At 45.8% G+C, this 105,777-nt stretch overlaps 1 protein-coding gene across 3 annotated transcripts; it reads right to left on the bottom strand.

Moving 5' to 3' along the window:
- Window positions 1–41,120: 41,120 nt before the first annotated feature.
- Window positions 41,121–99,876, bottom strand: SPMAP2 (sperm microtubule associated protein 2). Of its 3 annotated transcripts, none has more exons than XM_068234075.1 (7): window positions 99,675–99,876; window positions 74,824–74,940; window positions 51,657–51,703; window positions 49,719–49,785; window positions 46,583–46,709; window positions 46,329–46,503; window positions 41,121–41,486 (listed from the first exon to the last, which is right to left on the bottom strand). In XM_068234075.1, the coding sequence occupies exons 2-7, from the start codon at window positions 74,910–74,912 to the stop codon at window positions 41,239–41,241; spliced, it is 753 nt and encodes a 250-aa protein (XP_068090176.1). In that variant the 5' UTR covers window positions 74,913–74,940; window positions 99,675–99,876; the 3' UTR covers window positions 41,121–41,238. The 3 variants fall into 3 exon arrangements, with proteins under 3 accessions (XP_068090176.1, XP_068090175.1, XP_068090174.1); XM_068234074.1 differs by lacking the exon at window positions 99,675–99,876 and adding an exon at window positions 88,929–89,017; XM_068234073.1 differs by lacking the exon at window positions 99,675–99,876 and adding an exon at window positions 75,355–75,443.
- Between the last annotated feature and the right edge of the window lie 5,901 nt (window positions 99,877–105,777).

The raw sequence follows: 105,777 nt of genomic DNA, 5'->3' as shown, positions 1-105,777 counted from the left end.
ACTACAGGCATTTCACAGCAGGGTTCTGGTGTGGCTGGGAGCTGTAGTCCACATAGGTTTAGGTGGACGCGCGCGCGCGCTGAGAGGAAGAGCTTTGTACCAGTCAGTGGGGGATCAGCTGACCAAGCTGGTCAGCTGACGCCAGAGACGGTTTCCATTGGTCCAGCACTTGGGGGAGGCGCTGGAGAGCGCTGAACTATATATACTGGTGGCTGGGCATTTGCTGGTTGTCTGCCGTTGCGATCACTACGTGGTAGCACTCAGACCTTGTCTGTATCTGTGTTATTAGACCAGTTTCCAAAGGTGTTGATGGCCAAGAATCTCACACCTTAGTCTAGGAATTCTGTACCATCTGTATATTTGTATTATCTAGTCTAGTTCCTGGAGTGTGAGAATCTTGGAGCTCACACTCAAGTCTAGGCATTGTTTGATTATTTGTTATGACCTTCTGCTCTCCTGACAATTCTCCTGATCTCTGATTGTGTACCTTTGTTATTCTGATACTCTGTTGTTGAACTCGGCTAGTCTCTGGAATCCACATCTGCCTCCTGTCTCTGTACCTTATCTGTCTGTCTGTTGCCGACCTGGCCTGTCCGACCTCGAGAACTATCTTCCCTGTCTGGAGATAGTTCACAGACCTGTCAGTGACACTTCACCATTGGTATCACTCACCTTCTGTCCTTCTCTCTCTCAGCCTTGCTTCTCCCCTTGGGGAGCTGCAGGCCTGTAGAAGGAATCTGTTCCATAGCAGTATCTGTTACTACCTAGCACCCATCTTACAGGTGTGTTCCTCAAAGTATTACTGTTGCACCAAAACACTCTCATCTCTTAGGTGTCCAGAGGTTAGTTGATATATTTGATTATCGGTGATACTGCAGATCATCAATAATCGGGTATATTCTGTATTCTCGGTGATACTGCAGATCACCGGTAATCAGATCCTCTCTGTGTTACACCGATCGTTACAAATACTAGTATAGCAGACAAGGAGCAGATAGTGTAGTGATTTGGTGCAACCGTAACTTTAATGGTTAATGAGACCTCACCAGAGGGGCTGGTGAGGTACAAATAGTACACTGACCATGCACTAACGTACAACCTCCAGCAAGCTGGAGGAACAATACTGAAGAGGCTGAATCTCCCGAGGAGTGGGTGATTCAGAATATACTGCCGGCAATGGAACACCCGAGGGGCGGGTGAGACAGACTGTACTGCAACCTGCGAGACACAGTAATACTTCAATGACAGGTACCTAACGAGCAGGTAATTAAGGCTGAACTATAGCCTAGCAGAACTGCTTCACCAGCGGAGCTGGCGTAGTTAACACCTCACCAGTGGCGAGGGCCCACTGGTGAGTAGAATGGTCAGGCAGGCAAGGTTCAGCAACAGAGAGGTAAGTATCGGTACAGAATCGTGAGACAAGAGAGTAATCGGTAATCAGGCAGAGGTTCAGCAACAGGTAGGCAGATAAGCGAAAGTACAGGATCGGAAAGCAGGATCAGAGTCAGGGTAATTGCAAAGAGTCATACACAGGAGATCAAACAGTAAGCAATATCCTAGTCTGGGTGTGAAGTCCTTGGCATCAACACCCAGGAACTAGTCTAAACAATAACAATAACAAGATAGCAATTGTGATGATCCGCTCAGCTGGCTGCACAGGCAGACAGCTGTTTGTCCATTCCTCTAGTCTGTGGGCTGCAGGTCTCTGGAGCAGAGACCTGTCTTTCCATTGCAAGTTTCTGGTCTGTTCTCTTTCTGGGGAATTTGCATACATTCGTTATGCAAATCCCCTACCTGCCTTCTTTGATGACTGGCACTATAAGAGCTTTATGTTTCCCAGAAGGCTTTGCTGGTCATTTCCTTTCCATAGTCTGTTCCTGATGGACACTGCTGGAGTGTCAGCCATTGCTATCTAGTATAGTTAATTCCTGGGGGTTGCTTTAGGCTTCCCTTCTAGCCCAGTCAGGTTGTATTATCTCTATTGCCTGTTCTGTCTTGTCTTGCCTGTTGCCATTGTCCTGCCCCAAAGGTGGTCGACAGGAAATGGTTCTGATCTCTGTTCTTGCAGTATAGCTGGTGCAGCGGTTGCTACCAGCTATCTCTTCTGTTCTGTCTCCTGGGATCGCGCTAGCTACTTTTCGCTAGCGCTGGGGATCCTTCTGTTCTGCTACTCTGTACCTGGATCGCGCTAGCCACTTTTCGCTAGTGCTGTGGATCCTATCTCTCGCTTGTCCCTGTTTTCGTGTGTCTGTCTTGTCCGCTACGCTTGCTGCAGGCTCGGTGAGGTAACCGTTAAGCAAGTGCTCGCGTCCTCTGTTTCATGTTTGTCTGTCGATGGTTAGTTAGGCGTGCTTGTCTCTATTGTGCTTATCACGTGGAGACCGCGCATAACCGCGTGCACTGTTGCGAATGAGTGCGGTGTTCGCGGTTAGCTAGCGTTTATTATTTTCCGTATCTCCTTATTGTATTATTTGCTGTGCCTTTGCTACCCTCGTATTCTATTCTGATCTGCCTTGTGTCACGTCTGGCGATCGCACCTCTCGCGATCGCGTTCCTATTTCATATCTGCTGTTGTGTGTGCGCGGTCGCGGAGTGGCGACTGGATTGGCGCACACACATACAACCTGTCCCTTTGCTCAATCTCATTCGCAATCGCCTCTCTTGCGATTGCGTTCTGCGCTTCGTACAATTCCTGTCTGGCACTTGTGGAGGTACAGAGGATTGGTTCCTCTGCACTCCCCAGCGCCATCTGCCGACAGGAATTTCCCTCTACAGGTGCGTAGCACCTTTTGCTGGGTGCCTGCAAATATACGCTTGTGGAGGATTTCCGCCGTGTCAGCGCACGCGTTGTGCGCTGATCACGGAGAAAGTTCCACAATCGTTACAGCAATATCCTAGTCTAGGTGTGAAATCCTTAGCATCAACGCCAGGGAACTAGCCTAAGGTCTGAGCGCTAACACGCAAGCATTCACGACAATAGACAACTGCAGACTGAAGCCCGGAGGCTTAAGAAGCAGAGGAGACCCCACTGGCATGCCCCTCCTGGATCAGCCAATCCTGGGCGCCGTGGGACTCCTCTGACGTCAGCCGACCAGGAGGTCAGCTGACAGGCTTCCTCCCCGCATAAAGGTCCCGTCTGCGTGCGCGCCCGCGCGCTAAGGCAACCCCCTGCACGGGAGAACGTTCCGTCCTCGGCGTCCTGGATGCCGAACGGACGGATGGCCGCATGGAGGCAGCTGCGGCGGCGATGCTGTTTGCCGCAGCTGACTCGTTTCTTACAGCTTACTGTTTTGCCTTTAAATTAGCCAATGAAGTAGAGCTTGTATGTTACAGACAGGAAGTTGTGAATCAGTATAGCAAGTAAGGATTAAAGCATATCAGCAAACTAGCCAAGTACATCTGTAGGTAACTTTCCTTCCATAATAGCACCATTATGTGGGCAATCTGCTCTGCCCAAAAGCCTCTTAAGGTGGCCATACACTGGTCGATGTGCCATTAGATCGACCAGCTGACAGATCCCTATCTGATCGAATCTGATCAGATAGGGATCGTATGGCTGCCTTTACTGCAAACAGATTGTGAATCGATTTCAGCCTGAAACCGATCACAATCTGTTCAGCTGCTCCTGCCACCTGTCCCCCCCCCCCCCCCGTATACATTACCTGAGGCTGGCTCCCGGGCATCTTCTCCGCACTGCACCGCACCGCTGTTCTTGCTCCATCCCGGCGCTTCCTGTGTTACTCCGTGACCAGGAAGTTCAAATAGAGCGCCCTCTATTTCAACTTCCTGGTCACCGGAGTGACACAGGAAGTATAAGCGTACACTGGGACATGCGGAAATGCGGTGCAGCGAGGAGAAGAGGACCCCGGAGCCAGCTTCAGGTAATGTATACATGCTCGGATCGGGCCCGAATCGTACGCCGCAAGCGACGCGCTCCTACCGCCGGGCGATCGAGGGTAATTTCCCGCACGGCGCGATCGACGGTCCGATCCGATTTCGGGAGGGAATCGGATCGGCGGGTGCGTTTAGCGCAAGCGATTGGCAGCAGATCCGATCCCAGGATCGGATCTGCTGTCGAAACGGCCGTGAATCGAGCCAGTGTATGGCCTGCTTTAGTTTTGTTTGTGATGTTTACATTTTGATTCTTATCATTGCTAGTTAGCCTTAATTTTATCACCTGAGTTTGGTAAACATATCTAAAGCTCACAATCACATCAATTTTGATCACCCAAATGGGCCCCACCACCAGCCAGCCATTGTGCCCTCCCAAAAAATTTGAAGTTGGAGCCTCTACTGATATTTTGTGTGCCCACTATTATTTTCCAGCACTGCCTTAACTCTATTGGGCATGAAGTTCACTAGAGCTTCACAGATTTCCATTGGAATCCTTTTTCACTCCTCCATGACGAATGTTGTTGAATGAACCTTGCGCTCCTCTGCCTTCCATATGTGGATGCACCACAGATGCTAAGGTTTAGGTTTGGAGAAATCCTTGTCCAGTCCAGCACGTTTCTTTAGCAAGGCAGTGGTCATCTTAGAAGTCTGTTTGGGGTCGTTTTCATGTTAGAATACCGCAATGTCACCCAGTTTCTGTAGAGAGGGGATCATGTTCTGCTTCAGTATGTCACAGTACATGTTGGCATTTGTGGTTCTCTAAATGAACAGTAGCTCCCCAGTGCACAATGCTTGACTATTGTCAAGATTCATTCTCTTTGTACTCCTCACCTGGTTGCTGCCACACACATTTGACACCGTTTTAACCAAATACGTTTATCTTTTCAGAACATATAACATGTTCCCAGTAATCCATGTCCTTAGTCTGCTTTTTTTCAGGAAACTGTTTGCAGTCTTTCTTGTGCATCATCTTTAGAAGAGGCTTCCTTCTGGGAGGAAAGCCATGCAGTCCAATTTGATGTAGAATGCAGCATATGGTCTGAGCACTGCCAGGATGACCCCCACCCCTTCAACCTCTGCAGCAGCCTGTCTTGCTATACTGCTATATGGTTTTGGCCACTGTGTTGCAGCTCAGTTTCAGGGTGTTGGCAATTTTCTTATAGCCTAGGCTATCTATGTCATACTGCTGGAGAGATACGCAAACAGCGCACTTCTCCTGCGTAGACTGGAGCCGACTGACGTAAGTGACGGGACCCGGTTCCCTAAGCTGCAGGCAGCGGAGGACGGCGGCGTAGAAGCGATCCGAGCTGATGGGGCTGGAGGAAGCCCCAGGCATGTATACATTGTTTTACCTATTTGAGCTCTGGTTCACTTATCTGCATGTTTTTTAGGATGAAAGTAAAATAGTATCAGAGACTCTTCCTGGTCAGGAAATGTATTGCTGTGAAATAGTTAGCTTCAGATTGTCTATAAGGCCCAGTTCACATCTGCGTTTTTGGCCAAAATGGATCCAGTGAGCGGATCCGGTGTCTGCTTCACCAGATCCGGGTGGCTCAGTCCGTGGCCCCTTCACATAGTGAAAATGGATCTGATCAATGATTGATCGGATCCGTTTTCACTCAGCAAATACATAGCTAATCTTGTGCAGCAGCCGGCGGTAGAGGCTTCCTCTTCTTCCGCTGTGATTACACAATGCGTCATGTGACTTGTCATGTAGTCACATGACGCGGAAGAAGCCGGAAGCCTCTACTGGCGGATGCTGCACAAGATTAGGTATGTATTAAGCCTCCCTAGCCCACCCGCCCGGCTGCTGCACCCTCCCCTCACCCTCCTGTCGCTCAGGATCACGTCGGCCCATGTCCCCATCCCCCGTGGAATGGTCCGTTTCTTCACTAGTGTGAAGAAACGTTCAGTTTCCCATTGCCCCAATGCTGCAGTATTTTTTTCTGGATCCGTTCCGCTAGGCAGAACGGTCCGGAAAATTAGGGCCTGCGGCATTTTTTGGATCCAGGGGCCGGAACGTACGGAACGTACCCCTACCAACGGATGCATGTGAATGGATCCATAGGTTAACATTGGATCCATTCACATCCATTCCGTTTGTACAGTATACAATCCACTTACGTTCCGAAAAAAAACGCAGATGTGAACCGGGCCTAACTGTCCCTTCAGCTTTTCTTTTGCACTACAAAACATTGCTATGCAGTCACAGGAGATGACCTCTAAATATATTAAAGTTTGGGATAAATGGGTACATTTCCCTCTAACAAATGACAGTATGATATGATGTTATGATGGGGTTTTCCCTCTTACTTCCTGGTATACCATCACTCTGCTTTCTTTCTTGTGCCCACAGTGAGTATACTTTGCTTTGCAGTGAGTATACTATGCTTCTTAAAGAGAACCTGAACTGAAAATAAAAAGTCAAAATAACCATACACAGGCCATACTTACCTCCTGTGTAGTCTACTACTCAATCTCTTTCTCCTCTCCTGCTTCCCATTTGTCCACTATGATAATTGGAATTATCCGTCTGCCATTTTTAAAATGGTCATTACCCCATAATACCTACCTGGTCTGCACACTGTTAAACTGTAATATCACCCACTTGAGCCATATGGAAATATGGACATTACCTTGCACATTCAGTTGTAACAGACAGCTGCTGATATATAACTGACAGCAACTGGTATATTTCAGTTCTGACAAAATATTGTCAGAACTGGAAGGGATCACTGTAAGAAGAAAATGGTGAGCTTCTGAGAGGAACTGACGGTGAGGCAAGTATGTAATATTCATTTGCAGCTACATCATGTGTTTATTTTAAATAATTTTACTCACTTCAGGTTCCCTTTAAAGAGTAACCGTGACCAAGGTTTGAACTTCATCCCAATCGGTAGCTGATACCCCCTTTCCCATGAGAAATCTTTTCCTTTACTCAAATGAATCATCAGGGGGCTCCATATGCCTGATATTGTGTTGAAAACCCTCCCACAGCGTGATGACAGGACCATGGTGCTGACAGCACACTGTGGGAGCCTTGTTGCATTGTAGGAAATAACAGCTGCTTCCAACTTTCAAAGAAATAAGCAACATCTCCTTCCAATGACATCACCTGCCAGCAGTAAAAATTTCACCATATGATAAATGTCAGAATGTAAATCAGGGAGAGGAAAGATTTTACAATATGCAAAAACTGACTAAATCATTTATACATAATTATAGTAAAAATTAAGCACTTTTGTTCCTTACGTCACTGGAGTTCCTCTTTAAAGTGAACCTTTGTAGATAGATTATAAAAGCTGGCATTACTGATCTGGTTCTAAAAAAATACTAATGATCTGGGTATCACACTGATCTCCTGCTTCAGCAGTGCCAGTGATAAGCACTCAACAAACATGCAGCTAATGAAGTATGGAAAAATTCAAATTACGCAACAGGAACCCTAGCCTGACGTGGTGCATGTGCGCTTAAGATACACCAGTTCTGTAAAATGAAAATCTAAATACTGTATATAGCCACACTCAAGTCCAGTATTCCTTCCCTTGGTGTTCAGGGTTCATAATCCCAATAAAAACTAAGGTTAGGTCAGTTACATAATGCACTCATTATGAGTGTGAACTGCAATGGAGACTGGACATAGACTTTGGTACAAATGCCTGGATGCAGCGAGTTAGAATAACATGATCAGTTATTACTATTTAGTATTAATATTGTGCTGACATTTTCCGCAGCGATGTACAGAATTGTAACGATCGGTGAAGCACAGAGAGGATCTGATTACCGGTGATCTGCAGTATCACTGGGAATACAGATGTATACCAGATTATAAGTGATCTGCAGTATCACCGATAATCCGATATACTAGCTAACCTCTGTTCACCTGAGTAGAGTGTAGTGTTTGGTGTGACAGTAACACTTTGAGGACTAAGCCTCAGTGCAGCAAGGAGTACTGCACAGATTCCTTCCACAGACCTGAGCTCTCCAAGACGGGAGGAGTCAGACTGACAGTAGGAAGGAAGTCTGAAAGTGACCCTCAGGAGGAAGGGTCGCTAACAGAGCGAGGAACCGCCTCTAACGGTAAGGTCGGTTCTCGAGGTCGGACAAGCCAGGTCGTACACACACGGACAGATACAGTACAGGATCAGGAGACAAAGGCGAAGTCTAAGTACAGGCAGGGTTCGGCAACGGGGTATCAGATATATCGAGGTACAGAATCAGGAGGCTGAGGCGGAGTCTAGGAACGAGCCGGGGATCGGCAACAGAGTATCAGAAATATCGAGGTACAAGATCAGAGTTCAGGAGGGTAGTCAAGGCAGGCAAAAATCATTATTTATTATTATTATTATTTAGTATTTATATAGCGCCGACATATTACGCAGCGCTGTACAGTGTATATATATATATATATCTTGTCACTAACTGTCCCTCAAAGGAGCTCACAATCTAATCCCTACCATTGCCATATGTCTATATTATGTAGTGTAAGTACTGTAGTCTAGGGCCAATTTTTGGGGGGAGCCAATTAACTTATCCGTATGTTTTTGGAATGTGGGAGGAAACCGGAGTGCCCGGAGGAAACCCACGCAGACACGGAGAGAACATACAAACTCTTTGCAGATTGTGCCCTGGCTGGGATTCGAACCAGGGACCCAGCGCTGCAAGGCGAGAGAGCTAACCACTACGCCACCGTGCTGCCCACAAATAAATACAATCAAACTAGTACTTTAGCTATCAACAGAATCTAGCTAAGTGTAGGATTACAGCTCCAGCTGGTCCCGGCACACTTGCGGATCTGACTACGGATCTGGGTGCTCCCACTAGAGATGGGCCGAACGGTTCGCCGGCGAACGGTTCCACGCGAACTTCGGTGGTTCGCGTTCGCGTCCCGCTGGCGAACCTTTGCGGAAGTTCGGTTCGCCCCATAATGCACCTTGAGGGTCAACTTTGACCCTCTACATCACAGTCAGCAGGCCCAGTGTAGCCAATTAGGCTACACTAGCCCCTGGAGCCCCACCCCCCCTTATATAAGGCAGGCAGCGGCGGCCATTACGGTCACTCGTGTGCTGCCTGCGTTAGTGAGAGTAGGGCGAGCTGCTGCAGACTGTCTCTCAGGGAAAGATTAGTTAGGCTTAACTTGTTCCTGGCTGGCTGCATACCTGTTCTGTGAACCCACCACTGCATACCTGTACTGTGAACCCACCACTGCATACCTGTTCAGTGAACCTGCCACTGCATACCTGTTCTGTGAACCCATCACTGCATACCTGTTCAGTGAACCTGCCACTGCATACCTGTGCTGTGAACCCACCACTGCATACCTGTTCTGTGAACCCACCACTGCATACCTGTGCTGTGAACCCATCACTGCATACCTGTTCAGTGAACCTGCCACTGCATACCTGTGCTGTGAACCCATCACTGCATACCTGTTCAGTGAACCTGCCACTGCATACCTGTGCTGTGAACCCACCACTGCATACCTGTTCTGTGAACCCACCACTGCATACCTGTGCTGTGAACCCACCACTGCATACCTGTTCTGTGAACCCACCACTGCATACCTGTTCTGTGAACCCACCACTGCATACCTGTTCAGTGAACCCACCACTGCATACCTGTTGTGTTCAGTGAACCTGCCACTGCATACCTGTTCTGTGAACCCGCCACTGTATACCTGTTCTGTTCAGTGAACCCACCACTGTATACCTGTTCAGTGAACCCGCCACTGCATACCTGTTGTGTTCAGTGAACCCGCCACTGTATACCTGTACTGTTCAGTGAACCCGCCACTGCATACCTGTTCAGTGAACCCGCCACTGCATACCTGTTGTGTTCAGTGAACCCGCCACTGCATACCTGTTGTGTTCAGTGAACCCGCCACTGCATACCTGTTGTGTTCAGTGAACTTGCCACTGTATACCTGTACTGTTCAGTGAACCTGCCACTGCATACCTGTTCTGTTCAGTGAACCTGCCACTGTATACCTGTACTATTCAGTGAACCCGCCACTGCATACCTGTTGTGTTCAGTGAACCCACCACTGCATACCTGTTCAGTGAACCTACCACTGCATACCTGTTGTGTTCAGTGAACCCGCCACTGCATACCTGTTCTGTTCAGTAGACCCGTCACTGTATACCTGTTCAGTGAACCCACCACTGCATACCTGTTGTGTTCAGTGAACCTGCCACTGCATACCTGTTCTGTGAACCCGCCACTGTATACCTGTTCTGTTCAGTGAACCCGCCACTGTATACCTGTTCAGTGAACCCGCCACTGCATACCTGTTGTGTTCAGTGAACCCGCCACTGTATAACTGTACTGTTCAGTGAACCCGCCACTGCATACCTGTTCAGTGAACCCGCCACTGCATACCTGTTGTGTTCAGTGAACCCGCCACTGCATACCTGTTGTGTTCAGTGAACCCGCCACTGTATACCTGTACTGTTCAGTAAACCCGCCACTGCATACCTGTTCAGTGAACCCGCCACTGCATACCTGTTGTGTTCAGTGAACCCGCCACTGCATACCTGTTGTGTTCAGTGAACCCGCCACTGCATACCTGTTGTGTTCAGTGAACCCGCCACTGCATACCTGTTGTGTTTAGTGAACCCGCCACTGCATACCTGTTGTGTTCAGTGAACCCGCCACTGCATACCTGTTGTGTTCAGTGAACCCGCCACTGTATACCTGTACTGTTCAGTGAACCCGCCACTGCATACCTGTTCAGTGAACCCGCCACTGCATACCTGTTGTGTTCAGTGAACCCGCCACTGCATACCTGTTCTGTGAACCCGCCACTGTATACCTGTTCTGTTCAGTGAACCCGCCACTGTATACCTGTTCAGTGAACCCACCACTGCATACCTGTTGTGTTCAGTGAACCTGCCACTGCATACCTGTTCTGTGAACCCGCCACTGTATACCTGTTCTGTTCTGTGAACCCGCCACTGTATACCTGTTCTGTTCAGTGAACCCGCCACTGTATACCTGTTCAGTGAACCCGCCACTGCATACCTGTTGTGTTCAGTGAACCCGCCACTGTATACCTGTACTGTTCAGTGAACCCGCCACTGCATACCTGTTCAGTGAACCCGCCACTGCATACCTGTTGTGTTCAGTGAACCCGCCACTACATACCTGTTGTGTTCAGTGAACTTGCCACTGTATACCTGTACTGTTCAGTGAACCCGCAACTGCATACCTGTTCTGTTCAGTGAACCTGCCACTGTATACCTGTACTGTTCAGTGAACCCGCCACTGCATACCTGTTGTGTTCAGTGAACCCACCACTGCATACCTGTTCAGTGAACCCGCCACTGCATACCTGTTCTGTTCAGTAGACCCGTCACTGTATACCTGTTCAGTGAACCCACCACTGCATACCTGTTGTGTTCAGTGAACCTGCCACTGCATACCTGTTCTGTGAACCCGCCACTGTATACCTGTTCTGTTCAGTGAACCCGCCACTGTATACCTGTTGTGTTCAGTGAACCCGCCACTGCATACCTGTTGTGTTCAGTGAACCCGCCACTGTATACCTGTACTGTTCAGTGAACCCGCCACTGCATACCTGTTCAGTGAACCCGCCACTGCATACCTGTTGTGTTCAGTGAACCCGCCACTGCATACCTGTTGTGTTCAGTGAACCCGCCACTGCATACCTGTTGTGTTCAGTGAACCCGCCACTGCATACCTGTTGTGTTCAGTGAACCCGCCACTGCATACCTGTTGTGTTCAGTGAACCCGCCACTGCATACCTGTTGTGTTCAGTGAACCCGCCACTGCATACCTGTTGTGTTCAGTGAACCCGCCACTGCATACCTGTTGTGTTCAGTGAACCCGCCACTGTATACCTGTACTGTTCAGTGAACCCGCCACTGCATACCTGTTCAGTGAACCCGCCACTGCATACCTGTTGTGTTCAGTGAACCCGCCACTGCATACCTGTTCTGTGAACCCGCCACTGTATACCTGTTCTGTTCAGTGAACCCACCACTGCATACCTGTTGTGTTCAGTGAACCCGCCACTGTATACCTGTACTGTTCAGTGAACCTGCCACTGCATACCTGTTCAGTGAACCCGCCACTGCATACCTGTTGTGTTCAGTGAACCCGCCACTGCATACCTGTTGTGTTCAGTGAACCCGCCACTGTATACCTGTACTGTTCAGTGAACCCGCCACTGCATACCTGTTCAGTGAACCCGCCACTGCATACCTGTTGTGTTCAGTGAACCCGCCACTGCATACCTGTTGTGTTCAGTGAACTTGCCACTGTATACCTGTACTGTTCAGTGAACCCGCCACTGCATACCTGTTCTGTTCAGTGAACCTGCCACTGTATACCTGTACTGTTCAGTGAACCCGCCACTGCATACCTGTTGTGTTCAGTGAACCCACCACTGCATACCTGTTCAGTGAACCTACCACTGCATACCTGTTGTGTTCAGTGAACCCGCCACTGCATACCTGTTCTGTTCAGTAGACCCGTCACTGTATACCTGTTCAGTGAACCCACCACTGCATACCTGTTGTGTTCAGTGAACCTGCCACTGCATACCTGTTCTGTGAACCCGCCACTGTATACCTGTTCTGTTCAGTGAACCCGCCACTGTATACCTGTTCAGTGAACCCGCCACTGCATACCTGTTGTGTTCAGTGAACCCGCCACTGTATACCTGTACTGTTCAGTGAACCCGCCACTGCATACCTGTTCAGTGAACCCGCCACTGCATACCTGTTGTGTTCAGTGAACCCGCCACTGCATACCTGTTGTGTTCAGTGAACCCGCCACTGTATACCTGTACTGTTCAGTGAACCCGCCACTGCATACCTGTTCAGTGAACCCGCCACTGCATACCTGTTGTGTTCAGTGAACCCGCCACTGCATACCTGTTGTGTTCAGTGAACCCGCCACTGCATACCTGTTGTGTTCAGTGAACCCGCCACTGCATACCTGTTGTGTTCAGTGAACCCGCCACTGCATACCTGTTGTGTTCAGTGAACCCGCCACTGTATACCTGTACTGTTCAGTGAACCCGCCACTGCATACCTGTTTAGTGAACCCGCCACTGCATACCTGTTGTGTTCAGTGAACCCGCCACTGCATACCTGTTCTGTGAACCCGCCACTGTATACCTGTTCTGTTCAGTGAACCCGCCACTGTATACCTGTTCAGTGAACCCACCACTGCATACCTGTTGTGTTCAGTGAACCTGCCACTGCATACCTGTTCTGTGAACCCGCCACTGTATGCCTGTTCTGTTCAGTGAACCCGCCACTGTATACCTGTTCAGTGAACCCGCCACTGCATACCTGTTGTGTTCAGTGAACCCGCCACTGTATACCTGTACTGTTCAGTGAACCCGCCACTGCATACCTGTTCAGTGAACCCGCCACTGCATACCTGTTGTGTTCAGTGAACCCGCCACTGCATACCTGTTGTGTTCAGTGAACCCGCCACTGCATACCTGTTGTGTTCAGTGAACTTGCCACTGTATACCTGTACTGTTCAGTGAACCCGCCACTGCATACCTGTTCTGTTCAGTGAACCTGCCACTGTATACCTGTACTGTTCAGTGAACCCGCCACTGCATACCTGTTGTGTTCAGTGAACCCACCACTGCATACCTGTTCAGTGAACCTACCACTGCATACCTGTTGTGTTCAGTGAACCCGCCACTGCATACCTGTTCTGTTCAGTAGACCCGTCACTGTATACCTGTTCAGTGAACCCACCACTGCATACCTGTTGTGTTCAGTGAACCCGCCACTGCATACCTGTTCTGTGAACCCGCCACTGTATACCTGTTCTGTTCAGTGAACCCGCCACTGTATACCTGTTGTGTTCAGTGAACCCGCCACTGCATGCCTGTTGTGTTCAGTGAACCCGCCACTGTATACCTGTACTGTTCAGTGAACCTGCCACTGCATACCTGTTCAATGAACCCGCCACTGCATACCTGTTGTGTTCAGTGAACCCGCCACTGCATACCTGTTGTGTTCAGTGAACCCGCCACTGTATACCTGTACTGTTCAGTGAACCCGCCACTGCATACCTGTTCAGTGAACCCGCCACTGCATACCTGTTGTGTTCAGTGAACCCGCCACTGCATACCTGTTGTGTTCAGTGAACCCGCCACTGCATACCTGTTGTGTTCAGTGAACCCGCCACTGCATACCTGTTGTGTTCAGTGAACCCGCCACTGCATACCTGTTGTGTTCAGTGAACCCGCCACTGTATACCTGTACTGTTCAGTGAACCCGCCACTGCATACCTGTTCAGTGAACCCACCACTGCATACCTGTTGTGTTCAGTGAACCCGCCACTGCATACCTGTTCTGTGAACCCGCCACTGTATACCTGTTCTGTTCAGTGAACCCGCCACTGTATACCTGTTCAGTGAACCCACCACTGCATACCTGTTGTGTTCAGTGAACCCGCCACTGTATACCTGTACTGTTCAGTGAACCTGCCACTGCATACCTGTTCAGTGAACCCGCCACTGCATACCTGTTGTGTTCAGTGAACCCGCCACTGCATACCTGTTGTGTTCAGTGAACCCGCCACTGTATACCTGTACTGTTCAGTGAACCCGCCACTGCATACCTGTTCAGTGAACCCGCCACTGCATACCTGTTGTGTTCAGTGAACCCGCCACTGCATACCTGTTGTGTTCAGTGAACCCGCCACTGCATACCTGTTGTGTTTAGTGAACCCGCCACTGCATACCTGTTGTGTTCAGTGAACCCGCCACTGCATACCTGTTGTGTTCAGTGAACCCGCCACTGCATACCTGTTGTGTTCAGTGAACCCGCCACTGCATACCTGTTGTGTTCAGTGAACCCACCGCATCAGTGCGCATACCTGTGCAGTTAAGTGAACCCACCTACCTACGTGAGTGCACGCAGTGTGATATACCACTCCGTGCATACCCGATATGGACAAAACAGGTAGAGGAAGAGGTAGTGCCAGAGCCAGAGGAAGGCAGGTCTGCGCAAGGTCGTGTAAATGTAATTTCGTGTGGACCTGGCCCACAGTACAGTGCTCGGAAGAAGGCACGTCCCATCACCTCCCAAGATTGTCAGGACGTGGTTGAGTATTTAGCGACACAGAACACCTCATCTTGCTCAGCCACCAGCGCTACTACTAGCACCACTTCCGCTGCATTTGACACTTCGCAAGAATTATTTAGTGGTGAAATCACTGATGCACAGCCATTGTTGTTACAGCCAGATGATTTTTCACCAGCTCATATGTCTGCGTTATGCAGCAACACTATGGATGTAACGTGTAAGGAGGATGAAGGACCTACTGATGGTGCATGTTTGGATTTTTCTGAGGCAAGCGAAGCTGGGCAGGATGATTATGATGCTGACGATGATAGGGATCCTCTGTATGTTCCCAATAGAGGAGATGAAGAGGGGGACAGTTCAGAGGGGGAGTCAGAGAGTAGTAGGAGGAGAGAAGTTGCTGAAAGAAGCTGGGGCAGCTCTTCATCAGAAACAGCTGGTGGCAGAGTCCGGCACCATGTATCGCCACCTATGTACAGCCAGCCAACTTGCCCTTCAGCATCAGCTGCTGAGGTCCCCATAGTGCCCACATCCCAGGGTGGCTCAGCGGTGTGGAAATTTTTTAATGTGTGTGCCTCAGATCGGACCAAAGCCATCTGTTCGCTCTGCCAACAAAAATTGAGCCGTGGAAAGGCCAACACTCACGTAGGGACAAGTGCCTTACGAAGGCACCTGGAGAAAAGGCACAAACAGCAATGGGATGGCCACCTGAGCAAAAGCAGCAGCAGCACACAAAAGAAAAGTCAGGTGCATCATCTGCTTCTGCCGCTTTCTCCCTTGCACCTTCACAGGCACCCTCCTCCACTCCGCCTCTGCCCTTGAGCGGTTCCTGCTCCTCTGCCCACAGCAGCAGTCAGGGTGAAGGAAATATTTGAGCGGAAGAACCCAATTTCGGCCAGTCACCCCCTTGCCCGGCGTCTGACAGCTGGCGTGGCGGAACTGTTAGCTCGGCAGCTGTTACCATACCAGCTGGTGGACTCTGAGGCCTTCCGTAAATTTGTGGCCATCGGAACACCGCAGTGGAAGATGCCAGGCCACACTTATTTTTCGAGAAAGGCCATACCCCAACTGCACCGTGAAGTTGAGAGGCAAGTGGTGTCATCTCTTGCGAAGAGCGTTGGGTCAAGGGTACACCTGACCACGGATGCCTGGTCTGCCAAGCACGGGCAGGGCCGCTACATTACGTACACAGCCCATTGGGTGAACCTGGTGGTGAACGATGGCAAGCAGGGCGCAGCGGACCAAATTGTGACACCTCCACGGCTTGCAGGCAGGCCTCCTGCCACCTCCTCTCCTCCTGCTACATGCTCTTCGCTGTCCTCCTCCTCCTTGGCTGAGTGGCAGTTCTCCTCTCCAGCTACACAGCCCCAGCTCCGCAGGGCCTATGCTGCATGCCAGGTACGACGCTGTCACGCCATCTTAGACATGTCTTGTCTCAAAGCGGAGAGTCACACTGGAGCAGCTCTCCTGGCTGCTCTTAAGAAACAGGTGGATGAGTGGCTGACCCCGCACCACCTGGAGATAGGCAATGTGGTGTGCGACAACGGCAGCAATCTGCTTACCGCTTTGCATATGGGGAAGCTGACACACATACCCTGCATGGCACATGTCATGAATCTAGTTGTTCAAAGATTTGTGGCAAAGTACCCTGGCTTAGCGGATGTCCTGAAGCAGGCCAGGAAGTTCTGTGGGCATTTGACTCGGTCTTACACAGCCATGGCACGATTTGCAGAAATTCAGCGGAAAAACAACATGCCGGTGAGACGCCTCATTTGCGATAGCCCGACTCGCTGGAATTCGACCCTGCTCATGTTCTCCCGCCTGCTAGAACAGAAGAAAGCCGTCACCCACTACCTCTACAACTACAGTAGAATGAAACAGTCTGGGAAGATGGGGATGTTCTGGCCCGACAACTGGACACTGATAAAAACTGCATGCAGGCTCATGCGGCCGTTTGAGGAGGTGACCAACCTGGTGAGCCGCAGTGAGGGCACCATCAGCGACTTAATTCCCTACGCTTACTTCTTGGAGCGTGCTGTGCGTAGAGTGGCGGATGAAGCTGTGAATGAGCGTGACCAGGAACCGTTACGGCAGGAACAGGCATGGGACCAATTTTCATCAGACCCAGCTGTTTCCTCAACACCTGCGGCAGCACAGAGGGGGGAGGAGGAGGAAGAAGAGAAGTCGTGTGCAGAAGACGAGTCAGACTCAGAGGATGATGAGCAAGGTGTTTCTTTGGGGGAGGAGGAGGAGGAGGGGACGGCGGCAGGAGAACACCCGCAGCAGGCGTCGCAGGGGCTTGTGCTGCTCAACCTTCCCGTGGTATTGTTCGCGGCTGGGGGGAGGAGGTTGACTTACGTGACATCACTGAGGAAGAGCAAGAGGAGATGGAGGGTACTGGATCCGACTTTGTGCAGATGTCGTCTTTTATGCTGTCCTGCCTGTTGAGGGACCCCCGTATAAAAAACCTCAAGGGGAATGAGCTGTACTGGGTGGCCACACTACTAGACCCTCGGTACAGGCACAAAGTGGCGGACCTGTTACCAACTCACCGGAAGGTGGAAAGGATGCAGCACATGCAGAACCAGCTGTCAACTATGCTTTACAATGCCTTTAAGGGTGATGTGACAGCACAACACCAGCAAGGTACCACTGCCACTAATCCTCCTCCCGTGTCCACGCAGTCAAAGACAGGATGCTCCAGCGATCTCATGGTGATGTCGGACATGCGGACGTTCTTTAGTCCAACGCCTCGCCGTAGCCCTTCCGGATCCACCCTCCACCAACGCCTGGAACGGCAGGTAGCCGACTACCTGGCCTTAAGTGTGGATGTAGACACTGCTGTGAACAGCGATGAGGAACCCTTGAACTACTGGGTGCGCAGGCTTGACCTGTGGCCAGAGCTGTCCCAATTTGCCATCCAACTTCTCTCCTGCCCTGCCGCAAGCGTCCTGTCAGAAAGGACCTTCAGCGCAGCTGGAGGCATTGTCACAGAGAAGAGAAGTCGCCTAAATCACAAAAGTGTTAAGTACCTCACCTTTATCAAAATGAATGAGGCATGGATCCCGGAGGGCTGCTGCCCGCCCCAAGACTAAGTCAGTCCCCGCACACACAGCATCTCTGCCTGCGCGCCGTGTGACTGGCTGCCTGGGCTGCCCCAAGAAGACTAAGTCGCTCCCAGTCCCTCCACACAGCATGTCTGCCTGCAGGCCGCTTGACTACCTTCTCCGCCACCACCAACAGGGTCCGGGACTCCAGGCGGATTGCTGAATTTTTTAGGCCGCTGCTAGCAGCGGCAGCTGTAATAATTTTTCTGGTGCGTGTACATGACTGCCTAATTTTTCTGGCTGCACTGCGGGCAGCTGCAACAACAAAAGAAAAGGCATGTACATGCGCCCATTCCCCTTCGTGATCATTACCTTGCCGTGGTGAAGGGGCTTGCGTATCACAATGAAGCAATGACCGGCGCCTAGATGAGTGTCTCGGGGGGCACACAAAAGATAATAAGGTCGTTGCTTCATTGTGGTCAGACCAAATTTGATCAGCTGGACAGTCACTGTTCTGTCATTCAGCTACATCAACCAGGCGACCATATGGGCTGTAAAGCCACCAAAACCTGCACTCTCGCCATGGTGCGCACCAGCCCAGCACGGCCATCACTACACAAACAGCTGTTTGCGGTGTGTTACACGGTGAGTTTGGTGTGTCAGTGTGAAGCAGTACCTTAATTACACTACCTGATTGATGTATACACATGCAAGATGTTTTAAAGCACTTTAGGCCTGTCATTTAGCATTCAATGTGATTTCTGCCCTTAAAACGCTGCTTTGCGTCAAATCCAGATTTTTCCCCGGGACTTTTGGCATGTATCCCACTCCGCCATGCCCCCCTCCAGGTGTTAGACCCCTTGAAACATCTTTTCCATCAGTTTTGTGGCCAGCATAATTTTTTTTTTTTTCAAAGTTCGCATCCCCATTGAAGTCTATTGCGGTTCGCGAACTTTAACGCGAACCGAACGTTACGCGAAAGTTCACGAACCCGGTTCGCGAACCTAAAATCGGAGGTTCGGCCCATCTCTAGCTCCCACATATGTGATCGCAACGCCAGACAAAGAGCAAGTGAACAGCCAGCAGTATATATACACAAGGACCTCTCCAGGACCTCCCTAATTGCTGGACCAATGAGAGTTGTGGAAAATGTCAGCTGACCCGCCTGGTCAGCTGACTCACTTCTGGCTGTTATTTAAACTCAGCCTCTGTGCTCGCGCGCGTGTAACTCTGAATCTTGGTAGACTATCAGACCCAGCCACACCAGTACTGTTTTGTAATGTATCTAGTGAACCAAGTGCAGGAGCCGCCTCCAATGCGGATTCCGCCATTACCAATGCGGATTCCGCCGCTCTGCCTATGCGGCATGCAGCGTTTTTTCCGCGTTGTGGCGCCCTGCTGGACGCGGAAACAGCCGCCTCACCTTGAGAGGCAGCGGCTTTTCCGCGTTTCATTACAGTACCCCCCCCCCCCACCCGAGGAGTGGACTCCGGACAACTCCTACCAGGCTTCTCGGGGTGTAAGGTATGAAATTCTTTCCTCAACTCATCCGCATGCATGCGAGTCCCCGGGACCCATTGTCTCTCCTCAATGCCATACCCCTCCCAGTGTACCAGGTACTGTACCGAGTTCTGGACAACGCGTGAGTCCAAAATTTTCTCTATTTCGAACTCGGGTTGGCTATCTACCAGGACCGGAGGAGGCGGAGTAGGGCTCATATGGACTGCGGGTTTGAGCAGAGACACGTGAAACGACCTTACGCCCCGCATGCTGGCAGGAAGATCAATGACGTAAGTGACGTTGTTAATTCTCTTAGTCACGGAAAATGGACCCACAAACCTGGGGCCCAGTTTGGCAGAAGGCTGCTTCAAGGTCAAGTGACGTGTGGACACCCAGACTAAATCCCCTGGCTGAAATTTCCATTCCACGGACCGTCTCTTGTCCGCTTGACCCTTCTGACTCTGGAATGCCTTCTGCAAGTTCCCCTTAACGATTCCCCAATTGTCCCTCAGTGACCTCTGCCAATCCTCCAGTGCTGGAAAAGGAGAAGAGACAACTGGAAAAGGGGAGAATTTGGGTGACCTCCCTGTCACAATCTGGAATGGAGAGAAACCAGACGAAGAATTCTTTAAATTATTTTGTGCGAATTCCACAAAGGGTAAAAATTTTACCCAGTCACTCTGAGCCTCCGCAACGTAACATCTCAGGAATTGCTCCAAAGACTGATTAATTTGTTCAGTCTGCCCGTTTGTCTGTGGGTGGTAGCCTGACGAAAAAGACAATTTCATGCCCATTTGGTTGCAGAATGCCCTCCGGAATCCAGACACGAATTGGACTCCCCTATCTGACACAATGTCTTCCGGAATGCCATGCAGCCGGAAGACGTGAATGATGAACAATTCGGCCAGTTCTTGAGCCGAGGGGAGTCCTTTCAGAGGCACAAAATGGGCCATTTTGCTAAAACGGTCGACTACCACCCAGATGACCGACATGCCTTCAGACCCGGGCAATTCCCCCACAAAATCCATGGACAAGTGGGTCCATGGCTCACTCGGGGTGGGCAAAGGCTGCAACCTTCCTACAGATGCCAGCCGGGAGGGTTTACTCTTGGCACATACCGCACACTCCCTGACATACTCCTTGCAATCTGTTGCCAAAGAAGGCCACCAAGCACACCTGGCAATCAGATCCTGCGTTCTGGCAGCTCCAGGATGACCAGCATTCTTATGGGCATGAAAGAGTTGCAGAATTTGTAAACGAAATGGTAGTGGGATAAACATGACCCCTTCAGGTTTTCCCTCAGGAACATCCTGCTGAAAGGGACCCAAAACCTCTGTCCAATCCTCCCAGGTTTCCGTGGCAGCTAACACTAGTTTCTGCGGGATGATGGACTCAGGAGCTGGGGACTGTGCTGTCTCTGGTTCAAAACACCTGGAGAGGGCATCCGCCTTGGTATTCTTACTACCTGGAGTATACGTAATCAGGAATGTGAACCTCGAGAAAAACAGAGACCATCGGGCCTGCCGAGGGCTCAATCTCTTAGCCCCCTCGATGTATTCCAGATTCTTGTGGTCGGTATAAACCGTGATCGTGTGCTCTGCTCCTTCTAGCCAATGACGCCATTCCTCGAAGGCTAATTTAATGGCTAGAAGCTCCCTGTTGCCTATATCGTAGTTTCTCTCCGCAGGAGAGAACCTCCGAGAAAAATAGGCACACGGGTGTAATCTACCCTGTAAGCCTGAACGTTGAGACAGCACAGCTCCCACTCCAACCTCTGAGGCGTCTACCTCAACGACGAAAGGAAAAGAAGTGTCCACGTGTCTCAGTATGGGTGCTGAGCAGAACAGTTCCTTTAAAGTAGAGAATGCCTGTAAAGCCTCGGGAGGCCAGTGAGTGGTGTCTGCCCCTTTCTTTGTAAGACCGGTGAGGGGTGCGACTACTGTGGAGTACCCCTTTATGAACCTTCTATAATAGTTTGCAAAACCCAAGAACCGTTGCAAAGACTTCAACCCCACCGGCTGCGGCCACTCCAGGACCGCGGAGACCTTGGCAGGGTCCATAGACAGGCCCGAGGTGGAGATTATATATCCCAGAAAAGCGACAGACGTAACCTCGAAAATACACTTCTCAAGTTTTGCGTACAACAAATTCTGCCTCAGTTTGTCCAGTACAAATCTGACATGGGTTCTGTGATCAGGGAGATTGTTAGAAAAGATAAGAATGTCGTCCAGGTAGATTAACACAAACTTCCCTAACACCTCCCTAAAGACCTCATTAATGAGTTCCTGGAAAACGGCCGGGGCATTACATAACCCGAAGGGCATCACCAGGTACTCGTAGTGCCCGTTAGGTGTATTGAAGGCCGTTTTCCATTCATCGCCCTTTCTTATACGCACCAGATTGTATGCCCCCCGTAAATCTAGTTTCGAAAAAATCCTCGCATCAGTGACTGTTATAATTTAAGTAGGCCTCAGTTATTTGGACTGAGTTAGTCAAAAAGGCTTGATGAGCAGACCTGCCCTTTAAGGGGATTTTCTATTAGAGAGAAAATCTGCAGTTCTGTCAGCAGAACTAGAACATACCAAGAAGCTGTTCTCTGAACAAGGCCGCAGGTCTCCCTGACCTGGGCATGGAACAATAAACATCAGCCATGTTTTGTAAACATCCACATTCCTGCATATAGGTCAAATGCCTCATTGATTATTAATCAAGTAGGTGTGTATGATGACACCACGAGTGGGTCCACCAATAGTCTGATCTAGGGGGTGGCGAAGATGATGTCATATTTAACTCTTTCCTAGTCGGTATTAAACCCGGAGTGAGCGATGGAGAGGGCATTCTGCTCTTTACTTTCACACTAGCTCGCAAGGCTGACTGGGACCTCTAAGCATGTTCTTCCTTTCTGTAATCTGATATAATGTATGCTGTACATAGGTAGTTTAGTGGAACGTAGGTTAGCAAGAAGTGCCTGATTGACTTCAGCAGGAAGTCTAATCAAAAGCTTGTAACGCAACATGAAGATTGGCATGGCTAGGATATGATGACTGTATCTATCTGTCTTTCTGTTACTTGAATAAATAACGTAAACATTGAAGAAGCCTGAGAAAGTCTATCTCCTGTTTGCTGTGTGGAGAGTCAAGTGATCTCACAGTCTGTGAGATGCAACTGTAAGAAGTTAATGGTGTCGAAGCAAGGTGATATAGAACAGGTTCTAACAATGGTGCCGATTTAAACCCTGATTAAAGGGGCCGGGGCCGAAGAAGAAGTTTCAAGATATTCCACAGCAAAACAAGCGGAATAGACGGACGCGGACTGTAAAGCTTATCAAGCAGATACTGATAAGTGGTGTGGAGAGTGTGCGGGAGCCAAGCACACGGCAGCAATTCGAGAAAATCAGCGGCGAAAACTCTTGGACGTTACACTGTGACTGCATTGTGCACTGCAGTTACCAGCCTCAATATGGATCGAACGGAATCCTCTGTGGCCAGCTGGCAACGTGCTGCGAGAGGTGGATCCGCTGTGGGGGGAGAGAGAGCCCCCACAGAAAATTCCGGTGTCCATTCAGTTTCGTGGGAGAACCGTTGCGGAATGCTGATGAATTGCGAAGAATCTGCGGCTCAGGCATGTATGATTTACGTTGTTATATGGCGTTATCTGTGTTGTATTTGGTGTTATAACAAGGAGAGGATAATGTGTTAAGATGTATAGTCTGTGTTCAGTGGCGTATCTAGGGAAGATAGCGCCTATGGCAAGCACTTTAACTGCGCCCCCTCGGGAAATTCCACAGCTGCTTGGGGGGGGGGGGGTGATTAGTTCAGTGAGAGCTAAGAAGGAATGAAAGGGATGGGGGGGGGAGAGTTAGGCCGGGTGGGGGAATGAGGGATAAGTAGAAGAAAGGGCTGTGGGAGAGGGAATAAGGGATAATGAGGAAAGTGAGGGAGAGAGGGATAAGGAGAGAGGAGGCTGGAATGAGGGTTAAGGGAGAAAGAGAGGGCTGAGGAGAGTGAGGGCTGGAGGGAGGGAATGAAGGATAAGAGAGGGCTGGGGGGAAGGAATGAGGGATAAGGATAAGAGAGGGCTGGGGAGAGGGAATGAGGGATAAGGATAAGAGGGGGCTGGGGGAGGGAATGAGGGATAAGGATAAGAGAGGGCTGGGGGAGGGAATGAGGGATACGGATAAGAGGGGGCTGGGGGAGGGAATGAGGGATAAGGATAAGAGAGGGCTGGGGGGGAAGGAATGAGGGATAAGGATAAGAGAGGGCTGGGGAGAGGGAATGAGGGATAAGGATAAGAGGGGGCTGGGGGAGGGAATGAGGGATAAGGATAAGAGGGGGCTGGGGGAGGGAATGAGGGATAAGGATAAGAGAGGGCTGGGGAGAGGGAATGAGGGATAAGGATAAGAGGGGGCTGGGGGATGGAATGAGGGATAAGGATAAGAGAGGGCTGGGGGAGGGAATGAGGGATAAGGATAAGAGGGGGCTGGGGGAGGGAATGAGGGATAAGGATAAGAGAGGGCTGGGGGGGGGGGGAAGAAATGAGGGATAAGGATAAGAGAGGGCTGGGGAGAGGGAATGAGGGATAAGGATAAGAGAGGGCTGGGGGGGGAGGAATGAGGGATAAGGATAAGAGAGGGCTGGGGGGATGGAATGAGGGATAAGGATAAGAGAGGGCTGGGGGAGGGAATGAGGGATAAGGATAAGAGAGGGCTGGGGGAGGGAATGAGGGATAAGGATAAGAGAGGGCTGGGGGAGGGAATGAGGGATAAGGATAAGAGGGGGCTGGGGGGGAAGGAATGAGGGATAAGGATAAGAGGGGGCTGGGGGGGAAGGAATGAGGGATAAGGATAAGAGAGGGCTGGGGGAGGGAATGAGGGATAAGGATAAGAGAGGGCTGGGGGAGGGAATGAGGGATAAGGATAAGAGAGGGCTGGGGGGATGGAATGAGGGATAAGGATAAGAGAGGGCTGGGGGGGAAGGAATGAGCGATAAGGATAAGAGAGGGCTGGGGGGATGGAATGAGGGATAAGGATAAGAGAGGGCTGGGGGAGGGAATGAGGGATAAGGATAAGAGAGGGCTGGGGGATGGAATGAGGGATAAGGATAAGAGAGGGCTGGGGGAGGGAATGAGGGATAAGGATAAGAGAGGGCTGGGGGGATGGAATGAGGGATAAGGATAAGAGAGGGCTGGGGGGGGGAAGGAATGAGGGATAAGGATAAGAGAGGGCTGGGGGGATGGAATGAGGGATAAGGATAAGAGAGGGCTGGGGGATGGAATGAGGGATAAGGATAAGAGAGGGCTGGGGGAGGGAATGAGGGATAAGGATAAGATGGGGCTGGGGGAGGGAATGAGGGATAAGGATAAGAGAGGGCTGGGGGAGGGAATGAGGGATAAGGATAAAAGGGGGCTGGGGGAGGGAATGAGGGATAAGGATAAGAGAGGGCTGGGGGAGGGAATGAGGGATAAGGATAAGAGAGGGCTGGGGGAGGGAATGAGGGATAAGGATAAGAGAGGGCTGGGGGAGGGAATAAGGGATAAGGATAAGAGAGGGCTGGGGGAGGGAATGAGGGATAAGGATAAGAGGGGGCTGGGGGAGGGAATGAGGGATAAGGATAAGAGAGGGCTGGGGGGATGGAATGAGGGATAAGGATAAGAGAGGGCTGGGGGAGGGAATGAGGGATAAGGATAAGAGAGGGCTGGGGGAGGGAATGAGGGATAAGGATAAGATGGGGCTGGGGGAGGGAATGAGGGATAAGGATAAGAGAGGGCTGGGGCAGGGAATAAGGGATAAGGATAAGAGGGGGCTGGGGGGAAGGAATGAGGGATAAGGATAAGAGGGGGCTGGGGGGGAAGGAATGAGGGATAAGGATAAGAGAGGGCTGGGGGATGGAATGAGGGATAAGGATAAGAGAGGGCTGGGGGAGGGAATGAGGGATAAGGATAAGAGAGGGCTGGGGGAGGGAATGAGGGATAAGGATAAGAGAGGTCTGGGGGAGGGAATGAGGGATAAGGATAAGAGAGGGCTGGGGGGGGAAGGAATGAGGGATAAGGATAAGAGAGGGCTGGGAGGATGGAATGAGGGATAAGGATAAGAGAGGGCTGGGGGATGGAATGAGGGATAAGGATAAGAGAGGGCTGGGGGAGGGAATGAGGGATAAGGATAAGAGAGGGCTGGGGGAGGGAATGAGGGATAAGGATAAGATGGGGCTGGGGGAGGGAATGAGGGATAAGAGAGGGCTGGGGGAGGGAATGAGGGATAAGGATAAGAGGGGGCTGGGGGAGGGAATGAGGGATAAGGATAAGAGAGGGCTGGGGGAGGGAATGAGGGATAAGGATAAGAGAGGGCTGGGGGAGGGAATGAGGGATAAGGATAAGAGAGGGCTGGGGGAGGGAATGAGGGATAAGGATAAGAGAGGGCTGGGGGAGGGAATGAGGGATAAGGATAAGAGGGGGCTGGGGGAGGGAATGAGGGATAAGGATAAGAGAGGGCTGGGGGGATGGAATGAGGGATAAGGATAAGAGAGGGCTGGGGGAGGGAATGAGGGATAAGGATAAGAGAGGGCTGGGGGAGGGAATGAGGGATAAGGATAAGATGGGGCTGGGGGAGGGAATGAGGGATAAGGATAAGAGAGGGCTGGGGGAGGGAATGAGGGATAAGGATAAAAGGGGGCTGGGGGAGGGAATGAGGGATAAGGATAAGAGAGGGCTGGGGGAGGGAATGAGGGATAAGGATAAGAGAGGGCTGGGGGAGGGAATGAGGGATAAGGATAAGAGAGGGCTGGGGGAGGGAATGAGGGATAAGGATAAGAGAGGGCTGGGGGAGGGAATGAGGGATAAGGATAAGAGGGGGCTGGGGGAGGGAATGAGGGATAAGGATAAGAGAGGACTGGGGGGATGGAATGAGGGATAAGGATAAGAGAGGGCCGGGGGAGGGAATGAGGGATAAGGATAAGAGGGGGCTGGGGGAGGGAATGAGGGATAAGGATAAGAGGGGGCTGGGGGAGGGAATGAGGGATAAGGATAAGAGGGGGCTGGGGGAGGGAATGAGGGATAAGGATAAGAGGGCTGGGGGGAAAGAATGATGGATAAGGATAAGAGAGAAGCTACCTATACTGGAAGGCGTGGGGGAGGAGGCAGCTACGTATACTGTCTGCAGGGAAGGAGTTGAGTCTGTCTTACTGGCCACAATTATTCAGCCACCCCAACTAAACAGGTTGTTGATACCTACTTCTGAGGTCCTGCTGACTGCTCTATTTCACTGTCCAAAACACAGATCAGTGGCATGCTGCTTGGGGCTCCTCTACTGTGGAATCCTCTGGCTCCATGTTGCATATTCTGCCTCTCTCATCAACAGCTGTGGCAGATTATCCAGCACTCACTTCTCCACCTCGTGTAACAACAGAAGTTTAGTGACCGGCAGATCTGCATCTCTCCTCTTCCTGCAGGCTCAGTAATCCTCCGGCTGGGTCTGATCAGAGGTACAGGAAGGCAGAGCCAGGCGATTGTAGAGCAGGTATGGTGGGTGAGAGATGCCGATCTGCTTGGCTGTCACTGAACTTCTCTGCATTACCCCGGTGGGGAAAGGCTGCTGGAATGTAATCTATCCCCAGCAGCTGAGAAAGGAGGGAGAGCAGGCAATACAGAGCTGCCTGCAGGATTCCCCAGCAGAGAAGCCCTGAGCAGCCATCACTGATTGTGCTCAGGCAGGGTGATGGCTGCAGCTCTGGTAATACGGTCGCTCAGCTGAAGGGAAGGGAATGGAAGCCTGTTAGCTGTATGCTCTGTCCCCTCACTGATACAGTCACCCAAAACCCTTACAGCATGACTGAGGGACTGAAGCGAGCATTAATGAACACAGCACAGTCAGGTAGGAGGAAGAGGGAACTGCACCCCCCTAGTAGCTGGAAGGAGGCGGCGCCCATAGCATTAGCCCCGCCTGCACGTCTGTAGATACGCCTCTGTCTGTGTTAATTGCAGTATGGAGGCTGCGGGCTTCTCATCTCTCCCGTGCGTGGTGGGAGGGGTGAGGATAAGAGCAGCTCCGTTGTAAATACGTAGTGCTGTTTTCAGAGGTTATGTGCTTTGATTTTTTTTTAGGATTCAATGTTCCTGTGTTGCTAGAGCGTACATGTTTCGGTAATGTTTGTTACAGCTTATAGAGTGGTTATCTCTACATTTGTCTCAGGCATGTTTTTTTTTGCTGGTCAGATGTTGATTGGGTTTTTTTTTTGTTTCTCTCTCTTTCTCCTCTTGTTCCCTCTTTTTGTCTGCCTTTCGCTCTCATTTCAAAGAGAAGATCTGGGAAATGGGCCAGAAGTGGGTGGGAGGGGGGGGGAGTCCCCCGCCGCAGGAGATAAGCCAGCAGTGTCCAGTCTGTTAGTACTGGATGGGAGGGAGAGGGGATAGAGAGGAGCGTAGTGGAAAAGTGTAGTGAGAGGTGCAAGCTTATCTAGTTCCAGTCAGGGCCGCTAAAAGTTCTAAATGTATGCATAGGTTTAATGTTGTTTAGTCATGTCAGACTGATAAATGTGCATCTCAGAAGTACTAGCTGTTAATATGGTTTAGAGTTACGCTGCACGCTTGAGTAGTTCTGAGTTATGGCAGGAGATAAGCTGCAGATAATTTGTGTAGAGAGAGAGCTTTCTTCGTCCCTGGGTGATGCTACGATGTAAAATATTTAGCATTGCACCTGTGACACGGTTTGTCTCAAGTTTGGCATGCATCCCAGAGAGTATAGGTAACGGAAGGCTGACTCTCGGTAAAATGTATCGATGCTGTGTGTAATTGAGCATAAAATGTATGTTCTGTGTGAGTTTGTTTTCTCTCCTAAGGTTTATAGGATCGAGAGGCTGCTATGGGAGCAGCCATCTTAGCTGGCAGTCCAGGACTCAAAATGGCGGCAGTGGAGAGGGCCCGCACCCAAGAGTCATGGCCCCCACACGTCATGGCAGGGGGGAGGAGGGGCTGGGGGATCCACGTCACGTCAGGCTGTGCTCGCGGCTCCGGGCAGAGCAGCTGAAAGGGAGGGGGGTAGAAATACAGAGACATTCTACTGAGTGTCTCGGTTGTCAAAGTATTTCCCCAGAAGTTTTCCCTGGGTCCATGGAAAGGAGTGCCAGAATATGTGCACCAAGCTATTACTGTAAGACTAGCATGGTCACGGATAGGAAATGTTTCCCAGCTGGGTGCAGGGAGACAATGAACAGCGCAGATCAGGAATGGGTCTGTACTGAGTTGCTTATGGGATTATTCCTGTAAGTGGGGCACCTTAATGGGTGTTGCATGAGTTCCCAACAGTGCAGCAAGGGGGTGCCGGAGTTGGAAAAAATGGAGTTGACCAATCCGGGTTTCCGTCGCCGCTGCTGCAGAGCGGTAATGTTTTTTTCCGGTTGTTTGTCGTGGACAGGGCCAGAGCTTGACTAAGAGGTCTATGCTGGGCTGGGGCTGTTTTTTTGTGCGTTTTTTTTCGTCCACTGATTGGTCAAATATGTTTTTTCCAGCTCCTATCAATTGTAGCACAAAGAACAAGAACTGACAGCAGTTCATGGGGCAATTATACAGATGATAGAATTGCCATTTACAGAGTGACAGTGTATCAGTACGGTGTTTGCCATATGACTACCTAACACATGGGCATTCAGGGATCTGCATACAGGCATGTGACGCTGGTATGCTTAGCCCTGCACCCTGTGTAGTTTAAGTGCTCCTTCCTACAGGGAGGCAGCCATTTTTTTTTGTAGTTTAGGTAGTGGCACGGCAAACATTGATCAGAGGGTACAACACACAGAACTTCTAGCAGAGCTGGTATCGCGATGAAGTTCTAGATAAGTTAATGCGAAAATGAGTAAGAGCATTGCAGGCTCACCTGCAAAGCAGCAACAGGTGTGGCATCCGTAATCTGTGCATGCGACGGCCGCGCATGGACAGATAAGGGGGGATGTGGAGTGAGCTGCAATGAGGTGAGAGCTTCCAGAGGTGAAGTCCGCGGGAGCATATTTTAAACAGGTAAGTACTGAGGATAGTACTGAGGTAGGGGGGTGAAGTTTAACTCCAATCTACCAATAAGAGTAAACGGAGTTCATGAGAACCATAAAGCAAAGAGATCAATTACGGTATATATTGATCAATTTAAAGTGTACAGAGTACAAGCCGCAGGGCGAATCCCAAATCATTAATAAGAATTGATTTGTTTGTATTTTGATTTCAAGAGTTGGGCAATATGGAATTGAGACAGCTGCAGTGCTGGCAGCAAAGATGGAGATGTCAGTCGGATAAGCGAAAGGTTCCAGATGCCAATCTAAGCTTGGAGAAACACGAGATTCCTGAAATTGGAAAGAGACTAAAACACGAGATTCCTGAAATTGGAAAGAGACTAAAACACGAGATTCCTGAAATTGGAAAGAGACTAAAAACCGAGGTTCCTGAGATCGGAAAACGTCTAAAAAAAACTGACTGAGCAAAGCATAGTGCCAATTGCTAATGTTTTTCTTTCCCAACGTGGTGCTTTTATAATGAAGAGTACCGTGCTGATGGTGATCCTAGGTTGCCATTTCGTCCGAGGAAAACTAAGAGAGGACATTCTCATGTATAATAAGGGGTTAATGAGAATACAAGGCCCAAACATGTTGATGTTGGGTGACAAAGGTACTGATCCTTTCACACCTCCCTCCGCTTGGCACAGATGGACCATGCAGGGACGGAGGAAAAGAGCACTTGTGCCAGGAGAAAACAAATTTCATGGCACAATGTGGTTGAAAGGTCTGAAGGGTCAGGTGTGCTGGAAGGGTGACGTGAACGGCAGTGTAAATCTGCTATTGAATGTCACACTCCCAGAATCGATGCACCAATCCAAAGAGTTGTTAAAAGGTACATTGCAGTACAATGGGTACATGCAAAAGGTGGAGTGTGTGATTCAGGGGTACCTTGTCTTGGTTATGCAGAGTGAGATGGTTCCAGATTGGAGAGGAACGAGCAGGAGGCGTCAATTCTCATACCAGAGAGACGCAGGGGACAACATCACACTCTGGAGCTACCAACAGAGAGTGCCTCTGAAACAACTATACACACGTAAAGGCTGGAAAGCCGAGGGTTGGTGGTTCTCGAAACAAGAAGTAAAAATCGAGATCAAGCCACATTTCCAGGTGACAAAGAGGGTGGGGAGAGCGGTCCCGGGGGAGGGAAAGCCAACACAGGGAACCCCATTCACACCACACGGGTCACCACAGGGGACGATATTACACAGTCCATATGCAGCCACTTATCCTCATGCTAGTTGGGTAAGTGAAGAGGTACTCTTAATTGAAAGATTGCAGAGAGTACAGTCTTCCCGACCTCAGGTACATATTGTGCCTCAGGACGTAAGGGGGGAAGAGGTCCAATCAGGACAGTTGGGGGCATATTTTGTCAGGGAGATGCTTAAAGATCCTGTCCAACTGAGATTGGACAAGGGGAGGTATATCGATTTTTCTGGAGAAGGATCTTTTGCATGGCAGCTTAGAGATGTTTGGGTGAACAAAGGGAAATGGTGCAACATTCCTTTAGGCACCGCCACTTCCTTAGTTCCCACCTCAACCCGTGTCTCACACCAGGACCTGAGAGGTCAACCTTTTTTGGTGCTAGACGGGGAGGTGAAGCAAGTAGAGTTGTCCTCATGCGGGCAATTCTTGCAGAAGTACCTGCGTTGGCCGGGGCAAGTCAAATTTAGTGAAGAAGCCTGCGGGCTCAATAACGCAGAATGCGAGGCTACTATTCAAAAGATCCACCCTGAAGCCCAACCGATAGTTCCGGTGGCTGTAGGAAAGGTTTGTTTTTTTAACATAAGGTCTAATGATACATTCAAGGTATATTCTCATAATTGTTCCGATAAGGGGGAGTTTCCAAGGGGAACATATTGGGTGAGCGGAGATCCCATATAGATCCAGTCATCCAGGTTGGATGACGTTGTTTCTCAAATTGTTAAGAGAACTCTGAGGGCCCGTTTCCACTATCGCGAATCCGCATGCGGGCAACGCATGCGGATTCGCACAGTCAGTACAAGTGGATGGGACTGTTTCCACTTGTGCGTTTCCCCGCACGTTTTTCTGTGCAGAAAAAATCTGCAGGGTAGGGGCCTCAGAATTCGCCTGCGTGTGGAATGCAGGCGAATCGCACACAATGTATTTAATAGGGAAATCGCATGCGTTTTCCCCATGCGTTTTTTGCCGCGATTTCGCATAGGTACCCATGTTAATTCACACAGGCAGTGACATGGTTAAAATCGCATACAGCCTTACCTATGCGAAATCGCATGCGAAATCGCGGCAAAACACGCATGCGGAATCGCACCCGCATGCAATTTGCCTGCGGTGATTCGCCGGCGATTTCGTAACGCTATAGTGGAAACGGGCCCTAAAGTGCAAAGTTTCACGGGTAGTTCCCGTCCTGAAAGAGAACATGACATGGGACGAAGGGGAACAGGTTTTGATCCCAAGACGACCACATTTTGTTACAAAGGTTAAACAAACAGTACACTAAGTTAGAGGTAAGATTTCACCATGATCCAGGTAAATAAGCAGGTGAGTTCCAGTCTGACCTGGTGGAAAAGGTTTCCGGTGATGTTCCAGGGACACTCGGACTGGGCCTCTGCAGTTCCAAAGTTCTTTCTACACCCACTGGTCGTCTGGATGGGGATGACAACTTTAGGCATCATTATCCAGGTGAGGTTGCGTGTTAAAATTACGTAAAACAAATTAACCTGGTCCAGAGATTGGTGCCTCATAAACAATCTCATGAACCGATATTTTCAAATTAAGGGATATACAGGGTTACGGGTATAGGTTTAGTAGTACCTGTGATGGAGCTGATTGTATAAAGGCGCTCTTTTAGAAGGCACCTGGCACTGCTCCATTGTGTAACAAACAAACGAGTTTCACTTTTCTGTGGTCATGCAAGTTTGTGAGAGATACGCAAGTGACGCAAATGCTGAGCATGTGGTATAGAGGGATTTAGAAGTAGGGCCTCCCCAGAGAGCCTTGTTACAGGAAGACCAAGAGGTCGTGCTCTCTCTCTCTTCAAGGGGTAACCACCGAGAGCAGAGAAGGTGTGTGAGCACGAACATCGAAAAGTGAAACATAAAGAAAAGAAACCAGGTACGGGTGGGTTCAGAAGTTGGGATCTGCAGATCAAGCCTTTTTAGGGGGGATTGTTATAATTTAAGTAGGCCTCAGTTATTTGGACTGAGTTAGTCAAAAAGGCTTGATGAGCAGACCTGCCCTTTAAGGGGATTTTCTATTAGAGAGAAAATCTGCAGTTCTGTCAGCAGAACTAGAACATACCAAGAAGCTGTTCTCTGAACAAGGCCGCAGGTCTCCCTGACCTGGGCATGGAACAATAAACATCAGCCATGTTTTGTAAACATCCACATTCCTGCATATAGGTCAAATGCCTCATTGATTATTAATCAAGTAGGTGTGTATGATGACACCACGAGTGGGTCCACCAATAGTCTGATCTAGGGGGTGGCGAAGATGATGTCATATTTAACTCTTTCCTAGTCGGTATTAAACCCGGAGTGAGCGATGGAGAGGGCATTCTGCTCTTTACTTTCACACTAGCTCGCAAGGCTGACTGGGACCTCTAAGCATGTTCTTCCTTTCTGTAATCTGATATAATGTATGCTGTACATAGATAGTTTAGTGGAACGTAGGTTAGCAAGAATTGCCTGATTGACTTCAGCAGGAAGTCTAATCAAGAGCTTGTAACGCAACATGAAGATTGGCATGGCTAGGATATCATGACTGTATCTATCTGTCTTTCTGTTACTTGAATAAATAACGTAAACATTGAAGAAGCCTGAGAAAGTCTATCTCCTGTTTGCTGTGTGGAGAGTCAAGTGATCTCACAGTCTGTGAGACGCAACTGTAAGAAGTTAATGGTGTCGAAGCAAGGTGATATAGAACAGGTTCTAACAGTGACCTGTGTGAATAAATCGTCTATTAACGGCAACGGGTAGCGATTCTTCACTGTGATTTTATTTAGGCCCCGGTAATCGATACATGGCCGCAACCCCCCGTCTTTTTTCTTAACAAAAAAGAAGCCTGCCCCGGCCGGCGACCGAGACGGACGAATGAAGCCCTTGGCCAAGTTTTCACGGATATACTCCTGCATGGCTAGTTTTTCAGGTCCAGACAGATTATACAAATGGCCTCGAGGGGGCATACAACCAGAACGGAGGTCAATGGGGCAGTCGAAAGGGCGATGCGGAGGCAATTTATCCGCAGCCTTAGGACAGAACACGTCAGCATAATCCGAGTACTGTTCAGGTACTCCTTCCACCTGTACACTGGTTTGACCTAACGTCAGCCTCCCTAAACACTGCTGGAAACAATGAGGTGACCATGCTGTTAACTGCCCCGTGGCCCAATCTATCTGTGGTGAATGGATTTGTAACCACGGCATGCCTAGGATGATCGTGGAGGTGGACATATGTAATACAATGAACTGCAGTCTCTCTCTGTGCAGCACCCCTATAGTGACTCCCACTTCTGATGTCTGTGATAACGGGTGATTCCTCTGCAGAGGGGAATCATCCACTGCTGTAACCTGGACGGGTGGTTTTACCGGGGTGAGTGGAATACCAAACCTTTTAGCAAACTCAAAGTCCATAAAATTAGCTGCAGCGCCAGAATCAACAAAGGCTTCCGTGAGCTCGGTCTTATCTTCCCATGTAATGGTACACGGGAGGAGCAACCGTTTATCCTCTAGGGACAGCTCAGACCGACCAATCTGCATTGACTCGGGAGAAGGTGGGGTCACTGGGGTTGTGGCGCAAGACACCATTCTGACACGGTGACTACCCCTGGTTTGTCTTTGATAGTGCAACCTGCGGTCGATTCGAATGGCCGCTGAGATGGCCTCATCGACTGTTCTGGGCTCGGGTTGACTTAACATTAGGTCGGAGACCTCATCCGGCAACCCAGACAGGAAGTAATCTAAGAGGGCATAGGTGTCAAACCTGGCCGTAACTGACCACCTACGAAATTCGGCCGCGTAATCTTCGACTGAACCCCTGCCTTGCCGTAAAAGCTTAAGCTTCCGCTCAGAGGTCGCAGCAAGGTCAGGGTCATCGTAAATTACTGCCATGGCCTTAAAGAATTCCCCTACCGAGGTCAGAGCTGTATCTGTGGGGGGCAGGTTGTACGCCCAGGACTGGGAGTCACCAGTTAACAAAGTTTTAATAAAGATGACCCGTTGGGTCTCAGTCCCCGAGGATCGGGGTCTCAACTCGAAATATGATAACACTCTACTCTTAAAATTCCGGAAGTCAGACTTGTGGCCGGAAAATTTTTTAGGTACGGGCATACGTATGTCATTACTCTGAGGGGATCGCACCGAATCAACTGACGTCTGAAGAGTTCGCACAGAGCCTGATAGGCCATCAATTAAGGCTTTGTGCTGGCTCAGTGCTTGATGGATGCTATCCACCGAAGTGGCAAGCACAGTCAGAGGGTCAGTGCGTGCGTCCATCTGTTTTTTGGTCTGGCGTTCTGTAACGATCGGTGAAGCACAGAGAGGATCTGATTACCGGTGATCTGCAGTATCACTGGGAATACAGATGTATACCAGATTATAAGTGATCTGCAGTATCACCGATAATCCGATATACTAGCTAACCTCTGTTCACCTGAGTAGAGTGTAGTGTTTGGTGTGACAGTAACACTTTGAGGACTAAGCCTCAGTGCAGCAAGGAGTACTGCACAGATTCCTTCCACAGACCTGAGCTCTCCAAGACGGGAGGAGTCAGACTGACAGTAGGAAGGATGTCTGAAAGTGACCCTCAGGAGGAAGGGTCGCTAACAGAGCGAGGAACCGCCTCTAACGGTAAGGTCGGTTCTCGAGGTCGGACAAGCCAGGTCGTACACACACGGACAGATACAGTACAGGATCAGGAGACAAAGGCGAAGTCTAAGTACAGGCAGGGTTCGGCAACGGGGTATCAGATATATCGAGGTACAGAATCAGGAGGCTGAGGCGGAGTCTAGGAACGAGCCGGGGATCGGCAACAGAGTATCAGAAATATTGAGGTACAAGATCAGAGTTCAGGAGGGTAGTCAAGGCAGGCAAAAGTCATAACAAATAAATACAATCAAACTAGTACTTTAGCTATCAACAGAATCTAGCTAAGTGTAGGATTACAGCTCCAGCTGGTCCTGGCACACTTGCGGATCTGACTACGGATCTGGGTGCTCCCACATATGTGATCGCAACGCCAGACAAAGAGCAAGTGAACAGCCAGCAGTATATATACACAAGGACCTCTCCAGGACCTCCCTAATTGCTGGACCAATGAGAGTTGTGGAAAATGTCAGCTGACCCGCCTGGTCAGCTGACTCACTTCTGGCTGTTATTTAAACTCAGCCTCTGTGCTCGCGCGCGTGTAACTCTGAATCTTGGTGGACTATCAGTCCCAGCCACACCAGTACTGTTTTGTAATGTATCTAGTGAACCAAGTGCAGGAGCCGCCTCCAATGCGGATTCCGCCGTTACCAATGCGGATTCCGCCGCTCTGCCTATGCGGCATGCGGCGTTTTTTCCGCGTTGTGGCGCCCTGCTGGACGCGGAAACAGCCGCCTCACCTTGAGAGGCAGCGGCTTTTCCGCGTTTCATTACAAGAATATATTGTCTTGTCATTAACTGTCCCTCAGGCCGGTTTTACACTGCAAACCACCAGAAAATAGGCCTTCGGGGAGTTTCGGAGAATATGCCGTTACTACGAGGTGTTCCCCCTCTGTCATTGGGCCAAGCAGGAGGTGATTTAAAAATCCACGCTTCGCCATAGACTAACATTACTTCTGGGGCGCAGATCACCACAGCTCGCCGCAGAAGTCGTGCAGTAATGTAGTTTTGGACCTAGGTCAGGGATGCGACAAAAAACGTCACTTCTGTCGTGTTGCGCCGTACCACTGCAGTATGAAAGTCCATAGACGTCCTCCCTATGTTCTCCACGACGGCCCCTCCTGTGTTTGTGTCAGTCTGCCCACCCAAATTGGAAACACCTACAGAAAATAAGAATAATTAATTCAGTATAAATCCCACCTCCTCATAATCTTCCCAGTTTTTTGTTTGTTTACCAGACTTTTCCACAGAAGCACCTAAGCTGTTGTATTCAGGTTAGATCTTTTTTATTTACCAAAGGTTTCCACATTCTTACATAGGCTGCTTGATCTGGCGAGCCCTCCAGGATGTGCCGCCTAGTTCCCAACCCTTTTTTTGACTTATATTTTTATGAGGGGATTTGGGTTCATACTGTCTTCTCCTTACTTAAACTGGGGAAGATTGTGAGGAGGTGGGATTTATACAGAATTTTCTAATTCTCTCTAGGTGTTTACGATTTGGGAGGGGGACTGACACAATCTCAGGAGGGGCCGTCCTGGAGAACTCGCCAGAACACTGCTACCAGGTAAGCAGCCGGCACTTTCATTGCACGGCGCTGGGGTAAGGTAAAAATACTGCACCACCCCGGTGTGAAAGGGCCCTCAGAGAGGCTCACAATCTAGTCCCTACTATAGTCATATGTATGTGTCGTGTAATGTATGTATCGTAGTCTAGGGCAAATTTAAAAGGAAGCCAATTAACTAATGTCTTTGGAATGTGGGCGTAAACTGGTGTGTCTGGAGGAAATCTATGCAGACACGAGGAGAACATACAAACTCCATGTATGTATAGTGCACAGGCCCATAGAATTGTATGGGCAGGGAGTTCACAAGCAGACATAACTGAGCCCTGTGAACTAGCCCTGAATTCATCCTTCTGTAGACCACCAGATTAAAGGCCTGGGCCCACTAACCCAGTTGTGTCCGCCTCTGTCCGCTTTTCAGCGTCTCTAACATTGATGTGTTGCTGAAAAGAGGACACAACTGTGTTTAGTGGGCTCAGGCCCTTAATGTTAGTTAGTCACAATACCCGCATAAAACCACTTCACTTGGTTTGGTGCTGATCACCTTTAAATGGATCCACTCACCATCACCTAAACTGGTCTCTAACCTTAGCAAACTTGGACGCTATAATTTTCATAGTGTTATTCCATGGAAGATTCTGACCACCACCACAACTATCACACTCAGGTGAGACTGCCAATACCACCACCAGCACATTCCCTAATGTGTATCCATTAGTGGCATGTATTAGATAAAATATATTAAATAGTCCATCCATGAGATCATGTGTTCCATGTTTGCTGAGGTGATGATACATTTTAAGTTATGGTGGGTAGATCCATATAAAGGTGATCAGAGCTGGACCAACTGAACAGGTGTTATGCAAGTATTGTGACAACTAATAATTTTGTTGTCTACAGAGGGCTAAGTTGAATGAAGGAATATTGGACCTGAACAAGGTTATATATGTAGATTTTCATAAATGAAGGCACAGGTTGACACCGTGGAATCAGGCCACTTAAATTGAACCTCCGGACTAAAAATCGACTCAGCACAACTGAAAAGGCTTTGTGTTTCTTTAACAGTTTCACAGCATCAGAACTTTATTTCTCTTATACAAGTCTTATTTTTAGCTGCACAGAAGAAAACTGCCCGGGCTTTTTCCCCCTGATGCTGTGCAAAGCATGATGGGATTTCTGATTTTGTTGTTCTCGTTCTGCTGTTTTGGTGCAATTTTTTTTTTTTTACATTTTGAATTTGACATTTGAAGCCTAGCGTGTGCAGCTGGGAGGGGTAATCAGGACACAGGATAGTTGGAACTGTGTCTCCTGCTCCTTGTCACCTCCTTTCAACCAAAAAGATGGCTGCCCCCATGACAAAGATGGCGGCCCCCATGAATCATAAACATTTGCCTGTTCTTTTAAAACAGGATGGGTAAGAGATTATATTACCTATCTATTCTAATTAATGTAACTTGATGACAGTATGTTTGTTTAGGCTGAGGTTCCCCTTTAATATTCATACTTACTCTGGATTAGTGACTCAGAGAGCATTAAATGCAGAGGATCCGCACACAAATAGGGAAGCAGCATTCTTCACATCAAAATATGCAATGGCAACTTTCATAATCTCTCTACACTTATCAAGTATCTGTTGGAAATAAGCTCTGTATAATTATAGGTTTAAGTAAACATACAGATCCTTTGTTACCATACGTTGTACAGTTATTATGGAATGTAAACTGTGCCATTATATGGTCTTATTGATATTGAGATATATTGCAAATAAAGCCTTTTTGTTCATTTACAAAAATTCCTGTATGCAGATTGCACATGTTGATTTTTGTGTGTAAAGAAATACATTTGTAGGTAAAAGTAATGTAATATCATTCTAGCCAAATAACCAGAAGCAGCAAAGCTCAAGCAGTTATCAATAGACTGTATGAAAAAGACTCCTTAGTATCATCACATTGTTGAGAATTCCAAGGGCTACAGACAGTGGGTGGTAAAAGGGCTTATGACCAAGTACATATACAACTAGTCAAGCAGCTTTGACTGCTCATGTAAAATCGTCTGTATCCATTTAATGCAATTTTTCTATATGCGGAAAAAATATTTTCAAGCACTTTGATTTGATCCAGGTAAAGCGTACATTCATCCTCTAATTTACATTATGCAGCTGTGGAAGCAGGGCCAGGCCGAGGCATAGGCTGGAGAGGCTCCAGCCTCAGGGCGCAGTGTAGGAGGGGGCGCAGAATTCATTCAGCTGTCATTCCTAATTGTGTTTGAAGCAGAAAGAAATAAGAAAAGGGGATACATGGCAGTGACTGCAAGCCAGATAACTAGATATTAAGGTGTTGGGGAGGTTGTGGGCCCTGGGGCGCCTCTTAGTCTAATAGCAATCAGTGTGTGACGGCTGGGGTGGAGTGATGGAAGGGCGCAGTTTGGTGTCTCAGCCTTGGGTGCTGGAGGACCTTGTCCCGGCTCTGTGTGGAAGATCAGCTGTTTTTGCACATGAACATGCACAGTGCATAGGAAAGCCGTGCTAAAGGCCCGCTTCCATTTCTAGTGGAAACAGAGCCTAAGAAAACATTCCTGCCTGGATCTAATCTGTAAGTAGTGCAGGCATGGCCTTTATTTCTTCTATTTCTTAAATCTTCTATTTTTTCTTCAAGTTGTAATTCACCATCAGATTTGGTAGAAGCAATAGATAACTGGCAGATATGATCAAAGTGATTGCATCTGATAGAAATATCTACCCCTGTATGACCACCTTAACTCTTATGAAGAACAGTGATACACTGGTGTAGATATGGCTATAAAAAAGCTGCAAAGCTGCATGCATCCCATTAATAAAATGGGAACCTTTTTGCAAGGGAAGAGTTCCCCTTACACTACCACAAGTGAGACAATTTGCAGTTCGATATAATGAGAGGTCCTTTGTTTATGCTATCAAGGTCTTCCTGTAAACTAAAATGTGTTCTGAATGGTGGGTGTAAATGAAAAAGTCTCTCTAAAGAAACTTTGAAACAGTAAATTGTATGGGACTCCATAAACTCTGGTTGCAGACCCGGCCATTATATTCCTGTAAATGGTATCAAGCGGCAACTAGGTTCACTATAATAATTATTACTATTCTAATTTTATTATTTGTTATTGATATAGTGCTAATGTATTGGGGCAGCACGGTGGCATAGTAGTTATCACTTTCGCCTTGCAACGCTAGGTCCCTGGTTCGAATCCCAGCCCGGTCAACATCTGCCAGGAGTTTGTATGTTCTCCCCGTGTCTGCGTGGGTTTCCTTCGGGCACTCCGGTTATCTCCCACATCCCAAAAAGCATACAGATAAGTTAATTGGCTTCCCCCTAAAATTGGCCCTAGACTACCATACATACACTACACGATACATACATAGACATAAGACTGTAGCCGGGATTAGATTGTAAGCCCCTCTGAGGGACAGTAGTGTACCATACATACACTACACGATACATACATAGACATAAGACTGTAGCCGGGATTAGATTGTAAGCCCCTCTGAGGGACAGTTAAGTGACAAGACATTATATACTCTGTACAGCGTTGCGTAAGATGTCAGCGCTATATAAATACTAATTAATAATAAAATAATAATAATGTATCTCAGCAATTTCCAGACTCAGAGTACCTAGTTGATGCTACTGCTGTCCCTCAGAGGAGCTCACAGTATAATCCTTACCTTGTTTCCCTATGAGGCTAATTGTGTTTGGGGGGCTAATTAACTTATCTATATGTGTTGTATAAAGCCTCGTATACATGTACGAGGCATGTTGCCCATTGGGGATCGGTACCCAATTTCTCGGGCAACATGCCTGGGCCGAGAATGACAGATGTGTTGTTAGCCTGCAGGCCAACAACGTGTTCTGCTCTTATGCGAAGGGCAGGGTGGCACAGATGTGACATTGCTTGGAGGGCAGGGTAAGTGGAGGAAACAATGCTCTCAGGTGAACACTACGCGCAGATCGCTGGACGAGCGGCCTAGACAGGTCCGGGGCTTCTGTAGACACGCTGAGTTCTCGGCCGAGGCAGTCGTTACCGACCTCTTCGGATGAGATTCATCTAGCGTGTTTATGGGGCTTAACTGTAGCCCTTCCAAACATCTCAAGATCACTAATAGTACATTATCACAGTGTCAAGGAAGGAAGACAAATGTGTTATAACCAACACTGTCACTTTAAAACATTAACACTGTTTCACATTTAAAAGTGCATAGGCATCTCAAAAGCAAGAACAAACCCTGAAGTCTGGATACTAAATTAAAAACTGCTTTCTAGACTCTCTTTTGACGCTGCCTGCGGGCTGGAGCAGAACAGAGCTCAATAATGCGGGGAGATGCTTCTACATGCTTAGCAGCTGGTGAAATCCGGTAAGGGTCATACCCCTCAAAGAGGGACTTGCGAATTCTCGCTTTTGCAAGCTGGCACACTCTGTCCGAGGCTTGACTGTGGAGCGCAGATGCAGAAACCGCGCGTTGGACAGGGAGATCATGCTGGAAGTGGGGGTGCTCAGTCTTTGAAACTGAAAATAGATTGAAACAAATATATTTATTTTTCTATTCTAAGTATATAATAAAACATAAAATTATACTGAAAATGCCTTTCTTGTATCCCTGTAAAACATATTTCTTAGAACTGAAGCTTTAAGAAGAATTAAAGTGGATCCAAGATAAACTTTTACCCATTGCATAGTTGGGTTCATTTCATATTTTTATATGTCCTTTCATATGTTTATAGGGCATTCCTCAAGCCAAATACTTTTTTTTTTGTTTTAACACTCTAATTCCCTATAAACTAAACAAGCCTCGCCCACAGCTCCTTTTGTGCCTGGGCACTCTTAGAGCCATGTAGCAAGGGCTTATGGGAGCTCAGTCTGGGCAGGAGGAGGGTGAGATGTTACTAGCCAGAGACTTCAGAGGCAGAGGGGAGGAGGGGGGAGGAGAAGGCAGTGGACTTTTCACAGGCTGAGGGCTGGAGATGCTATCAGCTTGCCTGTGTAATGTGACAAGCAGAACATGGCTGCTGTCATTGTATCACAGGAAGAAATAATCATATACTGTTGAAGCTGTTTGCAGCTAGATTTGCTGTGCAAACTATCTACATTTTAGATAAGATATATAGACAAGTTACTTGTTAGTTTTTCATCTTGAATCCACTTTAAGCTGAGATCTCAGAAGGAATAGTACACTTTGCAATTCTCTTTTCTGTATATAGTCTTTCCATGATAGAAATTTGGATGTGAGCTTTCCACTCTCAAAACACTACAAAAATATCTGAGCAGTTTACATAGCAATACTGAGATGGTGGAATTATCATCCCAAAATAAACAATGCATTTACTATGTTTTTTGGGTGAAACTTGAGTGATATACCTTATACCTTTGCAAATGTTAGTTGACTTATTTTAAATTCAGAAGATAAGTAGTATGGATAATTAATTAATTAATAGATAATTAAAAGTTTCATATTTTTATTTTCAGTTATATAGCTTTTTTTTTTTTTTTTTATAACATTGCATCATTCTCTAATATTTGCAATTACAAACTACACTCTGTATTATAAACTATGAAACTGAGCAAAGCTCTGAAGGTAAAACTGTCATGCTCTGCCTCCACACTGCAAATTTTCCAGCACTTTGTGCATTAAGGCCATTAAAGGAATACTATCGATACCCAAGTGTTCTAAAATGACAGTGTACAAATAATGTCTAAGTAGCTGTGTAAACAATTTCCTACTTTTCATGTTAAATATCAGAGGCAAAAGCTGTAATTTATTGAGGGTTGGATTTAGCTATATTGGGACAAATCAATTGCAGAAGGGGTGTCTGCTTCAATGCACAGCCAGAGTTGCAAATCAGACTACAGAAAGCAAATATCAAACATATCAAACTCTGAAAGCAAGAACAATATGAAAAAGCTGACAATTAGTTACATTTCCTCTGCTCTCTTCAGACCCTTCAGTCAGAAACAGAGCTCCCAACAGCTGCAGCTCCTGTGTCCTGTCTCTCTCTGTCACACACAGAGCTACACATAGAGTTAACTGATCAAGTGTGAGGGGAATTTCCCCTCTCCTCATGGCTCAGTCAGCCGTCAGTTTTGGCGTCAGTAAAGTTTGAATGTATTTTGCTAACAGTAAACAAAGAAGTTGCTACTAAAATGTATACACCAGTACTTAGCAGCACTTCCCAAACAATTCCTGTGTCAATTGAAAAAAATATGTGAATCGATAGTATTCCTTTAAGTTTTAAGATGTGAGAGATCATGAAGGAACACACAGCAGAAAGGCAGTCTGGGCAGAAGGTAAGCAAGGCTTGGAGCTGATAGACTTGTGTATTACTCCACTCTGTAATGTAGCAAAAGACAAAAAACCCAATAAACAATTTTACAGAAGTCAAAACATCACTCCTTGATTAAATAAAAGCTCATATAGTGATTTTGCTGTCAAAGAAGTTACATTATGAAATGTGGAGTTTCTCCTGGGTGTAGAGAAAACAAGCTTTGCATCTCTCAACTCTCAACTGTGTACTTGGGATTTTCACTCCATTTCTGAAAAACTGGAACTACATACAGTATTCAGTACATACAGTGGGTTGCAAAAGTATTCGGCCCCCTTGAAGTTTTCCACATTTTGTCACATTACTGCCACAAACATGCATCAATTTTATTGGAATTCCATGTGAAAGACCAATACAAAGTGGTGTACAAAGGAGAAGTGGAACGAAAACCGTACGTGATTCCAAACATTTTTTACAAATCAATAACTGCAAAGTGGGGTGTGCGTAATTATTCAGCCCCCTGAGTCAATACTTTGTAGAACCACCTTTTGCTGCAATTACAGCTGCCAGTCTTTTAGGGTATGTCTCTACCAGCTTTGCACATCTAGAGACTGAAATCCTTGCCCATTCTTCTTTGAGCTCCAGCTCAGTCAGATTAGATGGACAGCGTTTGTGAACAGCAGTTTTCAGATCTTGCCTCAGATTCTCGATTGGATTTAGATCTGGACTTTGACTGGGCCATTCTAACACATAGATATGTTTTGTTTTAAACCATTCCATTGTTGCCCTGGCTTTATGTTTAGGGTCATTGTCCTGCTGGAAGGTGAACCTCCGCCCCAGTCTCAAGTCTTTTGCAGTCTCCAAGAGGTTTTTTTCCAAGTTTGCCCTGTATTTGGCTCCATCCATCTTACCATCAACTCTGACCAGCTTCCCTGTCCCTGCTGAAAAGATGCACCCCCCGAGCATGATGCTGCCACCACCATATTTGACAGTGGGGATGGTGTGTTCAGAGTGATGTGCAGTGTTAGTTTTCCGCCACACATAGCATTTTGGCCAAAAAGTTCCATTTTGGTCTCATCTGACCAGAGCACCTTCTTCCACATGGTTGCTGTGTCCCCCACTGTGGCAAACTGCAAACGGGACTTCTTATGCTTTCTGTTAACAATGCCTTTCTTCTTGCCACTCTTCCATAAAGGCCAACTTTGTACAGTGCATGACTAATAGTTGTCCTATGGACAGAGTCTCCCACCTGAGCTGTAGATCTCTGCAGCTCGTCCAGAGTCACCACGGGCATCTTGACTGCATTTCTGATCAGCGCTCTCCTTGTTCGGCCTGTGAGTTTAGGTGGATGGCCTTGTCTTGGTAGGTTTACAGTGGTGCCATACTCCTTCCATTTCTGAATGATCGCTTGAACAGTGCTCCATGGGATGTTCAAGGCTTTGGAAATCTTTTTGTAGCCTAAGCCTGCTTTAAATTTCTCAATAACTTGATCCCTGACCTGTCTTGTGTGTTCTTTGTGTTGTTGCTCCCAATATTCTCTTAGACAACCTCTGAGGCCCTCACAGAGCAGCTGTATTTGTACTGACATTAGATTACACATAGGTGCACTCTATTTAGTCATTAGCACTCATCAGGCAATGTCTATAGGCAACTGACTGCACTCAGATCAAAGGGGGCCGAATAATTATGCACACGCCACTTTGCAGTTATTTATTTGTAAAAAATGTTTGGAATCATGTATGATTTTCGTTCCACTTCTCACGTGTACACCACTTTGTGTTGGTCTTTCATGTGGAATTCCAATAAAATTGATTCATGTTTGTGGCAGTAACATGACAAAATGTGGAAAACTTCAAAGGGGCTGAATACTTTTGCAACCCACTGTATTAATGAAAAAGAAATCCCTCGAAGCCGAGTCCATATTTTAAAAGCCACATAAAGCACACAGAGCTGTGGCGTCTATGGGAGGAACGGCCCGTAAGTCCTCTTGATCATATGCCTCTTGAGATGCTTATTCTTTATGGTGGTTTGAGATGTTTCCTATCTTACTTAAAGGGCAACTGAAGCTAGAGGGATATGGAGGCTGCCATATTTATTTCCTTTTTAACAATACCAGTTGCCTGGCAGCCCTGCTGATCCTCTGCCTCTAATACTTTTAGCCATAGACCCTGAACAAGTATGCAGCAGATCAGGTGTTTCTGACATTATTGTCAGATTTGACAAGATTAGCTGCATGCTTGTTTCTGGTGTGATTCAGACACTTCAGCAGTTAAATAGATCAACAGGGCTGCCAGGCAATGTGTATTGTTTAAAAGAAAATAAATATGGCAGCCTTCATATTCTTCTCACTTCAGGTCCCCTTTTATTCCCATGGGATTTTCTTTGCTTTTTTTTTTCTTTCTTTCTTTGCTTTATGCACAACATGTTTTTTTTTCTTCAAATTGTATTTGATGACCTTGTTTGACTGACCCTTTGGTTATTTTAATTTCTTTATAATTATTATTATTATTATTTTAGGTTTTCTTTTCTGCACTCACTGATCTTTTGATAAGTTGTATATTGCTCTTAGTATACAGTTGTACTCAGGCCCAGATTTTCCTCATAGAAACCTATAGGCACAAATGTCGCGGCACCCTAGACTTCTTCCTCCATGAATCTACAAACACCCACCGAACTGCACTGCAAGTGTGCTGGCTATCCCAGCTGTCACTTCTCCCTTACTTCCCTTGCCCTTCACAGGTAGCTACAGTATTAAGTAGCTAGATGTGCCCCAAAATATTAGGTAGCTAGAGGTGCCCCCAAATAAAGGGAGATCTGGTCAATGGAATTTCAGGACCTAGATGAGCAACCTCTCATTTACACTCTGTTTGGGACTCTGCATAGGTAAGGCAGGAGGGAGGCAGGAAGGGTAGTGAGCTGCCTTTCCATCATCAGGTGCCTGTAGGCACGTGCCTACAGTGCATTATGGTAAATCCGGCCCTGGTTGTACTCTAATGAGACTGTTGGAGTATTTTTTCCCTCCACAGTGAAATGATTCACTCTACAGGCAAAAAATGCAATAATTTTAACTTAATTGGGTAGTACTGGTTACCTGCTAAAGCCTCTATTCTAGCTGTGCAAGCAACCATGTTCTTGCTTGTGGGACTTTCTTCTTCCTCTTCCATGCTGTTTGGGGTGCTGGGTACAGACCTATCCATGCAGTTCTTCGGCATGGCCAGCTCAGCAACACGTGCACTAGCGAAAGCTTTTTTAGCTCCTTCAGTTACCTGCAATGCATAAGGAATCACAGATGCAAGAAGCATTCCTCACTTAACAATATAAGGAGCCAGCAGTTCACACACTTACAACACTGTAGGCAGATCGGTCCTCCACCCAGTATTGACTAACAGGTTTTGCCTGTGCCAGTTCCTCCACTCGTGGGGAAGGAACCACCACCAGTGCGCTGGATTTCACTGGCCAAATTGGAGATGGTCTATAAAGTACAGAGAGAAAACAATATAAGCAGTGTATAAAGCTTGTCACAGAAAAGTTCATTAAACAAAGTCTACTTCCAAGAAGGCATTTTTCAGCCAACATTCTCATCTATTCCTAGGTCACATACCGTCCAACCTTTTGTGATAATATAGAGGGACACCATTAAGACACGCCCCCGTCACACTTCTAATCACACCACTACCACACCCTTATGCTGGGGATACACGGTACGTTTCTGTACCGTGTATTGACCAGCTGATCCGGCCAGCTGATAATATTCAGCTGGCCCGATCATGCCGCTCGACCCGCGCCCGCTCGATTCCCGCCGGCGGACAATGGCAGGGAATCGAGCGGTGATAGGGAAGTGCCGGCGGGGTATGCGCGGACGAGCGAAGATGCGCCGGCATCGAGCCGCTGGCTCGATTGGGCTCATAAAACGAGCCATCTATGCCCACCTTAGTCACACACACAACCAAATAATTCATAAGCTAAAGACATTGCTTTATAATACAAACCACACTGGGCCTTTCTAATATCATTAGTTTCCCTTTATATTAACATTTGAAAATAATAAATACATACATTTTATGGACAGGTATAAATATTTCAATAAAGTTATTTTTTTGCAAAAATGTGTATCATGCAAAAATTCTATTACAGTAATGTCCCTGTTATCTGGCACAGATGAAGATGCCGGATGTGTTCTTGCTGTTGCTTGAGAAGTAAAGCAACCGCCCCATAGATTAAATGCAGAGCACAGCGCAGTGGAAATGACTTACGAATCGGCGCCGGGCTTCTTCACTTCTGCAGCTCCTAGCTGCTCTACTGTGTCCCTTCTGCATGGCTTAGAAACATCACATGACCCGGTGCACGTCAGGTGACACACCGGGAGCCATACAAGGACACAGCAAAGCAGCTTGGAACTGCAGGAGTAAAGAGGACCAGCGCCTGGAGGATTTGTAAGTCATTTCCCCTGTGCTCTGTAAACTTAGGAAGGAACACCTCAATTTTCCCTGTCCAGGCATACCTGTTGGTTGAGACTGCTGGATGCGTGCGTTCCAGTTAAGCAGGACTTTACTATAGATTTTTTGGCAAAAATTTGAGTCCATCAAAAATTTTAGCTTATCCCTAGCATATTAGACCATAGTGAGCATTGATAAAAAAGGGTTAAGTAGCAGTTGCACAATTATAGCCATGTGCAGCAGGAAAAGACACAAAGGCCTGGGCCTAGGGCGGCTTATGCACAAGAGGGTTGCAGGACATGGAACTGGTCTTGATGCATATAAATTGAAAAAAGATGTGTCAGATAAAGTACAAGATCCAGGCACTGTCCAATCGATCATTTTTATAAGTCCAATGTAGAGAGGGGTAACAAAGTGCATCTGTGCCTGACAAGGACAACCAATTGGGGTTGGGTGCAAGGGAGGACAAAGAAAGACAGCCCAGATAAGCACATTACCAATCGTCTTCCGGATGCAAAATGCCCATAGTGCCGCTCTGTCTTCTCCTTGCACCCACTACAAATCGGTTGTCCTTGGATGCACTATGTTACACTTATGTACAATGAACTAATAAAGATGGCCGAATGGACAGTGCCTGGATCTTGTACTTTATTTGACACACGTTTGATACCTGACTTCTTTCTGAGAGCACAACCCTATGAAGCTGTTGAGTTGCATCCAACAGGTGAGACGCCAACTGTGGTACTGCAGGGTCACGTCCTCAGAACCGAGTGCCAAGTGTACCGGTTTTTGATGCAAATTGAAAGGGGAAGCTGCAAATGGGAAATCACACATGGAAAATTGGAGCTTCCGCCCAAAGGAACTGTACATGAAAGTTGTGGGTTGCTATACATGGATGTTACACATAGAAATGGGGGCTATAGATGGAATGGAAGTTGCTGCTGATGTACATGGAAGGGGGGGGGGGCACAAAAAAGGTGACCTAGGAGTGGAAAGCATAAATCTATGCTTGCCTGCAATGAGAATATTGTGTAATAAATCCTGGAGTGCCTGGATCTGTTATATATGTTACTGCCAGAACCCGAAGTGTGGCCACTTCTAGTTCTGGCCGGCCACTTCGGGTTCTGGCCGGCCAATGCGCGAAGTGGCCGCAGCGCAGCGGCCAATGTTAGAAATGGAATGTTTCCTTTTAATATGAATGTAGTTTTCCTGGCCGTCTCTGGCCAAATGTAGCAAAAAAACAGTTCGTTCATTGAATGAAATGAAGCCGCCCGGCTTCTGCTCCGCCTCCTCTCCTCCGCCCCTGCCTCTCTCTCTCTTCTCCCCGACACTGGCAGCGGGGGACATGCGTGTCCCCTCCAGAGTCGTTCGTAGCAGCAGGCAATCCTGTCGTTCGTCCCTGCAGAGCGGGGGCTGGCAGAAGCAATGTCTGCAGCCTCCCCGCTCTGCTTTCCTGGCGCCACGAACGACTCTCGGGGACACGCGTGTCCCCGCCGGCTGCCCGAAGAAGATAGAGAGAGAGAGAGAGGCAGGGGCGGAGGAGAGGAGGCGGAGCAGAAGCCGGGCGGCTTCATTTCATTCAATGAACGAACTGGTTTTTTTTGCTACATACGGCCAGGAAAACTACATTCATATTAAAAGGAAACATTCCATTTCTAACATTGGCCGCTGCGCTGCGGCCACTTCGCGCATTGGCCGGCCAGAACCCGAAGTGGCCGGCCAGAACTAGAAGTGGCCACACTTCGGGTTCTGGCCGTAACATATACAGCACTGCTGGTGCTGTATGTATGGTAATTATAACCTGTATAACCACTATTTCCATAACCTTTCTTGAATTCCCACTATTATCTGATTTCACACAGGCAAGGGTTGCAAACATTGCTGGATTACACAGGCCATCTCCTCTTCTGTCCAACCTGCACAATTCTGGACCATTATTATAGTATACTGAGAAAGCCAGCTGAACAACGTGTGCATGTGAGCATCATTGGTACTTTTATTGAGCTAAATTATGTTTAGCATTCCTTTTATGTCATTCTAGTTACCTGTCTTGAATGAACATGTTGTTCACTTGTTTGGGCTTTGCCAGCTCCTCCTGTCTTTCACTCAGACCTGTTGAATTCAATTCAAAAAGGAAATTGTCATGTTGTTTTTTATTGGAATTACATATTTATATCTGGGAAAGCTTCCGCTTCTATCAACACATCTGTTGCATTTTGGCTGCTAACCAAAACTTCAAATATATTTAAATTTAGGCAAAAAAAGAAAGGATATGCACGTTTAGCATAATTGGGCTTTGACTGACAAGATGATCTATCAGGCATCATTTAGAGGAAACAGGCCTGCCTGAAGCTACTGAATTTCCATTCACTGATTATAGCCTAGAAGTGCAGTATATCATGTATCACGTGAGTGCAGATACTCTGTGTGACCACTGGGATGTAGGCTCATTGCAGTCTGCAGAATCTATCCAAGTAGTCTTCACAAGCACTTGCCTTATGGAATTCTGCTAGAATGACACTCCTTTGTGGTGACCTTTGAGATTTGTCCTACTATTTGACATAGGAACTAAGCACAAAAGTGTTAAACAAGCCTTACACTATTCAATGGTTTAGACCAGTGATAGCTAACCTTGGCACTCCAGCTGTGACAAAACTACAAATCCCATCATGCCTCTGCCTCCCCGACTTATGCGTAGAGCTGTCAGAGTATTGCAATGCCTCATGGGACTTGTAGTTCCACTACAGCTGGAGTGCCAAGGTTAGCCATCACTGGTTTAGACATTCAGTTTGTTAAAAACAAGGTAACAAAGAGGCTCATTCAGTTTGATTTTTGATCGATATATGGATTAAAACTGATCCAGTGGTAAATCAGTTAACTTTTGAACAGCTATCTTGATAATTCTGTTTAAAATTGAGCTGTGCAAGGCAGTAAAATGACTGATACTCCCTGATCAATGTCTGATTTAGGAAATATCGATTGTTTACCCAGACAGATTATAATTGAAAAGTGCATGGATGGCTGTACAATTCACATGACATGGGAGCTGATATTTCAAGACTAAAGCAAACTAAATTGGAGAAGATTGGGTCAGTGTCCTACAGCAGCTAATTAGAATTTGTTTTTTCTTCATATCAATATTAAAGGTTAAAAAATAGACAAAATTCACAACAGAGCTGGCAAAAGGGCAGATGGGTGCCAGAGAGGGCAGAGGATGTAAATACAGTACACTGCAATATACTGTAAAAAAAAGCCATGAAAGAGGTAATCCATGCCCACTAATTTACCACCTTTGATCACAAGTCAACCAACAGTGATGACAATGTGAGGGAGTAAAACAGAATTTTGCCTTCTTAAAACAGAAGGTATTTGTGATTATTCCACTTGGAGTGAGCTCTGAGGCATCCCACAATGCATCACTGCTGAATATGCAAATCATCTCTTTGTTGTTCCTTTAAGCTAGCCCATACCTCCAGAACCACTGGAATGCAATGGTGTGCATACAGACTGTTTTGGATTGGTTGATTCTCATCAGTGCATGGCAGCGATTAATGTGGCTCTATGGGGTAGGACTTGAAACACCCAGATTGCCCAGCAAGCTCATGGTGAATCAGAATTCCTAGGAGTGTGTAAGCGTCTGAAAGAGACCAAAAGGCCTTTGTTCACACTATGGGCTTGATTCACTAAACCGTGGTAACTTATATCATGGCCGCACTAGCAATTGCGCAAATTTCCGCACTCAATTGCGAATTTCCATGCGCAATCGCGTATTATTCGTGATTGCACGTGAAAATACGTGATTGCGCATGAATACGCTAGCGCAGCCTGAGGTTTGTTATTCTGACTTCTGACATATGAAGACACAACAACTTAAAGTGCTGTTTTGTTAGTTTAGAGCTGTTTTGTTAGTTTTTATGCAATTTCCTGTAACAAGCCTTGCAGTAAGCAGACTTAATAAATGAGATGACAAGTCTTTGACTTACCACTAGAAAAAGACATATTTGGCTTGTCCTGCCAGTATACCGATGGTCTGAAAATAAAAGAGAACAAATGAATTCTTATGTATATTAGTGAAATGATTATATTGCCCTTGTGATAATAAATAAAATGTGGCTGAGTGGTGTAAGTGATATGTTTCTACACCAGCAGATTTTTTTAAAGGGAACCTGAGGCTGGATTCACAGTGGTCAGTTGCATAACGCACACAGTATAACGAGTGTGAACTGCAATGGAGACCGGACATAGACTTTAATACAAATACAAAGCATGCAAGCAGTGAGTTAGAATAACGCAATCAGTTACAACGCAGTACTGTGAACAGGCCCATAGAACTGTATGGGGAGTGAGTTGACATGCAGAATTATTCGAATCAGTTAACTTTAGCAACCAGCTGTGAGAAAAACGCGGAAGAGCCGCCGCCATGAGCCAGCGGCAGGCGGCTCTTTCCGCGCACGGACGCGCCACACACGGAGAGGCAGCCGCCTCCCCTCAGCATGAGGCGGCTGTCCCTGTGCAGGCGTCTGCAGAGCACGGAGAAACCGCCGCGTTGGACGCGGCGGTTAGTGCGCATACCCCCGCTGCGGAGACACCGCAGAGCGGGGCTGCTGTGGCTGGGACTCGTAGTCCCTCAGGTTTCAAAGTGACGCGCGCGCGCGCACTCAGGCGGGATTTATGACACTCAGAAAGGAGTCAGCTGACCAGGCTGGTCAGCTGACTCTAGCTCCACTTCCCATTGGTCCAGCACTTAGGGAGGTGCTGGGGGGACACCTATGTATATATACTGCTACCTGGTCATTTCTCTGGTGTCTGGCGTTGCGATCACATACGTGGGAGCACCCAGATCCGTAGTCAGATCCGCAAGTGTGCCAGGACCAGCTGGAGCTGTAATCCTACACTTAGCTAGATTCTGTTGATAGCTAAAGTACTAGTTTGATTGTGATTATCTGTTATGACCTATTGCCTGCCTGACCATTCTCCTGAACTCTGACCTTGTACTCCGATATTTCTGATACTCTGTTGCCGAACCCCGGCTCGTTTCTAGACTCTGTTTCCGTCTCCTGATTTTGTACCTCGATATATCTGATACCCCGTTGCTGAACCCTGCCTGTACTTTGACTCCGCCTTTGCCTCCTGATCTTGTACCTTATCTGCCCGTGTGTGTACGACCTGGCTTGTCCGACCTCGAGAACCGACCTTGCTGTTAGAGGTGGTTCCTCGCACTGTTAGTGACCCTTCCTCCTGAGGGTTACTTTCAGACTACTCTTCCTACTGTCAGCCTGACTCCTCCCATCTTGGAGAGTTCAGGCCTGCGGAAGGAATCCGTGCAGTACTCCTGACTGCGCTGAGGCTTGTCCTCAAAGTGTTACTGTTACACCAAACACTACACTCTACTCAGGTGAACAGAGGTTAGCTAGTATATCGGATTATCGGTGATACTGCAGATCACTTATAATCTGGTATACATCTGTATTCCCTGTGATACTGCAGATCACCGGTAATCAGATCCTCTCTGTGCTTCACCGATCGTTACAGAACGCCAGACCAAAAAACAGATGGAATCACGCACTGATCCGCTGACTGTGCTTGCCACTTCGGTGGATAACATCCATCAAGCACTGGGCCAGCACAAAGCCTTAATTGATGCCTTATCAGGCTCTGTGAAAACCCTCCAGACGTCAGTTGATTCAGTGCGATCCCCTCTTAGTGATGACATACATATGCCTGTACCTGATACATTTTCCGGCCACAAGTCTGACTTCCGGAATTTCAGGAGTAGAGTGTTATCGTATTTCGAGTTGAGACCCCGATCCTCGGAGACTGAGACCCAACGGGTCATCTTTATTAAAACTTTGCTGACTGGTGACTCCCAGTCCTGGGCATATAACCTACCCCCTACTGATACAGCTCTGACCTCGGTAGAGGAATTCTTTAAGGCCATGGCCGTAATTTACGACGACCCTGACCTTGCTGCGTCCTCTGAGCAGAAGCTCAAACTTTTGCGGCAAGGCAGAGGTTCGGTCGAGGATTATGCGGCAGAGTTCCGTAGGTGGTCAGTCACCGCTAGATTTGACAACTTTGCCCTGATGGATTACTTCTTGTCTGGGTTGTCGGAGGAGGTCTCTGACCTAATGTTAACCGTACCCGAGCCCAAGACAGTTGATGAGGCCATATCATCGGCCATTCGAGTTGATCGCAGGTTACGCCATCAGAGGCAGGCTAGGGGCAGTCACAGTGTCAGGGTGACATCGTACACGGCACCACCCGCTACACCCCTAGTAACACCTTCTCCGCCTGTCTCACCCTCCTCGGCCGTGCCTCCGCCCAAACCAATGCAGATTGGTCGATCAAAACTGACCCAGGTGGAGCGAAGGCGGAGAATGACGGAACAGCTGTGCCTGTATTGTGCAGCAGCAGGGCATAGAGTGCGAAACTGCCCTAACAGGTCGGGAAACGAGTTTGCCTAGGAGTAGTGGGGGGTGACACCCTGGGCACACAAATTTCACCCCTTAAAGAGAAAAAATTGCTTCTCCCTTGTACTGTTACATGGGAGGATAAATCTGTATCCACTGAAGCTTTTATTGACTCTGGCTCAGCGGCTAATTTTATGAACTTCGAATTTGCTCAGGAGTTGGGTCTTCCACTCACTCCCGTGAGACCCCACATTCAGGTTACGGCAGTGGACGATTCCCCTCTGCAACGGAATCGTGCCCTGTCACAGACTCCGATGGTGAAACTCACCATAGGGGTATTGCATGGGGAACAGTTACAATTTTTTGTGTTACACATGTCAACCTCCACTATTATCTTAGGCATGCCGTGGCTGCAAATCCATTCACCGCACATAGACTGGGCCACGGGTCAGTTAACCTCCTGGTCTCCTCATTGTTTTCAACAGTGTTTGGGGAAGTTAACATTGGGGCAAACCAGAGTTCAGGTGGGAGGTGTACCAGACCAGTATGCGGAATATTCTGATGTTTTCTGCCCCAAAGCAGCCGATAAATAGCCTCCACATCGCCCTTTCGACTGTCCCATTGATCTCCGTTCTGGTTGTGTACCCCCCCGGGGTCATTTGTACAATTTGTCGGGGCCCGAAAAATTGGCTATGCAGGAGTACATCAGGGAGAATCTGGCCAAAGGTTTTATTCGCCCGTCCCGGTCGCCTGCTGGGGCAGGCTTCTTTTTTGTAAAAAAGAAAGACGGAGGCCTGCGGCCTTGCATCGATTACCGCGGTCTTAACAAAATTACAGTAAAGAATCGCTATCCGCTACCCCTGATAGACGATTTGTTCACACAGATCACTGGCGCCCAGATCTTTTCTAAGCTGGATTTGCAGGGTGCGTACAACCTGGAACGCATAAGAAAGGGCGATGAGTGGAAAACGGCCTTTAATACACCGGACGGGCATTATGAGTACCTGGTGATGCCCTTCGGGTTATGTAATGCCCCGGCCGTTTTCCAGGAACTCATCAACGAGGTCTTCAGAGAGGTGTTGGGGAAATTTGTTCTAGTCTATCTAGACGATATTCTTATCTTCTCCAACAATCTCTCTGAACATAGGACCCATGTGAGGTTCGTTTTGAACAGGCTAAGGCAGAACCTATTGTACGCAAAACTAGAAAAGTGTATCTTCGAGGTAACATCTGTAGCTTTCCTGGGGTACATAATTTCCACCACAGGCCTGTCTATGGATCCTGCCAAGGTCTCCGCTGTTCTAGAATGGCCTCAGCCGGTAGGCTTGCAATCGCTTCAGCGGTTTCTTGGCTTCGCCAACTATTATAGGAGGTTCATAAAGGGGTACTCTACGGTCATTTCTCCACTTACCAGTCTCACCAAGAAAGGGGCAGATACCACTCACTGGTCTCCTGAGGCGTTACAGGCTTTTGCCACCCTGAAGGGCCTATTTTGTTCTGCACCCATCCTCAGACATGTGGATACGTCTTTTCCGTTTATTGTTGAGGTGGATGCCTCGGAGGTCGGAGTGGGGGCTGTGCTGTCTCAGCGATCTGGCTTGCAGGGTAGAATGCACCCGTGTGCTTACTTCTCCCGTAGGTTCTCCCCTGCGGAAAGGAACTACGATATTGGCAACAGAGAGCTCTTAGCCATTAAGTTAGCTTTCGAGGAATGGCGACATTGGTTAGAGGGAGCGGAGCATACGGTCACGGTCTACACTGACCACAAAAATCTAGAGTACATCGAGGGGGCTAAGAGGTTGAGCCCTCGCCAGGCTCGTTGGTCATTATTTTTCTCTCGGTTCTCTTTCATTATTACGTACACCCCGGGTAGCAAAAATGTCAAGGCGGATGCTTTATCCAGGTGCTTTGAGTCAGAGACAGCACAGCCCTCCATTTCAGAGACTATTATTCCCCAGAGGTTGGTACTGGCCGCAACAGAGACTTGGGAGGATTGGAAGGGGACTCTAATTCCCTTTCAACAAGACATCCCAGAAGGAAAACCCGCAGGGGTGCTGTTCATTCCGCTACCGTTCCGTCTCCAGGTTCTAGAGATGTTCCATGCGCATAAAAATGCTGGGCATCCTGGGGCATCTAGAACACAGGATCTGGTAGCCAGATGGGCCTGGTGGCCGTCCTTGGCAGCTGATTGCAAGGAATACGTGAGGGAATGTGCGATTTGTGCCAAGAGTAAACCCTCCCGGCTAGCACCTGTGGGTACCTTGCAGCCTTTACCCACCCCGAGTGAGCCATGGACTCATTTGTCCATGGATTTTGTAGGTGAACTTCCCAAGTCAGAAGGTATGTCGGTCATTTGGGTGGTAGTCGACCGCTTCAGTAAAATGGCCCATTTCGTGCCCTTGAAAGGACTCCCCTCGGCCCAGGAATTGGCTGACCTGTTTATTACACATGTGTTCCGGCTGCACGGCATTCCGGAAAACATAGTGTCGGATCGGGGAGTCCAGTTCGTTTCTAAATTCTGGAGGGCATTCTGCCAACAAATGGGCATGAAGCTGTCATTTTCATCGGGCTACCACCCACAGACCAATGGGCAAACGGAGAGAATCAACCAGTCATTGGAGCAATTTTTGAGGTGCTATGTTGCGGAGACACAGAGCGACTGGGTCAAATTTCTGCCTTTCGCGGAGTTCGCACAAAACAATTTGAAAAGCTCTTCCACCGGATTCTCTCCGTTCCAGGTTGTGTCTGGAAGATTGCCCAAGTTCTCACCGTTGCCAGTGGCCTCCACCCCGTTTCCAGCTCTGGAGGCCTGGCAGAGGTCTTTTAAAGACATTTGGCGCACGGTGAGAGATAGTTTACGAAAGGCGTTTTTTAGTCAAAAGGGTCAAGCTGACAAAAGACGTTCAGTAGAGTGGAGCTTCCAGCCAGGAGACTTAGTTTGGGTGTCCACACGTCATTTGGCCCTGAAACAGCCCTCAGATAAATTGGGCCCCAGGTTTGTCGGTCCATTTCCGGTAGCAAAAAAGATTAATAATGTTACGTATACCGTTGACCTTCCCACCAGCATGCGGGGGGGGGTAAGGTCCTTCCACATGTCCCTTCTTAAACCAGCAGTCCAGGTGGGTCCCACTCCTCCTCCTCCCGTGTTGGTAGATGCCCTACCCGAATATGAAGTGGAAAAGATATTAGATTCACGCATGGTACGAAACTCGGTACAATATCTCGTACATTGGAAAGGGTATGGCATTGAGGAGAGGCAATGGGTACCTGGGAACCGTATGCATGCGGATGAGTTAGTGAGGGAGTTTCATGCTTTACATCCAGCAAAACCTGGAAGGAGCTGTCCGGAGTCCACTCCTCGGGGGGGTACTGTGAGAAAACGTGGAAAAGCCGCCGCCATGAGCCAGCGGCAGGCGGCTCTTTCCGCGCACGGACGCGCCACACACGGAGAGGCAGCCGCCTCCCCTCAGCATGAGGCGGCTGTCCCCGTGCAGGCGTCTGCAGAGCACGGAGAAACCGCCGCGTTGGACGCGGCGGTTAGTGCGCATACCCCCGCTGCGGAGACACCGCAGAGCGGGGCTGCTGTGGCTGGGACTCGTAGTCCCTCAGGTTTCAGAGTGACGCGCGCGCGCACACTCAGGCAGGATTTATGACACTCAGAAAGGAGTCAGCTGACCAGGCTGGTCAGCTGACTCTAGCTCCACTTCCCATTGGTCCAGCACTTAGGGAGGTGCTGGGGGGACACCTGTGTATATATACTGCTACCTGGTCATTTCTCTGGTGTCTGGCGTTGCGATCACATACGTGGGAGCACCCAGATCCGTAGTCAGATCCGCAAGTGTGCCGGGACCAGCTGGAGCTGTAATCCTACACGTAGCTAGATTCTGTTGATAGCTAAAGTACTAGTTTGATTGTGATTATCTGTTATGACCTATTGCCTGCCTGACCATTCTCCTGAACTCTGACCTTGTACTCCGATATTTCTGATACTCTGTTGCCGAACCCCGGCTCGTTTCTAGACTCTGTTTCCGTCTCCTGATTTTGTACCTCGATATATCTGATACCCCGTTGCTGAACCCTGCCTGTACTTTGACTCCGCCTTTGCCTCCTGATCTTGTACCTTATCTGCCCGTGTGTGTACGACCTGGCTTGTCCGACTTCGAGAACCGACCTTGCTGTTAGAGGCGGTTCCTCGCACTGTTAGTGACCCTTCCTCCTGAGGGTTACTTTCAGACTACTCTTCCTACTGTCAGCCTGACTCCTCCCGTCTTGGAGAGTTCAGGCCTGCGGAAGGAATCCGTGCAGTACTCCTGACTGCGCTGAGGCTTGTCCTCAAAGTGTTACTGTTACACCAAACACTACACTCTACTCAGGTGAACAGAGGTTAGCTAGTATATCGGATTATCGGTGATACTGCAGATCACTTATAATCTGGTATACATCTGTATTCCCTGTGATACTGCAGATCACCGGTAATCAGATCCTCTCTGTGCTTCACCGATCGTTACACCAGCGCCAAAGTTGGGCGCCTTCTTTGCAGCCCCAAACTGTCAGAGCCCCAAATTAACATTACGTCTCGCGTAATGTTAATTTGGGACTCTGACAGTTGAACTTTGGGACGTTATAATATCTAAATGAATATTAATACTTGTGCACAAAAGCAAATATGATAATTGTATGGGTTATAAAAAGTAGGAAAACACATTTTTGTTGAAAATGTTGTCAGAGTTTTAAACCGCTTTAAGAATTATAATGTGTGCAATTTTAAATGTTTTTCATAAGGATAGAAACAATAAATGTTAAAGTTGCTAATTCTGGTCTGAAAAGAAATAGGATTGAGTAAGAACTTAAAGAGACATTTAAGCCAGAAATAAAAAAAATCAGTTTTACTTGCCCGGGGCTTCTACCAGCCCCCTCCAGCCGTCCCGTGCCCTTGCAGTCACTCACGGAGCCTCCAGTCCTCCGCCGCTAGCAAGTTTTGTTTTTTCACGGACAGGGAGTCGCCGGGCTTTCTGCGCCTGCACAGCCCTGGCCATGCGTATCCTTCTTCATGTTCCCGTCCTCAATAGTGTCCTGCACAGGCGCAAGACACTATTGTGAAAGGGAACACGAAGAAAAATATGCGTGGCCAGGCCTGTCAAAACGAAACTAGCTGGCGGTGGGGGACCAGAGGCTTCATGAGTAACTGCTAGGGCAGTTAATGGCTGGAGGGGGCTGGTAGAAGCCCCCGGAAAGTAAAACTGTTTTTTTTTTAGTTCCTGGCTTAAGTGTCCCTTTAAGAGAGAAAAAATGAGTCTTCAAGAGACTTATTTCAAAATATATAACTTTTCTAAATTTTACTTCACTAAACACTGGAAGTGGATAGTGAACTCCAGTGACAAAGTGATTCTTGTAAATAAGAGACTAAATTTTGAATTACTAGACTGTTAAAAAAAATAATAAAGCAAGGTTATTAATCTTAATTGGTAGACTAAACGGAGTCAGAATTACATTCACCGATGTCTACACCCTAAATAAGGGCCAAGCACAATAAAAAAACAAACAAACACCAAAAGGAAAATAATTATAGGAGACAACATAAATTGTGCATTGGATAAATAACTCTAGATAACTCCCAATCCAGGGCAAATCTATTAGATAACGCCTTAAATGTATAAATACTACACTAAAAGCAGTAAGATTAAAGGGAATGTCCAGACATATTAAAAAATTACATTTACTTACCTGGGGCTTCCTCCAGCCCCTCGCAACCAACTTGTCCCTTGCAGCAGCTCCGCTTCCAGTTGCTGGCCCGGGGTCCCCGCTGGTGCCAGAGGCCGACCTCGCAAGGTCGTCCTCTACTGCGCCTGCGCGAGCGCCACTGTCAATCACTCGTACTTGGTGTGGAGTGTACTGCTACTACTACTGTGTACTTCTTAATTATAGATAATTTTGAACCAAGGGACTAAAGACTATACTTTCTTTTCAGAGCAACACAAAACCTATTCTAGTGTTGACCTTTTTACAATTCCCCGGAATCAAATTTTAAACATATTAGAGGCAAAAATGTTTAACTTTACATATTCATACCATGCCCCAATTATTATATCAGTGCAATTAGGGGATTATACTGGAAAAATTAAACATTGGAAATTAGATTCAAAGTTATTCAAGGATGAAACAGGCGAGATGTCAGCAATAGAATTATAGATTTTTTTTTTGTGCTTAACAGAAATCAGGCTCCTTATGATAATGTATTGTGGGATTGTTTTAAACGTGTCATCATGGTCATTTTAATTAGCCATAAGATCATAGTTACATAGTCTGATTGAAAAAAGACATCCGTCAATCAAGTCCAACCAGAAAAAAAAATTAAAAACACCATTCTGAACTTGCACATATCCCAGTTGATCCAGGGGAAGGTGAAAAACCAATTTTCTGTAAGATTTTCTGTAAGATTTTCTGTAGTTAGATTATTTTCTGTAAAGTACTGGTAGAGACTGGTCATTATCTCTGGTGCATAGTCTTCTGGTTATCTCCTGCTGAGTAGAACAATGCCTAATTGCTTGGCAGATAGATGGTTAGATAGATAATTTCCAACATGTTGAGAATTATCTATCTGTCAGGTAAATCTAACAGAAAAGCTTATGCCTAGTACACACCATACAATTTTATGAAAGATTTTCTGTAAGGTTTACCTGCCAGATACATAATTTCCAACATTGGAAATGATCTATCTAACCATCTATCTGCCAAGCAATTAACCACTTTACCCCCGCGCGTACGTATTTCTCCGCCCCTTTTTCCATCCTTTAAAAACCAGGGACGGAGAAACACGTACTTTCCGCGTTCCCGACGCTGCCCGCGCTCCCGCTCCCGCTCGTAAACACGCCGCCCGCCGCTAGTAAACACGCCGCCACCCGCTCGCCCAGAGATCAATGAACGGGAAAATCCATTCCCGTTCGTTGATCTAAGCCCCGCAATGATCAGCTGCTCTCCTATGGGCAGCGCGATCATTGTGAGAAAAAAACTCACGTGTCCAGCCTCCTTATACTTCCTCCAAGCTTCCGGAAGGAAGCTTGGAGGTCGCATGAAAACAAAAAGTTACTGTGGCCATCTTGTGGCCAAATAGTAAACTACACCCTACACATTTTTCACATACAAATAAATGACTTTTACACATAAAATTAACTCATTACCTCCCACACTCCCCATTTTTTTTTTTGTAATTAAAAAAAAATTAAAAAATTTACAATTAAAAAAAATACATAAATAGTTACCTTAGGGACTGAACTTTTTAAATATTTATGTCAAGAGGGTATAACACTGTTACTTTATAAACTATGGGCTTGTAATTAGGGATGGACGCAAAACTGAAAAAAATGCACCTTTATTTCCAAATAAAATATTGGCGCCAAACATTGTGATAGGGACATAATTTAAATGGTTTTATAACCGGGACAAAAGGGCAAATACGTTTCATGGGTTTTAATTACAGTAGCATGCATTATTTAAAAACTATAATGGCCGAAAACTGAAAAATAATTATTTTTTTCCCCACATTTTTCCTATTTTCCCATTAAAACACATTTAGAAAAAAATAATTCTTGGCATAATGTCCCACCTAAAGAAAGCCTAATTGGTGGCGGAAAAAACAAGATATAGTTCATTTCATTGCGATAAGTAATGATAAAGTTATAGATGAATGAATGGAAGGAGCGCTGAAAGGTGAAAATTTCTCTGGTGCTCAGGGGGTAAAACCCCTCAGTGGTGAAGTGGTTAAGCATTGTTCTACTCAGCAGAAGACAACCAGAAGACAATGCACCAGCGATAATGACCAGTCTCTACCAGTACGTTACAGAAAATAATCTAATTACAGAAAATAATCTAATTACAGAAAATCTTACAGAAAATTGTATGGTGTGTACTAGGCATTACAGAAAATTGTTTGTGTGTACTAGGCATTAAAGGGAAAAAATCCTTCCCGACTCCAGATGGCAGTTAGATAAATCCCTGGATCAACTCTCCTGAGAATTACCTAATAATTATAGCCGTGGATACCCTTCAATGCAAAAAAGCATCCGAGCCCTCTTTAAATGCAGATATAGAGTTTGCTATAACTACCGGGCTAAGTAACTATCAGGCTAAAGAAACAATAAACAAAAATGACAGAAAAACTAATAAATACGTTGGATTTGTTGAAAAAACAGCATAAAAACAACCCATGACAATAAAACTGAAACTGGAAAACACTAGAATGGAACTAATTATAATTTTGGATAAGCATTGTTTTCAACAATACATGTATATAAGAAATAAAAACATTATAGATCTTGGAAAACCCTCACAAACTCGATCAGAAAGGCTAAAGCGGCCTAATTTATAAAGAAAATTAAAAATTATTTAGTGAAGCAATGCTTTAGTAGTCAAGAGATTATGGAGGCTTTCTTCTCCTTTTATAAAAAAAAATCTCTATAATTTACCAGGAAAAAGAAGACAATATCTCAAGGAAAAAAAGACCCTGAACAAGCATATGTAGATCAGGTGTTTAATCTCAAAGATTACCTGCATACTTCTTTCTGGTGACACTACTGCAGCCAAATAGATCAGCCGGACTGGCAGACAACTGGTATTGTTAACCTGCCTGGCGTTCTATTAAGATCGCCAGGCAGGCTGCGGGAGGGTTTTTTTTTAATAAAAAAAAAACTATTTCATGCAGCCAACTGAAAGTTGGCTGCATGAAAGCCCACTAGAGGGCGCTCCGGAGGCGATCTTCCGATCGCCTCCGGCGCCCAGAATAAACAAGGAAGGCCGCAATGAGCGGCCTTCCTTGTTTTGCTTATATCGTCGCCATAGCGACGAGCGGAGTGACGTCATCGACGTCAGCCGACGTCGTGACGTCAGCCGCCTCCGATCCAGCCCTTAGCGCTGGCCGGAACTTTTTGTTCCGGCTGCGCAGGGCTCAGGCGGCTAGGGGGGCCCTCTTTCGCCGCTGCTCGCGGCGAATCGCCGCAGAGCGGCGGCGATCAGGCAGCACACGCGGCTGGCAAAGTGCCGGCTGCGTGTGCTGCTTTTTATTTCAGCCAAATCGGCCCAGCAGGGCCTGAGCGGCAGCCTCCGGCGGTACTGGACGAGCTGTGCTCGTCCAGACCGCCCAGCAGGTTAACCACTTAATGTTTTTGAGACAGTATATCTGTGCCCCGGAGACTTCAATGGGAATAGTTACCATTAACTTGATCTAAGTGCCTGCGATCAATGATAACTGGCATCATTGAGATGCTGGTGGTCATTGAGTAAAGTGAAAGCAACACATACACACATTACTACCGCCGGTTTATACAGTTTACACAGGAGGAATAATCAGGGGGGGGGGGAGGGCAACTAGTGGCCAAATAATAAATTGCACCTTAACACATGTATTCATTACAAATACATAAAATACCAAATATATATATATATATATATATATATATATATATATATATATATATATATATATATATATATATTAAAGTGAATCCCTTACCCCCCTCCCCCTCCCAAAAAATAAAAATAAAGCACTTTTATAAAAAAAAAAAAAATGAAAAAAGTGAGATTTAAAAAAATACATAAATAGTTTACTTAGAGACACAACTTTTTTTTAGATGTATGTCATATTAAAAAATATATATCGTTATAGCCAAATAAAATATTGTCGCCATACATTGTACCAGGGAAATATTTTAAACGTTGCAATAACCAGGACAAATTGGCAAATACAATATGTGGGTTTTATCCACAGTAACATGTTTCATTTTAAAACTACATTGGCCAAAAACTAAGAAATAATGATTTTTTTTATTTTTATTCCCATTAACCACTTGAGGACCACAGTCTTTTCGCCCCTTAAGGACCAGAGTCTTTTTTTCCATTCAGACCACTGCAGCTTTCACGGTTTATTGCTCGGTCATACAACCTACCACCTAAATGAATTTTACCTCCTTTTCTTGTCACTAATGCAGCTTTCTTTTGGTGCTATTTGATTGCTGCTGCGAGTTTTAGTTTTTATTATATTCATCAAAAAAGACAGAAATTTTGTCGATAAAATGACTTTTTTAACTTTCTGTGCTGACATTTTTCAAATAAAGTAAAATTTCCTATACATTTGAGCGGGAAAGTTATTCTGCTACATGTCTTTGATTAAAAAAAACCCATTCAGTGTATATTTATTGGATTGGGTAAAGTTATAGCGTTTACAAACTATGGTGCAAAAAGTGAATTTTCCCATTCTAAAGCATCTCTGACTTTTCTGACCACCTGTCAGGTTTCATGAGGTTCTAAAATTCCAGGATAGTATAAATACCCCCCAAATGACCCCATTTTGAAAGAAGATATCCCAAAGTATTCACAAAGAGGCATAGTGAGTTCATAGAAGATTTTATTTTTTGTCACAAGTTAGCAGAAAATGACACTTTGTGACAAAAAAAAAAAAGTTTCCATTTCTTCTAACTTGCGACAAAAAAAAATGAAATCTGCCATGGACTCACTATGCTCCTCTCTGAATACCTTGAAGTGTCTACTTTCCAAAATGGGGTCATTTGTGGGGTGTGTTCACTGTCCTGGCATTTTGGGGGTGCCTAATTGTAAGCACCCCTGTAAAGCCTAAAGATGCTCATTGGACTTTGGGCCCCTTAGCGCAGTTAGGCTGCAAAAAAGTGCCACACGTGGTATTGCCGTACTCAGGAGAAGTAGTATAATGTGTTTTGGGGTGTATTTTTACACATACCCATGCTGGGTGGGAGAAATATCTCCGTAAATGACAATTTTTTGATTATTTTTACACACAATAAGCCCATCGGCTTAAGGCGGTCGGCAAGTGGTTAAAATGCATTTAGAATAAAGTAATTCTTAGTAAAATGTACCACCCAAAGAAAGCCTAATTGGTAGCGAAAAAAACAAGATATAGATCATTTAATTGTGATAAGTAGTGATAAAGTTATTGCCAAATAAATGGGAGGAATGTTGAAAAATGAAAATTGCTCTGGTCCATAAGGGAAAAAAACCCTTAGTGGTGAAGTCTTTAAAAGGAAAAAATATGCCAGCCTTTGTATACTTCGTGCTTAAGGTTCCCTTTAAGTAATGTCATGCTGCAAATGTAGTAAATTGGCTAAATGAGTTCTATTGTGCCCTTCCAAACAAGACATGCTACCTTGTTGCTTATTGGCAACCAGGGCTGAAAGCAATTTAGTAGTTTGTGAGTTTACCGAGAAGAAGGTGGAGGTAGCTGGAGACACAAGAGAGTGACACAATAATTACAGGTTTTCCCAGTATTCTGGCATTTTGCATGCTTGTTAGTAAGGGTCACCTGTAATTACAGCCTTATAGTGCTCTTTAGGGGATCTGCGATTAATAAGCTGTAATTAAATGACAAATAATAAGAACTCGGCAACAAATAATAGCTGTTATTGTCAATCTAGTGGCTGGTATTTATATTTAACAGCACTGGTTCTAAATGTGATTAGTGCTGAATGGCACGAAGAGCAATTCTGAAACAATTGCAGTTAAAAATATGAGAAAAACAAACAGTGGAATAACAGGAAGTGGAGAGGTACATGAGTTATTGCAAAGCATACATACTGTAACAGTGTAATTTATAAAGGTGAACAACAATGGGAGACTAGGAAATGAACCATACACAGAAAAGTGCAGCTTACTTAAAAGGAAATTCCATTTTGATCTTAAAAATGAGATGGACAGAGATATACTGCACCATTTTGACAAATTATCTTCCTTTTTATATCTACAGCCTGCTCAGATTGCACTTCTTTACAAACTTAAAAACAGTACTCTCTTTGGAGCAGGGATGAGCATGATCGATTTTACAAAATTGAAACAGTCGTGAAGCTTGGGCTGTGCATGCTGTGCAGGCAAAGGTTCACTTACCTACCGATGTGCTCCATGCCGCTCTTCATCTTGTGACACTTCTGAAAGTACTTCCTGTGTAAAGGCGGAAGTGTCAGAAATGGAGAGCAGCAGAAGGGAGGTGGGGCCCCAGGTAAGTTAATCCCTGCTTACACAACCTGAACCCCCGCACACTTCAGGGCAATTTAGCTTTTTGTGAATTCAGACTCGCTCATCCCTGTTTTGGAGTACTGCTGCTATAAGACTATCCAGAAATGCCCTGTTTGGATGCAGAAGTTATTAGTTACTCAGGTCAGGTGCCATTACCTTTGATACTCCTATCTGCTTGATTCAAACATTTTGGAATTACTTTAATTTTTTATGCACATCATTCCAGCTGTATCAAGTTGAAATAATCAATATGGAGTCATATATATATATATATATATATATATATATATATATATATATATATATATATATATATATATATATAATGCATCACATAACTTCTTTAGCCATGTGAGAGCCGTAGTTGCAGTTACCTTCATATATCACCAATGACTGATCAATCATTACTAGGTCAATCATTAGTCTATGTGCAGCCATGCAACAACTTGGTATAACGGCACTCATTATTATTATTGATTTATAAAATGCCGACATATTACTTGGCGCTGTACAAAATAAGAAACAAACATGGGGTACATAATACAGACAATGGTGTACACCAATAAATAAAATACAGAACTGGTAACAAAACAGAATTGATATAAAATACAGAAGACACAAAAGGGTGAGAGAGCCCTGGTCTTGCAAGCTTACAATGTAAAGGAATAGGGGGGAAACAAGAGGTGAGGTAATATACAATAAACATACCTAGAGGCAGTGTGTTTTTTGAATATATAGTACGGGGGTGCCCAATAGGTCGATCGCGATCTTGGCCGCGTCCCATCACAATTTGCGGCCGGCAGCTTTCCCATCATATTTTGCTGCCAGCCGCCGGCCAATAGGAAGCGGGGAAGAGAGAGGAGGCGCGGCTGAAGAGGCCATGACGCGACGTCATGGCTGGCTGGCGGCGGCGTCGGGCACACGCACACACGCTGGACGATTTATGTGGCTGCACAGGACGCAGGCTCCTACTGCGCATGCGGGGCTGCACAACGTGAGGGGCTGCAGTAGCTGACACTACACCGGAGCGCTCCGAGTCCGAGAGGGGAGACCAGACATCGCCGCTGGAGAGAGGTAAGTGATTGAGCACCCATCCTACCTACGCTAATGGCACCTATCCCTACCTACCTACGCTAGAGGCACCTATCCCCACCTACCTACCTATGCCAAAGGGACCCACCTACCTACCTATGCTAAAGGGACCCACCCCCACCTACCTACCTATGCTAAAGGGACCCATCCCCACCTACCTATACTAAAGGGACCCATCCCCCACCTACCTATACTAAAGGGACCCATCCCCACCTACCTATGCTAATGGCACCCATCCCCACCTACCTATGCTAATGGCACCCACCCCCACCTACCTATGCTAATGGCACCCACCACCACCTACCTATGCTAATGGCACCCATCCCCCACCTACCTATACTAAAGGGACCCATCCCCACCTACCTATGCTAATGGCACCCATCCCCACCTACCTATGCTAAAGGGACCCATCCCCACCTACCTACCTATGCTAAAGGGACCCACCCCCACCTACCTACCTATGCTAAAAGGGCCCATCCCCACCTACCTATACTAAAGGGACCCATCCCCACCTACCTATGCTAAAGGCACCCATCCCCACCAACCTATGCTAAAGGCACCCATCCCCACCAACCTATGCTAAAGGGACCCATCCCTACCTACCTACCTATGCTAAAGGCACCTATCCCTACCTACCTATGCTAAAGGCACCTATCCCTACCTACCTATGCTAAAGGCACCTATCCCTACCTACCTATGCTAAAGGAACCTATCCCCACCTACCTATGCTGAAGGCACCTATCCCCACCTACCTATGCTAAAGGCACCTGTACCCAGCTACCTTTGCTGAAGGAACCTATACTTAGCTACCTATACTGGAGGCACTTGTACCTGGGGGCTATTCGTGCCCGGGGGGGGGGGGGGGGGGTCTGCAACACTTTAAATGTTGGTAGATCTCCTGGACTTGGCAAATTTTAAAGTAGCTCGCGAGCCGGAAAAGTGTGGGCACCCCTGATCTAGTAGGAGTGCAGCTTGGCCTTAGGACAAAGGAAGAAAGGCCTAAGGTAGAGCGTACGCTTGTCAGAAAAAGTGAGTTTTAAGAGAGCGATTAAGGATATCAAAGGTTGGAGAGTGACGGAAATGTGGTGAAAGGGCATTCCAGAGGAGAGGTGAAGCACGTGTGAAATCTTGTATACATGAATGCGAAGAGGTCATTCTAGATGAGGACAAAAAAAGCTAATGCGCAGATCTGAGATTGCGATTGGGTTGGTATCTGGAAATTGCCGAGGAGATACAGGGGAGAGAGATTGTGGAGAGTTTTGTGAGTTAGGGTTAAAGTGTACCTGAGATGGTAGGCCCCATCTCAGGTTCCATTTACGAGTTTGAACTGGATCCTCTGGTTAATTGGTAGCCAATGAAGAGCTTAATCTCTAAACGACTGCTCTACGCCAATTGGCATGAGCAGAGCTGTACAGGGGATCTGGGATCTACGGCAGCGCTGTCCCCGAGAAACACAGAGGAGCGATCGGCTGTCATAGGCTGAAGCCTATGACAGCCGATCGCTGTCATTTGCTAGTGGGGGGGAGGGAGGCAAATGTTTGTGATTTCATGGGGGCAGCCATCTTTTTCATGGGGGTAGCAATCTTTTTGGTTGAAAGGAGGTGACAGGGAGCATGAGACACAGTTACAACTGTTCTGTGTCCTGATCACCCCTCCCAGCTGCACATGCTAGGCTTCAAATCTCAAATTCAAAATAAAAAAACAACAACAACAGCAGCAGAAGGAGAACAACAAAATCAGAAATCCCATCATGCTTTGCATAACATCAGGGGAAAAATGCCCAGGCAGTTTTTTTTCTATGCAGCTAAAATGAGGCTGGAGTAAGAAAAACAAAGTTCTGATGCTGTGAAACTGTTAAAGAAACACCAAGCCTTTTCAGTGCTGCTGAGTCGATTTTTAGCCTGGAGGTTCACTGTAAAGTAAATCTGTAGGGGAAAAAGTGACTCTGGGGCTTCCCCCAACCGGATTAAGTGCTGGCTCCCCCAAATAGTCTCTCACAATAATATTTACAATTGCCACTGCGCGCATTTGCAGTACCGGCTCTCCGCTCATGCCCCGGCACAAATAGCTGAACCCGATCATGCCTGCTCTCCCATGCAGGAGGTTTGTTCCTGCTCTCTGCTGTGGGCCCTATCGGGCTTAGCTATTTCCACCGGATTGGAGGGAGAGCCACAAGTGCGCAAGCGCGCACCGTCACCGCTGACAAGCAGCAACTAGCGAATCTATGGGAGTCCCAGCACGGGATACCTACTGGTGAGGAGGACAGAGGAAGCCTCTTTAGCATCCAGAGGCTTCCCCTTGCCGAGGTAAGTACCCCTAGGTAGGGGCATTTTTCCCTTCAGGTACACTTTAACCTCTATTTAAAAAGAACATAAATAAATATACAAAAAAATAAACAAACATTGGGGGAGCGATCAGAGCCCACCAACAGAAAGCTCTGTTGGAGGGCAGAAAAGGGGGGGATCACTTGTGTGCTGAATTGTATGGCCCTGCAGCTAGCCCTTAAAGCTGCAGTGGCCTAATTTGTAAAAAATAGCCTGGTCAGTAGGGGGGTGTAAGCCTACGGTCCTTAAGTAGTTAAAGGGAACCTAAACTGAGAGGGATATGGATGTTTCCTTCTAAACAATACCAGTGTCTTGTCAGTCCTGCTGATCTCTTGTGTTGAATCACACATGCAACAAGCATGCAGCTAATCCAGTCTGACTTCAGTCAGAGCACCTGACCTGGATGCTTGTTGATGGGCTGTGGCTAAATGTATTAGAGACACAAGATCAGCAGGAGAGTCAGGTAACAGGTATTATTTTAAAAGGAAAAATCCATATCCTTCTCAGTTTAGGTTCCCTTTAAGCCTGGTACACACAATTAATTGGGCAATAATTGGACAATGACTGACCAATTTTACCACCTCCATATAGTATGAGAGCCAACAGATTTTAAAAAACTATGAAGAGGTGGTGCAGGTACGCTCTTATACCACATAGAAATGGTTATATTGGATGTGTTTATGCGCTCTTAGTCACATGGTTAATGCACATAAACATTTCCTGTATGAGCTAACTTTTGTTTGAGTCACTTAGAGGGAACCTGAGATGAGAGAGATATGGAGGCTGCCATATTTATTTCCTTGTAAACAGTGCTAGTTGCCGTTCAGCCCTGTTGAATCAAAACCCTGGAACAAGCATATGGCTAATCCATTAAAACCTGAGTCAGCTGAGTTAGAGTACCTGGTCTGCTACATGCTTGTTCATGGTCTATGGCTAAAGGTATTAGCGGCAGAGGATCAGCAGGACAACCAGGCAACAGGTATTATTTGACCTCTAAATGACCGCGTCACAACAATTGGCGTGAACGCAGTGGCTCCCCCAGGACCGCCTAACGCCGATTGGTGTCAAGTCCTGGGGGCGTGTTTTGCAGGAGATCGCTCCGCTTCGTCATCAGTCTCCCAGTGGCGATCACCACTAGGAGACTGTTAGACGGCGAAACAGTTTATTTACAATGTACAGCGCTGCGATCTATGGCAGCACTGTACTGGGGACAGCCGTGTGACACGGCCGTCCCCCTGGGAGGTAGAGAAGTGATCCGCTGTCATAGGCTGCAGGCATAGCTACATTTATTAAAAAAATAAATAATAAAATAAAAACAAACAAACACTGCACCACCAAGCAAAGCCCACCAACAGAAGCTCTGTTGGTGGGCAGAAAAGGGGGGGGGATCACTTGTATGCTGAGTTGTACAGCCCTGCAGTGAGCCCTTAAAGCTGCAGTGGCCTAAATTGTAAAACATAGCCTGGTCACTAGGGGGTTGTAAGCCTACGGTCCTCAAGTGGTTAAAAGGAACTGGCAGCCTCCATATCCCTCTCATTTCGGGTTCCCTTTAATCTAGCCATACAACACTCGGCTTTGAACTGTTGTGTGTACACACTTAAATCCTGCTTTACGCATGTAGTTGAATTTAGCTGTGGTCTGTATCATTGGAATTTGCTTACACTTTGTGTGGTTTTCTTTGAATTTTGTGTTATACTTTTGTCATACTGAGCCGCCGAAGTGCCGAGGGTCGGCGGGGGCCCCAATGCTAAAAAGGAGAGGGCTAAGCGCAGGAAGGGAAATTGTGCACAGAGTGGAGGGGAGGGGGGGAAGCCTCCCCCCTCCCTCACCTAGGGGCCCCCTCTTCCGCGCTCCCCCCCTCCAAAATTGCAGCCAGCAGCGGCAGCAGCAGCGGGGAATAGCTTACCGACCAAGAGTCAAATCCATAGCTCTGCGTGCCGCTGGCTGTTCTGGCTTCTGCACTGACTGTCCAATCAAGCTCTCACAGTACTTCCTGTGAGAGCATGATTGGTAAGTGCAGTGCAGGAGGCCAGACCAGCCAGCGGCACGCAGAGCTATGGATCTGACTCTCGGATGGTAAGTAATTCCTGTGCTCGCTGCCGCTGCTGGCTGCAATTTTGGACAGGGGGAGCGCGGAAGGGGGGGCCCCCTAGGTGAGGGAAGGGGGGAGGCTTCCCCCCTCCCCGCCACTCTGTGCCCGCTGCCCTCCCTTCCAGCATGGGGGGCTGAGACCTGCGGCTGCCTACCTAACTGGGGGGGCCCTAGGTGAGGGGGGGTGAGGCTTCCCCGTCGATCTGTGCCTGCTGCCCCCCCTTCCAAGCTGGCGGGAACTTGCATTTTGTGGGGGTATCTGCCACCAACCTGATTGCATTTTGTGGGGGTATCTGCCGCCAACCTGATTGCATTTTGTGGGGGTATCTGCCGCCAATCTTATTGCATTTTGTGGGGGGATATCTGCCGCCAATCTGATTGCATTTTGTCGGAAAATTTGCTGCCATTTGACTATTTGATGAATTATCATGAGGCATGTAACTACTTGAATATTTTATCTAAAATGTATCTGGTCGGACTTAATCTCTGTGAATAACACTGCTACTTATTTTGTGTTTTTTTTTTTTTTTTTAAGTCTGCCCATAACTCATCATGACCACGCCGATATTCCAGTGCGTGGTGGTGACACCTATTTATTTTTTCTGCGGCGCGCTGCATGTGGACATATTCCTATTAGAGACTGTCCTCAGAAGTGCTCACAATCTATTCCCTACCATAAAGTCATGCAAAATTTGTAGAGTACATGTGTATGTGAGCCCAAAATGGGGGGGGGGGGGGGGGGAGGAGGAGGAGAGGGGGTGGGCCCCAGGCTGAAACTTCCTTGGTGGGTCCTTAGTGTCCCAGTCCGAACCTGGCTGGCTGTCACATCTGACACCAGTAAATAACGATCTTGAATTTCATATACTGCTGAGTCAGTCCAGGTGTCTTGTTATTGCTAGTCTCCTCCCTCATCCATCTGACTGCTCACTGCCAAACTACTGTCAAGTTGCCATATCTTAAAGCCAATGGGTACCGTTTAAAAAAAGAAAAAGTCAGATACTCACATAAGGAGAGGGAAGGCTCGGTCCTAATGAGCCTTCCCTCTCCTCTCCCGGTGCCCTCGGTGCTGCGCTGGCTCCCCCGTTCGCGTCCGCCGCCGCAGGGACTTCGGAGGTCTTCGGGAACACTCGGGCTTCATAGAAGGCGCTCGCGCATGCGTAGTATGGAGCGGCCGCGTCATCGGGAGCTCGAGTGCTCCCGAAGGCTTCCGAAAGCTCCCTTCGGCATGCGGAAGTGGCAGTATTTGACCGAACTGGTCGAATACTGCCACGGGGGATCCTGCGCGGGACCGGGCACCGGGAGAGGAGAGGGAAGGCTCATTAGGACTGAGCCTTCCCTCTCCTTAGGTGAGTATCTGACTTTTTCTTTTTTTTAACGGTAAACATTCACTTTAAAGCAGTGTATCATTTACTGCTATGTGAGCTAGATTTGTCCTTTCTGCTTCCTTAGACCAGTGTTCTTCTACCATTTTTCACCTGCCCAAAACACCAGTTAGACTTTTTTACTTATGCCATTCTTAGTCTTCAAAACAGCAGAATTACCAAGGCCAAATTTTGCTTTCAAGGCATCACATTATCAAGGTATCACATTATCAAGGCATCACATTATCCCTCTTTAGCAACACTGAGTAATGCTCCATTTCCACTATGCAACCCAGCATTTATATACATCAATACACAGCACCTGCATTACTCTCCATTACAGTGCTGATTCAGTGACAAAGAGTGGGACAGCAGTGCAGTGTGAACCAAAATGCATGCAGCAGTGCGTTGCAATAACACATTGCTGTACAGGGCATGCGTGGGAACATTAGACAGTGCAGTCATATGCACATTTGATATGCTTGCATACCACGTGCTATATATGCCCTGAAGTCTGCCAAGTTTGTGTTCATGCTTCTAGAAATAAACTGCTAGTAGAATATTGTGACTCCCTATGGTTCTAGGCACCCACCAGCCTAAGAAGAAGCTGGATTGCGAAACAGTCATCAGGCCATGCAACAGTGGCGCCCACTGCCGCATCTCGACACCCCACTCTGCTCACACGCATGATAAGTACTATTTTACATATGTTACCCATGTGAACTCAGCACTGTATTTTGCATCACTACAGTATGGACAATTTGCATTTTATGCCTATGCTACATTCATGCTACTGAGCAATAAATTACCTACAGTGCCAGACAATTTCTCGCTTATGTTTTGCTACTTTTTAGGATTGTCTGTTTAAAATATACTTTAGCCTTGAGCAATTAGTACACTGAATAGGGATGGACAGAATTGCCAAAATTCCAAATCCAGGAGAAAAAAAATTGAAATCAAACAAATTTTGCGTATTCCGAGTTTGCAGTGGGAAATTGCAAAGTGTAGTTTATTGAGACTGTATTTTCGCACTAACCACTCCATTGGTCATGGTTAGTGTGACTTTACAAAAATATGTTTGCATTTTTGCATAGAATGTTTTGCCTTTTCAGAGAATTTTCTCATCCAAGTCCCTTGAGCATGCTCAGTAGACATTTTTTGCTATTTATTCAAAAACATTTTCATAAATTACACAAATGTAATTTTGCACAACATTCACAATTTACTCCCAATTCTGACTTTCAACAAAAAATGTTGATATTCTGATGCAATGTCGGAACTTGGAATACCACAAAAACCATGTGATCATCCTCAACACTGAATAATGCAATGATTCACACAGCCCCTTTATGTTGCACTAAAGAAAGATCAGTGAAAGATCATTGACAAGTGGTTAAGTTTTATAAGGAGCACCTTGGCTGCCCTATAACACAGGAATTAAATTATGCACATAGCATTGTTTCTCATTGATTTGTGAATACTGGTTCCACACTGGACTTCAGATCCTGATCTAGCATGCCTGTCTCAGTGCAGTCGTTCTGTGCTGCCTATTTACTACAAAATCACTGCTCTGTTGCTCATACCATCCCACTCCCAATACGATAGTGATTTTCTGCCACTTCCAATCTCAGTCCATATTGATTTCTTCCTCAAAATCAGTTGAACTGTTTTAGGCATTTTAAGGGGGAGCAGAAGATTGCATGAGATTGAAATAATCAAATCTGTCTCTTATTGATCTCTGTGTAATGCAGCCTTAAATCTGCTTAGGCTTTAAACTTTTGCATAGTTAAATAAAAAAAATATATAAAAAACTTAAATTGTTCAGTCTTCACATGTTCTTACCTGTCAGGGTATTTTAGGTAATTCACTTTAGGTTGAGCAAGAATATCTAGACGACTTTTTTCAGACCCAGAGATCTGAGGTTTAAACATGCTAAATTAAAGTGGGGTGGCAGAACATCTAGAAAACAGAGAGATAGGGTTAATAGTTTCACAGAGATAGCATGCCTGCAGCATATTCTGTATGCAATGAAGTATGAAGATATAACTGTATAAGCCTCAGCTAAAAATAATTAATTTCAATGATCAAGTTCAATGATTGTCTTTGAAACACACAACATTCTCCACCTTAAAAGTCAATGCGTATTTAACTAAGTAAAGCTACATCACTGCAGTCTGTTTGCTCAGCTGTCTGGGACAGAGTCAATAACAATTATATTTTCACTGGAACTTCCTTATCTGTCAATACATCATGTGCTTCCCAGGCAGGGAGAGCGGTACTCGACAGCATCTACACAGAAGTTTGTGTGCATAAGCCAAAAGTGTATGCATAATCTGCATACATATCTAGGAACGCATATGATACAAGACTTACCCTATTCATCTGTGGCTTGCCTGAGTCTTGTCCTTCTTTCTCTGTTGCTAAGAGACAGAGTATGCTCTGGTTTCCAGGGAAACCAATACATGTCACGTGCAAAAGCACCATGGTGTCATGTGACAAACAGGATAGAGATGACAAGATATATATGGAAACAAATGTCTTTCAATGCATGCTGCAGAGCAACTCATAGTCATAAACCTTTATACACACAGCTTTGCACATACTTCTATTTCAAACAACAATAGGACTAGCATTTTTACAAATTGTTCTGGAACCTATTAAGTTATGCTGTATACATGAAATAAATGACCAGAATATTGATTCTGAAAGTATAGAAAAAAGAATTGCTGTGTAGATTACTGTATAGCCCAAAGCATAATAGATGTTAATGATTGTTTTGCTTTATTTTGTTTTGTTGTTAGGTATAGACAGCAGTATATGAGCAGGAGGAGTTAGCATTGCTGTTTTTTGGTGTTTACGTTGTCTTGTTTTCATCGAAAACATTACACTAACATGAATCATGTGAGCACTTGTTTCTGTTCATAAGACAGGTTTCTTATTTACAAAGTAGTCCAAACTAAGCAATAGCAATTTAACTGTCAGAGCCCTTTATGCCTGTATCTATATGACTAAAAGGCAGGTGTAGTATGCACGGCGTGGACGCAGAGTTGCGTGCGCATATTACAACTGCCAAGTACTGCGTTAGTGGCGGGGAAAGGGGAAGAGGGGAAGAGGGGAGAGGGAATCTGGGTATTACTGGTGTTTGCTAAAAGATGCAATTAAAATAATCACTGGCATATTCAGAAATTATGGAACCCCATAACAAAATTTTGTGGGGGCCACATTTAAGCAATTATAGCTTCCCCTTGAATATGAAAGAGATGCCAGTGTACACTCACATGCAATGCACAATGCATACAGAACATGGACAAACAGATTTAACCACTTCACCTCCAAGGGGTTTTCCCCTTTAAAAAAACAGAGCAATTTTCACCTGTCAGTAATCCTTCTATTCATTTGCCTATAACTGTATTATTACTTATCACAACAAAACAATCTATATCTTGTTTTCTTCACCACCAATTAGGCTTTCTTGTGGGTGTACTTTTGGCTAACAATTATTTTATTCTAAATACGTTTTAATGGGAGTAATAAGAAAAACATGAAAAAAATCACTATTTCTCGGCCACTATAGTTTTAAAATACTACATGCTACCGTAATTAAGACAATATATGGTGCCAATATTTCATTTGGAAATTAAGGTACATCTTTTTTCAGTTTTGCGTCCATCACTAAGCCCACAATATAAGAAGTAACAGTAATATACCCTCCTGACATACATATTAAAACATTTTAGTCCCTAAGTAACTATTTATGTATTTTTTTTAATTGTATAAATTAAATATTTTTTTTTTTACAAAAATTTTTTGGGTGAGGTAAGGGGTTAATTTTCAATGTAAACAAAGTCTGTTAATGAAAAAAATGTGTGTAATTGTAATTTACTATTTGGCCACAAGGTGTCCTCGTGCATAACTTTCAGACGTGCTATCATTTATCACACTTTTGTGAATCAAGCATTGTGTATTTCCTATTATGTAAAAGAAAAAAGAAAAAAAATCAACCTTGCAGCTTAGCTTTTTTTCTGGCTGTCACTCATGGTTTTTCATTAAAATTCATCATAGTGCTGCTGTGGGTACATGCGTATTGCAAGCTTATGCACAAATGCAATATAAGTGGAAATGTAACCTTACACATTACTTCTATGCATTTTTCGGCATAGTAATGAGTAATTGCAAATTTATAATGATAAAATATAGCAGAAGATTAAAGGAGCCTCAAAGGGACCCTTTAAGTAGGAAGGAGGGACGGGCCAAATATCAGCTGTGACTGCAGTGACCCTCAATGTCTGTGAATAACATTTTCCACCTAACTGTCCTGTGAGTTTGCTTCTCTCTCTATTCTAAGTCCAGCCACAGTAACTGTTTCAATAAACCTGTATTCATGTGTGCCTTTGTTTTTCTTTGTTGTTACAGATCAGCTTTCCTTGGCTAATGACTGAGGCACCATGGGAGTGCATCATTTCTCACTTAAAGGGGAACAAAACTAAAAAAATCTTTGCCTATATTGCACAAACAGCATTAGAAATAGGGAATACAACAATACCACCTAGCTACTCCACCACCATTGTTTAACATTTTTGATAAGTTGGCTACTGCATCAAATTCAGGCTACTATTATCTTTAAAAAGACTCTGTAACACAATTTTGAGCCTTATTTCTTATATCCTATAAGTTCCTATACCTGTTCTAATGTGGTCTGTCTTACTGCAACCTTTTCTAGTTGCACTGTCTCTGTAATAAATCTTATCTTCTTTCCTCTGTCGGCTCTGTCGGCTGAGGCTGGAATGTGTGGAATGTGCAGCACTGCTTGTCATTGGCAGAAGCTTTACACACCCTCTCCAAGCTCTGCATGAGTCGCACAGCAAGCTAGTTCTCAGCCTATGATACTCTGATTAGAAGCCAAGTCTTTTGTTTGTAAACACTGCCTAAAACTGTTAATTACAAGCCAGGATTGCAGCAGGGAGTGGCAGAAACAGCACAGAGGGGCCCAGGAGAACATAATGAAGAGAATGGTATGCTTTTTAGTGTAAGAATTTTAGAGTACTCTTTAAAGAGGAGCTGTTAGGTATAAGGTCTCAGAGAAAATAAACACATATATCAGTAGCTAAAGATTGGCTGTACTTACATTACATATGCATTTCACTGTCCACGTTTGTACTTCACAGAATTTTTATATAGTATATGCAGAGATTGATGCTCCTGACAGCTCATGGCAGGTTCCATGTTTTTCTGTCAAATGTGTCGTCATGTCCTGCCTGCTTCCTGATCACAGAAAAGCTCGTACTGAATAACACAGTGTGCAGTGAATATTAATGAGCCATGTGGCTAGGAACAATAGCTGACTCCTGCAGTGTACTCTGCCCGGAGATTTATCAGTGCTACGCGCTGGACTGATTACAAGCTGCTGTAACGTCTCATTAGCAGCCGAGGGGAGGGCCCCAGAATGCTTTGCAGTATAGTATGCGGCTTGCGTCCTCTTAGGTCTAACAGCTTTTCTGATAAGCACACATCAAAGGTAAGAGAGATTTTTATCTTCACTAATGCCTTTTTGGCTTCCTTCTAAACTGTTTAACACAGGAGAATAGAGGTTTAAATTAGCTTCTGCAGCCTGACAGTTACTCTTTAAAAACTCATACACTTTTTTATGCAGTTTGCAGTCCTGTGTATTAGTTTTTCCAGCATGCAACACAATCCTGTCTCGGCAGGATGCTCTGTGGGAAAAGACTTCAGCCTGCAGTGAGAGAGAGAGAGAGAGAGAGAGAGAGAGAGAGAGAGAGAGAGAGAGAGAAAGAGAGCAGAAAGGCAGAGAGAGAGAGAGAGAGAGAGCATAGACACAGAGAGAGAGCAGAGAGAGAGAGAGAGACAGCAGAAAGGCAGAGAGAGACAGCAGAAAGGCAGAGAGAGAGAGAGAGAGAGAGAGAGCAGAAAGAGCAGAGAGAGAGAGAGAGAGAGAGAGAGACAGCAGAAAGGCAGAGAGAGAGAGAGCAGAAAGGCAGAGAGAGAAAGAGAGAGAGAGACAGCAGAGATAGAGACAGCAGAGAGAGAGAGAGAGTTGAGAGGCAGAGAAAGAGAGACAGCAGAAAAGCAGAGAGAAAGAGACAGCAGAAAGAGACAGCAGAAAGGCAGAGAGAGAGAGAAAGTGACAGCAGAAAGGGACAGCAGAAAGGCAGAGAGAGTATAGTTGCCCCCAGTATAGTTAGTATAGTTGCCCCCAGTATAGCTAGTATAGTTGCCCCTAGTGTAGGTAGTGTAGTTGCCCAAGTATTAGTATAGTTGCCCCCAGTATAACTAGTATAGTTGCCCCCAGTGTAGGTAGTATAGTCACCCCCAGTATAGCTAGTATAGTTGCCCCTGTATTAGTATAGTTGCCCCCAGTGTAGGTAGTATAGTCGCTCCCAGTATAGCTAGTATAGTTGCCCCCATATTAGTATAGTTGCCCCCAGTATTAGTATAGTCTCCCCCAGTATAGCTAGTATAGTTGCCCCCGTATTAGTATAGTTGCCCCCAGTATTAGTATAGTCGCCCCAGTATAGCTAGTATAGTTGCCCTAGTATAGTATAGTTGCCCCCGGTGGGGGAAACTTGGACGGAGGGACAGCGGCAGGGAGGTGGGCCAGACCTCCAAATTAGCAGCGACAAACAGAGGAGAGAAATTACTCACCTACTTCCTGCATTCCAGGTGATGGCGCGTAGCTATTGTTTTAATAATCTTTTGTGTATTGTAGTCAGGCAACCAAGCAATGAATAGTGGTTTATAAAAAAAAGGATTGTGAGGGCATCTTTTAGCAAAAGATGAACAAGAATTCAAAGACTAGAAGAGATCTGATATACAGTATTGTGTAGCTATAACAGTGACACCTACAGGCTGGAGGCAGACACCACACACTATCTTTCCCCCGACCCCCCTACAGTATTCCTTTAAATAAATATTTATAAATGATATATAAATTCAAAATATATAAATAGGTTATTCATCATTAAATAAGTAAGATTATGACACCCAGCTAGTGATTAGAAAGGGGTTAATGTTAGCCATACCAAAACCACAGGTCTTGTATCAGTTAATGAAATACAACACTTTTACTGTTTCCTTGTCTTTGCTCAATGACATCCTCATTGAAGTACGCCAGAGCTCAAATCTATGAATTATTGACCCATTTAATCTCTTTCCTGCTCCAGGAAGCCATTTACTGACAGGAAAGTATTTTATGGCTGTAATTAATTATCAGTGAGGGTAATGCTATAGTCTGACCCACTTCGACCCAGTGCTGACCCGGATAGAAACTGTCACTTGCATACCTGATTTTTAACACTTTCAGGCAGAGAAATTAAAAAAGGAACACAGTCTAATTATTTGTGTGCTTGACACTGTACATACACATGTCTATCTCATCATGTCACCTCGGTTGTCCTTTAAATGACATTTGCCCACATACCAGTGACCTTTTAAATTGATAACCTGCCCAAAATTTAACAAAACTTAATTGATCTGGCATGTTAGGGGCAGTTTAGCCTCAACATATTTGATCAATGAGTTCAAATTGGCAAGAAAAATTGGTAAATATATGGACTGCTTAAGACCTTTCTAAAGCAGGTCAAAATTGATGATGCACACTAATGATACACAATTGCATTATGATTGACTCAGCCAGATACTGTATATCAGTGCTGAGTAGAGTTGAATATGACATAAATCTCATACAGTGATAAAGAAGCACGCATTTGGTGTAGTTCAGTAAGCTATAGTAGTGAACTACTGTATCTTACCGAAATGTTATTGAATGAACCCCATGGTACCCTAATAATGGGTGTTGATATTCATATGTACACTGTTAGCCTGATTACAGTGTTGTTTAACTTCTAATTAAGAATAGATACTCCCTCATACTGGTGGCTTGCTTTCTTTGTTAGGTATGGAATAGTACACTGTCTGTTGTACAAAGCAGGGCAAAGCATGCCACTAAGTATCCATCTTCCTGCATTAATAATTAGGTGCATAGCACAACAGGGAAATGTGCCTCCAGCTAACACAATTACCAGGTTTTCTCCAATGGATGCTATTTTTCATGGTCTGCTGAGTCATTACCATTTCCTCTGAAATGTTCATTCATATCGCTAGATATGGTAAATAAAAAGGTCATAATTTCAAGCTGACGCAAATTTTATGTTAAAGGGACTCCGAGCAGTGCAGAAACTATGGAAAGTTGCATACCATTTTGAAGCTCTCTTTCTCCTCTTTCCAACGATATATAAACCGCCGCCCTGCGCCTTTTAGTTTTCACAATTTTTGTGATCGAAGTCGCTGCACACGTGATTTCGATCGCGAAAATAACGAAAACTAAAAGGCGTAGGGCGGCGGTTTAGGTGTCGTTGGAAAGAGGAGAAAGAGAGCTTCAAAATGGTATGCATCTTTCCATAGTTACTTGTATTACACAGGACGACTTTTCCCCAAAGTCAGCAGCTGAATGGAGCTGCTGACACTGGGGAAAGTGTCGTCCTGTGTAGTGTTGGGCGAACATCTAGATGTTCGGGTTCGGGCCGAACAGTCCGAACATGGCCGCGATGTTCGGGTGTTCGCGCCGAACTCCGAACATAATGGAAGTCAATGGGGACCTGAACTTTCGTGCTTTGTAAAGCCTCCTTACATGCTACATACCCCAAATTTACAGGGTATGTGCACCTTGGGAGTGGGTACAAGAGGAAAAATTTTTTAGCAAAAAGAGCTTATAGTTTTTGAGAAAATCGATTTTAAAGTTTCAAAGGGAAAACTGTCTTTTAAATGCGGGAAATGTCTGTTTTCTTTGCACAGGTAACATGCTTTTTGCCGCCATGCAGTCATAAATGTAATACAGATAAGAGGTTCCAGGAAAAGGACCGGTAACGCTAACCCAGCAGCAGCACACGTGATGGAACAGGAGGAGGCGCAGGAGGAGAAGGCCACGCTTTGAGACACAACAACCCAGGCCTTGCATGAGGACAAGAAGTGTGCGGATAGCATGCTTTTTGCCGCCATGCAGTCATAAATGTAAATGTGGCAGCAGTACAGTGGCAGTACAGAAATGCTATACAGTGGCGGGTGAGCGGTGTACTACTGTTCCCAGCAGAGACACAGAGTGGCAGTAAACACAATGCTATACAGTGGTGGGTGAGCGGTGTACTACTGTTCCCAGCAGAGACACAGAGTGGCAGTAAACACAATGCTATATAGTGTGGGTGAGCGGTGTACTACTGTTCCCAGCAGCGACACAGAGCACAATACTATACAGTGGTGGGTGAGCGGTGTACTACTGTTCCCAGCAGAGACACAGAGTGGCAGTAAACACAATGCTATATAGTGTGGGTGAGCGGTGTACTACTGTTCCCAGCAGCGACACAGAGCACAATGCTATACAGGTTAGCGGTGTACTACTGTTCCCAGCAGAGACACAGAGCACAATGCTATACAGTGGTGGGTGAGCGGTGTACTACTCTTCCCAGCAGAGACACAGAGTGGCAGTAAACACAATGCTATATAGTGTGGGTGAGCGGTGTACTACTGTTCCCAGCAGCGACACAGAGCACAATGCTATACAGTGGTGGGTTAGCGGTGTACTACTGTTCCCAGCAGAGACACAGAGCACAATGCTATACAGTGGTGGGTGAGCGGTGTACTACTGTTCCCAGCAGAGACACAGAGTGCCAGTAAACACAATGCTATATAGTGTGGGGGAGCGGTGTACTACTATTCCCAGCAGTGACACAGAGCACAATGCTATACAGGGTGAGCGGTGTACTACTGTTCCCAGCAGAGACACAGAGTGGCAGTAAACACAATGCTATATAGTGTGGGTGAGCGGTGTACTACTGTTCCCAGCAGCGACACAATGACTGGGGGGACCCTGGCTAGCCTGGCTGGAGAGAGAACTACCCTGCCTGCCTACCCAAAGCTAAACCCACAGACAAATGGCGGAGAAATGACGTGGATCGGGTATTTATTTACCCGAACCACGTGACCCGTTCGGCCAATCAGAGTGTGTTCGGGTCCGAACCACGTGACCCGTTCGGCCAATCACAGCGCTAGCCGAATGTTCGGGGAACGTTCGGCCATGCGCTCTTAGTTCGGCCGAACACCATCAGGTGTTCGGCCGAACTCGAACATCACCCGAACAGGGTGATGTTCTGCAGAACCCGAACAGTGGCGAACACTGTTCGCCCAACACTAGTCCTGTGTAATACAAGTGGAAAGACAGCTTCAAAATGATATGCATCTTTCCATAGTTTCTGCACTGCTCGGAGTCCCTTTAATTTCATACAAAAATATGTTTCTTGGAATTGGACCAGGCAATATTATGAGCTACTGCATTTAATCTTTGTATTTCAAAGCAGTATGAAACTAACCTCGAATTTGCAACAACTCGTAATTTTTTTGAATCTCATTGACCACCTCTACGAATCATCTCGAAGTCTCCATAACAGAGGTAAGGGGCTGCTATACAGTTTAATAAGATCCCTCTAATGTGCATAGTTGTCCTGCAGAGATTTTTATCTCTATAAAAGTGGGCTTGCACTTCATAGAGTTTATATATAGGTTAACGTGTAACTTAAATGAAAACAAAGTGATGAGATAAACAATTGTATCTATCCTCCTACTTTTAAAAATGACTTTTAGATATCCCACAGTTTTATGTTATGTTTAAAAACTTTTAAAAAAAACATTTTGATTGTTTTGTCTAAGTCCAATGAAACATTCTGTCCCCTTTCTCAGAGTGCTTAAATATATGACCTATTGACCTTTTTTTATCTATCCTCTCCTGAGGAAGAGAACTGGACATCTGAGAGCAAACCATTTTATTGCTGTAATTCCTTATAATCATATGTCCTGCTGGGTCCCAATTGGAGAAAAACTGTCAGTTGCATAGATTAATATTAATTCTTTCAGGCAGAGGAAGAAGAAAAGCAGCACAGTATATTTATTATTTGTGTGCTTGGCACTGTACAAACACGTCTATCTTGTCATCATGTCACATGTCACTTAAGCTTCCCTTTAAGATCTATTTTTATAAACCTTTAGGGCTCAGCCACACTATGGGCTTGATTCACTAAACCGTGATAACTCATATTGGTCACAAAATTTGTAAATGCGCACGCAAATTAGAGATTGTGCACGATAATTTGTGATTGCGCGCAAACGCGAAAATGCACTCGAAAACGGCCGTGATATGAGTTATCACAGTTTAGTGAATCAAGCCCTATAAGCGCTTTTCTGTGCACTTTGTGATTGATTAGCACTTTATGAGCGCTTTTTAAAAATCGATCCCATTCACTTTCATTAAAATCATGGTAAAAATCACTGCAATCGCAAACACGAAAAATCACTACGATTTTTACCACGATTTTAATGAAAGTGAATGGGAGCTAATCAATCACAAGCACTCAGAAAAGTGCTTATAGTGTGGCTGAGCCTGTGCATCTCTAGTGATTGGATCCTGTTGCTAGGGTGACACTTTTGGGGAGCCAGTGCTGTACAGATGCATCACTAGGCAACAATAGAGCGATGCAAGCTATGGGTTTGGTGTCTGTACTGTCTCCCTAGTGATCGCATCTGATCACTACAGATGGCAAAGTAATGAGGATGTGTACACTAAAGCTAGGTACAGGTGACACAAAGGGTTAATGCACTACGTAGGGGTTTACATTACAGGGAAAAAATACACTTTTTTTTATTTTTTTACTTTGAGGCAGGATTCTCTCTTATTAAATTGCAGGCATTTTGCTGCATACAAAGAAATGCGCAACACCTCCTGGTAGTTTTATGGTGTGTTTAATGCCTAAGACTACAAAAGAGATTTGAATTTCATAATACTTTAAACTCAGCCAAGATGGCCATGGGGCACTGTCTCTGACATTGCGTGCATGAAAAAAGTGCGCCGTGAAAAAAGGGCATGGCTGGATAACGAAATGGCGCCCGTGGATAACGAAATATGATAATGATAAACATCATTGTCAAACTTGGTTAACGATAAATATCATTGTAAAAACAGACGGGAAATAATGAAAATATATTAACATTAAAAATCGTTACCTAATTCAACAATACAGCTTAACCCAACCTTACTCTCACGCAGAACCCCCCCCCCGGTTGTGCCTAAAATTAACCACTCCCCTGGTGGTGCCTAACCCTAACCACCCTCTAGTGTTGCCTAACCCTAACTCCCCCTGGTGATGCCTAACCCTAACCACTCCCCCTGGTGGTGCCTAACCACTCCCTCTGTGGAAACACCCTTTTACACATAGAAACGATAATATCTTTGATAACGTAAAATCTGTACATACAAGCGAAATATGCCAAAAAACGATAACGTTTGAGGCTTCTAAAACGATAACATACATTGGGTTTCGAAAGTTTGGGCAACCTTGTTAATCGTCATGATTTTTCTGTATAAATCATTGTTTTTTTGCGATAAAAAATGTCAGTTAAATATATCATATAGGACACACACACCATGATATTTGAGAAGTGAAATAAAGTTTATTGGATTTACAGAAAGTGTGCAGTAATTGTTGAAATAAAATTAGGCATGTGCATAAATGTGGGCACTGTTGTCATTTTATTGATTCCAAAACCTTTAGAACTAATTATTGGAACTCAAATTGGCTTGGTAAGCTCAGTGACTCCTGACCTACATACACAGGGGAATCCAATTATGAGAAAGAGTATTTAAAGGGGTCAATTGAAAGTTTCCCTCCTCTTTTAATTTTTTTTTAAAGAGTAGCAAAATGGGGGTCTTAAAACAACTCTCAAATGACCTGAAGACAAAGATTGTAAACCATCATGGTTTAGGGGAAGGATACAGAAAGCTATCTCAGAGATATCAGCTGTTTGTTTCCACAGTTAGGAACATATTGAGGAAATGGAAGACCACAGGCTCAGTTCAAGTTAAAGTGAACCAGAGACGAAGCACCCTCATGTATTTTACCATGTATATCAGTGGGAACATTAGAGAAAACACCTACCCTGCTCTCTGTTTCATTTTTCACTGCTCAGCCTGCTTCTAATCAGCCATGATAAAAATCCCAGACTGAGCATTCAGTCTGGCTTTGCTCAGGAATAATTATAGCTGAGTCTGTCTTCTCTGATGTCTTTTCAAGCCCAAGCCTGCCCTCTTCTGGCTCTGCTATAATGACTCAGTTATAATTATTCCTCTGCAAAGCCAGACTGAATGCTCAGTCTGGGATTTTATCAGGGCTGATAACAAGCAGGATAAGCAATGAAGAATGAAACAGAGAGCAGGGTAGGTGTTTTCTCGAATGTTCCCACTGATATATATGGTAAAATACATGAGGGTGCTCCGTCTCTGGTTTACTTTAAGGCTCGAAGTGGCAGACCGAGAAAAATCTTGGATAAACAGAAGCGACGAATGGTGTGAACAGTCAGAGTCAACACGCAGACCAGCACCAAAGACCTACAACGTTATCTTGCTGCAGATGGAGTCACTGTGCATCGTTCAACCATTAGGCGCACTTTACACAAGGAGATGCTGAATGCGAGAGTGATGCAGAGAAAGCCTTTTCTCCACCCACACCACAAACAGAGCAGCTTGAGGTATGTTAATGCACATTTGGACAAGCCAGCTTCATTTTGAAATAAGGTGCTGTGGAAAGATGAAACTAAAATTGAGTTATTTGGGCATAAAAAGAGGCGTTATGCATGGAGGAAAAACAACACAGCATTTCAAGAAAAACCCCTGCTACCTACAGTAAAATATGGTGGTGGTTCCATCATGCTGTGGAGCTGTGTGGCTAGTGCAGGGACTTGGAATCTTGTCAGAGTTGAGGGACGCATGGATTCCACTCAGTATCAGCAGATTCTGGAGACCAATGTTCAGGAATCAGTGACAAAGCTAAAGCTGCACAGGGGCTGGATCTTTCAACAAAACAACTACCCTAAACACTGCTCAAAATCCACTGAGGCATTCATGCAGAGGAACAAGTACAATGTTCCGGAATGGCTATCTCAGTCTCCAGGCCTGAATATACCGTATATTCCGGCGTATAAGACGACTGGGCGTATGAGACGACCCCCCAACTTTTCCAGTTAAAATATGGAGTTTGGGATATACTCGGCGTATAAGACTACCTCTCTTCCAACGCACACCAAATAAAAATAAAAAAAACCATGTACTGTTGCTGTGTATGAACAGATACTGGTGCTGTACTGTATGTGTTACCCAGTATATAACAGTATATAGTCAATTGACTTGTTGCATTGGTCAAATCTCCTTAAGTAGACTGGTCAGCTCTCCTTGTCTACCCATTTATCAGAGCGCTATGGAAGAATAGATTGCGCTCCCTCAGCAGGGAGATCTGAGAGGCGGTAACAGGGTAGGGCGTATCACCCGGCATCAATGACACCCGGCGTATAAGACGACCCCCAACTTTTCAGAAGATTTTCAAGGGTTAAAAAGTAGTCTTATACGCAGGAATATACAGTAACTGAAAATCTGTGGTGCGAGTTAAAGAGAGCTGTCCATGCTCAGAAGCCATCATCAAACCTGAATGAACTAGCAATGTTTTCTAAAGAGGTATGGTCCAAAATACCTTCAACTGGAATCCAGACTCTCATTGGAACCTACAGGAAGCATTTAGAGGCTGTAATTTCTACAAAAGGAGGATCTACTAAATATTGATTTCATTTCTTTTTTGTGGTGCCCACATTTATGCACGTGCCTAATTTTGTTTAAACAATCATTGCGCACTTTCTGTAAATACAATATACTTCATTTCACTTCTCACATATCACTGTGTGTGTCTCCTATATGATATATTTAACTGACATTTTTTATCGTAACAACCAACGATTTATACAGGAAAATCATAACAATTAACAAGGTTGCCCAAACTTTTGCATCCCACTGTACTTCAAAAACTATAATGTTCTAATGTTATTAACGATATTTATCGTGGCGCCCTTTTTTCAGCCTTTTTCACCGTATTAACGATAATTGCATTAGAGTCTATGGCGGCGCCCTTTTCGTCCACCCTCAGCCCTTTTTTCCTGCTACCCTGACATTGTTTAGCACACAGCATGCCGAATCTCTGAATGACACAGATTCACAAGTGATGAAGGAACACATTAATGGCCCTTATTCAGTTCACTTTCTCCTAAGTTTTCTTCTGGGAGATAATTTCCCATCTTCTGTTTAACTTTTCAGCACTCTGCAACTGAAAATGTACCAAAAAGTAGGTGGAAAAAGTACCTTCAAAATTATTTTCTTGTTTGCTGGTGGCTTAAAAAGCATTTTATGTATAAGATGTGAAAATATCACCTAGGAGAAAAAGTGAATTAGATCAGGCCCCATTGTGTTTCTTCATACCTCTCCTGCTGGAAAGCATTTGCTTGTCCTTGCTCCCCATACATTAAACAGTACATGCTTCTCGGTTTGCTGTGTCAACAAAGTAATTGTACACTGATTGTTAAAGATGAGCTCCAGTGAAAATAATGTAATATAAGTGCTTAATTTTTACAATAATTATGTATAAATGATTGTCAGTGTTTGCCCATTGTAAAATCTTTTAAATCCCTGATTTACATTCTGACATTTATTATACGGTGACATTTTTACTGTTGGCAGGTGATGTAGCTGCTGCATGTTTTTTTGGCAGTTGGAAACCGCTGTAAACAGCTATTTCCCACAGTGCACCAAGGTTCACAGACAGGAAACTGCCAGGAGTACCACGGTCCTCAGAGTTTCCTGTGGGAGGGGTTTCACCACAATATCAGTCATACAGCGCCCCCTGATGGTCTGTTTGTGAAAAAGAATAGATTTCTCATGTAAAAGGGGGCATCAGCTACTGATTGGGATAAAGTTCAATTCTTGGTCGGAGTTTCTCTTTAAAGAGAACCTGTACTGAGTAAAAATATTTAAAATAAACACACGAGGTAACTTCAAATGAACATTGCATAGTTACCTTGCCATCAGTTCCTCTCAGAAGCTCACCATTTTCCTCTGACAATAATCCCTTCCAGTCCCGACAATATTTTGTCAGATCTGAAATATATCAGTTGCTGTCAGTAAAATATCAGTTGCTGTCAGTTATAGCTGAGAGGAAAACTGATGTACCAGGTAATGTCCATGTTTCCCTATGGTTCAAGTGGGCGATGTTACAGTTTAACTGTGTGCTGACCAGAAAGCTGTTATGGGTAATGTCAATTTTCAAAATGGAGGACGGAAAATTCCATTGATCACAGTGAACAAACAGGACATGTATTACTATTCTTTTCGCTGTGCTCCTAATAAAGATTGCTTTGAACACTAAAAAATAGCGCCGCAAAAAAATGGCGCAGAGTGATGGGTGATGCCGATAATGACATCTTGCTACTAAGGTTATTTAACATTTTAGAAACATCCCTAAACGTTAAATAACCTTAGTAACAAGATATCATTTCCGGCATCTACATACATTAGCTGGTCCTGAGCGATCGTGTCTCCTCCACTTCCTGATTAGTTTGTAGGAGTCCTGCACCAAGCCAATCAGCATTCAGGGACTAAAGTCGCATGGTGATTGGCTGGCTGCAGGACAGCTACACTAATTAGTGTGGAGGACACGCGATCGCCCGGGACCAGGTAATGTATTCCTTCTCTCCTGCTTACTATCACACTGAACCCTCCCTCTACCTATGCCTAACCCTAAGACCCCCCCCCCCCCAGGTGCCTAACCCTAACCTCTCCACTCCAGCTGCCTAATCCTAACCACTCCACCCTCATGCCTAACCCTAACACCCTGCTTAATTGAACCTACTCCCTGCCACCCGCCATAGGTGGCAATAGTAAAATCCGCAGTTGTAGCAAGGAGGTTAAATTATGGTGCCCAATAAATAGCGGACACTAATCGTGGCTTTTACTATTGCCGCCTGTGGCAGTGCCATTTTTATCGGTGCTTGTCCTGCGACATTTTTATCTGTCAAGCTTTATGGATGTCCATTGGTCTGTTGCTGTCCATCCTGGAAATTAGTCCAGGACCAAATGTGAACCAACCATTAATGTTTTAATTTAAAGGATTTTTTTAATTGCATTAAACATTGAAATCATTTTTACAATCCCTATATACTGTTCCTATAAAGCACTGATGTGAACAATCCTATATTGGATAGTGCAGATGTGGAAATATGTGCTTGTTTCTAGTGTTTGCAAGTTCTGTGGACATTGCCCCACAAAAATGTAGTAAATTAGAATATAGCATTCCACCTGCACCCAGAAAATCAGCATGTAGGCAAGCATGGTTTTGGTAAACCTATCCCTTTATAACTACTGTTTAGATTGATTCACGCAATATATATATGTACCATTAGGTGGAGACACTCCACAGGATATGTCCTATGGCTACGCATGAAGCTGAGCAACTGTGAAAACAATGTGTGCAAAACAAATTAGGTTTCTAATTTTGAAAACATAAGTAGAAAAAAATAGAAACGTCTCTGCACATAACTGGAAGAGGGTTGATGCTTTTCACTGTGCTTGTTGGCACTTAAGTTAGTTATTTGGGGACATATTTTTATTATTGATTTCTATAGTACCAACATCTTCTCTGGCACTGTAGTGTACCAATAAATAATATACAGTGGTGTGAAAAACTATTTGCCCCCTTCCTGATTTCTTATTCTTTTGCATGTTTGTCACACTTAAATGTTTCTGCTCATCAAAAACTGTTAACTATTAGTCAAAGATAACATAATTGAACACAAAATGCAGTTTTAAATGATGGTTTTTTATTATTTAGTGAGAAAAAAAACTCAAAACCTACATGGCCCTGTGTGAAAAAGAAATTGCCCCCTAAACCTAATAACTGGTTGGGCCAGCCTTAGCAGCAATAACTGCAATCAAGCGTTTGCGATAACTTGCAACGAGTCTTTTACAGCGCTCTGGAGGAATTTTGGCCCACTCGTCTTTGCAGAATTGTTGTAATTCAGCTTTATTTGAGGGTTTTCTAGCATGAACCGCCTTTTTAAGGTCATGCCACAACATCTCAATAGGATTCAGGTCAGGACTTTGACTAGGCCACTCCAAAGTCTTCATTTTGTTTTTCTTCAGCCATTCAGAGGTGGATTTGCTGGTGTGTTTTGGGTCATTGTCCTGCTTCAGCACCCAAGATCGCTTCAGCTTGAGTTGACAAACAGATGGCCGGACATTCTCCTTCAGGATTTTTGGTGGACAGTAGAATTCATGGTTCCATCTATCACAGCAAGCCTTCCAGGTCCTGAAGCAGCAAAACAACCCCAGACCATCACACTACCACCACCATATTTTACTGTTGGTTTGATGTTCTCTTGCTGAAATGCTGTGTTACTTCTACGCCAGATGTAACGGGACACGCACCTTCCAAAAAGTTCAACTTTTGTCTCGTCGGTCCATAAGGTATTTTCCCAAATCATCTTGGCAATCATTGAGATGTTTTTTTAGCAAAATTGAGACGAGCCTTAATGTTCTTTTTGCTTAAAAGTGGTTTGCGCCTTGGATATCTGCCATGCAGGCGGTTTTTGCCCAGTCTCTTTCTTATGGTGGAGTCATGAACACTGACCTTAATTGAGGCAAGTGAGGCCTGCAGTTCTTTAGATGTTGTCCTGGGGTCTTTTGTGGCCTCTCGGATGAGTTTTCTCTGCGCTCTTGGGGTAATTTTGGTCGGCCGGCCACTCCTGGGAAGGTTCATCACTGTTCCATGTTTTTGCCATTTGTGGATAATGGCTCTCACTGTGGTTCGCTGGAGTCCCAAAGCTTTACAAATGGATTCATAACCTTTACCAGACTGATAGATCTCAATTACAGTACTTTTGTTCTCATTTGTTCCTGAATTTCTTTGGATCTTGGCATGATGTCTAGCTTTTGAGGTGCTTTTGGTCTACTTCTCTGTGTCAGATAGCTTCTATTAAAGTGATTTCTTGATTGAAACAGGTGTGACAGTAATCAGGCGTGGGGGTGACTACAGACATTGAACTCAGGTGTGATAAACCACAGTGAAGTTATTTTTTAACAAGGGGGGCAATCACTTTTTCACACAGGGCCATGTAGATTTGGAGGTTTTTTTCTCACTAAATAATAAAAACCATCATTTAAAACTGCATTTTGTGTTCAATTATGTCTTCTTTGACTAATAGCTAACGGTTTTTGATGAGCAGAAACATTTAAGTGTGACAAACATGCAAAAGAATAAGAAATCAGGAGGGGGGCAAATAGTTTTTCACACCACTGTATAATACATTACAACCGAATTACCTTACCAGACAAGTTCATTAATAATAATAATAATAATAATAATAATAATAATAGATATAGCACACCTTCTGCAATGTTCTGGGTCACCAAGATAGACTCAGCAATACCAGAGAGAGCCCTGTCCATACAAGCTAACAGCATTGAAGGATACATGCTGTACAAAAAGAGATAAATACAGTCAATAAGCTATGTTCAAGATGGAACCATGTGATTCATTGCATAGCTTAAGAGGAAGGCACAGCGAGTCAATAAACTGGCTAAAATGAACTGGATCAAATTATATGCTTGTGTGAAGAAGGGGATCAATAATAAACCAATGTGTATCCACATATCCATACACCAATTAGGTGGGCAAAATTGCCAAGATACGGTTATTAATTAGAGAAGTGTGGAGAGTCAAGGCAAGACAAATAACACTTATATTGCTCTTTTTTCCTGGAGGACCCAAAGCACTCCAGAATTGGAGCTACTTAGGGTGCTCACTATGATCAACCAGGAGTAATAGGGAGCCTTGCCCAAACATTCCTTACTTTTTTACATACTGGATTGAGTTAGGTCAAAGGCCCAAAACCCTACATCAAAGACAGCACCCTTAACCAGTACACTATACAGCTGCGGAGTTCATAAACACCAGTACGGCTACTGAGTGCCTCAGCACATAGGGAGACGCAGACATGGAAAAAATGATGGTGATAATAATCAAAATGACAATGAAACACAACTGGGACTCATAATAATCCATCCTCCTGGTCTTAAATAATTTCATTTATTTATACCTAAATACTCACCTTTCCTTGCCGTTTTGAAGATCTTTTTTTAGAATCATAATTCTCAGGCTTCTTATGATGTGGTTTCTGGGATCTCTGACATGACTAACACCAGACTCACCCTTTCCTGGCACTAAATGCATTCTCTCTCCTCACCCTCTGGCCAGCACCTTTCTCACATTCACACCCATCTCCTGCAGTTGACACTTGTGTGATGTCACACAGGCATCACCTGGAGAGGAGAGCAAGACCGGTGGGAAAAGAACGACTGCAACATATGTAAAGGTAGCTAAGCAGCACCACCTGTCTCCCTGCATCACACTACAAGGCCTGTCACTGGTGGCTCCCAGAAAGCACCAGAATAGAACACTTCTATTGGAGGAATGCAGATTAATAAGCCAGGTCTCCCCAGCTCTAGTCCCCCCCCCCCCCAACCCCACCCGTTTTCCTCTCCCTGCAGTTGCTGGCTCTGCCCTCTGGACAGTAAAATCTTTTCTGGTGCCTATGTCTTTTGTAGCTATGTCACTGTTGTACACCCATAAAATGTCTTCCTTGCCAATGTAAAAAAAAAGGTCTCATGTGAAATGCCTTCATTCCTGCTTGCTGTGTGCATTATTTACATCCTTACTGATATCCTGGTAAATGTAACTTCAAAGTATAACCTCTGTACACTTTGCAAGCAATGTTTTCTTTCTGTGCTGCATAAATAATGCATAGTGACAGTTTCTGGATACCTTAATAATAATGAGCATCAGAGGACACTGGGGTTGGCTTTATTACCCATGTCATTATTGCATGTTATTTATTTTTAAATAACAATGGCTGTGTAAAACAGTACCTGCACTTTTCTGAGTGACAAAGAAAAAGCCTTAGGTGGAAAATCTGCTGTAGCAGCATGTTAGTCATCTTAGCCTTGCTTCAGATCCAAATGTTTCCCTAGCCCTAGGTAGGCAATCAGCAACAGACTAAACAAGGAAAAACTCCCTCTCTAAGTAATACCTACGCTGTCTCAGGTACTTATTTCCAGTGTGAATGATGTACTGAATTAAATTACCTTTTCATGGTAGTTTTTTTAGGGTACACAGTGTAATGATTACATAACAAAGCAGACCCTGCAGAGAAGCAAGAGGGGGGGAGAAGAAAAAGAGGTCAACCATTTAGCAGCCTGCAACACCTTCCTGTCACCTGTAATACTGAAGGATGCTTTGTCAATCTTGTAGAATTCTGTAACATTCTGAGTGGTGGACCATAATCCATCATACAGTCCCTGAACTAAGCCCTGCCCCCAAATTAAACCATGTCCCCAAATGAAGCCATTCCCCAAAGGGGGTTTTGTGCCTTCTTTCTGTACCCCTTTGTGCCACCTTCTGTCCCCTTGTGCCTCTTTCAGTCCCCGGTGCCACCTCTGCCACCTTTTGTATCTCTTGTCCCCCTGTGCCTCCTTCTCTCCCACTGTGCCTCGGCTTCTGTCCCCCTTTGTGCCTCCTTCTGTCTCCTTGTGTTAGCTTAAGTATCCCCGTGCCACCTCTGCCCCTCGTGTGTCCCATTTGCTTCCCTCTGCCCTCCTGTGCCTCCTTCTGTCCCCCTTTGTGCCTCCTTCTTTCCCTCTTTGTGCCACCTTCTGTCCCCCTGTGCCTCCTTCTGTACCACATTGTCCCACCTTATGTTCCTATTTGTGCCTCCTTTTGTCCCCCTTTGCAACTCCTTCTGGCCCCTGTACCTCCGTTTGTCCCCCTGTGCCTCTTTCTGTGTCCTTCTGTCCCCTTGTGCTGCCTCTTCCCCCTGAACATCTCTCTGCCCCTCTGTGAGACAACGCGGAAAAACCGCCGTGTGTGCTACTGGTTTGTCTGCACTGTTCTGATGAAGGGGACCCTTGCTGGCCCCGAAACAATTGTTAACCTGAGTGTTGACACATGATTGAAGAATAAAAGATTTGCTCACTTGAGAAGCTGGAGTGCTAACCTATTCTTACTACTTCTGTGCTACTGAGGAGGCGGCTGATTCCGCGTCCAATGCGGTGGTTTGCACGTGTGTCTGGTAGCAGGACAGAACGCGGAAAGGCCGCTGCATGCAACAACAGTAAGGCGGCTGGTACCGCATCCAGCGCGGCGGTTTGCACGCGGCAGCGTGCGTCTGGTGTGGCTGGGTCTGTTGGTGCACACAGGCTTAGGAATACGCGCGCACGCGCTGAGAGGCAGAATTCTTATACTGGGCAGAGAGAGTCAGCTGATCACGCCGATCAGCTGACTCCAGAGCAGGATACTATTGGTTGATCAATTAGGGGTGGTGCTGGAGAGCACTACTCCATGTATAGTTACTGCTGGCCAGTTGCAAGTTGTCTGCCGTTGCGAACACTACGTGGAAGCACTCAGACCTTAGTCAGATCCAACAGTGTGTTTGAACCAGAAGGACCTGGGAATTCACACTGAGCCAGATTACTTGAACTGTTATTCTGTTTATGCTTAAGCTAGTTCCAGGGTGTAGACACCAAGGACCTCACACCCAGACTAGGGAACTGTATTATCATTTGTGTTATACATCAGACTAGTTCCAGGGTGCTGAGACCACGGACCTCGCACCCAAGACTAGGGAACTTGTGCGATCATTTTGTTATACATCAGACTAGTTACAGGGTGGAGAGACCACGGACCTCACACCCAGACTAGGCATTGTTTGATATCTGTTATGACTTATTGTTTTCTTGACTAGTCCTCTGTCCTCTGATTCGGTACCTCGCATATCTGATATTCCGTTGTCACACCCTGCTTGCCTTGGATACCGAATCAGCCTTCTGTCTTTGTACTTTATCTGTCCGTGTGTTACCGACCAGGCGTGTCCGACCTCGAGAGCTATCTCTCCCCTTAAGAGATAGTCTCCAGATCAGATAGTGACATCCACCTTCAGGTGTCACTCACTCTCTGGCCCTTCCTGTCTCCAGCCTGACTCCACCCCTTGGAGAGTCTCAGGCTGCTGGAAGGTTCCTGTGCTCTCAGAGCAGTGTTCCTTTACTGCCTAATATCACCTGCCCAGCAGGTGCATTACTCAAAGTACTACTGTTACACCAAACACTTACATACCCGGGGTGTCCAGAGGTTAGTAATATAACTGTATTATCGGTGATTCTGCAGATCATCAATAATCAGGTATATATCTGCATTCTTGGTGATACTGCAGATCACCAATAATCAGATTCTCTCTGCGTGCTGACACCAATCGTTACACCCTCCCCCCACCCCCCTTCATACCTCCTTTTGTTCTCTTTGTGCCTCCTTCTGTTTTCCTTTGTGCCTCCTTCAGTCCCACTGTGTCTTCTTATGTCCCCATGTGCCTCCTTCTGTCCCCTCATTCCTTCTTCTGTCTCCCTGTTCCTCCTTCTGTCCCCTCATTGTGCCTGGTTCTATCTACCTTTGTGACTTATAGACGTTGTATCTCCTTCTTTCCTCCCCCTTGTGCCTCCTTCGGTCCCTTTTGCCTCCCTCTGCCCCCTTCTGCCATTATCCCCCCCATCCTGCAGCCCAGTGTGTAAAGGCAGCTTGTAGTGCAGAACAAGTTCTGCTCTTATCTCCCTGCTGGAGTCCAGCACTGTGCCTGTGTGACCATCCTGTCTGTCTCCTGCTCTTTCTAGTGTTGGCACCTCACTCTTTGCATGTTGCGTGTACAGTTGCCGTGGCAACAATGACGCTCGTGTGCGGCCGAAACTGCAGGGTTGAGTGGTGCAGTGTGTATAGGCATAATGCGGGCTCCAGGTGGCATTGTTGGTGGAATTTAAAAAAAAAAAAAAAAAAAAAAAAAAAAAAAAAAAAGCAGCCAGGACAGGCCCTCCCCCCTTTGTTGCAGGCAGCAACTGGCCCCATAGCACCTGCTATGGCTGCTATGGTAATCCCTATGCCCTTAACAGGACTTCTTGCCTGGGGTGACACGAAAGCTAGAAATGGTCTTGGGCCTCAGGATGGCCTAAATCTTTTACAGCCAGGCTTCATTATTTTGGTAAAATAAAAAATTGAAATCCTGAAACACATTGCACTGACTGAAATCTAATCAGTCAATTTCAAGAGCTAGAACTGTTATCACAAGCAACAGAAAAGGCTTCTTTCCTTGGTGGCAAATTGAGAACTAGAGCACTGGCTCTATTCAGTATTGAACATTTCTGATATTTCTGCTGAATACGAATGGAATTGAGGGTACCGTATATACTCGCAAGCAAGCCGAATTTTTCACCCCCCAAAAGTGGCCCAAAAGTTGGGGGGTGGGCTTGCTTGCGAGTCATGGGTAGGTGGGTGGGTAGGTGCTGCCCCTCTCCGCTCCCCCCGCGGCCGCCGCTGCTATTACCTTAGGCGGCGCCGCTTCCTCTATCCCCGTCCTGCTCCGATAACTAACTCATTCACAGCAGCGCGCCCCTCGCTGCTGTGATGATGGAGGAAACCATAGAGAGCGGCTTCCTGTAGCGGTGATGCCGTTACTATACTGAGCACTATACTAGCTATACTGAGCACTATACTAGCTAAACTGGGGCACTTCACTAGCTATACTGAGCACTATACTAGCTATACTGAGCACTATACTAGCTATACTGAGCACTATACTAGCTAAACTGGGGCACTATACTAGCTATACTGAGCACTATACTAGCTAAACTGGGGCACTTTACTAGCTATACTGAGCACTATACTAGCGATACTGGGCACTATACTAACTATACTGAGCACTATACTAGCTAAACTGGGGCACTTTACTAGCTATACTGAGCACTATACTAGCTATACTGGGCACTATACTAGCGATACTGGGCACTATACTAGCGATACTGGGCACTATACTAGCTATACTGGGACACACTAGGGGAAAAAGGCGGCCAGCATTTCCTACCCCCGGCTTATATGGGGGTCAATCATTTTTCCCTGTTTTTTCAGGTGAAAGTTGGGGGGTCGGCTTACATGCGGGTCGGCTTGCTTGCGAGTATATACGGTACATTGTAATGCATTGATAGTTACTCCACCGTTATTTTGGTTGGGAGTATTAACTGTGGACAGGATTTATTTTATCTACTTTCACACTGAGGGTGGCTAACCTTTTAGTCACAGAAGCAACTGTATGCTTCATTACCAAGCTAGAGCTGTGAATTTCACTTAGCCTATTTAAAGGCTATTTAAAGGCTGCAGTGACTTTATGCATTTCAATTAATGGTACTAAAAGGGACAAGGTTAGGATACAGTTTTGTGAACATCTTTTGGGATTTTTTTTACATTTGAGCAAATAACTTACATGCAGGCTTTTACATTGCATACAGTAACACAGATAGAAAATTGAGAGATGGAGCTTACAGAGCAGAGAAAACCACAGCAAATAGAATGCAGTCTATGCAAACATCAGTGCAGTATTATTACCATAATACTATGATCTATAAGGGATACAGATAATAATAATCCATATTATCCGTACCGTACATCTAAACATTTGTCCCGTTCTTTTATTCACAAGTGAATTTAATTTCTAAGCCAAAAAGCTTAAACACAAATACCAGTTTGCTCAAGCCAGTTAACAACTCGTCACTGACGATAAACAATGAGAACATTTTTACATGGAGGGTGCCAAATACTTGCACCTGTGTACAGCATCCCCAGTCTTAATGGACACCTAAAATAAGAAGAATATGGGGGCTTTCATATTTATTTTTGTTTAAAGGGATACTGTAGGGGGGTCGGGGGAAAATGAGTTGAAGTTACCCGGGGCTTCTAATGGTCCCCCGCAGGCATCCTGTGCCCGTGCAGCCACTCACCAATGCTCCGGCCCCGCCTCCGGGTCACTTCAGGAAAATTTCAGACTTTAAAGTCTGAAAACCACTGCGCCTGCGTTGCCGTGTCCTTGCTTACCCTGATGTCACCAGGAGCGCACGGCGCAGGCACAGACCATACTGGACCTGCGCAGGACGACACTGGTGCCATCAGCGGGAGTGAGGACACGACAACGCAGGCGCAGTGGTTTTCAGACTTTAAAGTCTGAAATTCCAGAAGTGAACCGGAGGCGGGGCCAGAGCATCGGTGAGTGGCTGCGCAGGCACAGGATGTCTGCGGGGGACCATTAGAAGCCCCGGGTACGTTTAACTCATTTTCCCCCGACACCCCTACAGTATCCCTTTAAGCAATATCAATTACCTGGCTATCCTGCTAAAAATCTGCTTTTAGCCAATCTACTTTTAGCCATAGACCCTGAACAAGCATGCAGCAGATCAGATGTTTCTGACGTTATTGACAGATCTGACAAGATTATCTGCATGCTGGTTACTAAGGTTATTCAGACACTACTGCAGATATAGATCAGCAGGGCTGCCAGGCAACTGGTATTGTTTAAAAGGAAAAACATATGTCAACCTCCATATTCTTCTCACTTCAGTTATCCTTTAAGCTAGGTGTGCAGGTGTAAATTATATCTCACTTTGACAAGCCAATCAGTCCCTCCTCATTCGGAAATCAATCGGTTAGCAATCAGTTCTTTCCATATTGCACATTTGATCTCAGTTAGATTTTTTATTGGTCCTTAATCAATCCGTTAGCATTGTACTGTGCAAAGTGCTGCAATGCTATGTGGCCATCTATTCCCAACCCTCTTGCCCACTCAGATTCATTCAGATCTTTGATCAATAAATTTCCCATAAATCAATGGAATGGAAATTTTATATTTACCTTATTTAAGGTGGAGGATAGCAGTGGTGAGAGACCTTGGTAACTTTATATACATTCTAAAAATGTCATATAATTATATTTTTCATGAAACAAGTCCATATCTTATGAAACCTGTGCAGGAGGATCAGTGATTCACCAGTCTCAAAAGGACCCTGTGTCCAAATCCGGGCTAGTATAACAAACCTGTGAAAACATTACCGGTAGACAGGTTGCCATGGTTGCTTATGATTGCTTCCTGTCTGACTTCTATGCTTTGAAATCACACTTTTTTCTTAAGTGTAGGTAGACTCAAGCCTTAGTCTTACATTGTGCCCACCTCTTCTTGCCTCAGTAAGCTACTTCCATTGGCCAAGTGTCCTCATGTGAGGCCTTGGGACCAACAGTCATTCTCAGTCTCCCAAGCACTGAGAAAGGCAAGTGCAGGCCGCCGATGAGAGTCACATAAATGCCTTGGTTTAACAAAAACAGGCGTATGCAGCAAAATACATAGTGAAGACTGGCATGATGTTTTGGGCTCCTGACCTTTATCAAGTATTTAGCCCAATGAAGAACTTACCTGAACCACCAGCACTGCTCTGGTATTAAAGGTGACAATGTTCATTTCTTGTTAAAGAATGTTTCATTTGCAACTCCTCACTTGTGATTTATTTGTATAAACGTCCTTTTGGTCTGGGCAAAAGGAGGGTGCATGTATAGCTCAATGAGCACAAGAGCTGACTATGCTCTTTGCATGGTTTACTGGACTAACATTTTTGAAAATAGTCACAACCCCAACCAAATATGCTGGTGGGTGAGGTCAAAGTACATGAAGGAATGGATCCCAGTTGATCCCTTCTGAGAAGAGAGTGTGTCTGAGTTGACAAACTGGAGGTGCTGTAGCCAGGACTGTAGCTTGAAATGCTTATTGTGAATGTTCTTGCTCTATGGTATGTTTTATTTCCTGGCCCCACTCTGTCTGAAGCGTGGCCTGGGATAACCTTATGTGTTAAAAAGTGTAAGGCTTAGGACTAGAGATGTCGCGAACGGTTCGCCTGCGAACGGTTCCAGGACGAACTTTGGGGGTTCGCGTTCACCTGCATCAGGTGAACTTTTGCAGAAGTTCGATTCGCCCCATAATGCTCTATTGAGCAAAACTTTGACCCTGCATATCACTGTCAGCAGACACATTATTGCCAAACACACTTCTCTCACTGCTGGAGGCCCACCCTCCCTACCCTCCCTCCTCCAAGTAAGGTCCTTATACCATTTGACTCAGTTGTCTGCCTACACTAATTAGTTATGGGACAGCTGCTACACATTCTGCTAGGGAGATTTTAATTAGCCTCTTGTGGGTCCCCACCTCCCTCCTACCGGAGGGAGGAGGGTCTCTTCTGCCAGGGAATTATACTATTTTAAAAACCAGTATACATCATACCATGGCTGGGAATCGAACCCAGCTCTCACTGTGTGGTGGAGCAAGTCACCCTAACCACTGTACCACTACAGTAGCAAGTGAAGCTGGCCTAAAATTTACCATTTATGCTCAATGCAAGTATTAGAGACACAGGATCAGCAGGCGATTCAGGCAACTGGTATTATTTTAAAAGGAAAAATCCATATCCTTCTCCGTTTAGGTTCCCTTTAAGGATTTGTAGCCTAAAAGCCAACTCACATTGGCTGGGATTTGAACCTGGGTCTCACTGTGTGGTGGGCATGCACCCTAACCACTGTACCAACTGAAGCTGGCCTAAAAATTACCATTCATGCTCAATGCAATAGAAACAGGTTGCTTAAAGGGAAAATTAACTGAGAGTGATATGGATGTTTCCTGTAAACAATACCAGTTACCTGGCAGTCCAGCTGATCTTTGTGACTGCAATAGTGGCTGAATCACACCCTGAAACAAGCATGCAGCTAATCCAGTCTGACTTCAGTCAGAGCACCTGATCTTCATGCTTGTTCAGGGGCTGTGGCTAAAAGTATTAGAGACACAGGATCAGCAGGCGATTCAAGCAACTGGTATTATTTTAAAAGGAAAAATCCATATCCTTCTCCGTTTAGGTTCCCTTTAAGGATTTGTAGCATAAAAGCCAACTCACATTGGCTGGGATTTGAACCTGGGTCTCACTGTGTGGTGGGCATGCACCCTAACCACTGTACCAACTGAAGCTGGCCTAAAAAATACCATTTATGCTCAATACAAGAGAAAAAGTAGACAAGACAAATAACATTTATATCACACTTTTCTCCTGGCGGACTCAAAGCACCAGAGCTGCAGCCACTATGGCATGCTCTATAGGCAGTAGCAGTGTTAGGAAGAGAGAGAGATATGAATCTACCTGGCTATCTGGGGTTCTCTTTGGACAACTGTTGATCACAAAAGAGAAGGCCATGTCTGGCTACATATCTGTAAGCAGTGGCTGCATGGTGTAATGGTTAAGGGCTCTGCCTCTGACACAGGAGACCAGAGTTCAAATCTCAGCTCTGTCTGTTCAGTAAGCCAGCACCTATTCAGTAGGAGACCTTAGGCAAGTCTTCCTAATACTGCTACTGCCTATAGAGCATGCCCTAGTGGCGGTTCGCGAACCGAAAATCGGAGGTTTCGCGACATCTCTACTTAGGACCCACTAGCATTGCTTTTCTGAGCGCTTGTGATTTGAAGAGCTCTTGTTAATGTAATGCTAATGGGGATTTTTATAAAATAACATTTCTCTTGTTAATGTAATGCTAATGGGGATTTTTATAAAATAACATTTCTCAAGAGGGATCACACCCATAGCATTACATTGGCAAGAGCTTTTCAAATCACAAGCGCTCAGAAAAGGCTAAGAAAAGCACTGCTAGTGAGTTCCAGGCCTAATGGTTCTTCATTGGACTGAGCACTTGATAAAGGGCTGGAGCCTAAAACATTGTGCCAGTCTTCACTGTGTATTTAACTGCAAAACTTGCAATAAAGTGGAATACACCCATTTTAAATAAACTCAGGTGTTTGCATGACTTTCACTTTGAACTTTGGGGTTTGATGGAGAGTCCTGTGTCACCTAGAGGCTCTCTCTCTTCCCGTTCAGACTACAAAGTGCGGACCGCAACGCATGCGGACCGCAACGCGTACGAACGCACGCCATCCGCGTTCGTATGCGTTGCGTGGCTGATCCCATCACTGAAAAGTGAATGGGACAGCCGCGCGTTTTTGTAAAATCTGCGTGCAGCATGCGTTCCCGGACCGCACAGGTCCGGAACGCATGCTGTGTGAACATCAGACATTGCACTCTATGCAATGTCTGATGTCCTGTGTGTCGGCCCCCCCGCACGCGTTTCCAAAACGCATATGGAAACGCGTGCAGTGTGAACGGGCGTTAGGCATTCTGTTTATCGAAATGCAGGACACAGACTTCCTGTCCCCCCAACAGACTTACTGTTCCTCCATGAGAGATAAAAAAAACCTTGCATTGCAAAATTTAGAGTATAAATAATAGAACAGGTAGCAGCAGGGCTGCTGCCATTAAGGTAAAGAGGGCAATTGCCCCAGGGCCCTCGACCACTGCCTGGGCCCTTACACGCTTCCAGACCCCCCAGGTGATCTCCCCCTCAACTGCTCCCATTTCCCTGGGCCCTGCATGACGTATGGCTTCATTGTAATAACTCACTTGTCCTGGCACGATGCTTTGTCCGTACTCTGTCCTCATCCCCAATGCCTCCTTCTCCATTAGACATTGCATGCTATTTACGCATTACTTGCGCCGCATGGAGACTGAAGACAGAGCAAGGACAGAGCAGCATGCTGGGACAGGTGACTTCTTTCAATGCAGTCACACATCCTGCAGGGACCATGTGGATTGGACAGGGGGAGACAACCTGGGAGAGGTGGCAGCCAGCTTGGGGGCCCGGAGCTGATTTTTCTTGGGGGAGACTAGCAGGCCCTGTGTTAAAGCGGGGGACCACTTACACCGGTCCTGGATAGCAGGCGTGTTCTAATTATCAATTATAATATCTGTAGATACATTCAGCTTTTTGAGTTGATTTTTTTTTTCTGCCGTAATCTCATATTTTTCAATTGTATCTATCTGGTGCTCTAAAACTGCAGCAGAAAATTCTCCAGGCCATGGCCCTGTTCATCCAAGTGATCTCAGTAGCCTAATTTCTCCTTAATGAGACTAAAACAATTTGCAGCTTCTACTATTCTAAGAGCGTGTTTCAAACATATACATCCTTTAGAGGTTTATCTTCCATTTATTAAAATACATTTTCCCTTTTGTATTTTGTCTTCTTGCCATTTACTGCAACATAAATGCTACCTTAAAACTCCACGGCAGGAAGCTTTAGAGGAAACAGTGCTCGCATAAGAGTTTGAGCCTGAAGCTGTTTGAACAGCTGCTGACCTGTTTACATCTAGGTCGTGAGTCCTGGATGGTGTGATGTGTCAGTGTTGTTTTATATACAAAGATTATAACTGGATACAATGTGTTTCTTTGCTGACTACCTTTCAATATTAACCAGACAGGATAATAACAGTAAAAGATTAACAAAGAGAGCAATCTTTAGAAAGTGTGTAGTATGCAAACTTTACACAGAGAAAGAGATAAAAATGCCTCTAACCGTAACAGATCAACAGCAGCCTCTCTTTTCAATTCACTGTGTACCAAGGCATCCCAGCTGATGCTGCCATACAATTATCTGATGAAAGAAAAAAGGTGCCCATATATCAGGTGACTTTGGCGGGCAATCGACCAACCAATTCGATTATTATTATCGTTTTGGTTAAAAATCGGTGCCACCAAGTACAGGCCCAACTGACTATGCAAATTGGTCGTATTCCTCGATTGCACCTGATACAAGATGTTGGGCTGAAGTTGGTTGATTGGGTGCAGAGCCGGGACAAGGTCCTCCGGCACCCAAGGCTGAGTCACCAAATCTCCATCCAACCCTGAGTCACCATTCACCCCTCCCACCCCAGCCGTCACACACCGATTGATATTAGACTAAGAGGCGCCCCAGGGCCCCCAACACCTTCATCTCTAGTTATCTGGCTTGCAGTCACTGCCATGTATCCCATTTTCTTATTTCTCTCTGCTTTAAACATAATAGGGGAATGATTGCTGAGTAAGTTGTGCGCCCCCTCTTACATTCCGCCCTGAGACTGGAGCCTCTCTCACCTCTGCTTTGGCCTGGCCCTGATTGGGTGTATGGCGGTACGGCAGCCAATTTCGGAATGAGTGACGAAACGATGAAACCCCCGCCGCTGCCCCCCTAAAGTATAAATGTGCCTCCCATGTTTGCATTTATACATTATCTGCCCTGTGTCAGTCTGGGCGTGGTGTCCGTCAGTCCTCTGGGTGGCTCTGCCACATACATGCTGGTGGCGGCGCATAGCATGTGACGTCAAACTCTATGCGCCACCGCCAGTGTGTATGCGGCTGATAGAAGAGCCACCCGGAGAACGGACGGACACCACGCGGAGGCTGACACAGGAAAGGCAATGTATAAATGCACACACGGGGGGCACAGTTATACATTAGGGGGCAGCGGCGAGGCGGACATGGCAGGCTCGGCTGATTCCCTGAAGATTTCATGCTGAAATTAGACAGGAATCGCCCTGCAGTATATGGGCAACTCGACAAAGATGCAAATCGCTCTCTAATCAGATTCGATTAGCGATAAATGTGTCTCTTTGTCACATCTGCCCATAATCTACTGGTGTATGGCTACCTAAAGCAAAGTTTTATCCAATAAGCATCTACACATGGAGCATGCTGAGGGTAACTATAAAATAAATTAAAAAAAACAATGACAATGACTGGATGTGCAAGTCCCTCCCACACAATTAAAAAAGGCACAAATAGGGAGCTAGTGCCATATAGCAAGCGGTAGGATCACAAAAACGCTTACATGAAAAAAAAGAACATGGAAATCTGGGTGCCCAGAAAAGTCGATAGTAGAATATCAGTACATTTACAGAAATTCTACTATTACAATGCAAATGACAATAGTAAAATATCGGTAATAAATACTGATATTTTACTACAGATAACTATAACAACAACAAAACATTTGTAAAGCGCTTTTGTACCGTAGGACCCAAAGCTCAAAACCCTATTCTCACACTGTACCCTCCCACTACCGATGC

Source organism: Hyperolius riggenbachi, chromosome 1 (assembly GCF_040937935.1).
Source record: "Hyperolius riggenbachi isolate aHypRig1 chromosome 1, aHypRig1.pri, whole genome shotgun sequence".
Classification (NCBI taxonomy): domain Eukaryota; kingdom Metazoa; phylum Chordata; class Amphibia; order Anura; family Hyperoliidae; genus Hyperolius; species Hyperolius riggenbachi.
This window is presented reverse-complemented; position numbering and strand designations above follow the sequence as displayed.

Excerpts from the sequence above, each read along its gene's own strand:
- SPMAP2 (XM_068234075.1), bottom strand. The coding sequence starts at position 74,912 with ATGTTTAAACCTCAGATCTCTGGGTCTGAAAAAAGTCGTCTAGATATT. Across the intron at positions 51,704-74,823 it reads TACCTAAAATACCCTGACAG|ACCATCGGTATACTGGCAGG; the intron begins GTAAGAACATGT and ends TTTTATTTTCAG. Across the intron at positions 46,504-46,582 it reads ACCGATCTGCCTACAGTGTT|GTAACTGAAGGAGCTAAAAA; the intron begins GTAAGTGTGTGA and ends TATGCATTGCAG.